The following is a 105,156-nucleotide window of genomic DNA, read 5'->3' on the forward strand; positions in this document are numbered from 1 at the left end:
ATTGGCCAAACAATCATTAAAACAACACTTAATTGACAAACAAATACCGTTAAGTAAAGCAGAGGTTAAAACTATCATTAAGGACTACATGCACAAAACCTAGCAAGAATACTGGGACTTAAGTGACACAGGGAGACATCTGTACAGTATTCAGAAACATGTAAGAGCTGGTAGGATACGGAGCGGGAGCCCAAGGGAAGAGATGGTCATTACCTGTCTGAAAATAGGACATACAGGATTAAACCAATCACTCCATAGAATAAGCGAACACCCAACTGGACTATGCACGCACTGTAATTAACCGGAAGGTGTCAAGCATGTTCTTATAGAGTGCAACAAGTATAACAAAGAAAGAAGGGAATTGCTATCAGGAGTAGATGATGGAAATATTACAATGGGGAATCTGCCAGGAAAGACATCTAAGAAAGTACACAATCTTCTAATTAAATACTTAAAGGGACTATTTGCAACTTTCAGAAATGCTTGTTAGCAGCGACACCTGTGGCCGTGAAATCAACGAAAGTCAGCGTCAGGCTCGCGCTTGCTCGCTCTAAATAGACATGAACGAGCATCGCTCACAACAGTGAGGCGACACACGGCAGCAAAAAACCACAATATCACTCTATATTTCAGCTGCTTGGCAGTAATGTTAGCTGACCAGACGAAGGTCTCTCCATGAATCAATGCTGGCTTTTCCTGCTCAGCCTCCGGTGTCACCTGAGCAGGAAAAGCGGGTCGGTGCCGGGGCTGAGCAGGAAGAGAAACGTTACCGTCTCCGACCGGGTGCCGCTGATAACGTTTCTCTCTGCGGAGCCCCGTCACTTCACAAGACACGGAAAACCTCTGTTGGTCTGGAGGAGCTGCAGCAGTTATTTCTGCAAAAATGTCCACTGTACATTCACTAGATATTCTCAGAGCTAAACTAACTCTTCTGCAGTGTGGAGTGAGCTGAGCGCGCGTTCACGTCTAGAGGTGGAGCGAGACAGCGAGAATGCGCGTGCGCTGTCTGAGTGAAGGCAAGCAGGCAGAGGAGGAGAGGCTCCGGCCACACGCAGGCTACGGAACTCACTCCCCCCACACATCCGGCAGTCTGACAATATCACATCATTCAAATCCCTCCTCAAAACCCACCTGTTTAAACTGGCCTACTCTCTATAGTACTCATCAGCACCCATCCTATGTGTCTGTACAATTATGTCTCTGTCATGTCCTGTTGTTTTTATTTGTTTTATCAGTCTATGTTTTAAACTGATCCTTGTAAGGTGTCCTTGGGTGTCCAGAAAGGTGCCACTAAATAAAATGTATTATTATTATTGTGTCCTGACCCGGTACATTTATACGCTTAAAAAGTTACAAACAGTCCCTTTAAGGGCAACAGGAATAATGGAGAGAATTTAATTATTATTATTATTTTTATTATTATTAATTGTGATGGAATTTTCCATCAATTCCTCTCTTATTGGTAGAAAGGTCAGAGTGTTTGTCAGAGTGTCCCTCTGTTGACATTCTTGGGTTGGAGTCCTGTCTAGAGGAGCCACCGTTATCTGTACAGCTGTGCCTGTAGTGGAGACCATAGAGCCAGTCGCTAGGGCAACCAGGGTCAGAGATGCCAGAGGAACGAAGTAAGTCATAACATGATAAGGGGTAAGACACTGAGCGCCAGGGAGGAAGGACAGAGTTGTGAGGCCTTCACGCAGAGAGCATCTCAATGTGGAGACCTGACAATTCTCCTTGATCAAGCTTCAATAAACCTTCTTTTGTAAGACATCATCAGCTCCGGACCTCTTCCTTCCAAAGATAACTTGTGTATCAATTATTCCATCACATTAATAATTATTAATTTTATTGTTTTATTTATTTATTTTATGTTATTTATTTATTTTTATTTTATTTTTTATTTCCCTACTGCTGCACGCTCCAGTCCAGTAGGTGGCGGTAATGCGCCTATAAGCTGGTTTGCCAACCGCCAATAAACACCAAAGAAGCAGCAGCAGCAGAAGAAGAAGGAAGGGCGAGGAAGAACCGTCGCTGTTGCGCACTAGCTGCTCCACAAAGCAACGAAACAGGACAGTCTGGGAACAGCTGGCTGCCTGCTTGCATACTTAATACAAACTACAGAGCACTATTGCTTCTTTTTATGTTTTTATAGTAGCGTGTAGGCATTAGTAAAGCCCCCTGTTAGTAGATTGACTTCTTGCTAGCTAGCGTTAGTCGAGTAACCAGCTAAACTAGTTTGCACGTTTATCGCCATTTTGCGCATTCAACAGACTTTCTCCAGCCGCAGCAAGGTACAGTCATCACACAGGCATGTCTGCACATGCAACGCTGCATGCTAGCCTTTTGCAAATGCTTAAAGCCTCCACTGACTATGTGTGACCCTTGTTGTGTTGCAGGTGGTGGATTTAGCAGCATGGCAGAGGCAGACCGACCAGGGAAGCTCTTCATCGGTGGACTGAACACCGAGACCACCGAGAAGGCCCTGGAGCAGTACTTCAGCAAATATGGCAGGATTGTGGAAGGTGAGAGCAAAACTACTGGTTGACATTTGTACCGTGGTTAACTCTAGATAACATTTTTTTTTTTAACAATGTCTTTATTGTTTTTTTTTTTGTTATACAAACATCAGCATTATTTTTACAATTTGTTCAATACAGGATTTACTTTAACAAACATAACATACCCAACACACCCACCCCTTTCTCTCTTAACTTTTCCCTTTCTCACAGGGCCAAAATCAATATACAGCTTCACAGTTTCAATCATACAATTAAACAGTTAAATGGCAACTCTAACAAAATGAAGATACACTTAAACAGAAAATAAATAATACATTAAATAAAAAGATCTTCAAAAACACTAGATAACAGTTAAATGGCACCTCTAACAAAACGAAGATACACTTAGAAACACACAGAAAATACACACAGAAAATAAATATATAGAAAATAAATAATACATTAAATAAAAAGATTTTCAGAAACACTAGATAACATTTTTTTTTTAATAATGTCTGTATTGGGTTTTTTGTTATACAAACATCAGCATTATTTTTACAATATGTTCAATACAGGATTTACTTTAACAAACATAACATACCCAACACACCCACCCCTTTCTCTCTTAACTTTTCCCTTTCTCACAGGGCCAAAATCAATATACAGCTTCACAGTTTCAATCATACAATTAAACAGTTAAATGGCACCTCTAAAAAAATGGATACACTTAAACAGAAAATAAATAATACATTAAATAAAAAGATCTTCAGAAACACTAGATAACATTTTTTTTTTAACAATGTCTTTATTGTTTTTTTTGTTATACAAACCTCAGCATTATTATGCAATATGTTCAATACAGGATTTACTTTAACAAACATAACATACCCCACACACGCACCCGTTCTCTCTTAACTTTTCCCTTTCTCACAGGGCCAAAATCAATATACAGCTTCACAGTATCAATCATACAATTAAACAGTTAAATGGCACCTCTAACAAATTAAAGATACACTTAAACAGAAAATATATATATAGAGAGAAAATAAATAATACATTAAATAAAAAGATTTTCAAAACACTAGATAACATTTTTTTTTTTTAACAATGTCTTTATTGTTTTTTTTGTTATACAACCCTCAGCATTATTTTTACTATTTGTTCAATACAGGATTTACTTTAACAAACATAACATACCCCACACACACACCCCTTTCTCTCTTAACTTTTCCCTTTCTCACAGGGCCAAAATCAATATACAGCTTCAGTTTCAATCATACAATTAAACAGTTAAATGTCATGTGGTGGCAGTTTCTGTTAAAACAAGACACAAACCAACGTAACAACTTGTCTTTCAGTGAATTTAATAAAAAGGCATACATTAATAACTAAAACATCTGCAGATGGACTCACGAGCACAGCCACCTGTTGTGGACTGTGGCAAGTGAGCCCCGAATACAAAGAGTAGTCAGTATTTATACATTTAAAGCATAACATGAAGATAAGTGCAAAGAAGAAAGGAAGAGAAGGATAGAAAGTGTATCAATGCTTCAGCACACAGCAGACAACAGAGCATCACAAGACATAACAAGTATTTCAGCAATCTGTTGTTTGCAGTTACAGAGAACTAAAATGTCAGGTCACTGTCTTATGATGACGAAGTTGAACATGTGAGGCCCTGAGATTATCTAAAGGTACAGTGTTAAACTGCAGATATGAAAATTGCCATTACATTCACCTCTAACAAATTGAAGATACACATAAACAGAAAATAAATATATAGAAAATACATAATAAATAAAATAAAAAGATTTTCAAAAACACTAGATAACATTTTTTTTTTTTTTTAACAATGTCTATTGTTTTTTTTGTTATACAAACCTAAGCATTATTATGCAATATGTTCAATACAGGATTTACTTTAACAAACATAAAATACCCAACACACCCACCCCTTTCTCTCTTAACTTTTCCCTTTCTCACAGGGCCAAAATCAATATACAGCTTCACAGTATCAATCATACAATTAAACAGTTAAATGGCACCTCTAACAAAATGAAGATACACTTAAACAGAAAATAAATAATAAATAAAATAAAAAGATTTTCAAAAACACTAGATAACATTTTTCTTTCAAAGGTCTTTTTATTAATTGACAATAATCAATAGAACAGTCACTATACAAGGAAAGTACATTTTTGTTTTTCTGAACAACACTCACCCGTGACACAACACATCAATCAATCATACCTGACAACAACATACACACAGACAGCCACAAAGGACCTAACTGATTCTCAATCATGGATACATACAATTAAAATTGTAGAGAATACAACACAGGGAGAGTATCCACAAATAAGTCATGAAATAATAAGAAGAAGAAGAGAAAAAAAATAAAAAACACTAGATAACATTTTGTTTCAGTTATTCTTGAAATTCTCCAGTTTTTGCCTTTTAATGTAACGTTATAGCAAAATGCGTAAAGGCATCAAATCTCTGCCTTTTCTCATTTTGGGGGAGGGGGTGAATGACCTTTAGGCTCATTTTTGGAATTAGTTGGTATGAATCTGTGAATGTATTGATACTCATATTTAATAATCAATCACAAGCTCAGTTTCCCCTTCACTGCAGTCCCAATTTTCTCTTCACTTAACATGAAGCCTATTCTGAGCTAGGGACTTTGTTTTACTACTAAGTTTATCCAATCTAAATTTATTTAAATAGCACATTTAAAAACAACAAAAGTTGACCAAAGTGTTGTACAATTATACATAAAGACAACACAATAAAACACTAAGACCAACTTAAAACCAACAGGACATTAAAATAATAAAAGCGTTAAGACCAATAGGAAAGTGAAAAATGATTAAAATGGTCAACTCTCATGCCGAGCCAAAAGCTAAGGAATAAAAGTGCGTTTTGAGGTTTGATTTAAAAACAGGCTGTGTGGGGGGACAGCCGAACCTGTGGAGGCAGAGCGTTCAAGAGCTTTGGAGCTGCAACTGCAAAGGCTTGGTCACCCCTGAGCTTCAATCTAGACCTTGGGACAGTCAGAAGCGACTGGTCAGTTGATCTGAGGGTCCTTGATAAAAGATGTGGTTTTAAAAGATCAGAGAGATAGGTCGGAGCTTGCCCATTTAATGATTTATATGTCAATAATAAAAACTTAAAATCAATCCTAAAACGCACAGGGAGCCAGTGAAGTTTACTCTTGTCTTGCAGCAGGAAATAAGAATCTTTCAACCGTGAAGGGAACACATTAGTTAGAACCGAAAACAATGAACTTTGGTTACAGTTAGCAAAATGGGGGTAGTGATAAGAGCCTGTTTTTGTCCAACTGAAACTTTTGCAAGATAGATTCTGGTTGATGTTTTTGTCATACAATAATGCAATCAGTTTAAACTATCAGTCACAAACTCTCCTCTAACTCCTCGTTTCAGTTCTTTTGATGAAAGACCGCGAAACAAACAAATCAAGAGGCTTCGCTTTTGTTACTTTTGAAAGCCCGTCTGATGCAAAGGATGCAGCACGTGAGATGAATGGAAAGGTAATTACAATCCTAAATCAGCCATAATCTTTAAGAAAATCTGCTTGAAGTTGTGATTTTTAATTGTAACTCCTCTACCCCAGTCTCTTGATGGCAAGCCTATCAAAGTGGAGCAAGCAACAAAGCCTCAGTTTGAGAGTGCTGGCAGACGAGGACCTCCATCCATGCACTCCCGCAGTCGTGGTCCACCCAGAGGCCCCCGTGGTTCCAGGGGCGGTCCTGGTATGAGGGGCCCGCCATCCAGAGGTAAATTGGTTTGTACAATAATAGAATTTATGTAATAATAAAATATTCTCATTGAATGTACTGTTTGTAATGCATCTTGGGAGCCTAGTGTGTTAATATTTGCATTTCTTGTCTGTGAAAAGACTACTATGATAATTCAGGGAATGTAGAACCCTTCTTTAAAGGGATGTCATCCAGAGGTCCCCCTCCAATGAAGAGAGGACCCCCAGTTCGTAACGGAGGTCCCCCACCAAAGAGGTCGGCCCCATCTGGTCCCATGAGCGGAAGTAAGTGTGAGTTCTCGCTGTGCAGACTTTCAACACATTTTGTAGCCTCCAATTTTCACTTGTCATCTAGCTCTCCTGCAAGTACCCAGATGGGCTGCGTGCATGTTGGGCTTATATAGTGCTTAATGAGAATGTTTGTCATTACTTTGTGTGTTTCAGCACCCATGTCAAGGGACAGGGATCCCTATGGTCCACCCCCTGCTCGCAGAGACTCCATGTCCAGGAGGGATGATTATCCATCACCAAGAGATGACAACTACAACTCCAAAGATAGGTGGGACATTTCAATATTTAGTTATACAGTGGTATGACACTATTATCCATGTTTTTGCAGGTTTTGTTGAGCGGAAACAAAAGTAGTTGAAGTGTTTGTTTCCGACATATCTATAGCGTTTTTGTTATATACTAACTGTCACATAAATTGTTATCTTAAAATGAAAATAGGCATTGTAGAGAGATATTTGATTCCAGAGTAAAATATGATGTGATCCAGATTCATATCTTATACTGCTTAGATCTCTTACTTTACTTTTTTTTTTAAACTCATGGGGAGCTGAGTCTGAGCTGTCCTGTATCTGAGAAGATAAAACTCCAATTTAGTGTAATAGAAAACTTAACTGTATAGATTTTAGGCAAAAAAGCATATATAATATATTTAACATATCATGGTTTTGCTATGTTTCACAGCTACTCCAGTCGGGATTATAATTCCAGAGATTCAAGGGACTATGGAGCTCCTCAAAGAGACTATTCATACAGAGAATTCACCAATTCCAGTTCCCGAGATGACTATGGCTCAATGTCAAGAGGATACAGGTATGAGTTCATACAAAAGGTTAAAGATTGAGATTGGATCCCACCTAGTCCTCAAATAACAATTGTTCCTGTAATGTAGTGACCGCGATAGCTATGGTGGAGGCCGGGAACCCAGAAGCTACATGGATCGTTCAAGTGGTGGCGGCGGCTCCTACAGAGATTCATATGATGGTTACGGTAAGATATGACTCCATGAGTGTAATGACGACAGATAACCACTGTGGCACAAAGAAGAGCTGCACAAATAACCAACCAAATCATACCATTGACTACCGCAATCTCCAGTCACAAGATGCTGCAGAGGAAACCGCATTTCAGTCAGCCTCTTTAAGCTCTTTTCTTTCCCTTTGCCGCACCCCCAGCTTGCAATCCAAGTTGCATATTGTCAAGCTAGTAGAAATGTATGACCATTGGCATCTCGAGTGAAAAACAAAATTCTATTCAAAAGCTGTGTCCACACATCAGTCCATGTTACCGCTGCATTCGGCCAAAGAATCTGTTTGTGGCAACATCATGCAGAAATAACGCAGAGTATTTAATGTACCCCAGAGAGTTTGCAACCACAAGGAACCCCAAAAAGTCCTTGGAAACATCCGTTGACCACTCAGTATGTGTTGCCTAGCAAAGCACTCCCTCAAGGAGTACCGTTCAAAAAAAACCATCAAGACAACTCTGAAAACCTCGTCCTTACCTGCAGTTCTAACACTTGGAGCTCTAAAAGGAAAAATGGCTTCTCAAATCAATGGCATGCTGAAATGGGTAACACTGCCCATTTATTCCCTGTGCTTGGATATATTACTGCCCGTATCAACTAAATATCCATGTTAAACTTAAGATCGATAACATGATGGGACATTTAAACATGTCGTCCATTGAATTTATTTGTCAGAGAATGAATTCTATTGGCAAAAAAATGAGCACTTCACCGTGCAAGAAAATGTATAAATTGAACCTTGCCAATTACCTGACCCATTGACCCTGCAGGTAACTCTCGCAGCGCCCCACCTTCACGGGGCCCCCCACCATCCTATGGTGGGAGCAGTGGAAGCAGTCGTTACGATGACTATGGCAGCAGTTCCCGGGATGGCTATGGCAGTCGTGACAGTTACCCCAGCAGTCGGAGTGACACATACCCACCTAGCCGTGGTGAGCGAATGGGCAGGCAGGAGAGGGGCCCGGCTCCCACTGTCGAGAGAGGCTACCCTCCTCGTGATTCGTACAGCAGCTCAAGCCGTGGAGGGCCACGCGGCGGCCGTGGTGGCAATCGACCTGATAGAGGGATGGCTCGCAGCAGATACTGAACTGGACTTGGAAATCACACTAAAGCAAACATTAGTCTCCGTGCACAGTTAACAAGTGTTTGGGAAGAAACCTGACAACAACACAAACTAGCCATGTCTAAATCTGTGGAAGCTTAGCGTTGACCTGTATCTTGACTTTTCCAGTTTTTTTATGTGTAAAAGTTGTTGTTTTTTTTAGTATTTCTCTTGCTCATGTAACAGTACAGTTACCAAGTGAGTGTTAGTTTTTTGTACATTCAGTGCTGTTGGAATCTGCAATGCCCTATCAGTCTGGCTTTCCTACTCTAATAAAGCTTTTAGTTGTACCTTGACCACTGCTCATCGATTTTCAAAACAAGACCAGAGACCGTAACATGAATGTTAAGTTGCAACATGATCTCCTTTACAACGTTCTGTGCAAAGCATAGGTGAGTCTCTGCTCATGACTTGAGTTCCTTCCTAACACAAATGTGCCATCCACTGGACGCTACTGTTTTCAAGGATTAGGCAAATGTTACTGTCAAAATGTTCCAATGTAGTTTCCTTGGAAATGGATCCATCACCCTAGAGCCATTTGATGGCATGCAACGACAAAACCAAAGGCAACAACAACCAAATGCAACTCGACTGGTAGTCAAGAGCTGGTAAGCAAAGCAAACCTCTTTGTTTCTCATCTGTAAATGCGTTTCTCTTTGTCCTGTATTGCAATCTCCGCTCAAAGGGTGATACTCAAGACAACTTTTGCCTCAGAGGACAAAAGGAAAAAAAAGGAGGTCAACTGAATGTGCCTTGTTCATTTTAGTCCGTTTTCACCAGCTAACATTGTCAAAAGTGCAGCAACATCCCAAGAAGTTTCGTCCCTTTTCAGCAATGAAAGTCTAAACGCCATTTTGCCAACTGAGCCTTCAAAGTGACCCTTTTTGCCAAACCAATCGTCGACCCTCAGTAAAATGATTGGCAACAGTGCATTTTTAAATCTTAAGTAAAGATGGCCCAAGTATTTGTAAGAACTACTTCTTGGTGAAAACTAAAAGCCATTTTTAAATTAAGAGCCATTTCTCATATCAAAGCCTTTTCCACAAGCATGCCAATCCAAACAATGGAGACTCCTGGAAGAACACCATCGTGCCAACGGCCAAACTGGAAACAATCCCTGAAGCAAATTCGCTGTCGGACCAAGGACTATAAAATCATTTTCAGATGTTTTTTAATGAATACATGATTAAGAGAAGGTCAACATGTTAATTTTATGTTTCTCGTTGCAGGATGAACACCCCTCCAAGGCAACTAACTGCCCTTGCAACTTAACCTGAATTGTGTCCTCAAGTTGTGTGACCAATGAAACCACAGTGCTCCAGTGCGGGTATGTTTACCAGGCTGCACTTACGATAAGCTCTTTGCAAAATAAATGTTTTTTTTGCATACAAAATGCTGCAAGTGAGTGAGTGGACTTTATAGAGAGGCGGTGTTCCACATGGGACCGTATTTCCGAAAAAATATGAACAGTAGTCAACAGCGAGAGACAAATATTTTTTTGATCCTGTTTGAATTGCACCATGAATCACACATATGTTTGTTAATTTAAAAGATAATTTTGTAAGTTAAGAAAGTCTCAGTTTGTGGTAGAATCATTTAGTTTTGTGTGAAACTGCTCAGTGAACTACATCTCTCGTCTCGCACGATGTACGTCCCCAACGCTAGCTTAGCTAACTTAGCTATGTTCCACGCACTAATCAAATAATATCTTACCTGATGTGTTTCATCCAGCAACCCCTGGTCTTTTTCTCAGCCAAGGAGTGAAAGAACAAGCAACACTCGTTGCTCGTGAGAGTACATTTAAGTATGAAACACAGGCATCGTAACTTCAGTGTGAGGGATGTCACGTACGTGACCTTTGGGGTGTGTAGTCTTCCTAATTACGTAGTTTCACAGTCTAATCTTCCAACAGTTTTACAACAAACTGCAACTTTATTGATTTGCAAAATTATCTTTTAAATTGAAAAACATCATGTGTGATTCATGGTGCAAATCAAACGGGACCAAAACAATATTTGTATATTGCCGTTGACTACCGTTAATATTTTTTTTTCCGAAATAAGGTCCCATGGTGGTTCACCAGAAGGGGCGGGAATTCGCCTCTCTATTGCTGAGAAAATAAACTGTTTATGTAATCAGTTGTTTGTCATGTTTACTTTCTTTCAGATGCTGGCACAGGCGTCTGTCGAGAGAGCTGGTTGGATCCTTTCTTCTAGTGGAAATGCGTGTTGGAAAGTGGGAAGAACACAGGCTGAAGATTTGTTCAAATTAAAGTGTTCCTTTTTCAATAAAGACTTTAAAAGGACCTTTTGTTCACTCAGTTTTGTCTTGTCATGAAAGAAGAATGCAATTAGCACAATGCTTCCCTGAATTTGTTAGGTGTTTGTTGTACCGGCTCATAACAAATTCTTTCATTTTTTTTTTTACCTCCATTATGATTCTGAAGCGTCTCTAATGGTGACAAACAAGCATAAAGCATGAGCAGCTTACACTTTACTTTAATTTTTTTTTATAGATTGAGGCAGTCCAATGTTTACTCCTGCAAATATCACAATTCAGTCTACATGTAGATATGTGCATATACATGGTATATGTGTTTAAGAGTAGATATGTCATATATGACCATCTAGCCTCATTCAATGCTAAACAGACACCCATTATCCACATCACACACACACATTCTTCAACCTGCTTTTATCAACTTGTGTTGTTTTTGTACTTTATTTGTCTTTCTCTATATAATATATTTTGGTCTTTTTTTATATATGTCCCTGCACATGTCTTCACTTGTTTTGTAATCACTTTATAACACAAAAAAAAAACAATTCAGTCTACATAAATGCCACAGCAATAGTCCCACAGCTTGTATTGCTGTCAGAGTACTTCATGCATGACCCAATTTGCATCATGATCATAATCTCACACTACAATAAATGTTATCAGACTGTTTACATACCAGTCCCACTGATCACATGAGCTCTTCCTACAGTAGATGGTTCATTTTGTTCTCTTGCGAAACATGCTGATGCATGTCAGATAATCACTTCCCTGGTGGCGCTTCCTGATCATTGCTGCATTTTAACTTTGTAACATAATATCAGAGAGAAAGTGCCAGCATGTGCTAACTTTGCAGAGGAAAGAGTGTATTGTTGAGGTGCCTATTTGCCAGTAGGGGTGATCATCAGTTTTTGCGTGTAGAAACAGCTCAGTCCTTCCCCCCCACCGCCTCCTTTTCTTAACTTCTAGCAGAAGTGCGGATGTGAGTTGCATACTGATACAGGAACAAGGCCGCCAGTTTTGTGTTTTTTCTCCTCTATAGCAATGCGTGCTTAGTGGAGCTATGAATCCAGAGGAGCAGACCGTAACGTGGTTAATATCACTAGGAGTGCTCAGCTCGCCTAAAAAGAACATAGCGGACCCGGAGGAGTTTCTGAAAACCTCGCTGAAGGATGGGGTCGTCCTGTGCAAGCTCACGGAGCGGCTCATACCTGGCTTCACACCCAAGGTAAGTTTACTTAACTTGAGTCAACAAAATGCACAAATGATCGACGGTGAAAGGAAAGGAAGAGAGGGAGGGGTTTGACGGAAAAAAATGCTACCGTGAAGAACTTCTCTCTCTGCTGCTGCAGGGCCTTTAATGTCTGTAGCTTCACAGTACTCGAGTTGTGAAGTTTATGACCCATAATGCATTGAATTACAGCTGCATTTGTTGAGTTTTTAAATGTGTAGAGTTCAATAATGTGGTTTCCTGTGAAGGGGAGGAAAATGTTCCGCATTCTTGACATGATAGTCGGTGTTGAACACCCACCAAAACAGGACAAATTCAGGGAGGAAGAGTGCGTTAAACATCGGACACAGACTGTAGTGGAGAGATGGAGCAAAGAGGAAACTTTTTGACGTGATAACCAACGTGAACTACATGCTTATAGCTTTAGTTGTTGAGATGACAAAGTTGATAATGACAAAATAACAGTTGCAAAGGACAGTTCGTCACTTCCTCCTAGAAAAAGGCTCTTCCCGGTGCGACCTCCCACTTTCAACTAGAATAAAACAAGGCCTATAGAAGGAGGCTTGGTCATGGGTCTTGGGTGGGCGGTATAACGCATGCGCAGTGTAACTCAATTGCGGCCAGATTTTACTGCGCATGTGTAATACCCCCGGAGGTGTGACGCTTTCATGACGCGTGATTTAGCCTCCTTTCCGTAGTCCTTGCTTTTGAAATAGAATAAAACCGGAAGTAGTAACTTCTCTCTTGTATTATTTTACCACCTTGTTTGCTCTTTTCTGTTTTGGCAGTCATAAATTGCTCTAAAAATAGAATAGTTTACTCACTTTAGTTTTAACTTAACATTTTAAATTAATTTTAAGTTTTAAATTTTTTATCATTGTTACACGACCGTTAATAAGACCTTTTATTTTGAAAAGTGACCGGATGTTGTGCTTAAAGAGCAACTACCTTATTGCTCTTTCTGTTGTGGTAGTCATACATTGCTCAGAAAAATAATACTTTACTCACTTAAAACTTTACTTAACAAGCAGCGAAAAAAATATTTAATTATTATTTAATTTAATTTAATATTACATTTTCGAACGTTGCTACGCGACCGTTAATAAGACCTTTTATTTTGAAAAGTTTTGAAAAGTGAGCGGATGTTGTGGTTAAATCTGGCTGCTTTGATGGTTTCTTGTTGTGGCGTTTAATGGTTATGTATGCAGGAAAGGAGACGCACTGTAGGAAGAATCCACAGTTATTTTAGTTAACTGTACGTTTTCGGATAAGTCTAGAACAATGTTACTTTTCAGTATGTAACGTCGGCGTTATATAAGTGCTTAAATGTGTCAGATGCCAGTCTGTCACAGGCTTTAAGAGGTGGTTTGTGTTTATATATTTATTTTGTGTGCTCAGTATTGCCAGGATCCGAGAACTGAAGCAGACTGCATCACCAACATCAAGGAGTTTTTAAGAGGATGCTCGTCCCTCAAAGTGGAGGTAAGTCTGATAAGTTAGTTTCTTTTCTGTGTCTCTTTACTGCAGTTTTACAGACTAGACTTCAACACACTCTTTGCATGTGTTGTGATCAGCTGCTGGCATGATTTGTTTTCCTCACACGTCCAATGCTCAGCCAGTCAGTCACTCCCACAGACCAGACAGGAAGGGAACTGTTCTGACTAGTTGCTTTCAAATGGCCACAAATTAGTTTGCAGCACTTCCTTTTTAAATTCCCCTCTCTCTCTCTCTCTCTCTATTAGACTGCAGTGACATTGCTTTTTGTTTTGTTGCTGCAGGTTTCAAACAATCCACAGGGTTTACAGTGCATTGCTAAAAAAACAATTTTTTTATTCAATTAAGCTTTATTTAACCAGGAGCAAAAACTCATTCACATTAAAAATCTATTTTCCAAGAGTGTCCTTGCAGAGATAGGCACAGTTACACAGTTGCAGACATAAAACAAGCAACACAGACAAATTACAGAGTCATAAGATATGGGGAAAAACATTAAACAGCTTACAAAACATCTACAGACAGATGCGCTTGCTTCCTCTTTTAGAAACACTTTAAAAACATTCAGTGAGACCAGCTCTCGAGCAGCATACTTGAATGCCCCTTTTTCTCAGCTCAGTGCGAACTTTGGGGACAGTTAGTAGGATCAAGTCCTGGGAGCGAAGACGGAAACTTCCCGTACTCTTTTTGAAGATCCGTATAGGTAAGAAAGAAGCAGACTAAGAATAGCCTTATAAATAAGAATACATCTGTGGTTCAGTCTACGGTTGGATAAAGGCAGACCATCCTACCCGGGCATACAAAGAGAAATGGTGTGTAAGGGCTTTAAAATTGTCCTAATATTGGAAAAAGGCAAATCATTCACAGATGTTGGGAGTTTTCCCTGTCTCTGTACCAGCCTGTTTGTGACTGCCACACTGGACAGTAATTTCTCGTCCAGCTTTATAAATAATCCTTTCTGGTCTTGAGTCACATCGGTTCGTTTCTTTAAACAGCTAATTGAGTCAGCGAGTTTGGCTCACTGCAAAGTCAAGTGGTTCAGTAGTTCTGCCCAGCTGGCTTGTTATGTCTGGGAGGTCCCCTTTGCTTTTATCCACCAACCCTGCCTTAGCCCATAATTAGACCTTTTGCGGCCAGCCAGTAGCTCATGGGCAGTAGTTTTTGGAGAGCCTCTGTCACAAATGTATCAAGTCTGTGGCGCTACAACGAGCCCTACCCATCCTTTGGTCAGTGATGTGATCATGGTTGGAGAACATTTTCTCTCTTTTTCCGCCATAGCATATAGTGCCTGTTTGTCCTGTGACTGCACAAAGAGAGCAGTCATACTGCTTTCACTTCTGCCCTGAGATGCAGAAAGAGGAAGCGCCCAATAACTGCTCAAGTCCACCGATGTTTTTGCCGTGTTATAAACTGCATTAGATGATTTATCTGTTCTGATTTTACACACTACTACAGTTATTCAGGGTAACATGTATTCATAACACTACTCATTGAATCTACCGTGGTCAAGATGTCCGTACTAGCAACAGTTTGTTGCTGATCAATACTGTGATGTAAGATGTACTCCAATTTGTCTGTGGTAATTGTTTTTTCCCAGTATTTTCTGTTTTTAAAACCAGTGATACGAAATCATTATGCATAGCGGTGTCTTCTAGCTGCTGCTGATGAATAGCAGTAAATCTTGGTAGTCATGTCGACCCTTAGGCTGCTCCCAGACCTAGAGATGTAATGGTCACACTTGCTTTATCTCTGGATTCGGTTGAACACAACTCATCACCAAGGCCGTACTACTCAAACTCTATATTTAAGATGTTTTATTTAAAATGGGAAACCTTATCTGCTGGAGGAAAGCAGATAGCTGTCTGAGACAGAATGAGCAAGCAGCGTGACTGTGTGTGTGTGTGTGTTTGTGTGTGTGTGTGTATAGCGAATCGCAAATGAGTCTGGCACTCTGTCTGTTTTTATTACAAACCACTAAGTAACTGAATATAGGTCATGTTCAACATGTCAGTTTGTATCTCTGTCTTGTTATGAGCTTATTCAAATCTTTGTGTGTGTTTAATTGTGTGTGTGTCTTTCTGTTGTTTGGGCTGCAGCCTCTCTGTGTCTGTGTACACTTAACAAGCCTTACGGCTCAGATCTGTGCTATCAGTCGAAAAACTTCTACTCTTCTTCCACATCTGTTGGATTCCAGCTTGTTTGAACAGATGGTTTTGTTTTTTTTTGGTCTGATGCCATCTTCTCTGTTCCTTTTCCATCCAGGGGTTTGAACCAGAGTGTTTATACACTGGTGAGAGTTTTGGAAAGGTGCTGACCACTTTGATGGCAGTCAACTTTGCCACACAAGGTAAGATTTATGCAGTCTGTCTCTTTCTGTACCTCAAGTCTCTCATATTGGGGACTGCTTGATAACAAATAGTAGTGAGTAGTAGTTGGGGCTGGGCGATTTGACCAAAATCTTCTATTACGATATAGGTCATTTCATATCTCGATAATGATAAATATCACAATACAGAACGTTATCTGGTCTATATGAAATAACCACATTGTAAAGCCTATTGCATTTAATACCTGACAAATGAAAAGTATTTTCTCATTTGAAGAACTTGAGTGCAAAATGAACATAACAGTTTTAAGTGAAATTATAGAGAAAAATGAAATAAATATAGGCCTAGCCTATATCGTGATATAAACAATATAGAAAAATATATATATATACTAGGGCTGTCCATCGATTAAAATATTTAATCACGATTAATCTCATGATTCTCCATAGTTGAGTGCAATTTATCGCAAATTAATTGCACATTTTTTATCTGTTATAAATGTACCTTAAAGGGAGATTTGTCAAGTATTTAATACTCTTATCAACATGTGAGAGGGCAAATATGCTTGCTTTATAAAAATGTATGTATATATTTATTATTGTAAATCAATTAACACCAAACAATGACAAATATTCTCCAGAAACCCTCATAGGTACTGCATTCAGCATAAACAATATATGCTCAAATCATAACATGGCAAACTGCAGCCCAACAGGCAACAACAGCTGTCAGTGTGTCAGTGTGCTGACTTCACTATGACTTGCCCCAAACTGCATGTGATTATCATAAAGTGGGCATGTCTGTAAAGGGGAGAATCGTGGGTACCCATAGAACCCATTTTCATTCACATATCTTGAGGTCAGAGGTCAAGGGACCCCTTTGAAAATGGCCATGCCAGTTTTTCCTTGACAACATTTAGCGTAAGTTTGTAGCGTTATTTAGCCTCCTTTGCGATAAGCTAGTTTGACATCGCAATGGATTCATTAGGTTTTGTAGTTTCATATGATACCACCATCTTCACTCTAGCTTTAAAACTGAGCCTGCTACAACCTAAAAATCACAAGTTGCGTTAATGCGTTAAAGAAATCATTGGCGTCAAAACAAATTTGCGTTAACATGTTATTATCGAGTTTAACTTTGACAGGCCTAATATAGACGTTTTTTGTTTTGATGATATATATCGTCATATTGCCCAGCACTAGTAGTAGTAATAGGTCTCACGTGCGTTACAATGAAAGTCTGTATATTACGCTAACACACAAAATGCTTCTTCAGTGTTCATCCCTCCCCTGTCACTTGATGCAAACATTTCAATAAACAAGCTTGGATAGTGAAAAACAGTGCATGTAGCTACATATTAGCAGTAGCAGGTGATGCCTTTTTCCCACATGTATGTGCTACGATGGTGGTCTTTGTCCATGCAGCCTTTTGTAAATCATGATAGTTTGTTACCCCTGAGCAGCTGGCATGGCAGTGTGTGCCTGTAGTCATGCTGGGTGCCATATTTACTCATGTGCGTCCATCGATACACCCTGAATAATCTCCTCATTTTGTTCGTTTTATGTGTTCTTTTTACATTTAGATTAAACTCAGAATGATGTGAAATGCATTATGTGGCGGAATATGAGTGCATCACACACACACACACACACACACACACACACACACACACACACACACCCTTCTCAAGAGCATTTCTTCAATAAGGACACAGCATAAAATGGTTCGCAGTGCAGCAGACCTCATAGCAGTTTGGGGCTAATTCCTTTGCTCCAGAGTCCTTGTTTGGGGGCACTGAACGGGTGAACCAGCAGCAGAATTATTTAGTCAGCGTTTTTGGATCAATCTGCCACCTCTGCATGCTTTATGATGAATGCATAATGTTCCAGGCTATTTGAAAACACGCGTTAAACAGTGTAGTGCCTAAATGAAAGTAAAGATGGAGCGTGATATTAGCTTTGGCTAATGATTATTTTAATTTCTGATTACAGTCTACTGTATAAATGTCAGGAAATTGTCCAAAAAATGACCTTAGTCAATTAGTCACCTAATTGTTTCAACACTATTATCACCCTTTGGTGATATGTTCCACTTACTATGACTTTGTTAATGCATGATCAATCTCTTTGAGTGCACCTAAATGAAGGAAAGGACGCGTGCCACAGTGTGGGATGAGGCCCAGAAGCCACCGTCAGCACTCCGGCGCTGCTTGATATGCAAATCTGTTATGGGCCGGCTATGCCCAGCAGCTGTTCTCCCATCTTCAAAAAGTGAACTTGATTTGAAGTGGATTAGTCACAAGTTAGTTGATATGATCAAACATAAGAGGCCTCTCTGTGTTTTTACTCGTGATCCTCTTCCAAGTCTGGCTTTGCTCCTGACGTTTTTTCTGTGCTCGGGATGGATGTTTGTTTAGGGTTAATGCTTTTGAATGTAGCCTGGGTACAAATATAACTCTGGTAACCACAGAGCGTAGCTAACAGAAGGGCTTGTTAGGCTTCTCTGTGTGTGTCGAGAGTAGCATGTGGGGATCCGTGAACCCCACCTGCAGTACATGTGGACTACCCTGCTGCCTTCAGTGTGCTTTTCATCATATATCAGTTAGGCCTCCCTGAAGTCCCAGCATATGGAAAGCAGTCGGGAACATCCAGCCTTTTTCCATTTTAACAAACATTCCACATGTTCTACATGATGAAACAAGATTTCACAAAGTGTTACCACAGTGCATTTTACTGCCTGTAAGCAAAAGTGCGCTAAATCATTTGTCAGTTTTATAATTGAACAACTTATCGGATCTGAATTAAAGGTTATGAGGCTAATGGTTCACTCTTATTGATGTTTAATTCTCCTGTGATTTGCACACGGATTAGACAGTGGACCTGGCTGGCATCCAGTTGGCATTTGATGGCGACTCCTCCTCAGTTAGTGTGTTTCTGCTTGTTAGCGTGTGAGAGGTTGCAGGGCTGCCATGTGTCACTTTTCAAGTGAGTACTGGCAACAAAATTGATGCCTCTGTCAGTGCACCTCAAGGACTGCACTCACGCTGCAGGACAGATGGCAGCTACTGACCCTAAATCACCGCTCCTCTGCTGCAGCGGCTCAGCGATGACACCGTAGACGGGCTGAGTGTCGAGAAACATAAATTAGAATTTTTTTTTTTTCACTGAACTGCACTTCAGATTCAGACAGGGTTGGAGGAAATATTGTTAAGGCGAGACACTATGGGCAAAAACATAATTTGTCATGCACTGATACATTTTTGGGGCTATTTTGCTTCCACAACACGTCTTCTTTCAGACTAGTGGAAATAAAAAACATCCAAAATTCACATTTAGGTGTTCAGTTTCTACACTATGTCTATTTTAGTGCTGACACGAATGCTTTGGAGCTTCGAAGCTTCTACCGTTGCCATGGTATTCAACCTCCAAATCACTATTTCAAAGCTTCGTTTTAATGATGTATGAATCCCAAAATAGCCCTTGAAATACGGATATCCCACAACATTATTCATATTCAACATGAATTATTATTAGTTATTCTCAGTCAGATATCGGTGTACAGCGGCACTGTCCCGGGCACTCAAACTGTGGAAATGGAGACAGACAGACAGAAGAATATATCAGCCTGCCCCGCCGTGCTGCTCCGCGAAGCTTCGAATACCCAAAAAATGGTATTCGGGACAGCACTAGTCTATTTGCATCTGCAGATTTCCCCTAAAGTCACCAAAATTCAGCATTAGATAATGCCTCATTTGCATATTTTAACAAAACATTTCAGAAAACTTGTAACACAAAAAAAAATTGTCTTAATACCAGTAATAAACTGGAGAGGTTTCATGTTGATATCAGTTAAATTCACCTGTAGTGTTCAGCTAAATGTATTGAATTTTACAATCCATATCTTTAACAGTTGATTTCTCAAAATGAGGTTTTTCCTCATACTCTGAGCCAGAAATCTCCACTTCAGTAGCACTTACATATACCAAACTTTCCAATTTCATCCCCATCTATATTCTGAAGGTTTTTACAGAGGGGTTTGTTCATCATTCATAGTCTGATTTAAAGAACATTATATCCCTAAAAACATGACGAAAATAGATTTTTTTAAATGGCTGTTGACAATATTTTCTGAATTATGGAGTGATAAAAAGAGATATTCAAAATCCCCTCTGTAAAAAACGTTCGCTCTAATATGTCAACAAAATTAAACAACAATTTTGAAACCCCGGCTTTATCCAATGTTCACATTTCTGTTCTAAAAATTTAAGCAAATTAGCACATATTTAATAAGATAATGCCTCTTTTGCATATTTAAACATAACATTTAAGAAAAATTGTAATAGAAAAATAATTGTCTTAATGTAAGTAATACATAGTATCATTCACCTGTCATGTCTCCCCTTAAATATGTGTAAACAAGTAGTCAGAATGAACGTATTTGCTGAACTAACACATAGACAGTATGAGCGATCACTGAGTCATTTATATTCTAATCTGAAGACTGCATAGTGCCTCTCTTCTTACAGCTGTTTTCATCTTATTTTGTAGCTGTGTGCCAGTTTTGGTTAAGTCAGATGATTCTATCAGGCATTGTAAATGTGCAGCCTGTGTGTGTGTATTTACTATCCTGGGGCTGTGCAAAGCAATGGACCATACTCGCATGCATTATCATCAAGTTGTCAGCCCCCAAAGTATGTGCACCTGCGTCAACTGTGATGATGATGATGATGATGATGGTGGTGTGTGTGTTGTTGGTGAAGTTGTTCACCTGATGAGAACAAGGCCAGCGAGTCATAGGTTCAAACATCAATGTAACCAAAGTAAAAGCGTGTTTCCTCTGTGTGTGTGTCCATAGACTGTGCTGCTGAGAGGTCATGTTCGCAGTCCGGTGCCCACTCTCCTAGTCAGTCGACATCTTCACACACACTCTCCTCCGCCAAATCCAAAGGCTCTCTGCGCAGACAATCCAAATCAGTGGTATGGTACCTTCTATACACATCTACACTTTCTGTCTTTCTGTTGTCTACTCACTTCTCATGCTTGAAACTGGGTCACCACATTCCACATTTCTTACATATTTTACATTGAATTTGTCAGATCTTTTACTGTTTGTTTACCTCAGATGTCTACACATTGCATTCCCCTGCACAATGAATAATAATATATCACAAAACATTTCAGACAAAGCAAAATGTGCAGGTCAAAGATTGGTTGAATAATTTTTTTTATAATGCACCGTATATTTTCACTGATAAGCCCCAGTGAGATTTTGTGTTTGTGTTTACCGTACCCTCTAACAGGAGATGTCTGAGAACGGTGGAGGCGGGCAGACTATGGTGAAGGCCCGCTTCAACTTCAAGCAGAACAACGAGGATGAGCTGTCGTTCAATAAAGGAGACTTGATCCACGTGATGCGGCAGGAGGAGGGAGGATGGTGGGAGGGCACGATCAACGGAAAGTCGGGCTGGTTCCCCAGCAACTATGTCCGGGAGATCAAAACTTGCGGTGAGTTGGGATCATCCATTCCTGAGTAGGATGGTGCTGTATGTTTCAAAAGGACTTTATTATACAAGCGTTTCATATAATGTACAACATATGAATTTAACTAAACTTGCATAGTAATTTGCATTAATGCCTTATTTTGGAAGTGTAATGATAGCGCTATAGTAGAGTATGATGATGGAGTGGCTGTTCTGTAGATAGATAGATAGCTAGATAGATAATAGCGAGCAACCTAGTTTAGCCTCCTGGTCAGAGAGGGATAGCATGACATGTTTGACATTATTTGTGTTTAACACTTTTTTAATATTAACACTAAATAAAATCATTTGCATGAGAGAACCTTATTAGTCTGAGAAAAAGATTTTTGTCACCATCTGAAACCGATATCCCTATGAAAAAATTGTTCAATGTTTTTTATGCATTATGTTTTTTGGGTTGTCCGTCCATCCATCCCATTCTCGTGAACGTGATAGCTCAGGAACACCTGGAGGGAATTTCTTCAAATTTTGCACAAACGTCCATTTGGACTCAAGGATGAACTGATTAGATTTTGGTGGTCAAAGATTACTCTGACCTCACAAAACTAGTTTTCGGCCATAAGTCAAGAATTCATATGCTAATTATGACAATGTCACACAAATGTCTAACAGGATAAAATGATAAAGTGATGACATTTTGGACAGACATGGTTGGACAAGACACTTGACTGGTTGGCGGAGCCATACAACCAATTGGGTGTTTAAAATCCCAAACTGAGATGGTTATTATTGTCTGGATATTCACTATAAATGATTATATATTTTTTTTTGTATCTTTTTGATGATTATTATGAATGAACTCTTACTTATTTACTCATCTCCTCTACAGAGAAGCCAGTGTCTCCTAAAGGAACTCAGCTGACCAAGAACTACTACAGTGTGGTGAGTCAAAATTGTGCCGTACTTGTGAAAATATTTAATCTTTGTGTCACTTTGCTCGTTTTGTAGATCTTAATAATACATAAAGCAGAAATTCATACATTGTGGAGCTATCTTGTTTTTAAAGTTTGACAAATACTGTATGTAACTTCTCCATTTTTAAACCACAGTCTATCAGCATGGCATCACTTTATTTTCTCACATTTGAAGTGAAACTAAAGATAACCAGAGTGCCGATGAAGTTTTGTGGACTAATAAAGACAAAAATCATCCAGATTTTTCTGATTATTATATTGAACAGTTTACTTTTGCTTTCCTGGAATCTGCCAACATGAAATATTCAGCTGATTATGTTGCTTTTGCAGGTGGTACAGGACATCTTAGAACACGAGCGGGAGTTTGTCAAAGAATTACAAACAGTGCTGAGTTGTTATCTACGACCCCTGCAAGCCAGCGACAAGTAAGAGCAACGCCAAGGAGATGTGACAGATCCATTAATGCATCATCTAAGGCAGAGAGCAATGTGGATCATCAGAGAAACCTCTTTGGTTAATTGGATGATCGAAAAACAATTTATTCTACATATGAAATTAACGTTTTCAGAAATAAGTCAATATTCTTGAATTTACTGAAATTGTAATTGATGATAATGCATACTTTATTTCACCGTGCATGTTGTAGGACAGTCGCTACTCTCTCCGCTTACTCTAAATATGTGTACATTCAGGCTGAGCAGTGCAGACAGCGCCACCCTGTGTGGAAACCTGGAGGAGATCCTCACCTTCCAGCAGGGACTGTGTGTGGCTTTGGAGGACTGCACCAAGTAAGTCATGCTGGACACGGACATCCATGAAAGCTTTTGGAGTTTGATCAGTTTTATTCAATTAACTCATCTTAGTAGAGACCACTGGTTGGACCCTGCTGTGCTTGTTTTGTAAGACATAATGTAAAGCCTTTAGAAGAACATTCTAGTTTTCATTTATGTTTTACAGAAGCTCATTTACAACACTGCACGCACACTATACTTTACTGCCAAGTGTTCCGCAAAGCATACCATACTTGATTATATTTTTGCAATCACTTCCTTCCTCCCAGACGTCTCTTCCTATTTATTTCTTCATGGTACTGATACCAACTTGCAGAGACTGATAATGTTTGCAATAGGTAATACATCATAGTGAACCTACAGCCTTATACATTCCTCTCAAAGTTGCGAATTTACACACATTGTGTTGGTGCATTCTGACATCCAAAGCTTCTGGAAACAAATGGCTGCATTAGACAAAGGTATGTTTTGGAAAATGGCTGGTAGGAATGTGAAGTATGTGCAAATCTTAAAATACTGTAAACTCTAGCAGTTTAGCTTGAGGCCTTGGAATGGTTAAGAAATCTTAAGACGATTTTGTCAGTTACAGTTAAAGACGGTTAAATCAGTTGAAGACCTGTATTGTGCCAGGTTTCAGACCTTTATATTCTACCTGTTAGTAAAAACATCTCTGACAGGATGAAATTTAAGACACCCTGAATAATGGCAGATTTGCAGTTATTGGGAAATTATTCAGTATATCATCACAGCAATATTTTCTCTTTCACTCTTTCTATATCTCTTTTCTCTCCCCAACCATTTTTGTTCTCACTTCTCTAATCTCGTCTGTCTCTCTGTCTTTGCAGAGTCCCGGAGGGCCAGCAGCGAGTGACGGGCTGCTATTTAAACCTGTTGTGTCAGATCAAGACTCTGTACCTGGCTTACTGTTCCAGCCATCCTTCAGCTGTTTGCATCCTCACTGACCACAGGTCAGTCAGCCCCTGCACACAAAACAGCACACCACAGTCATTCACTACCACAACAAAGAAAAGTCTGATTCTGAATTAGGGCTGTCACAATATCAGATTTTCAATACACGATTATCCAAAAGAATTAACACGATAACAATATTATTGTGATATCTATAGGAAATTTAAAAAAATAGAATAATAATGCTATCAGTCAAATTCAACTTTAACTTTGTTTATTGTGCATTTTGTCTCTTTTTTTGACAAATGAATTACACTCAAAAGGCGAGTGTAGAGAGGTGGAGAGAGTCTGTAATCATAACTGTATATATAGAATTATTTAAAAGGTGCTGGATTATTTACACAGTATTATCGAATATGTATTATTCAAATTATATCATGGAAAACGTCAATACCGGTATATTGTGACACCCCTATTCTGAATAATGAAGATATTTTGAGAATTGGGATGAATAATGCAAATATAATAACCCTGCTGTCACATGACCACTGTGTTATGTCATTTAGCCTCATTTTCAAGCTTTTAATTGACTTTAATGTGCCTCATGGTGGTAGATTCTCTCAACTGATGAAGGTTACACCTTTGTAGTAGTTGACAACATCCTTCAAACTATGATATAAACCAGCAGGGGTCACAAGATGCAACTCAACTGTAGGCTACTTACTGTGTACTTCTACTTCAGAGGAATACATTGTAGACATTTACCCGCTAGAGAAATGTTACTGGTTACAATTAAAATACGATGCCTTAGTATTCATTAAACTATTCGGCATCATATTAGAATTGAAAGTTATCCACCACATTAAGTACATTGTTCTGCTAATGCCCCTCTTTCACTCTTCACTTGAAGTAAACATTTGAATGCAGGACTTTTACTGTGCGGAATTAATAGTTTTACTATTAACAGTCAATAATTTTACTTCAGAAAAAGTTTTGAGTAGCCTTTTTCTTCTACCGCTGCCAATACCAGGGTGAAAAGTAAAGCAAGACGGCCTGGTGATGGCCTGGGGCCCCCAAATCACTAAATCCGCCCCTGACGAGATGAATTGAAGGGGTCATGAGATGATTTCCAGGGTATGAAATAAGAAAAAAGAATAGTCTAATACATAAATTTTGAGTTTTGGATAACACTTCATTTTACAGGTCCGCAAATTTCAGAGTAATTAGGTGATAATTAGCAAGTAACCTATCTGACATCTCTTTAGAATTACTGCCAAATTACCCCAATATTTACCTCAAAATGTATCGAAAATTACTTTATCATAAACATTACAACAATTTGTTTCATATATTTGATTTATTTTGAGTTGATATGGGTCATTGTTGCATTTTTTTTTGAACAACTACATGTTGTTTTCTGTGTATGAGCTGTAGTTCAGCTTTGAACCACATGGTGTCAGGCTTTCCATCTGTAAATGACCGGGAGGTGTCTGAGCTCTTCCACCAAGTCCCCATCTACTAAAAGTTTCCTTCAATGCAGTTACTATTAAAAAGCATCATTCTCATTGAGTAGGGCCTGCTGTTATGAATATGTATTGCATAGATCACAGTCGCTTTAAAGTAAAGTTTAAATGATCCCATCTTGAGTCATGCAGAAGTGGCTTGTCGGATTCTACACTTGTGAGCTGCAGGTTAAACTCAATGACACACAGGAAGCCGACTGTTGACAGGATACATATAGTTGTGGTTATGTTGAAATGCAAGCGAGGCGCTTTTTCACACTAAGCACATTTGCATTTTTCAGTTGCAGTGACATTGACATTTACTAAATGTTACCAGTTAGTGTTGCTACAGGATACCATATGACTGAAGTTTTGGATAATGGAAACTCATGAATGGTGTTACTTTCAAATCGTGTTGCAGTAAAGTGAGCATGTTGAATCATGAAAAGTGCAAAAAAATGATGACCTAATTTGTGGTTCCATTTTATTAACCCCATTACAGTTGTTTGTGGTACATTTTCACACGCACTCCATCTGTGATATACACATAGTGGTTCTTACAGCGATGACAAATAAATAACAAGTGGTTACATATGAAGCCCACTTCCCCGGCTTCATTAGAAAGTGAGCTATTTTTTTATTTCATGGGTTTGCAGTCACAAAATCTGAATTCAGAGAGCTTTTCATCATGCAGTGAATGTTCCTATTTTTCAGTTTTAAAGTACAAATGATGTTCATTTGTGTTGTGTTGTATGTAAATGTATCTTTGTTCTGGAGGCACATATAATGCTCATTCTGTGGAAACACACTGCCTCTTTGGGGACATCAAAATCTACATATCTATTTTCCACTTAAGCTACACAGATAGCATCATGTTTAATTTAACTAGATGGTGAAACCATTATTGTATGTAAAATATGCGAATCCTAGTACTACTGTGTGTGTACCATCTGGACTCACAGATGTATTTATTGACAATTATAAACTTTTTATTGAAATAAATCTTCAATTTAATGCGATGAAATAAACAATTTTTTTTTTTTTTTTTGCAGTAGCATTAATGTTTTTACAGTACCATCAAATTCTTATCATCAGAAATCTGCATCTTTGAAGTGTCCTTGAAACTCGACCTATACCGTCAGGCTGCTGCTCTGTACTCTGTAGTTTATCCCCATAAACATAATCTAACAACCTTAACTGTGCATAAAAACGTGTTTGTTTGTGTGTGTTTACCAGTGAGGAACTAGACAAGTTCATGGAGAGCCAGGGAGCCACTGTTCCAGGGATCCTGACCTTGACCACCAGCCTCAGTAAGCCCTTCATGAGGCTCGACAAATACCCCACGCTGCTGCAGGAGCTGGAGAGACATGTTGAGGTACAATAAACACATAATGTCTAAATATATACTGAAATAATATATAATTAAATTGATTTATTTAAAACATAAGTAATTGAAATACTATAAGAATGTTGTATTTTCTGTATATCTGTACTGTATATTTGTAACCACAGTTTAGACAGCTTTTAAATGAGCACTAATGTCTGACAATGTTAAGAACCCCTGAGTCTTTACCTCTTTCAATCTCTATTTAGTATGTGCACTTGTCTTGCTTTAACATTCAGAGGACTCGATTCAGGCTACTACTGTATGTTTGATCTGATGTGGTTTTTCTTTCCCCCACAGGAAGCCCACCCAGACTATGCTGACATCGTAAAGGCAACGGCAGTGTTTAGGAACCTAGTGGTAAGTCTGGGACGTCCAGGGGGCTCTGCATGCTTAAACTAACCTTAAACTATATCATCTTTGTTCATCCCCACCAGGGATTAGGATTAGGAGTTTAACAATCTGTAAGCGTCTCATGTCAATTCTCAATTATCGGGTTGTAAATCGGCTGGATTTCCTATTTTTGTCCATTTATTGATTTATCTTCCCAACAGATTTTAAGACACAGTTTTGTGTCAAAGGTTAAAACGTGGCTTAAAACTGGGGTAGGCAGGGTTTTTTTTTTTAGCGTCATTGGGCAAAAATGATTCATTTAAAATAATTACTATGGTGATTCACAAGGTCTGAGAGAAAACTAGACTTATGCCTCTCCTCTTGGCTCAGTTCTCAGGCTTTAGAAAATCTAGCCTGTGACGGGAGACTTTAGCCAATCAACGGTCATTTCAGAGAGAGAGAGCGTTCTTATTGGCTGCTCTACAAATACAGATGCACATGCACATCCCTTCAGAGGGTGAAAGCCTGATTCAATGCTGGGATATCTTGCTATTACAGCACTAACTTTTACAGGAAATACTGTCTACACTGCAAAGAAACCCAGAAAAAAGGAGACAGACTTATCAAAAAGAGAGTCTGACCATATCGGCGAAGCGTTTCAGAGATGGAGAGAACATGTTGCTAATAGTTTAGCCTTCTGCTAACTGTTTCTAGCTACGGTTAGCAGGAGAAACTATAAGCAACATTTTCTCTCCATCTCTGAAACACTTTGCTGATATTGTAGCTCGCTAGAGCCCCGAATCACAGTACCTGAAAACAGAGCCATGAGGAGCTGCAGAAGTCTAGTTTTCTCTCAGAACACTTGAATTACAATATGCTGAAAGGTTATTATGAAAATTTTTGCCCAATTATGCAAAAAAAAAAAATTCCCTCCTGCAGGTTTAAATAAATTTGCTTTTCAAATGTACGCCATTATGTTTTGTCTCTAATGTTAATTAACTGACTAAATCACTCAGGTTAAATCAGTCTCGTGTGGGTTATTTTTAACTAATTGTTTAGAGTTTTTATGATGTCACCTTTGTTATCAGATGCACTAAACACAAATCACAGTGTAACGTAACATACAGTAGCACTTCGTAACCAAGCACAGCTCTGGTGAGAGGGGAAAGAAATAGTGTGTGCTGCATGTTGAGTGATCATTTTGTTCCCTATAGTGGGTGTGAACTTAAATGTCATTTTAGAGGAGTTGGATTAGAAAAGAGTAACCGCATTTTACCTGAGTGAACATCGCTCTGAGAAACAGTTTCCTCGGTACAGCGCGCCAAGTTCCTAGTAAGAATACTTGAGGTGACTCACAGATGTCTCTTCAGAAGAGCTGCACAGGAAAGCGGGACAAGAAAACACATCACACAATACTGACTGTTGTAATTTGCAAGTCTCATTTTTCTTTGTGTGTTTTTGAATGTGTGGTTGGGTGGGCAGGCGCTAAAGAAATGCTAGTTACTCCTCTGCAAAAACCTAATTTTTGCTCAACGTGCTGTGGAAAATGGCAGATGTTGCATTGTCACTGAAGCGGGAGAGTCCCTGCATAGCACCTGAAAATGTCCTACTTTATGTTGCAGGTTACTCCATATACTTCTGACAACGAAGTCAAAAAAAGTAAATATCGACGTAAACAGTTACATTTTCCAAAGCTACATCCATAGTGGGGAGAAATTCCTACTGCTCATTACTCAGTGTTTCTAAAAGGCAAGAAACCACCTTGTTTTGTAAGAGTAGGTGTCACATATTTGACTAAAACTCATCAAATCCAGAAATCTATAAATAGATATGAATAACAAAAGTTATTTCCAAATCTATCCAAAGTTGCCCCATGTGAATTATGAAACGTTTTGTCATCTTCATTGACTCATGTGTTTATGTCTATATATATATATACATATGTGTGTGTCCGTGTGTGTGTGTGTGTGTGTGTGTGTGTGTGTGTTTAGACACAGTGCCAGGAACTGCGGAAGCGCAAGAACCTGGAGCTCCAGATCTTGTCCGAACCAGTACGGGGCTGGGAGGGAGACAGCATGAAGAGCCTGGGTCACGTGGCCTACATGTCCCAGGTCCACGTGAAAAATGGCTCCAATGAGGTGAGAGACGTATTTGTCCAGGACGACCAGGAGCTAGTTGCACCGAAGTTCAAACGCCTAGATAGTTCTAACTTTAGTGTTTAAAGGTACTGTTTGTAACTTCTTACACTTACACTCTTATAAATCATTGCGGGTTGGGTATCCCACAAATTCCACGGAAGCAGCAAAACCTGCAAACCAGCAAATCCTGCTACACCCCCCCGACCGCGGCCAGAAGACTCAGGGGAGACCGTAGCCCTGGTCTCCATGTAACATGTAACATGTAACATGTTGCCTGTGTGTATGTAAGACTAGTGTGGTTCCCTAAGTTCTTAGTTACTAAGAACTAAGAACTTAGGGAACGTTCAAACTTAGTGATGGATTTTATGAATAGCTGGTGCAACCCAACACAGAACTCACATCAATTGTTGTTTTTTTCCATCTAGTTGTTAGGATTTGGATGTCTTCGTTAAAGCTGTAGATTAGAGTCTCCTGGGTTACATTCAGTCAAAGCGGATAGATAAGAACCGTCACAGGATTCATTGCATTGCTAAGCACAAAATTTGCCTTAGCATGTACAGAGAAGACTAAGAAGGACTTTTATGTGCCTCTTTTCCCATCTCTAAAATACTTTAGAATAGTTTAAGAGTCATTCCCTCTAAGGCTGAATTCACACCAGATCAGGCATTGTGGCGATTCGCCACAGGGTTGTGCGGTGGTGTAGGAGAGTCATTTAATGGCCCATTGACTGCACAAAGATTAATGTCTTTTGTTCCCTCATGGCTGGGTTGTGCAGCTCTGGATCGGAGGTTACGTGATTTGCCACTGCAGCGTGACGTCGGGTTGTGTTTTATCCAAAAGTTGATTCTGTTTCTACTTTTCCGCCGCTGGATTTTTCTTTCCAGCACCACCTGTGACCGCAGCAGCCGCAGCCCAAACACACTACCCCCATTCAAAATGAATGGGAGGACTTGCGTTTTTACCTCATCGCCAGATCTGGTGTGAATGCAACCTAATATCAATATGATCATATCCATTTCTCAATGAAGCCCACTGCCTCATACTCCCATACAGTATAACATATACTAGCAGTTAGACATGCAGTTGTCACAATTGCACTGCTAAAAAAATATGCAGCATTTTTGTCATCAAATTTAGCCCGTAATCCAGACAGCTTTAATGATCTACATTTGTTCAAGAAATGTTGTATTCTTTCCTTACATGAGTCCAAATTGAGATGCATGGCTCAGACATCCGTCGGCTAATATTTTCACAGCCTGCATGCTTTATATCGGGTCTTTTATTTTTCATGCATTGTCCTAGATTGAGAATGCATGCGATGTTTTGACGCAGGTAAGCAGACAGAGGAAGTGGGAATGTCCCTTCGAGGTGAAGTGCTCTAGATTTGTTTGACTAATGCCAAGTCTTACTATTACGAGTTAAAGGCACTGATGCCCAGAAGCGTGTCATTATTTAAAACAAATGTGAATTTAAGTGTTATTCTAATATTCATGAAGGGTATGCGCAAAAATCCATCCTCCTTTTTTGGTAATTCAGTACCCCCCCACTCGTGTCAAAACAGAAACCTATGTAGGCCATATGCACACTGAGAAACCATCTCCTCTGTCTTGTGGGGTTTCTGTGTAGGGGTCGACTTTGAGCCGGTGGCTAAGATAGATCTTTAGATTCACCCTCTTTTAATCACTGCTAACCGCTTTCCAACCACCATGCTAGTCACCGCATTTGTTCTAGCTCATCTTATTTTCCATTTCTATAACAAGCAGTTTCTAGTTGCCCACTTGAACTTAAATATGCTAATATCAGCTATAATGATGGTTTCGCATTAGTAGGTGTGATGCATTTGGTTTCTGACGAGCAAGATAATAAACGGGTTCAGCTGTGGTCACCTTCCTTTCACTAACTGCATAAACTAATAGGCTGCATTGTTTTGTTTTTTTTGTCCCTTTCTTACAGGAAAAAGAGGAGCGTTATGTAATGCTTTTCCCTAATATGTTAGTCATGCTCTCCGCCAGTCCCCGAATGAGTGGCTTTATTTATCAGGTGAGGTACACTGTACACAGTATGTCCCCTACATCAGTCCTTCATGAGTATTTGTCCATTTGTATAAGTTTTCAAATGCAATGGGGACATAATTCCATTAAAGTGAGACACTACATAAAACAAAAATACGTTTTTCATTCAATGGTCAATTTTGAGATTTTGGGCTGAGATGTTTTCTTTCAGACTAGTGGAAAGAAAACATCCAAAATACACATTTAGGTGTTTATTTTACTACACTTTGTCTATTTGTGTCTGTAGATTTCTCCTAAATTCACCAAAAGTTAGCATTAGATAATGCCTCATTTACATCTTTTTCGAAAAACCTGCAATACAAAAAATAATTGTTTTAATTTAAGTAATCAACTGGGGAAGTTTCATAGTGATATCTATTAGTTGTGTAAATGTTTAGAATTTTATCAATCCATATCTTTAAAAGCCTTTTTCTCAAAATTAGGTTTAGCTCACTCTGAGCCAGAAATCTCCACTTCAGTAGCACTTACATACCCCACACTTTACAATTTCATTCCTATTTATATTCTGAAGGTTTATACAGAGGGGTCTGTTCATATATCATTCATAGCCTGATTTATAGGACATTTTATTCCTTAAAACATGGCAAAACTGGATTTTTTTTTATGGCTATTGACAGTATTTTCTGATTTATGTAATGATAAAAAGAGAGATCCAACATTCCCTGTGTAAAAACCTTTGACTCTAATATGTCAACAAAATGAAACAAGAATTCTGAACTAGGATTTATCCAATGTTCAGATTTCTGTTCTGGTTAGCACATATTTAATAAGAAAATGCCTCATTTGAATATTTAAACATACATTTTCAGAAAACTTGTAATACAAAAAAATAATTGCTTTAATGTAAGTAATCAACTGGGAAAGTTTCACAGTGATATCTATCAAATTTTGTACCCTATTCGGCTGTAGTGTCTCCCCTTAATTTCAGGTGATAACAAGATATAGCACATATGTCCAACCTATTATATGGTGTCTTATTTCCTCTCCCTTTGTTTGTCCCATTCAGGGAAAACTACCACTGACAGGCACCACAGTAACAAGACATGCAGAGGATGCAGACAACGCCCACTATGCCTTGGACATCACAGGTTTGCATCTGAAGCTCTGGAGAAAATTATCTTCTTTAGTTTAGCTGAGGATACCGCAGTAACACAGTACAATGAACTACAGCCCAAATAAAGAATCACAGATCAAGCATTAGCTCATTGAACAGTCGTGGGACTCTGTCTTAAAGTTCTTACAGTTGTCACTCCAATCCCAGGGCACGACAGTACTCTGAACATTTTAAATTTCAACTAGTTGTGGAGGCAGCCCTGTGAAATATTCATGCTGGTGTCTGTACACATTCAATAAAAGAATATCAGACGTGCCCTACTTTTTCAAAGAAAACCAGCTGCTACACACATGGATTTAGATAAAGCATTTGATTCAGAAAATTTAGATTTAGCATTTAATCATGTATTTGTTACTGTCACGTTGCATGAATTGCATTGTCGTGGCATGTGTTGACTTTTGTCAGCCATATGTGACTTTCACTGAAGGAAGTGTATGTGTTTATGTGCTGCAGGAGGTATGATCGATCGTTTTACAGTGTTCTGCAGTAGTGCCCAGGAGTTACAAGAATGGCTAGAGCACCTTCAGCCCTTTACCAAAGGAGGCAGCCCCACAGGAACCATCTTAAAGGTTAGCAAACACACATATACAGTAAAGTGTCATAACAATACCACAAGTGAACCTGCAACATGCTGAGGTGTGAAAAACATCTTTCATTGCATGTCTAATTCCCACACGCTCGCTTGTCTTCTTTCCTTTGATCGTCCCATGCAGACCGTAGAAGGCAAGCCGCTGAGCATGGTCGGCACCCCCACTCACCTGTCCCATCTGGGAAGCCTCAGTGCCGTCAGTCGCGGCCCCCTGGAACAGCCAAAGATCAGCAAGCCCTGGTCTCTCAGCTGCCTGCGCCCCGCGCCTCCCCTCAAGCCCTCTGCCGCACTGGGATACAAAGAGGTAGGAGGTCGTAGAGCTGCTCAAAGAGACTTTCACAAGCTTGATACGCATCTCTGAAAAGCGGTCGTGAAGTACAGTCAGACAGTATAGTCAGACACCGCAAGAACTCCCTCCTCCTCTATAAGCCCCCCTTTGTCCCCCCTTTTCTGACTTCATTCAGACCTCCACTATCCTGTTTTACACAAGACTTTCCACCAGACATGCAAATAACACTAGTGAAGTTGACATACACACCTTTAATCCAATAATTGTACTCATAGTGACACATCAACAGCTGTAAAAGATATTAATAGATGTATATTTGATTAGTAACGTTTCTGCTATTACTCAACATTTGTACTGATTAGTAGCAGGAACTGTGCTTTGAGTGTTTTTCATCAAGGCAACAACACCTTTATTAACTACTCCTTAGCGACGTTTGATATGTTTACAATAACTTAAACTACACATGGTCACAGGTAGAGCTGCAACGGTTAATTAATGAATCGATTAGTTGTCAACTATTAAAGCTGTAGTGGGTAGAAATGGAGCAAATATGATTTAAAAAAAGTTATTTTTATAAAACACTATATCCTGACAGTAGTGCATGAGGTAATCTGAAAAAAATCATGTGCCTCCGATGTCCTCCGGTGCTCCTAACAGCATCTGCAAGATTTCACAGACTGAAGGAAAACAACCAATCAGAGCTGAGCTGGAGTCCGCCGTCTCTGAGCAGCTGTCAATCACTCACAAACTCCGATCAAACATATAGCGCTGATCAAATATTAATTAATATTCTGTTACTGCAATGCATATTTCTCCCCTCAAATGTTTTCAGAAACAATTACAATATGATGAAAGGTTATTATGGAATTTTTGCCCAATGATGCCAAAAAGGTTTCTGACTACTGAAGCTTTAAGTTAATCGCCATCTAATTTCATAATCGATTAAATTAAGTTTTGAGTAATTTTTTTAAGAAAAAAAAACTAAAAATTCTCTGATTCCAGCTTCTTGAATGTGAATATTTTCTAGTTTTATTACTCCTCTATGACAGTAAACTGAATATCTTTGAGTTGTGGACAAAACAAGACATTTGAGGACGTCATCTTGGGCTTTGGGAAACACTGATTGTCATTTTTTTTTTTTTTTTTTACCACTTTCTGACCAAACAACTAATCAATTAATTGAGAAATATACAATAATGAAAATAATTGTTAGTTGCAGCCCTAGTCACAGGCTCTAATAACCTTGTACTGTGCTATTATGAAAACAGGAAAAGCCTGGTAGATTAGCACTTTGCACAGTGCGTGGGCCAGCTAAATAAAGTGCATGGTGACTGAAAAGCAGCAACAAATAGTATCAAAGCATTATTAATTATGCAGTGAGAAAGTAGACTAGATTTAAAACTTCTTTGAGACATGGTATGACTATGTTCTGAGGAAGTTAATTCCAGTAACGGCAGCATGAAGTCTGACTGGCATTCAACGGTTATAAGCTCCTTGTCGTTAAGTGTGATGGTGTTCTCACTCTGTGGTCCACGTGGGAGGTTAATGCTTTCACACAGTTATCATCAGTCAGCACTTTAAAACTTTCAGTTAGCATTCTATTGATGTGTTGAATAGATATATCTACAGTAAACATGCATCTAGGCACTTTCTTTTTTAAAAGCTCTAATCTAAAAATGAATGCTTCTCTGTGCTTTTTAACACCAAATACACACAAACTGATTCAGTGAAAATAGAACCAAGCAGGCTCGTAGCTGTCCGGCTCTTTTTCTCTGCCCTGCAGAGATTGCATGCGTAGTCCTCTGAATGCATAACCTTCTTTCTTTCCATATATCTCTTTTTTTACATGAAGTAATCACCCTATTCTGCATAGACAAAGAATAGGTGAATGGCAGAGGGGGGTGTAAAAATGTTCACCATTAACTCTCTATCACACCCTTCTCTCGTCGTATTTTTTCATGCACATTTCCCCTTTTTCTCTCTTTCTCCATCCTGCCTTCTGTAGAGGATGTCTTATATCATGAAGGTAAGGTTAGATCTCACTCTGTTCCTTTCTGTGTGTGTGTGTGTGTGGGAAAGGATGTGGGTTAGGGGGGTGGGATGGGGTTGCCTGTGTGTGTGTGTTTGCCCCAGTGTTGAGCTGGCATGCCTTTGCTCTGTTTGCTTCACTCCTCTCTCATTGTCATCTGTTGGTTTCCTGTTTTCTGTGGCCCTGCGTGTTTGCTCTTTTTTTTCTCATTCTCAGTAGGGCGTCGAGTTAAAAAAACGTTCTGAGTAGCAGCCTACTAATTTCTACTTGGGGGTGCTATTTTTGGTAAATCGAGACAGAGTCATGTCTACTATGCCTCATTTCTCATGCAGGCCTGAATGTGTTTGCACACGTGTTTCTGGAGAAACCTGGTCGGAGCTTAACTTTCACGGCAGCTGGATTCTCGCGATGTCACGAGATCACCCGAGAATCGCGGGATCACATATCACACAAAAATCCATCTTGTCAAGCTTCAAGTAATGCGTTTGTGTCCGGCAAGCCAGACCACGGACCAATCAGCGTCCTGTGGGATACCGGCAGCTACGGCCGTGGCTTAGGTGTGTGTGATGACATAGAGTGCTGCAGGAATGAAACCCGGGAATGAGTTATCCTTTTAGCAGTTCCCGGTTCCCTCGTCTGAAAGTCAATGGGTTTTTTGAGAGGAATTTTTAGTCAGATGCCTGAAATAAGGTCTGTGGTTAACACAAGCTGAAGAGATTTTAACGTTTTGTTCTACAACATAAAATACGTCAGTAAAGATATCATTTTGAAGCCTTTATGTTTCCTCAAAAAGGCGGTTGCTAACAAGTTCATTCGTAAAGAATATCTCGCCGAACAAAACGTGTAAGTATCATAAACGTTTGTTTACCACAGAGCTTATTTTCTGCAATAATCCAAAAGCCAATGGAAAAATCCCATTTGGCTTTTTGTCGAGGGAACCAGGGCGATGCTAATTTCCTGGTTGGCCTACAAAAATACGTCATCCCTGCAGCACTCTATTGAGTGGCGACTTTTCGTTCTAAACAACAACGGCAGCTCCTAAAGGGGTTAGCGTATAGCTGCAATACCATCAGTTATATCAGAACTGGAGAGTATTTCCTCTTTGAAAGAAGAGCAAAGAACGGCACTGAAGGCTTTTCTCGACGGAAATGATGTCTTTGCTCTTCTCCGACTGGCTTCGGTAAGAGTTTGATTGACAGATGTTTCATCCAATCACTTGCCAAGTATCTTTTGAAAAAACATCTGGCTGGTCATGTTAGGTGGAAGCTATGTTTTCCATGCGTAACGATGTGCAGTTGTATTAGACATCACAATGATCCACATTCATTATCCGCCAGGTGGCTTTAAACAAATGAACGCTAAAGCTCCTCTGTGTCTGCTGGATGTGTTGGCAGTTGTTTAACATGTTGGACAAAACAGCTTTATCAGGCGTTCATATGTCAGGGCCTTGTGTCTGTAAGCTTCTTGTGAAGTTCTCCTGCTCCGAAGTGGCCATAAAAATCAATCATTTCAATCATTTTAAAGTGATAAGTAAATATCACAGAACATGTGTGCACACTGTGCGTAATGCACTACTGATGTACTCCAAGCAGGTGGATGGAGCTAAATGCTGCCAATCTTGATGCAAAGATCGCAGCGTGCCACTGAATTGCACAAAACCCCATTTCACCCCTCCTCCCACTGTTGTACACGAGAGGAAAGAACCTCTCAGTACACGTCATGAAAAGGTGTTTTGTGCCGTGCACCTGCATTCGTGCCTAACCCCTTCAAAGGTTTTAAGAAACATGATGCCGTCAATTATTCCTCCTGATTCTTATGAGGGAGTTTTAGGAGTCTGTGGTAGAGTTTTAGGATGCCCCATGAGCTACTAAAACAGACAATTGTTTACTATTTATTTTCCTGTTGTGTGTTTGACTAAGCCTCTCCGTTCCAGGGAAGGACTTGTTGCAAATTCCTTCCTTTCAAGTATTATAAGAATATGACATAAGTTAGCAGCACCCATGTGCATAGGTGTGAGCATTTCACCATGACTAAACTGTTCTTTTTAGTGACTTAATTATTCATCACACCTCAGCTTGTGAGACATTGCGCCTGTCTTCAGACCCAAAAGAGAATCTCTCATTCATAAAACCACACGATTGTGGTGTGATAGAATGTAGTAAATAATGTGATAACATCTTGGCTTCCTGTCCCATAGCTTTGTAAACACTGTACAGGTAAAGCTTGAATATTTTAAGCATTTCTCTCCTTCCCCGGCAGTAGTCAGCGGTGGGTAAAATGTGTTTGATATGAGAAGTACTGTGTTTTGATTTTTTGGTTTTCTTTATGCTTGGTTGGGCAGGATTCATATTAGCACACACCTGGCTGGTTTGGTCACAGTCATCACCACACGCTTGCTGCCTTGTTTGTTGATGGAATCTTTGTTGATGTTGTTTGTTCATAAGGGATGTGCGTCCCTGTAAGCTTGCCCTCTGTTTGGTTTGGAGCCTTGGCTTTACAGGTGTGTGTCGCAGTGTGTGTAGAGAGAGATGTACTGAATTTGATGTCGCACTCCTCCAGGACTCCAGCAAGAGCCCACGGCCCATAAAGAAGTTCCTGCCAGGCAAGAAGAAAGAGCGAAAGCCCTCCGATGACGACATTCAAACGAGGAAAAGTACGAGATTTTCATCTCACTATAATATGAAATGTATGGGAGGCATGAGAGATTGCTTAACCCTCTGAGACCAATAATAGACCCGTTTCTTTTCTGGAACCTGCTCAGAAACCCCCTTTTTGTCAATCTACCTAAGACAGCCATCCATCCTCTGAATGCCCTAGGTCTCTTGTTTGCAGCTGTAAAGTTTCACGAGGCTGTGATTATCCTAGCGGTCACCACAGGTCAATTTATACAGTGAAGTCAAGTTTTAAGTCTCACTATATGAAATGGCTACTATGGGGACTAACATCATGACACATGAATACAATTCGGCTCATTAAATCCACAATCGTCTTAGCTTTACCGTCATACCCAATTCATGTAATTCCAAGACTGTTTAAGGACCCCGGTATGCAGAAATATTCACACAGTCAGTGTGTCAGTGTGCTGACTTGACAAGGACTTTCCCAAAGCTGCATATGATTATCATAAAGTGGGCATGTCTGTAAAGGGGAGACTCGTGGGTACCCATAGAACCCATTTTCATTCACATATCTGGAGGTCAGAGGTCAAGGGACACATGTGAAAATGGCCATACCAGCTTTTCCTTGCCAAATGTTTGCCTAACTTTGAAACTAACTTTTGTGATTTAGCCTCCTTGCAATTATTTTTATCCATTGTATCCACCGCCAAAGCAGGAATGTGTGTGACACCATCTGCTGAATGAGTGTGTATTTCTGATTGTGATCATCTCTGGATCTGACAGGCACGGTGGCGCTGGAGGAGGACGCTCAGATCCTGAGAGTGATTGAGGCGTACTGCACCGGAGCCAGCGTGCACCAGACCACCACGGGCGTGCGTTTATGTAAGGACAATGTTTTTCTTTAATGCCTTCTTCGATCGTACGTATTCATAAACTGATACAGCCATGAATCAAGCTTTCTCATTCATTTGTGTGTTTTGTTGCAGCGGTGCGGAAAGAGTGCGTCCCTCAGGTGCTTCTGCCCGAGGAAGAGAAAATCATTGTGGAGGAGATGAAGAGCAATGGGCAGACAGTAACTGAGGAAAAGTAAGCATATTATTACTCTGGATAAATAGTTTTTTTTGTATTTGTGCTAACAAACATGGCTTTGTCATTATTTACTCTGTAATTGGAATTGGAAATATGATATTGATCCTATTTAGGCTGTTGAGGCATGAATCTTCACACAGAATGGCCTTGCTCGGTTGAAAGCTGGTATAACCTTGATATCTAAATTGTGAGCAGATGTTTGAAAGGGAAAATATTGATGTTGTCTCACAATACTTACTTTTCTGTATTTCTTTCAGGAGCCTGGTCGATGCTGTGTATGCTTTAAAGGACGAGGTTCATGAACTGAAAAAGGTAAGTGTGAATTTAGCTTCACTAACATACTGAATGTGCTGAGTGTTGTATATCTTAACTTTTTATTATGACATTATTTTCTATCATGTTTTTCAACAGCATATACAAATGAATGTCGCAAAACAGTAAATTCATAATAAAGGGAATTTTTAACTATAAATAAAAGCACATTAAAGGCAGGGGCAGTGATCTTGAGAAACCAGCAAGTACATTAGATTTTAAAAAAATGTTGCCATCTCGTTTCCAATGAAAGTAGCTAGCAGCACTAGCTCCAAAAGTCGCTTAATCTAGAGAAAAAGTCTCCAAGACGGCAACACTGACAGCCCGTAGCTTCAGGCCTCCCTCCAAAGCCACTCCCCAAAATGATTACTATAAATGTAAACAACGAACATGGCTATTGTTAGAAAATAAGTCAACTATACATTAAAGTTCCACCAATAAAACACTTGTTATTGCATCATTTACTACTTTGCAACATAGATGCCGATACAGATTCAGTATTTCTGTCATACGCTTTAATCAGCCAATAATGTCTTTTAAATCATTTCTCAAAATCTTTTTTTTTTTAAATTGTTTTATTAGAGGTGTTAAATTCAACATTCAGAGCACTAATATAGCATCAAACAACTATTTGCTTTGTAAAGAAATAATAGAATAATGTCTACCTGAGCAGAGATAGAAGTCGCTCTCCCTCTGTGCGTGATGCTCTGCACTTCTGTCATTGCTGGTTGACACTGTTCGCGTTGTTAGCCCCTTGAGCAATAGAAATGCTCCCAATCCCGTGTTTTACACCTTCAATGCAAGCACATAATTTTATTTCCAACATGTCATATCATTTTTAATTAACTTTAATTTTTTTATGTTATTGCCGCCTATTTTTTAATATTATTTTTGGGTATTTTATTTCCAATTTACCTTGTATTGTTATTGTAATTATGAAATTGTGAATTGTTTTTTATCCCAGTTTCAACCATGTAATACACTTTGTCACTTTGTTTTGAATGGTGCGGTATAAATAAAGTTTATTATTAATAATATCATCTTAATGATGCATTGGTAAATACTGTCATTGCTCATCTGTTGTACAGGAGAATAAGTGGATGAAGCAGTTTCTGGAGGACGAGCAGAAGTCTCGCAAAGAGCTGGAGAGAGTGGTTCGAAAACTGGCCAAGCAGAAGAACGATTGTGCTTGGGACGACGGCGGCCACTGAACACATCCACACACCCATCCTCATGCTAATCTGGCTGTGTGTGTATGTGTGTACATTTATGTAAGCGTGCTTGTGGAGGGCTAGGTGTGTGTGTGTGTATCTGTCTATGTTGCGTCTCCATATTTCAATCACACATCGCAGAGTTGAACTCCCTCGCTGACGACGACGACGCTTGGAGTTTCTTTACTTCAAGTGCTGGAGCTTGAGTTGACATTTTTTTTGATGAAATCTAATCTTGTCTTCCTGATCCAGCCTCACTAGACGAGACCAGAAATATGCTTCTCAGCTAAATCAAGACTGGTTAAAGAGTGGGATGTTTCCGACATACTGCCTCTGCACTGTGAACACTCCCAAAGCACATGGGACAATTTAGGACAAAAAAAAAGTTCTCTGTTTGCTTCTTTTGCTTCAGTTGGAAATAGAGGAGTACGAAGCCATCACGTCCAATAGGTGTTCTCTTCTTGCATGCACTTCTGTTACAAAGGGGACTCATTTTCTTCTCTTCACATCATGACTTTTTCTGTCATTGTTATATTTTATTTGTCACAAGGACGCCCAGCGGGAAAATGGATTCATTGAGCTTCATGTGCGACTGGCATTTTTGTACAATTCTGGACATTCACATTACAAGTTTCCTCGCCGTTTTGTCGGCGTTTAAGCAATTCAAACAGGTTAGCTCATCATGCCGCATTCAGTTGTTTCCAAATGACTGTTTATTTAAAAAACTGCATGAATGTACAGTGTTTCTACAGTATGACTTCTGCATCAGAAATGTGATAATCACAATATTCAGATATATAGTCCAAAGCTATCAGGGATGCAGCTGCATTATAGAATAGAAAAGGCTTAACTGTGTATCATTTATATACAACAGTTTGCAAATAATGACAAAGATGTCACCCTTACTCTTCTTACTAAAATATATTCAAGTATGATTTTAACATATTAATTACATAGCCTTGCTTTATTTTGAATTTTTAAAAGAATATTCATTATTTATTGTTCACCCGAGCATTTAATTGTGGTGTTAGCCTTATAGATATAGTTTTGCTGCCTTTACTTGTGTCTGGAATTTTATTAAACTACACTGATGTGTAAAGGCAGAAAAAATATCCTCGTTTTGGTCAAGGGAAAATAGACGTTTTTTCATCACAAAAAGAGGAAAAAATGACGTTAATAATGAGTCTGACTTTAAGAATTCAAAGGTTTTTGTTTGCAGCCTCTGTGGCCTCCTAACAGGGTCCTGCAGAGCTGATTGAAACATGAAATTAACAGAGGTTTATCTGTGGGAATAGAGTAGAGCTCAACTGTTTAAGTGCCTCCAGAAAGGGGTCGATAAACTTAAAAGAGAGTTTACGACCAGACTGGGACTAAATGCATGATTTATTTTGAAAGTGTCACAGGTGGTGTGTTGTATTATTTCAATAAGAATGGCTCAAGCTTAATGGGTATATATAAATGTGGGTCTGAAAAACATGCAGGGCTTTGCGCTATTTAAGATGCAGCCTCTTCACAAAGACCCACCGCGGTACATTTCCTCATGAGGTTGAGCGTGTGCACTGTCAACACTGTTAGCTACTCATGCTGCGCTTCAGAGCAGCAGCGGATGTTATTTGAAAATGCAATAAGTGACTGCTTTACTGACCGACCTATGGGTTAGTCCCAGCATGGTAGGCCAGATTTGGAGAAATTGCAATAATAATGAATGAATTAACCCAATTTATTAACCAAAAAAAAAGGGCCAGACCGTGTGGTTAAGCCACCACACAGTTCGGCTATTCATTATTTTCCATTTGCCTTTATTTAATCAAGTCTCTTGGTGTTGACGAGTGTTTAAAGATCACTCTCCAGGTCCCAATTTTCATCAGAAATGATCCAAAATGTAATAATAATGTACAATCGCTGTTGGGAAGTGCTGTTTTTTGAGTGCACCTCCTTCCAGGGAGGTCAGAGCACTGTGTAGGGTACAAGACAGCACCGGCACATCTGCAGCAGAGTCTTGCTCAAGGGCACTTCAGCGTGTAAAAAAAGCTGATCTTTAACTGTTATCCCTCTGACTAGACTCTGCTTCCTGTACAGATGTGTGACATTGTTGCTGTTCCTGTACCCTAAATCATTTCTATTAGGTAACACACAATACATACTGTAGTTTTCAACTCCCAATAGCCTCAGCGAGCACTTACTGGTGGGAGGAGGCTGACCTCTGGTTTCATCTTGTTTATCTCCAGACCACTGTGTGTGTATTGTTTTTGAAAGGTTGTTCTATGCAATTATTGTTGTTGCAAGTATTGTAATGCTTTTTTGTTTTTCTAGACACTCTGTACTTTGTGTTGGTATGGTCATTCTTTTATTAAAAATTTAATATAAAAGGTGGAGTTTTTGACATTAATTTCACCATTGCGAGAAATGGAAAACTCCAAAGGTTTCAAACACACAGCACGAACTGCAGGTTTTCCTCGTTCATACTGGAAAATCCACCGAGACGGGCTCTCCCATGCAGCGTTCGGCACATGTGCGGTTCAGGAATTTGTGGGTTATTCAGATTTCGGAGGCAAGAAACAACCCTTTACAGGATGGAAGCGGTGACTAGAATAGATGACATCCTGTGAAAGTGCGACGCCTTTGTATCTGTACACACCTCCATAGAGATTCACACTTTCCATACTGTTCAGCAGTGACATGCGAGACGCTGTGCCAGGTTTTGTAATGTCTGAGGTGCTAACTCTAAACTTGCACTGCACTGCACTTTGTTTTTGGTGGGTTGGGTGGGGTAGAACTGTTTTACATTACTCACCAAGTACTTTCAAAACCTTATATTAGTCAGCAAGTTACTAGTAAATCATACCTGTAGGCAGGGTCTGAAATTAACCTTTTTCCTCACCTGCTACTATGGCGGCTCACTGAACATTTCTAACGGCCACTCATTTTTTTTTTCTGCAACTTCTGAAACCTAGGTAGAACGCTTTAAAATTGTAAACACTGAGTCAGTCAGTGGTACCAGACTGTAGAGTTTTGAAATATATCATGTAACCTTAATCCATGACTATTTCATTTAGGCTTTAGAATTGCTTTTAAAAAATAATATTTCTTAATATAAGGAAAACCTGTCTGCCATGGTGGCAGGTGACCTGAAATTTGTACCTGCCACAGCCAACATTTACCCTGTATGGCAGGTGGCAGGTGTTAATTTCATATCCTGCCTGTAGTGCATCCAGTGATTAAATCAAATCTAGGTCAAGGTCTAAAACTGTACATGTGTATTTTAACAGGACAATTACAGTTCATATTTTAGTCCATTTGCAGCTTTTGAATTATTTTTTTCCTGCCTTTTAGGAGCCATTGGTATAGTTTTAATTGTATGCAGTGTAAAAATCTAATTGTGTAATGTTATCATAATGAATGTTACCTCTTTAATCATTTCTGTCAAAGTTTAATTCTCATTGTGAGGTAGTGCCTATATTTTAAATCAATCTGCATTTAAGCTCCTGTATCACCACATGACAAAGAACATAAATGAAACCTGTGGGTTTACTGTGATGGTTACACAACTCAAACAAATTTAAAGAGTTTGATAAATGATTCATATACCATATGGAAATGAATGGGAACCAATGGTTGCGTGTAAAGAAGGAAAAAATAATCTCAAAAAGTGGAACGTCTGCAGCTTGCTTGGAAAAACTGTCAAACGTGTATATGATTTGGAGTTAATTGAGATGTGAACTTTCTTGTACCAGCGAAATCAACATGCAGTTTGATGCATATGTTTCTATACATACATCAAAATGACCGTCAGTACTGAGTGTAGTTACCACCTCTCGAGTGGTAACCTACATCTTTAGTGGTATTGTTTCTTGTGGCTTTGCTTCATGAGAAAATGCATCTTTGCTATGTGGTTTCTCGCGTCCTAGAAATTGAACACCACTGAGCTAAAATGCAGTAGGTTTTGCATTTTACAACGAATGCAGTAAAAGTCTGATTTCTGAGTAGCCCGTGGAGGAACGTTTTGGGGTATGTCAGAAGAGTATTAATCTTTGCTGTGTTAAAGAGGACCTATTATGTTTACTTGTATTTTGGGTTTCTACTAGAACATGTTTACATGCTTAAATGTTCTAAAAATGCTTTATTTTTCTAATACCGGCTGTGCTGCAGCACCTCTTTTCACCCTCTGTCTGAAACACTCTGTTTGAGCTCCTGCCTCCCCTGAAAAGCCCAGTCTGCTCTGATTGGTCAGCTGACCCACTCTGTTGTGATTGGTCAACTGAACTAAACTCTTCGGACTCCGCTCCAGCTCTGCTCTAACTACCTTTGTTTGAGGGCGTGCCAAACTAGCCCCTCAGTAGGTATTATGCAAATGTGTTACTTGGTGACATCACCACATTACAGAAGAAAAGGTGGGACTTCAATCAAGGCGTTTCAGGCAGTTCAGGAGCAGTGTTTCTGTGGGGGATAATAACTTTGACCTTGGGCTTTGTAACTTTGCAGACCTTTTAAATGCACAAAAAACTATATAACACACTAACGGAAAGGGGAAATGCACAAAAGCATAATAGGTCCCCTTTAATACTTGTGATAAATCTGGGTAACACCTTAAGAAGTGAGGAAAAGAGAAGAAACCTTTTAGATTAAATATCAAAGTTTCATTTCACAGCCATACAAACTCATTTACATCAATAAATACAGAACAACCATTCACAATACTGCCACAAAAATAACAACAGTTATATCTGATTTAATAAATTATGTTTTAGGAATGTGGTCTATGTCTCCACAAAAAAAGATCCATTAGTTTGATTATTGATCCAGTCTATTTAACAGCGTTCTCAGTAGATTTAAATCCAAGTAGTTCCCACTGTTCAGCTTATAGCTCCATGCATGTGCTCACACAGGAGTCCTACAGTTTGTACATCCCAAAGGTTGTGGCTCCTTCCTCGTAGTTCACCAGTGACAGGTTTGGTACCCAGACACTGAGCTGGTTTCCCTTCTCCAGTGTTATCACCTCTCCCTGTGTGGCCGTGCACAGGCGAGGGATCGATTCAGACCCGCTGCCGCTGTCCAGGTTGCAGTAGGCCTGCATCACAATCTTCTCCTCTCGATCTATCTCGTTCTTCCTCAGCTTCACCCTGCTGACCAGCGGGATCTTAGAGAGGCCCTTGGAGAAGGTCACCCTGGAATAGACGTAGTACTCGCCAGGCTGCAGGATGGTCAGCCAGCTTTTGTGGTAATAGTTGATGCTCCTACGGACGGAGTGGGGGATGTCCCACTGGAGATAACCCACTGCAGAGACAGAGGAAGAAGTTTAGGCAACATTATTGAGAATATTTTTACTCTTAAATAGATTAAATAAATACATTTTGGCTACTTATTGTTACATTTTAAAAATCCCATATATCATAATTTCTTACATGCAGATTCTTTATCTGATGGTTTTATGACTACCATGTGTGCCAAGGCTTTGTAGGAAGTTTCCTGCTTCTCTGATGAGAGAAAGGCAGCTGGAGAAGAGAACAAACATCCGGTCAGAGACATTGAGATTGCATTTTTGTATGCAACTGAATTTGTAAAATTACTTTCAGGAAGAAATTAATTCAATGAACCTACTTTTTCTTTCATCTGATGAATGCTGAAATGAAAGCTGAGGGAATGAAAAAAGTAGAAGATTAGGAACAGGCAGTACAAAATGTTGAATGTAGATTTTCTTATGATACTTATAATAAATGTATAATATCCATAATTAAATATCAGTCATATCTTTGTTCACAAACTTGCAACAAGACCCTGAGGTGTGAATTTTACACCTCATTTGTTTGTTCCAGAGCATTTCCTGTTCTTCAAACACCGTTTCATACCTTCTTACTGTTATATTCTACACTGAGAAAAATGTGTGAACCTTCAGGAGATTTATTAAAAAAAAAACATATATATTTCAATATTCTAATTTAAGTAAACCCAAGTGCAATGTGGTAATCATTTGTTTCACGTTTTACAATGAAACTGAATTAATTTGGCAATAAAATTGATTTTTTTTTATAGAATTAAAACTTATTTTTTTAGATTAACAGTAGTTGATAATAATAAAAATAAAAAGAATATATTATTATTATTATCATTTATATATTTAATACATTTTGTTCTCTATCATTTATATAGCAGGTGCAAAGTAAAATATTTTAACTTGTAGTGTCGTGGAAGATTACTGTATAATTACTGTAATAATACATGCAGCAGTTCCACCAACTATACAACTAAACTGTACTTAGTTAAAAGAAAAAAATAAGATGATTTATTTTTACCATTTTGTCATTGTGATACAGATAGATGAATCCTCCGACCGACAGAAACAATTGCAGCAACACCACACCGACCAAAAATCGGATGAGAGATTTGCTGTGGCCTCGCTGTGATGGAGCCGGGATGAGGACCGAGTGGGACCTGCTGTGGCGCGGAGGCACCGGCGGTGGAGCATGGCTGGTCTGGTAGGTGTTGATCATGGTGGTGGAGAGGAGAGGTGAGACCTAGAGAGGCACGGGTCCGTGACATCCCATGCACTTCTGAACCACTGCTCACTTAAGCAACTTGGTTTTTCTCTCGCTTTACTTCCTGGAAGCTCTGCAGACGCAGATCTGTGACCTCTGAGTTCAGGTGTGTGTGTGTGTGTGTGTGTGTGTGTGTGTGTGTGTGTGTGTGTGTGTGTGTGTGTGTGTTGTCAGACATACTTCTGTGCATTTTTTTCCTATACCTTTCTGTCAGATATGTTTCCCTAGTTGCCACACAATGCCATGAGGCTGTGTGTTACTCAGCATTTCTGTGTCAGCGTGGCAATACTTCTATTTTTGGCCATTGGAATTTGCAAGAAGTTTAGTATGTAATGTAGAATGACAAATAGTACCATATTAGTATTTAAAGTAGGCGAGAATAGAGTACACCCACAGGTCTATGTATGTCTTCAATGGTATTTTCGCACAGTTTTGATGCTGTGGGTATTTCTGAGTCCACAGCAGCAGTAAATAGATTTATAGAGAAGCAGGAAATAACACATTTAGAGCTCATTTTCCATCAATGTTAACACCTCAGTGACCACTAAACAAAAGCAAACTGTACGACCACATGGTGAGCAAAATCTTCACAATGTTGGTTTGATTATTGCAGTTATTTACTTCACAAGGAATTCGGCCTTTTAACAAGTAAGCAATGACCAGATTAGTATTAGCCTGCTGAATTCAATCCAGTTCAACTTGAAAAGGTTTATTCAGATGCATATGGAGGTCGTTGATCTTTGACGAGAACCGCAGTATACTTGAACTCTGCTTGGTTGTGGTGGGACATTTGTCTGGAATGAGACCAACAAATGTTTTTCATTGTTCCCACAGAGTCTGGTTAGGCTACTGTGAAACGTTTTTAATGTGGCGTATTCACACTGTGAATAAGAATAAGTTATTGTTAGTCAGCAGGTCAGTGCAGCTTTTCATTTTGAGAAGCCAAGACAACTGATCGTTTGACCCAGTGTTTTTATATATTACTGTTGGGTTAATTACCCAAAGTACAATATCGTATTGTTGTGAACTGTCTTTATTCATTCTATTTGTTACTGATTGTTAACATCCTTTGCAGTTTTGAATGTTGAGTGACATCATTTTACACGGTTGACAATAACACGATACACAGGATAATAACGCATATTAACACAATCAATCTTTCAGAGGTTGTAGTGGGCTTAGTTTTGAGTGACGATACTTGGATCGTATGAAACTTGACAAACTAAGGCGTCCATTGATACCAACCGTTATACTAGCTTGTCCTATAATAATAACGCTCCAAACTTACACAAAATTTTCGAGGAAATTCAAGGATGTCAAGGAAAAACTGTCATGGCCATTTTCAAAGGGGTCCCTTGACCTCTGACCTCAAGATATGTAAATGAAAATGGGTTCTATGGGTACCCACGAGTCTCCCCTTTACAGACATGCCCACTTTATGATAATCACATGCAGTTTTGGGGCAAGTCCCAGTCAAGTCAGCACACTGACACACTGACAGCTGTTGTTGCCTGTTGGGCTGCAGTTTGACATGCTTTGATTTGAGCATATTTTTTAAGCTTAATGCAGTACCTGTGAGGGTTTCTGGACAACATTTGTCATTGTTTTGTGTTGTTAATTGATTTACAATAATAAATATATACATTCATTTGCATAAAGCAGGTATATTTGCCCTCTCCCATGTTGATAAGAGTATTAAATACTTGACAAATCTCCCTTTAAGATACATTTTGAACAAATGTGTGATTAATTTACAATTAATCACGATTAACTATGGACAATCATGTGACACATTGCGATTAAGTATTATATATATATATTAAATTGGATAAATAACCCAAATGTAATTTAAAAAGACAACACTAACACTTGACCAAAACAACCCTTTGATATTGGTTAAAGTTAATCCAATATTGCATCGTTGCTATGGCGACCCAAACTGAGTAATATTTTTAATGTGTGGTCTTTATACGGCATTGTTTTGCGCTTTAAAACTCCTAAATATGTACAGTATACTGTAGTATGTTTACTGTGTACACTACAAAGTGTTATTGTAAAGAGTATACAATAGAATACATTCATGCATTTGCATAAAAGCTTAATTTCTCTGAACAGATACATTTTTCCTTAAAGAAAAAAAAGAAAATCGATGCTGCCAAAAAGACGGACTCACCTGGAGTCCAGCAAAGCAACGCAAATTATTATTATGTTTTTATTTATGCAGCATATCATACTGCTCATGTAAAGTTTCATGTGTAGACAGTTTTTTGCAACGGCTCATAGCTTCCCCTAGTGGTTACAAATATTTAAAAGTATTTATATGCACATACAGAATATAAATATACTTGATAGATAACAAATCCCAGAATTCCCTTAATCAGTTTATGGTCTTAACTTTTACCTGTGGTGTCAGACGATATGTGATCATTTTATTAGTGGTATAAAGTTATGGTCTTGTAGTTGTTGTATCAGTAGTTGTTGATATTGAATTCAATACTCATATCTGCCGTGGTTGCTGTTTATTGTGGAGACAACAAAAAAGGATGATACTTGAAAATCAAGTTTCTGGTCTAACTGATAAGTGGGGGGTGGATATAACTTTTTATATAACTGATGAAAGACATTCATTAATACTTATATGCATCTAGATGTCTCTCAGAGAACTGCTTCAACTTGGTCAAACCTGCAGCAAATGCATTCATGTGTTTCCAGAGCATTCATTCAACACATGTACATTGGCACTTGGAAGGTCAGCACGTGACCAAATCAAATATGCATTAAAGCACAGGCTCAACTACACGGCGCTGAGTTTACATTCAAATGTTAAAGAGTTGACATTCATGTGCACATGTGTCTTTTAGTTGCACTTTTGGACAATAATGATTCTGAAAAACAAACAAACATTTGTTTTAACTTCTCACAGTCTGTCAGATGAAAAAGATGAAAAGCTCTTATGGCGTGTAGTGGACAACGAGAGTGTGGCGGTCGTTGTGCCGGCTGCAGATCTGACGCTGTGAAGAGCTGAGGGAGGCTTGTCTGCGGACGGGGAAGAAACCGGAGAACCGCGTCCCCGGAGTCGGGTGCTCCTCTCCTTGAACAGACTTGGGTTCCTCACTGCACTTCACGAAGGCCACAAAGCATCTGTAAAACTGTGTAAAAGCACAACAGACTAGGGTCATTACTAGTAAGCATGAATCATTTGGTTTGAAAATGAAAGATTTTTAGACACAAAGGTTAACCATTGTTTCGACAGCACAGAAAAACAGATTTTCCAAATGTCATTAGACCTGCAAATCACCTAATCGAAGCTTAACTAAAAAAAAAACAGTAGGAACACACAACATCTGGCCATACAGCTGTAGGGAAAAGAGAGCTCTTGTGGCCATCTAGTGTGCTGCATACAGCACCTGAGAAGTGGTGGTGAAGAGACACTGAGTGATAATAACTGACACTGAGCTGCATCCTCAGTGTCACAGAGGCCTAGGTGCCTTCATCCATCTTACATGACACTCTTCAATGTGGTAACAAATGCATTAGAAAGACAGTGATTCTGGGTCATCATTCTTCATTCTGCCCTCACCTGGTTGTTGAAGAACATGTAGATGACCGGGTTGATGACGGTGCTGAACTTGGCCAGGACGGAGGGCACAACGCTGGCCGTGGGAGTCACCAGTTCCGACCTGCCGAAGGTGGCCATCAGCGCCATGATGCCGTAGGGCATCCAGCACAGCATGTAGCAGGACACCATGGACAACACCATCACCAAGATGTGCTGCTCTCTGCGCTGAGCTGCCAGCAGATTGATCTTACCCACCTGGAGGCATGAAAGAGGAGGAGATGTTAAACCTGTATTGACAATCATTTTTACCCAATGTTGATTTAAATACTATCGTTAAAGAAAAGGCATGTTGTGTCATGTAAGGCGTGTGGAGCCAGAAGGGCTATAGGGAAAGGTAGATAAGGTGTTTTTTCATGCCTCTTCTACAGGCATTTCTGTTTTCATCTTGTTGAACATTTCTTTATTTGGCGCCATCCAGTGGTAGTATTAAAAAAAAACAGGGTCACACAGCAATGCATGACGATAAACTCCTCCTGGATCATAGGAACACTGAGAAAGACAGCACCGAGATTCATCAATGAGGTCGTTTAATTTTTCTACAAACAAAACCCATCAGAACTATGTGAAAGAGGCTATAATCACACACAAAAAGCAACACACATTCAACTCATCATCACGCTTTGTCAGACCCCACAGCATCACTCTTTTCGGTCGCAGTAAACACGTGCTTAATGTTGTGAAGTACACAAAAACACTTGCTTAAGTTTAGGTAATAAAACCACTCAGTTAGTTTTAGGAAACAAATTTAATTACTACATTTGTACAGTGAAAATGACACTGAACGTTGTGAACAGGGGACATGAACGAATAGCTTTTTGACACACTGGACACGAATAGCGCCCGCCCGCCCCGTGTGTCTCTTTTTGTCACTACACTCTTGGCGCACTTTCCCTGAGCGTTAAATGTTGACGCGGATGGGTTGGGTGCGTCTCATAGCAATGCTAAAGGGTGCCTTGTGCGTTAGTATTTAACGCCAACTGCTGTGACGCAGCGCCGGTATTTGATGCCCTGGGGAATGAGAACGGGCTGGGCTCACTTGATGAGATGTGGTTAAAAGCTCTAAGAAAGCTGTTAAGTGAACCATGGGATTGGATTATTTTGTAACTCAACAAATTGTGGATTTAAAGGGGTACGCCAGCAATTTAGTGTTGCTCTTCCATAATGAGACACATTTTAAAATGAATGGTCAAAATCGAAACAACAGACGCCGAGATATCTTGTATGGTTCAAGCTCCCAAAATTGCAGATGGATGGAAGTTTGGAAAATTACCTCCGACGCCATAGAAGACAACTCATGAAAACTCATGACAACTGAACTGACCTTAAAGGACCAGTGTGTAACAATTAGGGCGATCTATTGGCAGGAATGGAATACAATATGAATAAGTATGTTTTCTTTAGTGTATAATCACCTGAAAATAAGAATGGTGTTTTCATTACTTTAGAATTAGCCGTTTATATTTACATAGGGAGCGGGTCCTCTCTTCACAGAGCCAGCCGCCATGTTTCTACAGTAGCCCAGTACAAATCAACCCAACACTGGCTCTATATTTTACGTCAGCCACCGTAGTTCTCCTACAAACTTGGAACCAACTGAAGTGTGATCCTACACACTGCACCTTTAATGTGTTAAATCAGTGGCGCACCCCTTTAATATCCATGAGGGCTCTATCTCAGACAGAACTAATTTAACTTTTTCCATTTTATGCTTTTTAATCAATTCCCCCACTTATTTCAGAGACAAACTATGGTGGACACTTGCAGCACAGCTTGTTAATGACTGCTGGATCTAATTAATCAGTAGAACAGATGCAACGTGTATGACTCAGAAATGGTCATCGTAACCATAGAAACATTCATAAAAAATCATACTACATGATTGAAGTTTGGCCGACAGCAGTGTGGCCATACGGCGTGTTTCAATACATCTGTCCTACTGGTTTCTCCTGATGTACTGAGGTGCTGTGGGCTAAAATTAGATCATATATTATAAGCCAAGCAGCGTATCGTCTGCGGTGATTGTCACCTCCTTAGTATTGATTTCATACCCCTGTAGTCACAGTCTTGTGTAATTACCACGGTGATGCTCATCGCAGTGCTTCATGAATAAACGAGTGTGTCGGGCTGGTGAAGGAAATTACTGTCAAATTACCGCACATCTCTCGCACACTCAATTACACTTCACCTTGTGTGGTTATCAGGTCACGACCTGTGCTGCTCCATTTACTCTATCCCCTGTCATGTTATACGTGTTCTGACAACGTTCCATTACCAGTGATTTCTGCATGGCTGCACTGTTGTTATGTTTGGAGAATTAGCCACATAATAAATCTGAGAACCATCACAGCTAGATCCCACTGGCAAGACTTAATACATAACTCTACCTCATCTGAACTCTAAAATATGGCAGATAATCTCAAAAAGAATAGTGCTCCAATAAATAAATGGAAATAAATGTTTTGTTCTTTTCAATTGAGCCTTTTGTTTTGGAATAAAATTGTATATTTTTGTTAGGAAATGTGTCCATTGTCAATACAACAAGACACAACAACCCGTTCTCATTCCCAGGGCGTTAAATACAAACGCTTTGTCACGGCTGTTGGCGTTCAGTACCGCAACACACGGCACCCTTTAGGACAGATATGACAGGTGTCGCGCCAACAATTGATCGTCCGCCATATAGTCTACAGCTGCTGTTATCTGGATCAATCATGACGTGCAAATACACATAACTGTATGTCCGTGATAATAACAAAGGTATGTCTTTATGAAACTTTAGCGTTTCTTGCAACCGAATAATCACAATTATAACAAACAGGGGTTTGCAGTTTTTATTATCTGGCATGTCATTTACGTGATATTGGCAATTATACTATTGTTTCCAATAATATGTGTTTGGAATGTGTAATATCCTTGTTAATGTTTGGTATTAGACTGTAATTTGAATGATTTACAGATGGGTTATAGAAATGATCTCTTGATGAGACCGACGCACGGGGTACCCCACTTGCGTTACTTTTGGACGAACCAGGGACGGTATGTCAATATGTGCTCGTTACATGCATAGTGTCCTTTCAAAATAAACTTCCGTTTTCACAGGAAATTAGGTTCAGGCAACACAACCACTGAGGTAGGGTTAGGAAACATTCGTGGTTGACGTTAATTTCACTGACTAGTGACTCACGGAACTGACGATAGTTACGACTCACGTGACTCACGGGACTGACGATAACGATGAGTCACGTGACTAACGTGACAAAATAAGTCAACGTTACTTTTAGTTTCACACGGGACACAAAGAGTGGTCTCCTGGTTGAAAGTCTTGTGTTTGTTTGACCCATCCACCACCTCTCCTACCCGCCCTGAGTGAACTCTCATGCTATTAATACTACGTCACTTGCTCTGACCGTCAAATAACTCCAGGAGTGGGTTTACATTGGAGTTAGTTGAAAGTCCGGTTCGTCACATACTGTTGCTAAAAGGTGCCTCCATGCGTCGGTTTCCAACGCCGAGGGGCACTTACCAAGCGGTGGTATTTGACGAGTTGGGAGTGAGAACGGGCTGGCTGGGCGGGCGAGACGGGAGGTGGATGGGTCCAACAAATATGAGGCTTTCATCCAGGAGATCGCTGTTCGTACCCCATGCATCATGTTACAATCAGCTGTTCGTTCGTGTTCGCTGTGTCATTTTCTCTGTACAACCGTAGTAGTTTTAAGCCCAACCATGTATTTTTTTCCTAAACCTAACTAAAGCAGTTTTGTTGCCTAATCCTAAAGTGACGCTCAGGGTAAATATAGTGGTTTGGATGACGAAAATAAAGTGACGCCAAGGGGCATGACAAAGGATGAGGGATGACAACGTGTTGGACACAATTATAGAACAGTAATTCACAAAAGTGTGTGTGCTTTATATAGACTAATAATAATCCACACTGATGCTGTTGATATAAATGTCATGTCTCCTCCTGATGTGTCACTTTAAGCCGCCTTTGAGGCTCCACAGACTGATTGCTCGGTTTCTAAGAAAAGCCTAAGGCGGGCGGCTGAGCCCACATTCACCGGTACAGTAATCAAGTCTGCAAGGCTCTCTGACTCCCTCGGGTGCATGGAGTTTAAAAAAAGAATGGAGGTGCTTATATAATAGCAGGTATCCAATAGTAACAGGTTACTTCCACAATCTAAAAATAACTTCTTGGTGATTCATTGATAGGAGTAGTAGCTGCAAAGTACACAGAGGGGCCCAAGACCAATTTGGAGCCCTTAATTGTCAATTATTTGTGTGAATAGCAGGTTTATGTAAGCGCCACCAAGGTGGCGATGAGTCACTGGAAGCTGAGGGGGGGCCAAGAACATATATGCATTCTGCTGAAAACATTGCCCTCATTCCTTCTCCTGCTGGATAAACTGATTGTAAGAGTCTGACACCCGTTGCTCCACAACTGAGCTACGATCGTTATGTTCTAAGAACACCTTGATAGTCCAAGAAAAGCCACAATGGAGCCTACTTTAACAGAGCTGTTAAGGCTCCATAGCAGATGGACATGGTGAAAGGCGGCAATTTGAGCACATTATCCTGGGAAAATGTCAACTCTGTGCATGTAATGTGTGTTTTGCACTGAACCTTTATATATATTGTATTGTATACTGTCTGGGAATTGTTCTTGAAGACAATGTAAGTGATGGTACAAAATAGAGTGACATTATTTCAGTGATGCTGCAAAAGAAGTGAAATGACTGATAGCTTAAAAAAGGGAAAACATGGATTCTAATGGGTGGATTTACTGTGAAAAAGTAGTCAAAGCATGACAGATATAATTGATAACACATTTCCTAACTGTAGGTAAGTTTGCATATGAATAACACATGTATCTAAATTAAGATCTAAGTCACTTTAACTCTGAGCCGCCATCTGATATTCAGCGACCTTCTCCTATGTGCTGTTTTATACAAGGTTGTTCCCATTCACGCACGAAGGAGAGATAATGTTTGTATATAATTAAATAACAAAACAGAAGCAATGGCCCTTTATCTAAAATTTGCATTATACAGTATGTTCTCTTTTATGTGATTTTGTATTATATGTGTTTTCATTACCCTGCTTTTATTTGTATTTGTATCCCCAATAAAGTGGTGAAGGGATGATGTATTTTTGTAGGCCAGCCAGGAAGTGAGCATCGCCCTGGTTACCTTAACTAAAAACCAATGGGATTTTTTCATTGGGTTTGGGATTATTGCAGAAAAATAAAATTTGAGGCAAACAAATGTTTATGATACTTACACGTTTTGTTCCGTAAAATAATCTCCACAAATGAGCACCACTTTTATGATTCTTGAAATGTAAATGCAATCGCCAGAAGTAGAAAGCTAATGCATGAGCCCGAGTATTCACAACAAGGCTGTAACGGCGAATGAGTCGGCGTGATGATGTTTAGTAGTCTCATTTAGACATTTATTAGCAACCGCCTTTTTTAAGAAACATAAAGCCTTCAAAATTCATGAATTTATTGAAGTTAAACGTTAAAATCTCCTCAGCTTGTGTTAACCACAGACCTTATTTCAGGCATCTAACTAAAAACCCATTCAAAAAACCCATTGACTTCCAGACGAGGGAACTGGAAGTGCAAAGCTGCTAACTCATTCCCGGGTTTTAGGACTCATTCCTATAGCACTCAGTGGAAAGAACAATTAACACATGTATTTTGTAGTAGTTATCAAAAATCTTGAAATTTTGTTTGTGATACGACATGCCTTTACCTTGTTAAGAGTGTCACAGATTAGTCTGAACTCACTCACCCTCCTGATTGACACCAGGATCCGGCCATAAGAGTAGACCATGAGCAGAAGGGGCAGCAGCAGACAAAAGATGAAGAGACACAACACATATGAGACGCTGGTGGGTGAGCGGAGGTGCCACTGGACGGAGCACGTGGTGCCGGGTCCCTCGGGCCCATAGTTGCTCCAACCCAGCAGAGGCGGCAAGGTCCAGAGGAGAGAGTAGAGCCAGGAGCCTCCGACAAAGAGCCAGGCCTTCCTGAAGTCTGACATGTCGACCTGGGAGGAACGCTGCACGGCAGTGTAGCGCTCATAGGAGAGGACAGACAGGGACACCAGGGACACGATCCCTTAAAGATCAAGAGAGGAGGAGGCAGAAAAATAGATCACAAGATATCAGAATGCAATTATTACAGGGATTCATCCTCTCCTGAGAGGACCCCTCTCATTTCCCCCAGCAACTCTAAACTCACTGCCTCCCAATGAGTCCATGTTGAGGGTCTGACACAACCTGCTGAAGAATCCTAATCCTAAACCTAATCCTCGTTTTACAGTGAATAAGGATTCTTTTTTTCAAAACCAATTCTCACAAATGGTTTCGACTGTTATCAGGCCTTTAAATAGGCGTAATTGGTCGTTATAAGCACCATAGATGTGGGTCAATAAGGGCCTACTACACCTACTACGTTGTATAAGTGAAAGTGAAACTTAGAAGCAACACATTCTAACACGTTTTAAAACTGAATGAAACGTTACGTTTTGAACACAAACAGAATGGCTTCTTTAGGTTTTGGCAACAAAAACAATTGGGTTTAGGGGAAAACATTGTGTTTTGGCTTAAAAAGAATATGTTTCAAAAGCGAAACTTACTTACTACGGTCCCGAGAGGTCGCTGTCGTGTTCTTTTATTCCTTTTATCGGTGATCTACCATGTGAATAGATGATAAAACCTACTAGTGGGTGTAGTAGGCCCCTATTGAAACCACATCTATGGTGCTTATAGCGACTGATAATGGCGACTTTTTAATGGCCTGATGACAGTCTAATCGGCTGAATGATTACTGGATGAGAACAGTTATGGATTTATTGAGCCCTTATTTTAATTGAAAGAACTAATTCAATTTAGAAATCATTATACTTTCAAATTAAAAAATGTGAAAGAAGATGCTGTTTGTCAAAAACTACATGTTTTAGTAATGTGATTCCTAATGTAAATATGCATATGGGCTTTTTCGTTACATGGAGAATGATTTATTTAATTCAATGGCAGGATCATGACACTAGATCCTCATGACAAACTGTATGTGAGACATGTACACACAGACATTACTGACTGATAGGACCATACTGAAGACGCTCTATGGTGGAATGTGGGTGGGAAACCGTTTCTTTTTTCTTTTATTGAGACAGAACACGTTCAAAGGCCGAGAGACCTTCAAGGAAACATCCTACACAATCACATGATGTTCTAGACAGCTGTCAAGTCTTCTCCTTTTCAGCAAGCGGGGCTCGGCTGACGGCGGTCAGTCCACCACTTTGGTCCAGACTGAAATATCTCAGCCACCATTTGACGGATTGTTTTGTACAGACATTCCCACACACTGAATCCTGATGAGTTTAGTAACTTTTCCTGTGACGCCAGTATGAGGTTTAAATCTGTGGTTTTGAGAGAAATGTCTTAACAACTACTGGATGGTTTGCCATGACATTAACACATTCTTGTTCTTCTCAGGATGTTTTAGAGTGGGGTCGGTGGGGACAGTAGTGACAGTTAGCCTTTTTATTAATTTAGAAAGCAACTATGCTATTCACCATGCTCATACTCTTCCACACCCTCTTCACTTTCAGCCTCAAAGTGGAGACCTTCTGACTATTCCTCATTTTATTCTGTTTTTTTTTTTATTATAAGTTTCAAAATATACAGCATGTAAGTTAATTTTGTTATTTTTCTTCTACCATCCTGTTTTTAGTTATGCCACATACAAAAAACATATTGTTGGAAAGCTTATTTTCTGACCTATCAGTTGATGCTAGTGTTTGCTGTCTGAAGTTTTGGTGGTAGCTATAGCACAGGAGCCCAAAGTGTGTCTGCTCTCACAGTATTGTTTATAGTTCTTACTTTGTTACAATCAACAAAAAGCAGACACAAACCAGACAAAGGCTTTTCCTAATTGAATAAGACCCACTGGGAAGTCACTGAGTGAATGTTTACTCAAGTTGCAGCCAGTCAGAAACCTTTTTTTTTTTTTTTTTTTACCAAATCCTGTATCTCAGTAATGTATGAAAATATAATAATTTTACAAATGTTTTCTTTTTCTCGAAGAAATGTGTGAACAAGTGACATTGTAAATATAAGGTGTTCAAATTTAGACTGCAATCTTTTTTAATTTAAATGTTTTTTTGTTGTTTATTTTTATCTCAGAACAAACGAACCCACTGTCCCAACCGTCCCAGGCAGATTTTATATATAAATATATATAAATAATAATAATAGAAAATGAAAAATAAAAGTATATACAGTGGAGGAAATAAGTATTTGATCCCTTGCTGATTTTGTAAGTTTGCCCACTGACAAAGAAAAGAACGGTTTATAATTTTAATGGTAGGTTTATTTTAACAGCGAGAGACAGAATATGAAAAAAAAAAATTCAGAAAATCACATCATATAAAAGTTATAAATTGATTTGCATTTGATTGTGTGAAATAAGTATTTTTTTTTTTTTACAGTTTTTTTCAAGATTTTTTTTTTTTTTTTGGCAATTTTTTTTTTTTTTTTTACAGTGTAGAATAAACAGACAAAAAAGTTCCCGCTCACCAAAGAGTGAATTGGCGAACCCGTACCACTTGCATCCGTACTCTCCAATGAGCCACCTGCCGTGCACACTGGCAGCGAAACTGAACGGTGTGCCGAAGACGCACACCAGGATGTCGCTCAGGCTGATGTTCAACAGGATGACATTGATGGGCGTCCACAGGGAGCGAAACTTTGCAAAGATCAGGAGAGCCAGGAAGTTGTTGATGATTCCCGCTACTAGGATAAAGCCCAGGCATACTGCCACCACCGTGTGTCCGGTCCGGCTCATCTGGGACGCCGGTGAGTCCCGCAGAGAGGAGTCGGTGCTGAGGATGGAGCTGGAGCTGGAGACAGAGATTGAGCTGTCTGTGGTGCTGAAGTTGCGTACGATGTGGACGACCATAGCAGAGAGAGGAGATGCAGAGGGCTGCAGAGAAAGTCCTGCACTACAGCCAGCAGCTCATATGAGGGTTATATGTCACAGTTATTAGAGTGTGAAGAGAGTTGCCCTCCATGTGCACTCTTTATACCTGCACCCTTTATAATGTATGTAAATACCAACCCACCCCCTTCTCTCTCACAGCACTAAGCCCACTGTTTGTCTTTCCTTACTCAGAGTCTCTCCACACTGTTAAGAATTTCCCAGTAAAATAACAGTAAAGAACTGGCAGCAGGGTTGCCTTTACGTTACTGTAAAATTAACATTATTATACTGTCGCTGAAATTTACAGCTTTGTACTGTTAATGAAAAATACAGTTTTCTTTTTTATTAATTTCACAGTTTTTTAAAGTTAATTTACTGTTTAAAGATACATTATATAGCTGTTTTTCACCTTTCTTTTACATTATCTTACTGATTTGTTTTAATGCACTATTTAGGTTGTATTTTGTACATACATTTTAATAAACATTATTTGTTGCCTAAATGAATAGACTTAGCAGGTTACAGACATAGGAATAGTCACACTAAATATAATTAAAGGCACTTGTTAGGAAAAAGGCTATAATAGACTTGTTGACACTTTTCCCATAATGTCTGTCTATAGCTGGCTACAAGCACAGAATGCAAACCATAACAACATGTGAGTGAAGAACAATAAAGCTAATTCACTGATTTTACAATCATGTACAATGTACAAGCCTCACATGTGCAGATCAGGTCCCAGCATTAAAAAAATACTGCATGAAACTGTTACTGATGATACTTTAGACAGTTGATCAGCAGTAAAGTGATGTTTCTAGCAATAACAGGTTAATACTGTTGAAATCCTGCTGTAAATTAACAGCAATTGTTTACAGTGTAGTTATTATAATGAGTTCTTTTGTGGAAACTGTGGAACAAACTTGATGAGATCAAAGATGCACCAACAGTGGCCACTTTTAAATCTAGACTCAAAACCAAACTGTTCTCAGAAGCTTTTCTTAATTGATCAAATGCTGCACGTTACTGTCTTTTGATTGTTTTTTATTATCCTTTTCATTTTTTTCTTTTAACTTATACTTTTATATTCTTTTATTTGTTTTTATCTTATGCACTTTGTGCTCTTTTATCTTGCTTTAATATACTGTATGTAAAGCACTTCGAATTGCCTTTGTGTATGAAATGTGCTATATAAATGAACTTGCCTTGCCGTGCCTTGCCTTCCCTTTTGATCACAATGGCCTGTGTAAATACAGTAAATCCCTCAAATTTATTGCTTTCCAGCAGCAGATGCAATGCCTTTCATGGCGTTGTTGCTGAGCTCAGTCTGAGACGCGCATCAATTCCACATAGTTACACTGACCTCCTTTGGCTTTTAGGATTTTTCCACTGCAGATATAGGCCAGATTAAGCGATTGTCCAAAATGAAGTTGTCATTTCCCAGAATAATTCAGGAGCGTTCCGCTCCAGAAATACAAACTTTGGTTGCATGACTTTGCTAAGCTGTGCGTTTTATATTCATTTCTGCTTTCTGTGCCAGACTGCTGCTGAACAAAGCAAGTCATCAACAAAGAAAGTTTCACACCTGTTCAGCATTTTATTTTATGCACAGCCTCTCTTAAAACTTCCACAATAACTTTACCATCCTAGTGTTTTTCTATGTTTTATCCTATTTAGATTGCATTAACCATTATCCAAATTGTCCTTACAGCCACTATACTTCCCATTCACTTCTGCTTTGTGTGAGCTGACATGAAACTCACTTGAGATAGGTGTTGAAAATCTAAGTCTAAGTTGCCAAAGTTCAGTTATCGTTGCATGTTAATGAAGTGAAGACATCTGCACTTCCAGCTGCATTGCCATGAAAGGCTACCGTCACTTATACAATAGCAAAAGCAGACAGTAATGGACTACTTTACTCGATAGTTTCAAATTATTTTAAACAAATGTTTATGCCAGTGAAATAAATGGAAACCAATGGATATCTGTAAGTACAGAAAAAAAAAAACATCGAGAATAATATATATATATAATGTATGTATAAAACACTATGGTATGCCTTGGAAAGTAGTTAGCAGAGATGTAAAGTATATTTAAGTTTTAGTAAATGGTGTTAAAAATGCAAAATCACCAGTATGGTCCTTTAATACCAAAGCAAAATTAAGTCACTTGTTTTGGGCATGTCCTTCTCTGTTGTTTCTGATTTATTATTTTTCATCAAAACTGTAAATAAATAAGACCCAGATGAAAGGAAACAGACACTGAAAAAACATTTAAAAAATCCTTATTACCTTTATTTGACACTGATACAGACACTAGACCTCTCAGTGATGCTGAGGAGAGAGACACTGCTGTGAAGACGAGATGCATTCATGTGAAATCTTATGATTCCAGTGATCAATGACTGGAGCGACTGACGTCAGTCTGCTCTTTGACGTTGCCGTCGCAGGGGAGATCTCTGTTAATCTCAATTGATGAAGCCACTGGTGTCAGCAGGAGAGACCATAAACACTTATTAATACCTTTTCTCGCTCTGCATTCTGCATAACTGGCTTGTTAAAAGCTCGATGGGCAGTCATCAACGCAGACCCAATCGCCTCATCCTCCTCGCCTCATAAATGGGATTCTAGTCAGTTAATTATAGTGTCTAAATGACCATAGTGTGTTAAATACCATCTTCAATAAGTTCCCAGTGCTGTCAAATGACAAATTAACATATGAATAAGTGACATTACTGAAACTCTGGGGTAGTTTGAACTATCATGTACATGCAGCCTGTTTTATATTAGATGGTTTCTGAATAATAGAAGCAAAGAAAAGACTATTAACATAAAGTGAATCATTTTTTAATTGCAAGTAACCTGACCTAACTTTAGCTTTTTAGTGAAGCTACCACACAAGCTTCAGTGTAACAGCACAACATTGTGCTCTAAACTTCTATACTGCCCAACAGCATATGTGTTCAAGGGCATATGTTCAGTATCTAAACTTTTTATAGTCGGAGGGATTTTAGGATCCAGGATATGTAGTTAATAAGGAGATGACAGATCAAGGCCTATGGAAAGGAGGCTGGGTCACAGAAAGGGCCAAGCTTGAAGTGTGGTATACCTCTTTGTCTTTCACCTCTTGTTTGAGGCACACACTGAGATTTAGGGGAAGCTGATTAAACACAGTCCTCCCCTCTCAAATATAAAGTGGTGGTAATTCAAAGTACCTTAGTGACTGGTAGTCCGAGCTGTTCCTGAGGACACACACCCTTATGGCTGCTGGGTTGTGTGAACTTAAATATCTGTTAAGTGCCAATGATTATCCGTTATGTTTTGTTTGTTCGTTAATGCTGCCTGCTTTTTCATATTTTTAATATTGAACTAATGCTGGTCCCCCTGTCCCTCTGTAGGGTTGCCTGGTGGCAGCCAGTGGGTACACTGGGGACGGTTTCATGTGGTGTGGCCCGTGGATTGGCAGCGGTTTTTGGCAGTTATTTAGTTGTGGTCACCTATAGGTTGGGTGAGTGGTGTATTTTGGTTGTAGGGATTATTCTTTTACCATCTGTCTTTGGTGCCACCCTGCACTGCGACCTCTGACTTGTCTTCTCTCCCTTCAGACTCTCCTTTTGTTCGACCAGCAGATAATAGTTTTATTAATTTTAATGACAAAAAACTGCTTGTTGAACTGGTTATTTTGACTGCTGTGTTTAATCAGATGTAGCTATATTCATTGTTATGTTTTATCGCCATACCACAGGCTACATTAGAAAAAGACCAATATGTACCAAATATGGTAACACTTCATTTTACAGGTCTGCGAATTTCATGGTAATTAGGTGATAATTAGCAAGTAACCTATTTGAAATTTCTTTGGAATTACTGTCAAATTACCCCAATATTTACCTCAAAATTGATCTAAAATTACTTTTTCATAAACATTGTTTAATAATTAAATGCTAAAATAGCAAATAATCGTTAAAATAGGGCCCTTAGGCTTGAGAAGTGGCTGTGCGCTGCTCTTCATCGGAGGTGGAAAACCAAAACTCATCATCTTCATTGCTATGCAGTTTCTTGTTACCTGTCTGCTACCTGCCTGCCGGACCCACTGCCATTTGGACTCTTGATCACTGAAAGCTTTTTGAAACTAAATCACTGTATTCATCCCGCTGATTCCTCGTCTGTCTGCATTTGGGTCCAGTCCCTGTTTCCCTGCGTTGCTGATTGTGACAATTAGCTAATTAGCACTAATCATAAAGTACAAGTACAGTACAGTTGCAGGTATTTTGCCATAAACCAAAGTACTGGACAAAATGATAACTTGAAAAGATGATGGTGCTGGATGAAAAGTTAAGGGATCGTTATTTCAATTCATCCTGCAGCAATTCCTCCAATAGTTGTCGAGACATTTCACTCAAAACCACAAATGTTAAAACCTCATGGTGCCACTAAAGGAAGGGTCAAGGGATCCTCAGTCAGTAGACGTCATCATCTGGGGGAACACGAATGTCTATATAAAATTTCATGTCAGTCTGCTTTATGGGATTCCATCCCTCCTGGGTGAGTCTGACGACCAAGATGTGTTACTGATGCTGTAATTCACACTGCAGGACGTAATCAGCAGGAGATGGTGCTTCTGGTCCTGAGAAGAGTGCTGTGATCGCACTCATCCCCACATCGGTTGAACCATCACTTCAGGTCAGCGATCACCTGGTCAGCCTTTCATCTGGCAAAACTGTAGTTGTTCATGATTATCCTGTAGCTGTTGAGATGATCAAAGGACCTTTGGAGTGGGCCAATTGGTGACTGGCTTTTTGGGTCCGTCTGGATGTTAATTGCAGAGACAATAAAACCCAGGAAGGAAAAAAATGGGTTCTCCAGTAAAGAGAAAAACTCTACAAAAGCAAACCAATTCAATTTATTTTTATATAGATTCAAATCACAACAGAAGATATCTCAAGACGCTTTATATATAGAGCAGGTCTTTAGACCGTACACCATAGTGTAGTCAGTCATATTCCTGAGGATGTTCTTAACCTGAGCCTGTGAGGCTAAGAGTCATAAACAGATACCTAAAGTGATCATTAGGAGTGTTAAGAGCAATTATCGTTGCATATTATTTGCTTATGTGCACCAGGTGGTAGATACGCTAATGAGTAGACGTTGTGCAGATCCAGTTTAGGAGAACATATCAATATGTAATCTATATATAGACTGTGTAGGCATCCAATGCATATACGCCTTTGTGCATCAGTTTTGCCAACAAATGTGTTATGTGTATGTTCCTCAATGACGACAGTTGCAATGTTTCCGTGCTCTGGGGTCACATTTTTAACGCAGACGTTGTTTAATGCCCTGGCCTGATTATGAGATGTTTGGCCCCCTGAGCGAAGATACATGAAAGTCCCTCTATTCCACCCACCTGGAATCTGGAACTAATATTAGCACAGAAACTTCAATAATCCGCCCTCTTCATGTGGAGATGGCTATTCCTCCAACTGTGACCATGAATGGTGTCTGCAGTGAAATGTGGATACTGTCATCATGTACCTCTGACTCACTATGAAAGAACAAATCAGACAACTTAACATGTGTTGCAGATGAATAATCTCAGTGTCACTTTAGGTGAAAATGGATATAAGGCAGCAGAAATAGTCCTAGTGCTAGTGTCCAAATGCGTTAGTATTTGATTGACTCCCTGTTTACAATCCTTCAATAAATTCTGACAGTGTGGGGAACTCACATGATGCATCTGAATTTCCCTTTTCAAGCACACATGTAAAAAAAAAAATATATATATAGAATTGTAATAATTTTGGTGATCCCTTTACGTTTCCTCTAGCACCTTCATTTGTCCAACACTTGGTTTATAACCTAATAACTTTCCCATCATTCTCAGCTGTAGGCTACTTTGTGTTTAGTGATAATTAGTATATTTTAGTATGCTAAGACGCTAAATTAAGATGGTGAACATGGTAAACATTATATGCTAACATGCTAAAGATCAGCATGTTAGCATTGACAGAGTAAGCATGTTAGGATGCTGATGTTAGCATTTAGCTCAAAGCTCCACTGTAAGTATAGGACCTTACATAGCCTCTAGCATGGCTGCTGTGTTTGAAATCGCATACTAACGTAATGCATAATGCATACTAACGTAACGTATTGCATACTTACGTAATGCATACTAATGTAACATACTGCATACTAATGTATTGAATACTCACATAATGCATACTTACGTAACATACTGCATACTAATGTAATGTTCTGAATACTAACGTAAAGCACACTAACATAATGCACACTAACGTCATGTATTGCACACTAGCGTAATGTACTGCATACTAACGTAATGCACACTAATGTAATGCATATTAACGTAACGCTATGCATACTAACGTACTGCATACTAGCATAATACATACTAATGTACTGCATACTAATGTACTGCATACTAACGTAATGCATACTAACATAATGCATACCAACATAACATACTGCATACTAATGTAATGTTCTGAATACTGACATAATGCACACTAACGTAACATACTGCATACTAACGTAATGCATACAAATGTAACGTACTGCATACTAACGCAATGCATGCTAATGTAATGTATACTAACGTAATGCATACTAACGTAATGTACTGCATACTAACGTAATGCATACTAACATAACGTACTACATACTAATGCACTGCATACTAACGTACTGCATACTAATGTAATGCATACTATCGTAATGTACTGGATAATACTGTACTGCAAACTAATGTACTACATACTGCATACTAACTTAATGTACTGAATACTAACATTCTGCATACTACCTACTCAATTAATGATTGATTATGCCACCAGCGGACTGTTCACACTGAAGGGTGTTTGAGTATGTCCAGAAAGTTCACGTCTTGCACTCAGATAGTCTTGCTAATCAGCAAATAGACTTGATAACATGAACATATACAGTATGTTAATGCAGTAGCTGACAGAAGATAAACTTGGACAACAGGTGTTGCCCTATAGCAACAAAATGGCAATGAAAAGGTCTATAAGTTACATCTGGGCATTTCTCGTGTACACAAAATCCATATATTATGCAGCTGGAATGCATTACATACTAAATTTTACATCATAGCCTACTTAGTATGAGTAGTATGTTAACATACGATTTCGAACACCCTTCTAGTTTTTTTTTTCCTCCAAAACACCACAATAAAAACATGTGATTATGTTAAATGACCAGTGTTATACTAGTCTAGACTTTTCAGTCTAGAAATTCATTCTTAACTTCCTCTTGTCTGAAGTTGAAATAAACTTCAACTACCTCGTCTACTTTCAATATTAACACCTTTCAAAAAGTGTCATCTTGGTGTAGAACTTTAATAAACTTCCTCACAAAGCTTCAAGTGTAATTCTTGTTGAAAGAGCAAAACTCAAGGTGTCAACATGCTCCAACAACAGACCTCTGAAGTTCTACTAAAAAACACATTTTAATTAGGCTACTTTTGCACCATCTCCTTCTTCCGTTAGTAAATGAAAGAAGACGCGGATGTGTGAAGAGGTAGAGGAACAAACCGGTGAATAGAGTTGAATTAATTATGGGTGGTAATGATGATGGACATTGTGTGTCCTCAACAAACAGCTTGTAGACTCTGAGTCACACCTCCTGTTGGTAAAATTGTACATTCGTTATCTGAGTGGCACTCTAATGTAGCTCTAATGGGTTTGCTCCATAAACTTCGCAAAGCAGCATATCTCCATTTAATTACTTTGTGGGGGAAATGTCAGTGTTCAATATTGAATAAATCTATAGGACAAATAGTCCTAGTTTTTTTTTTTTATTGTCCTTTTTTCGTAATTTTCCCCAAAGACCATCAAGACAAACGGAGCAGAGCCAGTTACAGTGTCTCAGTATACTGTATGTATTTCTTCATGTGATTATTCATTTCATAATGTTTCATTTATCTATTCAATATTGAACACCTTGGATTTCCAAATATACATTATATGCAGTGGTGGAAGACATATTCATATAATTTACTAAGTAATATACTATAAATATACTCCTGTAAAAGTAAAAGTCCTACATTTAGTTCAAGTATTAGCAACGAAATGTAAAAGTAGTCATTGTACAGAATATCCCATGTCAGGATTATACTATACTAATATATACTAATATATTTTGGATCATTATTGATACATTAATATGTAAGCCTACTTTAATGTTGTAGTTGGGCGAGGTGAAGCTAATTTTAACTACTTCATACTGTTGTGTAGATTAAAGGGGACCTATTATGCTTTTGTACTTTTTCCCTTTCCTTTAGTGTTTTATATAGTTTTTTTGTGCATGTAAAAGGTCTGCAAAGTTACAAAGCTTAAAGTGCACGCCAAAGGGAATTACTCTCCCCCATAGAAACACTGCACCTGAAACGCCTTGATTGAAGTCCCGCCTTTTCTTCCACAACGTCGTGATGGCACCAAGTAAAACATTTGCAACACATTTTGGGATATGAACCTGAAAATGAGCATTATAGGTACTGTTTAATCTAGACTATAATAATGAATCATATTTTATGAATTAATCATATGTTTTAGATAACTATTAATTTGAAAAGTAGTAGGGTGAACTGAAGCTGTCTTAAAAGTATTGAAGTAAAAAGTACAATATTTCCCTCTTGAATTTAGTGGAGTAGAAGTATAAAGTAGCATAAAATGGAAATTCTCAAGTAAAATACAAGTATGTCAAAATTGGTAAGTACTTGAGTAAATGTACTTAGTTACTTTCCGCCCCTGGTCATATGTCTACTATGCATTTGTATAACAAAAATCTTGTACAAGACGTCATCAAGTATCAAGTATCAAGTATCATCAGTATTGTTCAGGTTGTGAGGTTTGCTGTCTGATGCTCATTACTTTACAAAGTATGGTTTTTGATACATTTTTTGTACTTCAGGGGTATTTCACATTATGAATATGTTAAAGGTTCTCTATACGATATTCAGAGCATTAATATAGCAACAAACAACTATTTTCTATGTAAAGATATAGAAGAGTACCTGAGCAGAGAATGAAATCAGTCTCCCTCTGTGTGAGGTGTAATCAGAGCTTCTCTGTGCTTTGTTGACATAGCCGGACTGGCTGCGTCTGTTTTTAGTGCATGTTCGTGCATGTGAGCGTGCCCCACTGGCTAGCTCACGGTCGCCGCTCTGCACTGCTCTCATACGGCAGTTACAGCTGATAACGCCGTCCCGACCGACGATGTCGTCGCGGAACCGTAGCTACCACCCTCCGGTTCCCTTTCAGGTTAACACTGGTATCCCACTCTCATCCCATGTTGAGAGCCGTGCGGAGGCAATAGAAATGCTCTCAATCTCCAATGTAGCACCTTGAAGTAGCTGTTATCTGTGTTCAGCATTGAATGATGTTAGAGATTGTTTGTTTTTCCGCTCAGATATTTATTTAAGTTTGTATATGTTTCCATTTTTGTACAGCACATAATACAAGTTCAAGATTACAGAAAACAAGTCATTAATATCACTATCCTTCATTTTTGTTGTTTGGATATATAAACTTAAACTGATATAGGTGAACTGTAGACTGATATTAACATCAATATTTATACACTCAAATGTCCAAATGTCCACACTTTAGCTTACAGTAATACTGGTCCATTTACTGGTGTAGGCCCACTGACAGAAGTGCCTGATTAAGGCAACAGAAAATGCCCCTCATCCAACGGGTGCAACAACATATACAGTGCTATGAGATCTACAAGAGGAGTAACAGAGTTGAAGAACAGGTTTGTCGAGAGTGTTCCCTTTCAGAAAGGTCGCTTCGCTTGGTACATGCCGACATGCTGATGTCATTTCACTGAGAAGTAGAAAGAGGGGAATGGAAGCGCTGCAGTGTTTCTTCCTTGTTCGATGCCACTCAGTGAGGCCTGTTTGACAAGAAAACATGTGACAGCTGAACAGAAGCTGGGCGGCTTCATAGAGCCACAAGTATGTGGTGTAGTTGAAGCCGTTCCCTGTCTCTGCTGCTCCAGCCACGCTCTCTCTTCAATACCAGTACAAATCCTTCTTGTCCAGACGTCGTCCTGACAGAAAGGAGACACAATGTTAGTTATTTCTAAGCAGCTCTAATGGATGTACATGAACAAGCATGCTGAGTCAAATTTAGCTATATATATATATATATAGTATCCTTTTCACACAGTAGGATTTCTGAGAATAAGATGCACAAATTCCTGAGTGGTTACAGGAACAGGAACAGGTCATTAAAACAGGAACAGGTCATTAAAAAATACCTAACAAATAGTCCCAAAATAACTCTAAACTGAAACTAAATTATAGGATTAACTCTTATGTAATTATTGGCACATACTTTTTAGAAATTCTGGCACATATCTACTTACTATTTTACGTAAGAGGTAATTGTAACAAATGGGTTTGAATATTACCGTGAATGTGCTCTGAATATGATACAGGTTTTTTTTATTTTATTTTGGACTGTTGCTCTCTCTGAAGTGATTTTATAAACGACTAAAGCTGTCCAGTAAAAATCAGTTGGTCATTGTTGGGTAAGTGATACCTCTACTTTATCTGAGGGGACACAGAGTAAGGTGGGTTATGCCTTTGCCATTGTATGATTCGTTCAGAAATTTAGTTTCTCCATTGAAGTGGGGGACTCACAAGAAACAGATTGTCAAACGTGATGCAGCAGAGGCCGAGATATTTTAGATATTTAGTCCCTACGTAATATGTTTCAACATCCAAAATCTACAGACTACCATCTTTTCGTTAGACCCTCCATGCCTACGTCTTTTAAACTCCACAACCCAAGTTTGGGGCTCTTTGTTAATCATTTGAAGTCTCCAAGTCCAAGGCGAGATGACCCGGGTGACATCACCGGGGATTATTTTCTCAGAACGCTCCTTCAGAGCCACAACAGACACGACTACAAGTGTTTTAACAGGCTGTGTAGTGCTCCCCATGATTATTAACCCCCTTAAAACAGGACTAATTAATTGAGAAGGTAATCAGTATGCACATTCATAAATATGTAGAAGCTCCTCATTAGATTGTTTCCGTTAGTATCTTGTTTACTTCTAATTATCGACTGGTTTTTACTACTTCTTAAGATTTTGTTGACCTTATTCTCAAGTGTAATCTTCTATCTAAGAAGCAGTTATTTTCATTTTATTGGTTGGAAGACATTTTTAAAGATGTTATATTACATACCAGGTTCAAACACACCCACAGCAGGGTCCACGGAGTCTCTATATCCTTGAGGCGTCGTCCAGCTGGGATGCAGTTCTGGCTTGGAGCTGGAGGCCATGCTGGGTCCCATCTCACCCCGGTCACTGTGCAGCAGGTTGAGCAGGGAGTTGGCGTATTGCTGTCCAGTTAGACTCAACCCTTCTTGGGACAGAGAGTAGGCGATGGATGGCAACCCCGGATCCTCTCCTCCCCTGGTAGTGAACGTGTGCCATGAGCCAGGAGCGTCGTCTGCAGGACTGAAGTTCAGGAGACGTTCTGCTGCAGGAGGGAGCTGTGACTCTGAATAGCAGTCGACAGAACTCCCCTGACAGAGGCTGCTTTCCTCTGCAGGGGACAAAGAGAGAAGCCATATAGTGAGGATGGATGTGTCCTGCTTGTAGTCAGGTAGCTCATACACTGTCGATTTCATGTTCTTACCCATTTTAATAGTTTTACGGATTTTCTTTGTCTTTGCTGCCGGCGCCTTGGCCTTGCAGACTTTGCTGAGAGCGCGGCTGAAGTGAGCGTCCACCATGCTGTTGATGTCCCCCTGGAAGTAAGTCAGGATGACACACCGTGAATGCTCCTCCACCTTCACAGCTATGGGACTGTCTGTTCTGTCCTCCATGGGTCAGCTGTGACTGAGACAAAACAGGTTGTTTACTCCACAACATGCATGCTACTACAGATTTGATATTTCGCTGAATTTATTTACAGTCACACAAAAGACAACTTAATCCATCATGTAGCGGTCCACATTTTCAGTTCATCTGTCTTTGCAAATAGTGATAACCTGGTTTTTATGTATTGCTTCCCCGAAACACCTAAAATCATTTATTCTCTTGGATGCCAATTATCGGAAGCAATTTAAACTAAACTTGCCTTGAATGACTCACTGCTGCTCCTTGAAGCAGACTGATTATAGTTTCCCACAAACATTTCCCACAAACAAAAAAAGTAAACCTTTCCTTTTGGTACATGTTATGGCTCAGTAGGCACGGAAATCCCATGATAGTGCTCATCATGTTTACTCCAGCGCCAAATGATCAATTCTGAGAAACATGTCAATAACTGGAAGAATTCACTTTGTTATTTGCCATTTGTAATATCTTGTATGGGTTTACACTGCAGAAATGCAAACATTATGTCAGCCACTGTAACCGCAAACTATATGAAGGAGTGAAGTGTAAATAATTTGATTACATCCATCCTATAAAAACTTAATTGAACTGCTGTTGGTGATTAAAGAACTGAAGCATTGAGTCAATTATATTTTAAGTATCTCGCTTCTCTTACCTGACCTGATGATTGACCAAAGATGAACAGGTAGTGCGTCCGTGCATTGACTGGTTTATCAAAGCTGATGTGTTCACCTGCATGAGCAGCAGCCGGAATTGTTGAAAAAAAAGTCACCTGGCTTAAGTTTAAACATCAAAGTCATCGATTAGATTCGAAGAACCAACGCCGACGTTCATTTCCTCGACGAACAAAACATCTCGCTCACTAAGCCTCAAAAGTTACTTAATGTGTTGGACTGGGAGGGCGTGTGATGCTTCCTGAACGCAGAGAGCTATGAACAGAATGTCATCCGGCGAGTTCCTCCTGAACCGGTCTGACACCTTATTAAAACATTCCTCAGTCGCACTGTCTGAAAGTTACACACAGTTCGACAACAGCTCTGAAGTGAATTGCCATTCAGAGTATTTTAATTCAACATGGATGGTAAACGGTAAATGGACCTGCATTTATATAACTCCTTTCTGTTCTTCCAGACACTCAAAGTGCTTTACATGTCAACATTCACACACATACATTCATAGACTACAAGATAATCTAAATGCTCACTCACTCACCGATGGCACAGCAATTTGGGGTTCAGTATCTTGCCCAAGGAGAGGGTTTTGAGTTTGACATGTGGACTGTAGCTGGGAACCAAACCCCCGATCTTATGACTACAGGAGGACCTGCTCTACCAGCTGAGCTATGACATAAAGTTAAACCTCATTAACATGTTACCTAGTACAAAAAAACAAACATCTTATTCATTTTAAATCCATATGGACCTCCATATCTGAAGAAACCATGACCTTTGTGGGTTCTGTGGTTAACTTGTGGTTTTCCGTGTTCCCACTGCAGCGTTTAGAAACAAATTGGGTCTCATTTGTTTCTATGAGTACATCCTCTATACTTACTGCAATAATAAAATATAAGGTTGCATTGCACAGAAGAGTGGTAGGACTGTCTCTGGCTGACATTTTTGTGGTTGTATGCTTCTGCTAACCAGTGAAGTTGCAGTTTAAATGTCTTTCCAAAATCAGACATTCGTCTGACATTGTCATAATTGTCATATGAATTCCTGAGTTATGACCAAGAATGTGTTTCGTAAGGTCACAGTGACCTTTGACCACTAAAATTGAATCAGTTCATCCTCAGGTCCAAGTGGACGTTTGTGCCAAATTTGAAGAAATTCCCTCTAGGCGTTCCTGAATCACGAGAATGGGACGGACGTGACAAAAATGAAGAAACTAAAGTATAATGAGAAAATCAGCGTGGTTTTAGTGCTGTAGTTGTTTGCTAATTGTGTATGTTAGCAAATGATGATTTCAACTGCTGCAATATTTTATAGAGGATATCAATAGGAGAATATAATTATTTAATTTTAACACACTATGTAGTACTAACACAGTCTCACAGCAGTTCGTGAAATAGTCACAAAATTTTATCTATTTGATTCATGTACATAGACACAAATTTTCTCTTTTTTTTCCCGTGACGGCTTTCAACAACACATTTTTTGTATGTTTTCCTACGAATGTCCAGCAACACGTGTCCATTTTCGCTCCAGTCTTTTCAAAATAAAACTACTTAGTTAGGTTTAGGCAACAAAACTACTTGAACATTGGAAGCGGCCTAATTTAAGTACAGAAGTTACATGGCATATAAATCAACCTCGACTTGTGGTTTTCACACGAGACACAAACACCAGTCTCCTGAGCGAAAGTCATGTGTTTTTTGATCCACCCATCCACTACGGCCTCCTTCCCGGTTCACAATTACGTGGATTACATACAACGTGGATTGATTTCATGCTGACCATCACAAAAAAAAATTGAAATTTGTGTCTATATACACGAATCAATACACTGACTTTCATGACTGTTTCACAAACTGGTGCTTTTGATGGGTTGAAATCTTCACATAGAAAAAAGCAATCTTCAGACGCTCACCAAACATTCATATTTTATTATCATTGACATTAAGTATACTTTAAAAAAATGTCTTCAAAGGAAAATATCATGAGCAGTGAAACTTTTTAAGGTCCAAAGAAGAAGCAGACTGCAGACTGAGAGATGGTTTCATGTCTTGCAAATATATATATATAAACAGTTCTTGGTTACAGATACTGTCCTTTCCATTACATTCACATTACATTTAAATGGAAAACTCTTATAACTGCTTCCTGTGCAACATTTACTTCACTCATTACTATTAAAAGTTTTACAAACACAAAACATGTATGCTTGCATACAATGTGCACTTTACTGTACTTTGAACTGACTGTAACCTTTACTTTACTTTGAACTTACTGTTCTGACTGTAACCTTTACTGTACTTTGAACTTACTGTTCTGACTGTAACCTTATTATTATTATTATTATTATTATTATTATTATTATGGCTAATTAATGTGCAGGAGTGTCCATGTACCCATTGTATCTTGCTGAACGTGTGGTTTAGTTGATCTTTCCCTGCCCATTACAGACATGGAGCTGTTCTATTTTCTGCTATCAGTGTTTGTTTCTGCACAGTGGATCTTGAAGGCTATAGAGCTACTGTATACTGAAGGGCACATACAGAGGCCTGCTCATGCCCCCTGGTGGTGGTTTGGTGCTGATCCTGTTGAGGAGTCGGAGACCTTCCTGATGGTGGAAGTGTTGTCAGAAGCGACTGAGTCAGAGTTAACAAGATGGTTCTTTTTGCAGCGACCGCCCACTGTCACAGTGCGGCTCCAGTCTGAACACACAGTGAAAGACAGAGAGAGAGAGAAAACAATGCATAAATCATCCGTCTTGAAAATACTTCCCACTCAACCATCTGGCCACTGTGCTGCAATACGTTCCACGTCCATAAACAATATGTACCTGAGTAATCACTGAGTCTGAAACGACCGCAGCACAAGTGGATTCTCCACTGTTTCCTCACATTTTCTTTCATCAAACAGTGGAACAAAAAGACAAAAAACCCTGTAGGACAAAAGAGCAGACATTGTAGACAATTGTGAAATACTGCAACATAGACACAATAGTATTTTTGTTTTACTATTCCTTTTAGCACTTCATAGTTTCATTTTCATTTATTACCTTTAACTGCACTCTTAAAAGTGTTATTGTCTTTACATTTGTGTACCACAAATATGAAATCAGTTTAAAGGGGACCTATTATGCTTTTGTGCTTTTCCCCTTTCCTTTAGTGTGTTATATAGTTTTTTGTGAAAGTAAAGGGTCTGCAAAGTTACAAAGCCCAAAGTCCGCGCCAAAGCAAGTTACTCTCCCCCACAGAAACACTGCTCGTGAACTGCCTGAAACGCCTTGCTTGAAGTCCCGCCTTTTCTTCCGTAACGTGGTGATGTCACCAAGTAACACATCAGCATAATACCTGTCTAGCGCTTAGTTTGGCACACCCTCAAACAAAGCAGTTAGAGCGGAGCTGGAGCGGAGTCCATAGAGTTTGGTTCAGCTGACCTATCAGAGCAGACTGGGCTTTTCTGGAGGGGAAGGCGGCGCTCAAACAGAGCGTTTCAGGCCGAGGGTGAAAAGAGGTGCTGCAGCACAGCCATATTAGAAAAATAAAGCATTTTTTGAACATTAAAGCATGTAAACATGTTCTAGTAGAAACCCAAAATACAAGTAAGCACCTGAAAATGAGCATAATGGGTCCTCTTTAAAACCAAGGAGATAAACTGTAAAAATGCATGGTGGTGAATGTGAACAGTTTGAACACATGCTGAGTTAAAAATGACTCGCTCTTCTGTACCTACTTAACACCAACTGCAGCTCATATTTACCCTGAAAGGTGTTGGCGATGGTAAACAGGTACAGCAGGACCACTCTGCCCGGCCCAAATGAAAAAAAGCCCATTAACCACGTCAGGCCCAACAGGACGGTGAGACTGGCCACCGCCCTCAAGTCATAAAGAGCACTGCTGCTGTTTGTTGACCGTTTATTGGCCTTCATTTGTCTGATCTGGATCAGAACCACGATGAATACAAAGATGTTGCACAGAAGGATCAGAAGGATAAACGCCACCACCGTTACGTAGAAGAAGACGTCATTCTGAATCCAGCAGCTGGAGGAAGGGAGAGGGACGGTCATCATGTCATTTACACTGGGATTTATGATAAATGTCATCAACTACATGCTTTATTTGTTTAAGACACTGCCGAATGTCAATTGAGACATGAAGCTCCCATTACTCACCATGACTCACCCTGCTTCAACTACAGACCACTAGTGCTTGTACTTACAATTCAGCGGACTGAAACGCCAGAGTCGACTCTTCAGACACATTGCTGCCGTACGCATCTTTATCTATGGCCAGCACCAGGCTGACTATGACCAGAGGAACACCTGTGGGAACACACAAAAAAAATACTATTGAGATCAGAGTTAACTGAACATATTCACACACTGTGGCAAAGAAGAAAACAATTCCCAAATATATTTCTGGTTATGTTTTTCTCTTAAATTCCCAAACTGACAGTGTGAGGTGCTCATTTTCCTGCCATTAATAATGAAATGAGTGTTATTTTCTGTCTGTTGCAGTTTCTGTTTTTGAATTAATTCTCAAATTAAAAACAAACAAAAAATGTTTATTTAAAATAGCTGATTTCCCCTTTAAGGTTCTGCTACAACCCCTGGATCACGTCTAACTCATTGGTGATGCTTTATTTTATGGGCCTTTTTTCAATCTAATCTAATTATAGGTAAAATAGAGACTTTGTTCAATATGTACACACTTACACTTAAAGCTGCAGTCCGTAACTTTGAGCAAATCTGATAAAAAGTTATTTTTATAAAACGGTCACTATATCCTGACAGTAGTGCATGAGACAGATAATCTGAAAGAACTCATGGGCCTCTGTGTCCTCCGGTGTCCTCCGGTGCTCCTAATGGCATCTGTGAGATTTCACCGCGCCCGAGTAAAAACAATCAATCAGAGCAGCCGAGGAATTTGTGACATGTTAAAAACAGTCGAGCCAAAAACAAGCCCCGCCCACTGGCCTCATTTTACGGCTAAACAGTACACTACAAGATGTTTCTGAAAGCATTTGAGGTGAGAAATAGGAATTACAGTAACAGAAAATTGATTCATATTTGATCAGCGCTGCCTAGTTTGACCATTTGATTGGAGTTCGCGAGTTTCACCAGCAGTGCAACAGCTGCTTTAGAGACTGCTCGGCTCTGATTGGTTGTTTTTCTTCAGACGCTGTGCAGTCTTGCAAATGCCATTAGGAGCGCTACAGGAGGACACAGAGGCACATGATTTTTTTTCAGATTACTTGTCTCATGCACTACTGTCAGGATATAGTGACCATTTTATAAAAATAACTTTTTTAACGTATTTGCTCAAAGTTACCGACTGCAGCTTTAATGATATTCAAATGAATTGCTAGTTTAACCCGGAGAGGCTTGTAGTCACAGCACAGTAGATCAACTGAACGTGGAACAATTTGTCTATAAGCAAGAGATATGATAAATGAGCAATGCATAAATATTTAATTGTGTGCAAATGGAGCTTTTTTCTTTCAAGGACATTCCTATTTCCCTGTAATAAATTACATGATTCTTTCCAGGATACTTGATGGAAATCAAGATTCATAAAACCCCAGCTGCTTCATCCCAATTTATCAAAATCCACTCCTGAACCTGAATCAGCCAACTGGACTTTTTCAGCTACAGTGAGAAGCACTTCAAGTTCTGTCTTACCCCATCCTACAGCACAGAACTTGAGGATGTAGGAGGGAACGTAGATGTTGAAGACCTTGACCAGAGCGAGGTACATATGCACGGCCTCCAGGCCCATCCAGGTGAAAGAGGCCAGCAGGAAGTAGTGCATCGTTGCAGCGGTGGCAATGCACAGACTGTAGTTGGAGAAGGACGAGAGCCAGGAGCCCAGCAGGAAGAGCATGCTCAACCCCAGTAGGGCAGCTGAGAAGTTGATGAGTATTTTAGATGGGTAGTCTCGACGCAGCTTCCTGAAATGCGACACAGGGAACAACTCGGTCTGAAAGGCCTCTGGATTTCACACTGATAACAGGCAAAATTTGATTTTAAGCAGCATTGCTAATGCACGACCTCCGCTTTTCCAACACCAGTCTCCTCTAGCTGGTTATTGCAGAAAATGTGATGAGCATGATAGTGTCGCTCCGCGTGACTTACTCGAAAGCAAGGTAGGTGAGAAGAGTGATGCCCAGAAAGATGGAGGATATACCACAACCAAGATATGAGATCATTGTCAGAATCTGGCTGTCAGCTTCACTGATGGGCGTTCTGGATACATCCTGAAACACAACATACAAACAAAATCTATTGTTTGCTTGTATTTAAACCCCCCTAGTGGTAGTACCCAAACAGACACGATGGGAAGCAGAAGTTCAAGACTGTGCTGTTAAGACTCATCCCATCATAATTATTTGAAAGATAAATGGTATAATTATGAAGTGGTGTTGTGGTGTTAACATCAGCTTCTTGCATCATTAGCAACTGTCCAGATTGCACCCAGTATGTTGGTGCTTGTGGGTGTTGCTTGTTCCCTGGTTTGATTTATAAAAAGCAGACCAATGACTCACCAGGAGTACAGCGAAATGTGTGAGATGATCACAGAGACAGCTTGTCTGATACGCAGAAATACTCAGGGTGTCACAACCATTGCTGTTCCAACCACCCTGCCCACCTGCCAGACAAACATTTGATTAAAGCAGCTTATCACAAACATCTTCCTGCGTTGAGGATCTCTATTGATGTCACTGGTTCCTAAAACGTACTATGAGGCTCAATTACTGTAAATCATCTAAATCCAACTGTAAACATAAAGTATAATAAATAATGACAAACTCACCGTTTTTCTGGAAATCCCAAAACGCACATTGTACTTTGTCTTCTGACTGTAAGAACAGGGAGGTGATGATGGTTTTAGAGTGAAATACAGAACCGTTCTTCTTACTGATGAACTGTATTCATTTCTCACCTGTTTGGGTGTGTGGTGGCTGAGGGTCACCACCACTCGATCCCTTAGGTTGCTGACATCACTGTTATTGATGTTGGCAGATACTATATAGGAATTCAATTTCCAGCTGCTCTGTGTTGCATTGGAGTGTGGTTCCTGTTAAAAGTATTGTCACATTAAGAGACAGGACAAGGATAAGGTCATTGGTCAATAAAATATGCTAAAAATATCATTATTTCAGTGCCACATTTGTTTTATTGTTATTTCATAAAGGAAGAGTTTGACATTTCGCAGAGTCGTTTTCTTGCCGAGAGTTAAATGAGATATTTGATACCACTCTCATGTTTGTACGGTAAATATGAAGCTACAGGCGGTTAGCTTAGCTTAGCACAAAGACTGGAAACAGGGGGAAACAGCTAGCCTGTCTCAGTTCAAAATCCTCTAAATTAGCACATCATATCTTATTTGTTTAATCCTCACAAAAACCCAAGTGTAAAATAACTATTCTCTGCTGGTTACCTGGCAACCTCAAGGTGACGACAAAACTCCAGGAAGTCACTGCGCCCAGCCAAGAAATAGTCTGGCACATAACCCCCTGTAAACTCACAAATTGTCATTTTTACAGTTTGTTTTTTGTACGGATTAAACAGAAATAACGTGTTTTAATTACGAGCCGCTTGTAGGCGTTTTTTGTTGTCTATGTTTCCACCATAGACTATATAAAGATGGATGTCGCGTCTCCACTTCCTCCCACTGTACAGAAATTAAGCCAAAATATCTGCCATCTTGAGATTTGGACGTCATTTTTAGCCAGAGTCTGTGTAGTAGTGAGCGGGTAACCTCGATACCGCGGCTCCACCGTCCGAACCAATTACAAGCCCAGCACAGCTGCAGTTTGTCAGCGAGAGAAGCTCACAGCTGCCAATCATGACGTCTCACCCCCCCTTTTTACAGCATCATAATAACTCATTTAAATCTAACGTATCAGAAAAATTAACACTTGAACATACATCAGCGTGATAAGAACTACCTAAAATGACAGAAACCATCTCTGACATATTCAACGTGTATTTTGACGTTTTAGTTTGGCCCATGTCCCATAGGAGGCGGGCTTTATAACCTATACTGCCGCCAGCCACCAGGGGGCGATTGAGATGTTTTGGCTCACTTTTAAGGAGTTGTCATGTTGTCCATCTTATGCTGTTACAGACTACATACTGTACAGTCAATGGTTTCCTATCTCAATGATGAGCTAAGCTAACCATCTCCTGTCTGTAGCTTCATATTTATCCCACAGACGTGTGAGTGGTGTCGATCTTTTCATTTAACTCTCTGCAAGACAGCGAATAAACTTGTTTCCAAAATGTCACAAAAAGCACAATAAGAAAAATGAAAAAGAAAAGAACAAGATGACAGATAGTAACAAGCAAAGAAGATTTAATACCGGAAAAAGTTCATTTGTTCCATAGAACTGAAACTGGACTCGAGTTTTCTTTCTTTCTCCGGGAGGGAAATAGTTGTGGATTTCGTAGGGCAAAGAGATCGTTGCATTGGTGTCAGGGAACGGTTGACTCTCAAAGCTCTGGCTGACAAAAATCTGAGAAACAAAAAGGTCATGGGTCATTTCTCATCAACTGTCAATCTAAAAGCAACCGTCAATTTATTAACACTGTTTCCAGGACATTAATGCAACAGAAATAGGCCATTTTCACAGCAGCCATTTTCACATGTCACAGTAGGGTAAACACAGGTGTAATAGAGTGTCACAGCCATTCCTAACCTTGAGAATAAGACATCGTGTCCTTTAAATATTACCTGTCTAAATAAAGGTTAAATTAAAAAACAGAGCCAGCATGCACAATACCAGGGGCCTGTCCCACCTAAATGGAACAGGGCCATAATAATAATGTTATTAATTAACCTTGTGTTTACCCTGCAATGACTGTTCCGGCCTGAGAAAAGTAAACCTTTAGTTAATTCTTGCAACCACTGTGGCTGCGGCCTACGTGGTGCTGAATCTTTTTAAAACAGGTGACATTGCTTGACCTTTGAACCCTATAGGTGGCAATCTTTGTTTTCCCTGCATTCCTGGGTAGAAAGCGCATTGTGGAACTATTTTGTTGAAGCATTTACATCCGTCTTCTTTTGGAATCATTTTTTAGATGCATTGTCTCTAAGTACAGATTTTATAAGATGTCCATATTTGCGTTAATGTTTATATTTTGTGTGGATGGTTAGGTCAGGCCATGTTTTTATGTGTTATGCACTATTCATCCTTCACCATATAACCTGTCCTCTTAATGGCTTTCAGTTAGCTATATTGGTAGCCAGATATATCAGATTTATGAGGTATAAAATAGGCATGATGGGAATGTGTATGAATGAGGCTTATCCTATCATTGTTTCCTTTACTTTCTTTCTTGAGTTTTACCCCATTCTCATACTGTCAATACTAAACGGTGGTGCGTAATGAATCCATCATTCTTTGACTACAGTGTGTTGAAAGAGTCATTAAGGAAAGGGACTCTTTGATGAGGGCGGAACAATGACATATCAACATGGCTGCTGTGAAAAATGCCTGGCATTTCTTTGGCTTGTGGATATCTCACTTACTCATGAGTAAAACTTGCGGCACCCTTTACTACATATTATAGCGTCTCACCTCTGGATTCATGGTTGAAGAAATGGAGGACACACCAAAGGTGAGGCCACTGAAATCATTTCTATCTACGTTGATCATGGACAAGGCCAGAGAGGGTGCTGTTATACTGACAGTATATTCATCTTGGAAATCCATATTGTTCCCCATTTGATCTGTCAGATTAAGGACACTTTTCCCAAAGAAAAAATACAGATAGATTAACAAGAAAATAAGATTAGAGAAGACAATATTTAGAGGAAGAAGGAAGAAGTATGAGGACCTTTTACTGAAGTAAAAGTAGCAATACTACAGTGTAAAAATACTTTGTTGCAAGTAAAAGTCCTGCATTCAAAGTCTTACTTAAGTAAAAGTACAAAAATATTAGCATCAAAGTATACTTAAAGTACAAAGGTAAAAGTACTCATTATGCATTTTGATTTTAATTTTAATTATAAATAGTAATGCATGAGTCCATCACTTTAATGTTGCAGCTGGTAAAGGTGGAGCTCATTTTAAGTACGTTATGTACTGCTGGGTAACTTAACCCGTGATAATACACCATCATGTATTCGTTGATTTTTTATATTACTATTTTCTATTAATAATCTGAATATGCAAAGTAACTAGAAACTAAAGCTGTCAAATAAATGCAGTGGAGTAAATAGGACAATCTTTGCTGTCAAAATGTTGTGGAGTAAAAGCTTAAAGTAACATAAAATGAAATTCTTTAGTAAAGTACAAGTACTTCATAATTGTACTTACGTACAGTACTTGAGTTAATGTACTTAGTTACATTCTACAACTGCTCACATGCATGTGTTTTAAACAGACACACACTTACATGCTGGCCACTGGCGTGATGTCAGTTTTGGAAATCAGGATATCTGCAACAATATTGACGATGTCGGCACCAACAGCAGGTTTGATGCTGCTGATATCAACCACTTCTCTGAGCTTCTCCACCACCGTGTCCAGCTCGGAGGAAGATAGCTCTGCACTGCTACCTAACTGAGCATCCACAAGGTCCTGAATCATGTCCACCACCTCAGCCGCGTTACCTACAAAACAATACTGTCATTAATGTTTCTAGTTGTTGTTTTTGCCATGCTTTTCTGTTGTAGTTTTATTTGATTTTGATTTATGATTTACATTTTTAACGATTAATTGCACAATTGTCCATTTTTTATCTGTTCAAAATGTACCTTAAAGGGAGATTTGCCAAGTATTTAATACTCTTATCAACATGGGAGTGGGCAAATATGCTTGCTTTATGCAAGTATATGTATATATTTATTATTGGAAATCAATTAACAACACAAAACAATGACAAATATTATCCAGAAACCCTCACAGGTACTGCATTTAGCATAAATAATATGCTCAAATCATAACATGTCAAACTCCAGCCCAACAGGCAACAACAGCTGTCAGTGTGTCAGTGTGCTGACTTGACTATGACTTGCCCCAAACTGCATGTGATTATCACAAAGTGGGCATATCTGTAAAGGGGAGACTCGTGGGTACCCATAGAACCCATTTTCATTCATATATCTTGAGGTCAGAGGTCAAGGGACACCTTCATCGCCAAAATTTAGCGTAAGTTTGGAGCGTTATTTAGCCTCCTTTGCGAATAGCAAGTATGACATGGTTGGTATCAATGGTTTCTTTAGGTTTTCTAGTTTCATATGATACCAAAATCTTCACTCTAGCCTTTAAACTGAGCTCACTACGATCTAAAAATCGTAAGTTGCGTTAATGCATTAAAGAAATTAGAGACGTTAAAACGAATTTGCGTTAACGCGTTATTATTGCTCTAGATTTAACATAGTTCCAATACAGGGTATGAAACAGATGTGCTGCGCAGAGAGTTTATTTTTAATTTTCAACTCTTGTCCCTAGTTGGTCTTTTACATCTACATTGTAATTAAAATACACAGCTTTTTATATCATAAGACCACAATGCAATACAAATATGGAAATAGAATAAAATACACATCACACAGTACACCCATACCACCTGGTATTTTACAATACAACTTGCTAAAAATGGATACAGCTCTGGTTTGCTTTTAGTCAACACTTAACCTTTGTTATAAAGGACTCTATACCTGGAATTACTTTGATTTCAGTTGGTAATGTGTAGCTGACAACCCTTCATGGAGAAAGCTGATTGTCCAAATTTAGTGCTGTGATGTGTTACTCTATTGCTTTTGTCTTTGGATATATCAGGATTTAGATGGAAGGATAAAAAATAAACACGAAAGGGAAATGTTTTATTTTAGAGTATCTTTTAAAATAATATTATAAACATTGGATGGTGTGTGTCTGATGCTCTTACCGGTAGCGACAGTGATGTTGTCGAGGTCTGATATGGTTATAAACGGTTTGCAGTTCTTCATATCAGGATTAGCCCAGCTGGTCGCGTCAGTTTCAATGTCTAACTTACTAAAGAGAATCAGAGGAACAGAAACAACAGAGGAAGAAGACATTAATAATGATTTCTGGTCTGTTTATTGAACTTGACAAAGTATCAGAAAAAGGGTGATAAAAACCACCTGTCCACTGCTGATGATGTGTTTTAATCTTAATAAGCATCAACGGCTTCACTAAGAGACCATAAAACTGATTACTCATATTGTCCCTTGAGTGATATTTATATCAAATTTGGCAGCCAGAAGATTGAAGCCCTTCATTACACTAATAATTCACTTATAGGAAATTGATTTGAGCTGCAGGCTGGCACGGATCCATCAGTGTTACATGTATGTGGGTCAGAGCTTGTGTGCAGAGTGGGAGGACTGGTTGAGAACAGGACATTGTAATTGAGGGAATTTTTCTTGTCTCGCTCAGCTGTCTCTATGGAAACAGGTTGTTACGACAAAGACAAACAGGATCTGTACGAGTAAATAGAGCAATATACCAAAAAAAAAGAGATGAGTGTCGGCTCAGATGACTCAGGCTGGTGTGAATAAACCCCTGAACATTATTACACTTTGTCTCAATCGTAAATCACAATATGCGTCATTATAAAGACATTGATAATACGCTGCTTTATAATGTCAGTCAATAAATCATTTTGTACAGCACGATGGTTGCTTAAGTGTTTGGGCTGATTATTGGCTTATGTTAAGATCATATTCTTGCCCTGATAATTTCATCGTCTCCGGTCAAATATTAAATCCACTGGACGTTAAATGGAAGTTAATGTCTTACCAAAGCCTGAAGGCTCTCTCTGATTTGGGTTTTCTGCATCCCATTTCTTGGTTGACTTGTGGAAATGCTTCAGGCCAAATGTATAATCCATAGACTGTTGAAGTAGTTTCTTCTAAACAGTTTTCTGGCACTGAAAAATAAGATATACACGTTGTCAAGTCTTCTTCCATAACTGAACACATCTTTATATGTGTTGGGTAAATCCAACTTACCAATGTGCTTGATCGCCACCTCCGTAGGTTGAATAATAATGGAGTTATTTTCATACTTTGATGTCAAGGCAGCTTTAATAACAGTTTGAGTTTCTGCCGCACTGTTTACATTGTATTCTTGAACATGGAAGGTGCAGCAATATCTGCGGATGAAATATACAATTAGTTGCATATAAAACAGGAAGCTTTCTGCACCATAATTCTTCTCTTGTTTTAGTCACCTACTGTTTTTGTTGGCTGGGCGAAATCTAAAAGAAAGGAAACCAGAGAGATGTTGCGTTGAATACATCAGTTGTTACAGTGGTGTGAGATATTATTCCGAGGATTGAACTGTAAAGTGAATTTGTATCTGTTGATCTGACTTGTCTTGCTATTAAAAAGAAACACATTCTCACCATCAGTCCATTGTGCTGCTCCATGTTCCTATGAAATATCACAGATGAATAATAAGTCAACCAGAGATGCTAGTCATGCGACAATAAAGTGAATTCAATGGGACCCACCTGCCAGCGTTCTCCTTTATGAGAAGATTCAGCACAATCATGGTGTGATTCACCTCTAGCTGTTCTTTCACCTTTTGCCCAAAGAGAATAAATTCAGTTTACACATTTTTTTTTTTTATAGTAAAGGACGCTTTCATGTGCAGTTGTGTGAGTCTCATACCCATTTCTCAATAATCTCCTCTGGTTTTGTCGGGCTGCCAGTCATACTTAAGGTCAGATTAACTCTGAAGAACGTGTCTGGTCGAACTGCAGGAGTGAAAAGACAGCAGATAACACAGCGATGCATCTTTTTGCTAATACTATTTTAATACTATTATTTCAAAATATTACAAAAAAGCCAACAACAACATAAAAATGAAGCCTATTAAATAGGGCCTATTTCCTGATTCGCCCACAGCATCACCCTATAATAGCTAATAAATAGCTAGAGTTAACGTCAAGTACTTCGACCTTAAATTCATTAGGGAACGTTGGAAAGACTATTCAGGTGTTTGGGGAATAGTCTACAACATAATTATGAGAAAAACAGTTTTTCTTTTGAGTGTGATCTGCATAGCTTATAGTCTCAAAGACATAAAGCTATGCAGTTTCTGTGTGAGTGTACCAACACAATAATTGGTAATGGAATTAGCTGTGATGCAAGGGGCACCAGCTAAAGTCTTGCCTAGGGCGCTAAATTGGTTAGAGCCGGTGTTACACGGAAATCTGTGACCGCAGAGAGCCAGTAACACATAAACTCATCATTTCTGATGAAAATGTGAGTCCTCTGGGGTTCCTTTTACTTTTCTTTTACAGTTTTGTTTTGTGAATATATATTTAAATTAAAAATAATCAAATCCATTTCTGTTTTTTGATAATTTAGTTTTGTGTGTTTTCTGTCATGTATTGCACAGGTACAGTATGGTCACCATTTCTGAGGACAGACATCAGAAATGGTGACCTTGTGTTGCTGTCTGTCTGCGGTCACAGATTTCGGTGGTCACATATTTCAATGTAACACCGTCTCTGATTCGGACCATTCAAAGACAAAACCTGAATGAAATTGTCAAACATTTTACAGAAGAATAAAAAGTGGTGTTCCGTCTAGCAGCATTTGTCCTCTACAGGCTCCCTGACACAGTTTGGTCCTGCCCCCCCTCTTTAGTCTCTTCACCAATGACTGATGGCTATGAGTTAATAAACTGTTAATGACCCCAGTACCTTTGTACTTGTAATGATAGGAAATTCAGCTTTTGAATTGAACACTCAGGCGGCTGGTGGACGGCTGTGGCTCAGGAGGTTGTCCGCTAATCAGAGTCTGTGGTTCGATTCCCGGCTCCCGCAGTCTACATGTCGAAGTGTCCTTGGGCAAGATAATGAACCCCAAATTGCTCCTGTCAATGTGCGGGTGAATGTTTCTATGGCAGCCTCTGCCACCACTGTATGAATGTGTGTGTGAATGGGTGAATGCTGGCTTGTGCTGTAAAGCACTTTGAGTCGCTAAGACTATAAAAGCGCTATATAAATGCAGCCCATTTACCATTTAGGCAACAAAGACTATAAATTCTGCTCAAGTTAAATATTGACAGAGAGCTGATGGTGTTATTTTACTGATCATAATACCCGGTAATTGTGTGAAAACTGGAATCAATCAGGGCAGCGACTAAAATCATTCGAGATCCATCATAGCAAATCCAGACTAGCCTGTCTTAAAGGGACTTCTTTAGTCAGGAATTCACGTTTCCATAAATTAGATGCAACAAGTTTTTCTTCATCTCATGTGCAATTAGCACTCTTAATATAAACTGCCTCTTTGTTCCCTGCACAGCTTGGCACTTCATCTTCTCCATATTTGTAAATGTTTCTTGCTTTTATCACATTATTGTACTCTGTTCTGTGTACACAACCAGCATGTTTAATGTCTTTAAATGTCTCATTGTGTTTTTATGAATGTTGTTCATGTTTTTATGTTTAAATGCTGCCTTCCAGCAACATACATTTCCTCTTGTACAGTAGAACAGTGAAGATCTGAACTAAGAATCAAGAAGACAGACAAACATGATTCATCTGAGTTTAGTGAACTGACTGGCCGTCTCGTTGACTTCTAGAGGATCTCCTGTCGTTGACATGTTAGCGGGTCGAGCTACATGACTTTGAGTCGGACCTGTTTCTGTGAAATCAAATGACAAGACTAGATAATATCACAGCACAAAGAGATTGTCTTGAACTTGATTAAAATAAATTACATTACTTCATATTTCTGTTACTCATGAACATTGTTTTATCGTTTCTTGCATACTCACCTGATGAAGGTGCACCGGTGCTGACAGTTGGCAGTGGCTCTGACACTGGAGGGAGTAACTCTGACAGAGACCAAATAAATCATTCATTACAAAAATAGCATGATGTCTGACGGAAATCAAATTATGGAAATGTAAATTTCCTAAATAGTCGTACATATTCAGGTGTTTTTAGAAACACAGAAATGACGTGTCTGGCTCTAATGTATTTCTGCAAGTGTGCAATAACTTTTTTCATTAGTGTGGGCTATATATGCAGAATCCTTTTAATTCAGCCACTTAACAACCTCAGTGAAAGTGCATGGTAAATTGAATCAATTTAATGGATTTGTTAATGTTCATACATCAAGTGAATATTGCCAGTAAACCCCAAAGTCTTCTTGTGTCCATAAAATACAAGAACTGAACAAACATCATACAATCATATACGTACATACACTCCCAAGAGAAGCGGTCAACTTTCATGTGACATGAACATACATCCTTTTTGAAGACAATAATTATGGTCATAAAATGTGTGTTTGGTTAATGTTTGACTGATGCAGTAGTCCACTAAAACACAACAGTGAGTGCGTTTTACTCCTGTACAGACTATACGTACCCACAGGTAGTATGCTGATGCTGTTCGGGTCAGCTGTCAGGTTGAGGAAGTCGTAAGAGAAGGTGGAAGTCAGCAACGAGGCGATTCTCGCCTGAACCACTTCTACGTTAGCAGCAGGATCCACGTTCACATAGACTTCACAGTTGAAACTGGGGATATATCACAGTGGCATGCGTTAAATCTGCATTTGTTCCTTGTTTGGAGAATATCTGGCTTGTTTTGTTTATATACTGTAATTATTATAATCCTTTTCATGATTTGAATTAGTCTTACCACTTGTCACAGGTGGAGTTTGACAATGCTCTTGATCCCTGAAAACACAGATATTTTTTCACATCTTTATTAAAAGGTTTAAACACCATTGCACAATGTTAGACACTCCCTCTAGATATAAGACATACATTTCACTGGTATCAATTTATTTTTTAAATGCATTAACTTTAACTATCCTTATTGTCTAAAACAATTTTCTGTTCCTTATACGTCAAATTATTCACTAAAGTGCCCTGATCAGATCCTCTCTATTGTCCCCTTTGTAGATAAAGAAGTTGGTAAGAAAGCTTTAATGTTTTGGGCTCCTTCAGATTGGAATAAGTTACCTTTAAATATTTGTTCTCTGTCATCCTTTCACTTATTTAAAAATGTTTTTTTCACATCTTAAAACAGACCAATGCATTCAGGAATGCCATCACTGTTCCGCTCACTATTTAGAGATTGATCATTGTTCGTTTGATTGTGTTTAGTCTAAGGTTGTACTCTTCTTCTTCTTTTTCTTTTTCTTCTTCTTCTCCTTATTATTATTATTATTATTATTATTATTATTATTATTATTATTATTATTATTATTATTATTATTATTATTATTATATATGTATTATTGTTGTTTCTTTTGTCGCTGTCGTTGTGTTATATAACATTGTGTCTTGTACTGTTCTGTTTTCCATTTGTTTTATGAGTGTTTGTTTGGAGGTCATGCATCTCAAGGAGTTTATCCTGATATAATAAATTTCATTCAAAAGGTTGAACGATTTTACTTACTTAGTTACTTAACTGATTTATCTTAATATAATAATTCACAGCCACCTTGCCTCTGAACTGACCTCATGTACGTCATGTTCTCAATAAAAAAAAAAAAGCCTCTCATCTGTTTCCTATCAGCTGCTCTTTGAGGATATTGCTGTTTCATTTTCTGTGGAAAATCAAACTGCGGACTCTTAATAATAGCGCTGTACCTGAGGTGGTTGAGCAGCAGAATTATTAACCACATGGCAGGAGCGGCTGTATGGGAACACAGATAACAGAAATTACAGACAGGAATGCCGTCAAAGGTTTCAACCATGATTACAGAAGACACACACACACACACACACACACACAGCTATTCTGTCTTAATGAGAAACCAGCTGGCAGTGGTGGAAAGTAACTAAATACATTTATAAAGACTGTACTTGTACTTTACATGAATCCTTTTGTGCTACTTTATACTGTACTTCCACTACATTAATGTGACAGCTTTGGTTACTTTACAGATTACATACAAGAGAATATAACTGTATATAAAAATGGATTATTTACACAACATTATCATATGTGTCTTATTAACATGATATCAAAATTTCATTTTTAAATATCACGGTTATCGTCAATACCGGTATATCGCGACACCCCTTGCACAGTTGTAGATTAAATTGTCCAACAGTATATAAAACAGCTAAAATGTGTTCCATCAGTAATGATAATCCAATAATATATATACATATATATTATATATTATAGTATAACACTTGTTGCATTGAGTACTTTTACTTTAGATACTTTAAGTGCTTGTCACTAATAATACCTGATGGTGATATTTCCGATGCAGGACTCTTCAAATCTTTATATTGCAGTATTGCTACTTCTACTTCCTGTAAGATAAGGATCTGAGTACTTCCTCCACCACTAACAGCTGAATGGAGTGTTTTGCTAATAACAGTTGCGTTACCTTGGCGATGACACATGGATGTTATGGACGGAAATGTTGTGAGGGAAAATGTTTTCCATCTGATAAGAGATGACAAAAAGATGAACTATTTTTATCTGACTTTTTTGTTATTGTTTGACAAATTCCATTTACATATCCACACAATCTTCATACCCAGTTTCTTGTCACTTCCTCCAGTGACACTGAACATTTTCCAGGCTCCGTAGCGGGAACTATGAATGTCCACATTTTGATTTTGTAGAGTGACCATGCTAAAAAAATAAAAAAAGAGAAGAAAATGGCAGCTTTAAAGAGGACATATTTTCAGGTGCATATTTGTATTATGGGTTTCTACTAGAACATATTTACATGCTTAATGTTCAAAAACGCTTTATTCAAAGCCCAGTCTGCTCTGATTAGTCAGCTGGCCCACTCTGTTGTGATTGATCAACCGAACCAAACTTTTCTAACTAGCTTTGTTTGAGGGTGTGCCAAACTAGCTGCTAGGCAGGTATTATGCAAATGTGTTACTTGGTGACATCACCACGTTATGGAAGAAAAGGCGTGACTTCGAGCAAGGCGTTTCAGGTAGTTCAGGAGCAGTGTTTCTGGACTTTGGGCTTTGTAACTTTGCAGACCTTTTATATGCATAAAACATATATAACACAATAAAGGAAAGAAGAAAAAGCACAAAAGCATAATAATTCTCTTTCTCGACATCATGGAAAATGAGGGCATGCCCTCAATGATTCCTCTAGAAAAAAAATGTCCAAAGGAAAGTGTTAGACCTATCAACAGGTTTATGAACCTGTTACTGCTGAACTCAGGAATGTGTGCTTTACCTTTTCTTTGACCTTAAACTGTAGTTACTGAACAACAAAGTGTATTATCTGCCCACTCATTCCACTCATTCAACTCTCCCCTACCCTAGATTGCCTTGTTATGTGTGAGGAAACTCTGAGAGTAATTCATTTTTAAAAGTCTAGACAGCTCAAACTGCTGATGAAAAGGTCCTACTATATTTACCACAACGTAGGTCATTGTCAGGCTCAGGTGGACAGTGGAGGTTGTGTTTCCACTGCTGCAGGTCCCACCTCACCACGTCTCCATCTGCACAGCTCTGCTCCATCAGCTCTTCAGCGCTCCACTCTCTGGCCCACATCCTGAACAGACCAATCTCACCAAGCAGATTCGTCCCAGTCTGCGGCTGCAGCTCGCCTTCTGTGTTTACATAATGAGACACCCCCAGAGTGAGAGTGCCGTTTGGGGCCAGTTGCAGTGGTCGGGTCACGGAGCTCAGGGGGGCCTTAAGCTGACTGGTTCCATTAATGTAGATCCGCAGCCTGCGAGCTGGGCCGGACCAGGTGACACAGAAAGAGTACCATTCATGTAATTTCAAATCCCACTTCAGGCTGTGTTCTTCTCCAAAAAGCCACGCTGTCAGCTGTGTTTTTGTGCCCCTGAGTCCCAGCTCTGTGCGGATTCCCCCTGGTGCTTTGTAGTCAAAACCTGTCCATTGTGTTTCATAGGTACGACGTAAAAGCATGCATACACTCAGCTCCTCCAGGGCTGGTACCACAACATCTGGTTGTAGCTGCCACATACACGGACGACTCTTGAACGGCAGCTTCTTACCCCACAGGCTGGTACTGGCAGAGGTAGCTGATCAAGAAAAACAAGAAGATATTTCAGATCACACTAAAAAAAAAGAGCCCGACAGGCATAATGTATGCCTTCAAAGCAATCAATTATTCTCAGCTGTCCCACAAGAGGCAATACAAAAATATAAACATAATAAAAACACAATAAGACAATTGAATTTCAATTTATTTTCCACTCACTTACTTACTTACCATTATTATTATTATTATTTATTTTGACTGTTTGGCTATTTCTCCTGGCTTTAATTGAATTGAATTGATTTGAATTGAATTATTTTATTTTATTTTATTTTATTTTATTTTATTTTATTTTATTTTATTTTATTTTATTTTATTTTATTTTTATTTAATTTTCAATTCAAATATTACTTTTGGATGTATGATTATGTCAAAGCATTTTCTTTGCAGTATTCATTGGTATTTTATGATGAAACAATTTTGTATCTTGGAGAACAAAGTGGTTTAAGTGAGTCATTAAAAAAAAAAATAATAAAAAAAGACAATTGAAGACATTAAAAGTGCTGGTACTATACACACCTTTTTGTATTTACACTTATTGCTCTAAGTTATATTTTGTAATACTTTAAACATTGGTCTGATAAACATTGGTCTGAAATCTTACTTGAACCCAGAAGCTGCAGACACAGACAGATTAGAGTTAGAGAAGACAGGCTTCTGACGGAGTTCATGACAGCAAACAAAAACGCTTTCGATGTCAGTCAAGTGGTCATCTGCTGAAAGAAAAGATTTCATTTACATTTACCTTGAAATAACACAATAATTATTGACTTATCTTTATGTGGCTTAATTCAGAACTTAGACTTACCACGGTCATCTCCTTCAAATCTGAAGTTTAAGCTATTTTGTGAGAAATCAATGTCAGTTCAGAAGCTGTCTGAGCCATGAGTCTGAGTCTGCTGGCAAGCGTCACCTCATTTCTCTATAAGAGGACCTCCACGCCCTCTCCCTGCAGCTCCCCGAGTTACTCATTAATAACCGGCAATAAACCTAACTAACAAGCACGATAACGTTACAATCACGACTTCATGAAACCTTTGCAAATGTGAGTCTCTAAATTCTCCTATTGACACAATCAAGTAATTTGTGTTCAGTGTGAATGCACCTGGGTTTAGTGTCAGAGGGCCCAGAGAAAGTTTGAATGGTAATAATTATCTTAACAAGGCTTAAAGTTTACAAGAAACACTTCTGCAGGATGTTGAGAAGTGCTTGACACACACCCTTGTTTTTGTAGATTTTGATGATACGCTGTGACGTTATCAAAATGGCTTGTCTCAATACATAACAAGCTTTACATTTAGGGTTGTTATAAGCTTTCCTTTTTAATTCCATCTACAGGGATGCTTCTGAGAACTGATTCTAATTGACATTAATGGTCACAGCAGCTAAAAGCTTTAAACAAAACAATAACACCAGCAATGACACCTGGAAATCAAGGTTCTCAGAACCCAGTTATATATATATTGGGGCTGTCAATCGATTAAAATATTGAATTGTTATTAATCGCATGATTGTCCATAGTTAATCATGATTATTCCTAAATTAATCGCACATTTTTACGTGTTCATAATGCACCTTAAAGGGATATATGTCAAGTATTTAATACTCTTATCAACATGGGAGTGGGCAAATATGCTGCTTTATGCAAATATATGTATATATTTATTATTGGAAATCAATTAACAACAAAAAACAATGACAAATATTGTCCAGAAACCCTCACAGGTACTGCATTTAGCATAAAAAAATATGAATCATAACATGGCAAACTGCAGCCCAACAGGCAACAACAGCTGTCAGTGTGTCAGTGTGCTGACTTGACTATGACTTGCTCCAAACTGCATGTGATCATCATAAAGTGGGCATGTCTGTTAAGGGGAGGCTCGTGGGTACCCATAGAACCCATTTTCATTCGATTATCTTGAGGTCAAAGGTCAAAGGAACTCTTTGAAAATGGCCATGCCAGTTTTTCCTCGCCAAAGTTTAAGGAAGTAAGTTTGGAGCATTATTTAGCCTCCTTTGCGACGAGCTAGTATGACATGACAGTTGGTACCAATGTGTTCCTTAGGTTTTCTAGTTTCATATCACCAGTACCTTCACTCTAGTTTTAAAACTGAGCAACAACCTCTGAAAGATCGATTGCGTTAATGCATTAAAGAAATTAGTGTTAACTCGTTATTATCGTGTTAACTTTGACAGCCCTAATATACTGTATATATAATAAAACACCACCAAAGAAGACATGTTTCTGCTTTTACTGCGACACTTTAAGTACGTTTTGCAGGTAATGTTTCTTTACTTTTACTTAAGTACAAGAAAATAGAAAATTTTACTAGTTTATTTATATAGTGTGGTGTTACTAGTTTTACTTTAATAGTGTGGTATTAGTACTTTAACTTAATTGATGTTAATGGTCACAACAGCTAAAAGCTAAAGATGACAATATTTAATATATAGAAATAAAACACCGTCTGCATAGCTTGCAATTGTTTTACAAATGCTGGATATGAAAATATTTTTTTTTTGGTTCAATATGTTCATGGTTATGACTGAGACAACAGGTTTATGTGTTCTTTACGTCAGGTCTGCAAACAGTCAAAGTAATATTCTTGTTCTACTCTTGTGCTTTACAATTATCCTCAAGTGATAGCTGCTCAAACAAATCTAATTGGCTTTTCTGTGTGACATGTGATGATCATGTCTGCCTGGTTCTCAGCTGTACAGACCTGAAAGTAAAGCTAGTCCATAGTTCAGCCTTCCTTTAAGCCTAAGCAATTCAAACAACCAATGTATGTCAATATCTCCTCCTTTTGTACACCCATAATATCCTGTCTGTGTGGTTAGTATAGGGACATGTCAGTTTTATGTCTCCATACTGCCACAAAGTGGTCAAACAGTGTATTGCAAATTAAGGATTTTGTCAAGTTGGGAACTATTTTATGATTCACAGCACTGGTGGACTCAACGCAGCAAAAGTGCCCTCTTGGATGTCTTTCTAGTGGAGAAAACATGATAAAGTTCCCTCTAGGATGTCCTTCTAGTGGAGAAAACATGATAAAGTTCCCTCTAGGATGTCCTTCTAGTGGAGAAAACATGATAGAGTGCCCTCTTGGTTGTCTTTCTAGTGGAGAAAACATGATAAAGTTCCCTCTAGGATGTCCTTCTAGTGGAGAAAACATGATAAAGTTCCCTCTAGGATGTCCTTCTAGTGGAGAAAACATGATAGAGTGCCCTCTTGGTTGTCTTTCTAGTGGAGAAAACATGATAAAGTGCCCTCTAGGATGTCTTTCTAGTGGAGTAAACATGATAAAGTTCCCTCTAGGATGTCCTTCTAGTGGAGAAAACATGATAGAGTGCCCTCTTGGTTGTCTTTCTAGTGGAGAAAACATGATAAAGTGCCCTCTAGGATGTCTTTCTAGTGGAGAAAACATGATAAAATGCCCTCTAGGATGTCCTTCTAGTGGAGAAAACATGATAAAATGCCCTCTAGGGTGCCGTTCCAATGGAGAAAAGGAGCTGCAGTGCACTATAGGCTGCCCATCATGCTAGAAAGGCTTCTGTGTGCTGGTGCCCCCTTTATTATTTTGGTCCCTGCCCCTCAGACAACCTGAGTCCGCCACTGATTCACAGCATCTCACCTTCAGCATGCCCCTCGTCAGCGGAGTCTAAGAGAACAAAAACAATACCGGTTGCAGTATTAAAGATTTTATTCCAGTCTGCAAACGCACACACACAAAGTCTCTTTGTTGGAAACACGTTTTTTATTAACAAGGGTCTCATTCATGCATTTTATTTGGCTCCCCTCCTCCTCTCTGCTCACTGTCTGAGAGGCCGGAGCCAGAACGAGCGGGTTCCCCAGAGGTAATATGAGAAGACCAGGTGTGACGTGAGGCGCCCAGGTGGGGGACCTGAAAGTCTCTTAGTCATTGGTTGGTAGTCTGGTGGGGAACCTCTCCTACGTCATTAGTGATGTAGCATGAGGGGCATTCCCAAAGAGTTTTCCCACCGCTTCACCTCTGCTGAATGTGGAGCAGCTTGTAGGGAGGCGAACCAAACTGGAAGCTGCAAATTTGTATTTAGTCTATGAGAGATACACTGCTTATTGAACTATATGGATCAGTAACATAAGTAAGTTTTTATTGCTTTTCTTTGGTAGCCTCTGAGAATGTGTAGGAGATTTTTTTGGTAGCAGCTGTCTTTATATGTTTGATTTTAAAATTGTGTTCACATGCGAATACTTATTTTTATTATAAATAATATATCATATGATTATTTTTTTAGGGTTGTTTCAGGAAGAAAGAGGGGTAACATACTCCTTAGAGAAGTACAGTTTGCCAATGGAGGCTTGTCTCTCTGCTGCTCTGCTCATGGTAGGTTTGACCTTCTAACAATTTCCTTTAACAAATTTCTAAACTTTGACCCTCTAATTCTGTATCATTTCCATTTTATCATTATTTTCAGTTGTGGAAAGTAACTAAGAACATTTTCTCAGGCACGGTACTTAAGCACAATATTGATATATAGTACTTTACTTGTATTTACAGTTTATGTTACATGATACGATGCATTGGTCAGTGTACAAAATCTGCTTATTGAGTAATTTCTTTAGAGTCCTTAAAGGTCTTATTGATAACATTTTTATGTAGACGAATAATTTTAAAAAGTAATACACCAGAGCTTTTAGAAAGGTGCCAAATAAAAGTATGGATTTTCCCTAAAAAAATGTATTGTGAATTAATTATTTAAAAAATGTTGACGGGTCCAAAATGAATGTTTTATTTATCTCTGTGGAAGATACCTGATGTTTTGTTCCCACTTCTAACAAGGCTTGTGAGCCAATAGTAAAATGACGCTGGTATCTCTGGGTCGTCAGCGATCAAGTTGCCAGATAGTGTAGAAAAAACTATAGCTGAGGTTGTAATTCATCACTTCACATGTCCGTCTGTCAAAGTCTCACTCCACTCGACCATAAAATATGCAGGTTGTGCAACAAACTGGCAACCACTTGTTATGAAGTGAATGCAATGGAAGGGGGAAGGAGAGAGTGACATTTAGCTGCTGAATGTTATCAATGTTATCAACAACACCTTTAAAGTCATATTTTCTTAAAAACATAAAAGTCAATCTGCCAGTGCTGTAAGAATAATCTGTTTTCAATGCATGTGAACTTGTTTCAAGTATTTTCTGTGTCATTTTTCATAATTACAGTTCAGCAACCTGCCTTATTCTGTCTTCTTTCAAGCTACAGATACTTTTTTTTTTTTTAAGTTGATTTAAATCAACTTTCACAAAACAGTAACACCCGTACTGCAATGACATCTGGGAAATTAAGGTTCTCAAAACCAAGTTATATATTATAATAAAAACACCACCAAAGGAGCCATTTATTTCTGCATTACAAGTACTTTTACTTTGGCACAAGTACATTTTGCTGGTAATATATAATATATATAGGCTAGTATTTGGTATATATTTTGGTTTGGACAGAAGTCCTTGCTTGAGTTGGACAGCACTGAGTTTCTCCCTGTACTTATTTTCTAAGTGACATAAAAAAGTGGCTTAAAAAATTGTCTACTCAGTGGCGAGCCCAGTGCATTCTTGGTTTTCTTTCGAGCAAAAATTAATACCACAGCCTTTTCTCTCTTTTCTCTGGTCATGTATAGCACCAATTTCAAACATATTTGTGCTTTTCTACTGCATAGACAGAAAAAAAACATCTTTCCAGCGGTGAAATACTTCTTTAAGTAAGACTTTGAATGCAGGACTTTTACTATAACAGCGTGGTACTTTTGCTTTAATATGTTGTGTGGTATTACTTAAGTAAAGGCTCTGAATATTTCTTCCACCGCTGATTATTCTAAATGTGTTTCCTCAGGTTTGGTGCGTGCTGGTGCGATCTGAGCCCAGCTGTGATCAGACAGAGTTCTTACACATTGATGGCACCTGTGTTTCATGCACTGTATGTGGGCCAGGAGAACAGCTCTCAGAGGTAACACACATCACACATTACAATGGCAGCATGATTTTAACTTCTCCTCTTTTATTAGTCTTGCTATTTGGCTTCAAGTCTATATTGTACATTATCCTCAGGACTGTGGTTTTGGAGATGGTGGTGCAGGTGTCTGTACTCTGTGTGAAGACGGGAAGTTCAGTGCAGATACAGGTGTTGCTCCCTGCATGCGATGCACCCGGTGCAATCTGCTGAACCGCCTGAAGAAGACAGCGTGCTCACCCACCAGTGATGCCCAGTGTGGTCAGTGCCTCCCAGGGTGAGTTACACCTACAGAACCAGCCCAAAGTCACCTGATAAAGTGCAAGCATGTGTTAAGTGTATGAATGTGTTTGTGTGTACAGGTATTATGAACTCAGGAGTATGACTGGGGAAGTGGAGCTGTCCTGTGTGCCTTGTTACAATCATGACACAGTCCATAAAGAGTGTTTGCTTTTGACAGCTCACCGCTCTAAAGGAGGTAAGAACCGGACATACACCATATAGACTGATGACAACGTTAATAAGCTTGTATAAATAGCTTTATTGACCGGTGATTTTCCAGAGACGTTGTCAAGGAAAAGTGATAAGTGTTGTTCTTTGACAGAGAGCGCCGTCACTGCAGCGCCCAGGGGAAATTTCAAAGAACCTAAAGAGAAGAGTGAGTAAGCCTGCGGATTTTCAAGAACAACTTTTTTTGTTTTCGACTCTTTTGACTGATTTTCTGTTTAATCAAGGAGTAAAAGAAGAAGCATTTTCATTGGTCCTGATTGGTTCAGCAACAGCGTCCTCCATTTTCCTCGTTGCTCTGCTACTTTGGGCCGTCCTCCTGACTGCCGAGAGATTCAGTGAGTTAGACTCATGATGTTCTGCTATTTCTCCCCATCTGTCTTCTGTTTGCTTGACTACATTTGGATCTTGTTGCAATATTCAGAGCAGGTTCCTGAGTACTGCCCTGGGCCTGAAGGACTAGATGACCTTCAGTACACACCTTGCCCCACAGAGAGAGCAGCCGAACAATCAGAGGCCTCTTCACAGACACTTGGTCCGGCTGAAGATCCCCCAAGGTGCTTTGCAAATACTGTTTGATTACTCATTCAACTGACCTCTATCAGTCTCTATGTAATTATGTACATTAATTTCATCTCTACCCAGAGGCCTGAACTCACTGAGCCATGAGAATGAGGTGCATCCCACTTCTATCGTGATTAACGTCACCACCAACATTAAGCCCTCCAGTCAGAAAGAGGAGAGCAGCACATGGGAGGAGAAGCAAAGAAGCTGCTATTCCATGGAGGAGGTAAAGTGGTTTCATATTGCCAAGGTCAGCAAAAGATGAGCATACTGCTTTCAAATAAAACTATAAATAAAATGTGCCGTTGTTGATAAAAAAAACCTCACTGTAAGACAATTTTAATTTAGTTTAGTCAAATTGGTTTGAGTCAATGGGGTCAGTTTGTCTGTAACAAACCAACAACAGCTGTGCTCACCCAAATCACAAACAATTAATAATTTGTTAGAATAAATTATCTAAACATGGAGACAGTTTGGGTTTTACTTGTTGGGGTTTTGATATTTTCACTACTTACATTTCTGCCATCAACCCAGAAGCGGGATGAATGGATCATTTGTGGTGAACAAAACATTGAAAAATTACATTTGAAAAAACTCAACATGCAGCAACATCGATCAATCAATCAAACGTTATTTGTATTGAACCTTTCATAAAGGTTAGTGCAGTTCAAAGTGCTTCGCAGATGACTGATAGCCCAAAATTAGACAGAACAAATGTGGACCGTGAAAAACAACAATAAAGACAAAACAATTCAGCAATTTAACAATTTGATAATTTGAGATCAGTGCACACAAGACTATAAAATGATAAAAATAGAATAAAATAGAATTAAAAGCTATAATAACAGTAATAGTAGTACAGTAGTGAGAAGTTAAAAGTAGATTAGTAGATGAATACAATTTTACAACTTAGATACAATAAAATAAGTGATTAATAAAGTAATAATAAAATAGAATAATATTCAAAAACTTAAATACAATAAAATAAGTGATTAATAAAATAATAATAAAATAGAATAATATTTTACAACTTAAATACTATAAAATAAGTGATTCATAAAATAATAATAAAATAGAATAATATTTTAAATCTTAAATAAAATAAAATAAGTGATCAATAAAATAACAATAAAATAGAATAGTATTTTACAACTTAAATACTATAAAATAAGTGATTCATAAAATAATAATAACATAGAATAATATTTTACAACGTTAATACAATAAAATAAGTGATTAATAAAATAATAATAAAATAGAATATTATTTTACAACTTAAATACTATAAAATAAGTTATTAATAAAATAATAATGAAATAAGATATTATTTTAAAACTTAAATATAATAAAATAAGTGAATAAAATGATAGCCATTCTTAATCAAAGGCATGGCTGAATAGGTAGGTTTTAAGTTTGTCTCAGATAATCCAACTAGACTTTTCTATAACTTGAAAATACTTGTGTTTTATTGATAAATTATATAATTTATTGTCATTGTTTTATTTTTCTTATTAATTCAGTTTCAAGACTCATGCCAATTATATATTCATTTATTTTACTCCTGTAAAAATGACCTCTTTTCCATGTCGATATCAGATGGAGCAAAGACTTCAGACGATATGGGAAGTGACTCAAGGTATGTTTGTTTTTCTTAAGTCAAAGTAAGTAAGTGGTCCCTCATTTTCAAAGATATGTGGCCATAATAAATGTTTTGTCCTGTGGCCTCCTAGCAGGGTAATCAATCATTATGTCTCATCTCTGAAGTTTGGTGATTCTGTTTTGACTCTCTCCAGGTCAGAGTATTGAGATGCTGGACTATGACTCGGTCCAGGACTTGTCTCTGCTGCTTGACTCTGCTGACAACAGGGACGTGTTGAGGAGACTGGGACGGTCTTTGGGTGTCCCACCTCAGGTCAACGCTCATCTCCAAGGCTTCCAGGACCTCTTTCAGTACCTGCGCACTTCCACCTACACACTGCTGCCCCAACTGGCCCAGGCCGCTGCACTCTTGCCTAATCCTCAAGTTGTTGCTAGGATACACAGAGCCGTGACCACTAAGGATGTGTTACCATGACTTCAACTGTTATATAGTATTTCTAACCCACTTTGCATGATGACACGCTTATTGTTGGGACACAAAGACGTTCTTCTTACTGGAATTAATTACATTTTTTGTGGAAATACTGTGACTAAAGAACTTAATTGTCAATTGTTGTACTTTATGTGTATGGATATTTGCTTTATGATGTTCCGTCTGAATAAATCCCTTATATTTCTAATAATATGTTACATGATTTATGAGGTTGAACAGTGAGAAGAAGTCACTAATTGTGCTTTCGGTGTTACACAATATCCAGGTCATTGCAACTGAATCCTACATGCGGTGTTACTTCCTGTTTACCATGTAAAATAGATGAGAGGCCCTCTGGCTAAAGCATGTGAGACGGACCAGGACAGAGGATACAGTGTTCATGGCAAGAGAAAGAACATAGAGCCCTGAGAAAATGTGTTATTCTCTCTCAGTTTACCATCTGATCGTTTTCCTCCTTGATCTCTAGCTCTGCAGATTCTTCAGCACACTCAATCTGGTAAGGTTTAATTTTTTTCCCATCACTATTTTCCTCAAAAGAAAATGTTCAGTAAAGTGTACTGTCTTGTCTGAGACTTGTTTTCTTTCTAATCTGAAAACTCTCTGAATCTCAGAAGCCTAGTGAAAAAAAAAGTTATATCATGAATGTACTTTATTTGATTAACTGAAGTGAACCTTTTTGTTTCATGAAAATATCATGCCTGTTTTATTAATTGGGTCTGAAACTTAATTGCTGGTCTTCTCTTGTGGATAAACTTTCAATTTATTAGGATTCAACAGGGGGCGCCCTTGGGTGTCATAGCAGATGTGGTTAGTATTTGACTAGCAGCCCCTTAGATCGTCTATTAAACAGATAAACCACTACTAGTCGCAAATAATAGCACACTTTGCAGTTTGCACAACGTTTAGTTCCTGATCAGAATCAGCTTTATTGGCTATAATCAAGGACAACAAAGCTGAACAAAGAAAGGTAAAAAATAAACATAGAACTATTATGTACATACAAGTAGGCGAAAAAGATTGATGCAAATATAAATATATGTACATATAAATAAAAGTAACAATGACCATGTTTATGTAAAAGTCAAGTGTAAATTGTAAACAAATACAAGTAGTGCAAAGATATAAATATTGAATGGATCTACATGAAGTGTTATGTACAGTATATGCATGTATTCAGTATATGCAACGTGCAGTATTGTGTTTTACAGGGTTATTGACACTATATGACTGATATTAACTGTTAACCAGAGCGATGGCCTGTTGAAAGAAACTGTTCTTGTGTGATTAAAAGCAAACAGAAAGGATCTGTAAAATGCCTCAGCCTCTCCTATGCAATGCAAATTTCTTGGAAGTGGATGTGGAAGAGTTCACATGTCGAACACCATGTTTTAAGTTTTTACTGTAAGCACTTGAAGCTCTTAAAATGTTTTTTTTTTTATTGGCAGCGTTGCATTTGTTCTCCACAAACAAAAAACAATTACAAATATTGGGTTAAAATTATTTTGTCTTAACAGTAATAAGTGATAAGCTGATTCAACATTTAAATACTGTTTGTTCTGTGTTTAAATTATATGGAATTGCTTTAGAAAACAATTTTAAAATGTTTTTAATGTAAGACATCTGCAGCTGACCACAGGGCCGGCTTAAGGCATAGGCCATATAGGCAGTCGCCAAGGGCGCCACCTTCTGGGGGGGAGCTGGTCGCCTCTTAAAAAAATATATATATATTTTTTAATGCTGATGGACGCCCTTCCTCATTTACTACATTGAGGTAACAAATGAACAAATAAATAAAGAAATACACTTTTCACCCCTGTAACTTTCTTTCTCACACTTTTTAATCTGCCCATCCACACTTTGTTTACTGAGTTTAGGTACATCATCTCCCATTCTGCCTGGCTTTATTTTGCGCTTCTTTTATTTATAGAGTGTATCACAATATCTGTCAATTTAACCACTTTTGCAGTAAAATATTTGTATACAAGAATCCATTTCATATATAGGAGACCTTAGAGAATATGAAAAACATTGTTGTGCTTTGTTCTACCTTCGGTAGGGGTATCTCGAAAACTAAAGCACTTTTGGGGGTTTTCCCTCTAGCCTATTAAGGTTAGGGTTAGGATTCAACCCCCAGAACTAGGGGTGTAAGAAAATATCGATACATGAGTATTGTGATATTATGAGTATGCGATACTGTATCGATTCTCCAAAACACTGTATAGATTTTTAATTAATAAATAATAATTAATTAATCAACAATTAATAAATCCCATCGTTGGGCCCGGCCGCTATTCAGTCTTTCAGAGGTTGTAGCGGGCTCAGTTTTAAAGCTAGATAGGTATAGTACCTAGCTAGGTACTGGCATCATATGAAACTAGAAAACCTAATGAATCCATTGGTACCAACCATTTCATACTAGCTTGTTGCGAAGAATGCTAAATAACACTACAAAGTTACTCTCAATTTTGGCAAGGAAAAACTGTCACAGCCACTTTCAAAGGGGTCCCTTGACCTCTAACCTCAAGATATGTGAGTGAAAATGGATTCGATGGGTACCCACGAGTCTCCCCTTTACAGACATGCCAACTTTATGATAATCACTTGCAGTAGGGGTATCTCAAGATTTTGGGTGTCTTCCCACTAGCCTATTAACCCTCCTGTTACCTTCAAATTTAATAACATCTTTTATCCTTGGGGTCAATTTGACCCCAGCAATTTAAACCTCCAGAAAATGATTATAATTAAAATTGTTACCCAAGTTTATGTGTCAGGTACTTTATGTTTGTTTGTTGACTACCTAAATAACCCTTTAAATTAAATCAATATCTTCACCGGAACCATATTTTGCCGCCCCCAAAGCGTGGGGAAATATCAAAGTTCTCGATTGATGTTTCCCCTCCCCCATGTCGTGTGAACTATCAGTGGTTCTCACACTACTACAGTTATGGTTATGTTAGGTTAGGGCCCTAAAGCTTTTTGAAGATTATAAAGTTGCATGTTATAGTGACCTCAATATCATCCAAAACAAATGTGTTGTAAAATGTTGATATTTCTTATATGTTTTATACAGCTAAAACAGCCTGGGGTCAAATTGACCCCAAAGAACACCGATGCGTACAGCATGTGTAGAGGACATTGAAAACATATCATCATTTTAATTTTATGTTTACCCAGTTGTCCCCATTAAATTAGGAAAAGTCATTAAATATGAAGCAAAAAAAATGATGTCAATCATTTATTTAGAGACGTTAAACATTGAATGGGGTCAAATTGACCCCAAAGATAATAGGAGGGTTAAGAATACACACTGTTCACAATCACGTAAGTTTCCTAGGGGGGGGTGTTTTTAAAATCCATACCCAAACTGTCTCCGGTCACCACACCATGCTCTAGTCAGAGTCAAAGCGCAGAAGCTCACTTGGGTCACAATCAATCCGGAAAT

General features: G+C 38.8%; 6 protein-coding genes and 1 long non-coding RNA gene across 18 annotated transcripts; 3 read left to right on the top strand and 4 right to left on the bottom strand.

Moving 5' to 3' along the window:
* The first annotated feature begins 1,986 nt into the window (after positions 1-1,986).
* Positions 1,987-8,985, top strand: rbmx (RNA binding motif protein X-linked). Of its 4 annotated transcripts, none has more exons than XM_037779261.1 (9): positions 1,987-2,288; positions 2,394-2,519; positions 5,939-6,045; positions 6,129-6,291; positions 6,441-6,563; positions 6,717-6,831; positions 7,245-7,373; positions 7,453-7,550; positions 8,358-8,985. In XM_037779261.1, exons 2-9 carry the CDS (start codon positions 2,411-2,413, stop codon positions 8,672-8,674), a joined length of 1,161 nt encoding a protein of 386 aa, XP_037635189.1. In that variant the 5' UTR covers positions 1,987-2,288; positions 2,394-2,410; the 3' UTR covers positions 8,675-8,985. The 4 variants fall into 4 exon arrangements, with proteins under 4 accessions (XP_037635189.1, XP_037635190.1, XP_037635187.1 ...); XM_037779262.1 differs by having other exon boundaries at positions 1,988-2,288; positions 6,441-6,557; XM_037779259.1 differs by having other exon boundaries at positions 1,989-2,288; positions 6,414-6,563.
* A 2,904-nt stretch (positions 8,986-11,889) lies between these two features.
* Positions 11,890-55,305, top strand: arhgef6 (Rac/Cdc42 guanine nucleotide exchange factor (GEF) 6). Of its 6 annotated transcripts, XR_005208025.1 has the most exons (24): positions 12,030-12,194; positions 13,596-13,679; positions 15,954-16,038; positions 20,873-20,994; positions 21,318-21,522; positions 22,387-22,439; positions 22,802-22,896; positions 23,164-23,259; positions 24,108-24,230; positions 26,910-27,048; positions 27,358-27,417; positions 29,382-29,528; positions 31,482-31,568; positions 32,607-32,688; positions 33,168-33,283; positions 33,428-33,607; positions 35,598-35,618; positions 38,181-38,274; positions 39,023-39,121; positions 39,226-39,325; positions 39,586-39,640; positions 40,729-40,893; positions 47,491-47,512; positions 55,293-55,305. XR_005208025.1 is itself a non-coding variant. In XM_037779255.1 (23 exons), exons 1-22 carry the CDS (start codon positions 12,030-12,032, stop codon positions 40,849-40,851), a joined length of 2,331 nt encoding a protein of 776 aa, XP_037635183.1. In that variant the 3' UTR covers positions 40,852-40,893; positions 40,936-43,220. The 6 variants fall into 6 exon arrangements, 4 of the variants coding, with proteins under 4 accessions (XP_037635182.1, XP_037635183.1, XP_037635184.1 ...); XR_005208024.1 differs by lacking the exon at positions 55,293-55,305 and having other exon boundaries at positions 40,729-40,947; positions 47,491-47,518; XM_037779255.1 differs by lacking the exons at positions 47,491-47,512; positions 55,293-55,305 and adding an exon at positions 40,936-43,220.
* cd40lg (CD40 ligand) lies at positions 45,467-47,437 on the bottom strand. Its single transcript, XM_037779263.1, has 4 exons — positions 47,142-47,437; positions 46,450-46,483; positions 46,254-46,343; positions 45,467-46,125 (listed from the first exon to the last, which is right to left on the bottom strand). The coding sequence occupies exons 1-4, from the start codon at positions 47,337-47,339 to the stop codon at positions 45,743-45,745; spliced, it is 705 nt and encodes a 234-aa protein (XP_037635191.1). The 5' UTR covers positions 47,340-47,437; the 3' UTR covers positions 45,467-45,742.
* On the bottom strand, positions 50,240-60,244 carry tmtops3a (teleost multiple tissue opsin 3a). Its single transcript, XM_037779264.1, has 4 exons — positions 59,590-60,244; positions 56,796-57,124; positions 50,965-51,198; positions 50,240-50,533 (listed from the first exon to the last, which is right to left on the bottom strand). The coding sequence occupies exons 1-4, from the start codon at positions 59,969-59,971 to the stop codon at positions 50,336-50,338; spliced, it is 1,143 nt and encodes a 380-aa protein (XP_037635192.1). The 5' UTR covers positions 59,972-60,244; the 3' UTR covers positions 50,240-50,335.
* A 9,177-nt stretch (positions 60,245-69,421) lies between these two features.
* Positions 69,422-72,779, bottom strand: vgll1 (vestigial like family member 1). Of its 2 annotated transcripts, none has more exons than XM_037779335.1 (4): positions 72,539-72,777; positions 71,681-71,883; positions 71,225-71,587; positions 69,422-70,080 (listed from the first exon to the last, which is right to left on the bottom strand). In XM_037779335.1, the coding sequence occupies exons 2-4, from the start codon at positions 71,868-71,870 to the stop codon at positions 70,043-70,045; spliced, it is 591 nt and encodes a 196-aa protein (XP_037635263.1). In that variant the 5' UTR covers positions 71,871-71,883; positions 72,539-72,777; the 3' UTR covers positions 69,422-70,042. The 2 variants fall into 2 exon arrangements, with proteins under 2 accessions (XP_037635263.1, XP_037635262.1); XM_037779334.1 differs by having other exon boundaries at positions 69,944-70,080; positions 71,681-71,877; positions 72,539-72,779.
* A 1,850-nt stretch (positions 72,780-74,629) lies between these two features.
* On the bottom strand, positions 74,630-93,452 carry adgrg4a (adhesion G protein-coupled receptor G4a). Of its 3 annotated transcripts, none has more exons than XR_005208048.1 (30): positions 93,368-93,452; positions 93,164-93,272; positions 91,907-92,542; positions 91,055-91,152; positions 90,902-90,960; positions 90,150-90,195; positions 89,191-89,228; positions 88,918-89,066; positions 88,320-88,379; positions 88,103-88,186; positions 86,198-86,283; positions 86,038-86,108; positions 85,930-85,957; positions 85,760-85,782; positions 85,535-85,677; positions 85,323-85,452; positions 84,448-84,554; positions 82,951-83,167; positions 82,131-82,299; positions 80,913-81,065; positions 79,490-79,624; positions 79,361-79,406; positions 79,092-79,195; positions 78,682-78,803; positions 78,229-78,497; positions 76,767-76,869; positions 76,308-76,588; positions 75,385-75,486; positions 74,882-75,256; positions 74,630-74,844 (listed from the first exon to the last, which is right to left on the bottom strand). XR_005208048.1 is itself a non-coding variant. In XM_037779446.1 (29 exons), the coding sequence occupies exons 2-29, from the start codon at positions 93,228-93,230 to the stop codon at positions 75,108-75,110; spliced, it is 3,675 nt and encodes a 1,224-aa protein (XP_037635374.1). In that variant the 5' UTR covers positions 93,231-93,272; positions 93,368-93,452; the 3' UTR covers positions 74,840-75,107. The 3 variants fall into 3 exon arrangements, 1 of the variants encoding a protein (XP_037635374.1); XR_005208049.1 differs by having other exon boundaries at positions 93,164-93,275; positions 93,368-93,443; XM_037779446.1 differs by having other exon boundaries at positions 74,840-75,256.
* On the top strand, positions 75,789-76,019 carry LOC119493933. Its single transcript, XR_005208050.1, has 2 exons — positions 75,789-75,937; positions 75,980-76,019. It is a non-coding gene; the product is annotated as an uncharacterized LOC119493933 (long non-coding RNA).
* Positions 93,453-105,156: the final 11,704 nt, after the last annotated feature.

This window comes from Sebastes umbrosus, chromosome 9 (genome assembly GCF_015220745.1).
Source record: "Sebastes umbrosus isolate fSebUmb1 chromosome 9, fSebUmb1.pri, whole genome shotgun sequence".
Taxonomy (NCBI): Eukaryota; Metazoa; Chordata; class Actinopteri; order Perciformes; family Sebastidae; genus Sebastes; species Sebastes umbrosus.

What these genes read in the sequence shown, in the direction of transcription:
- rbmx (XM_037779259.1), top strand. Translation starts at nt 2,411, where the DNA reads ATGGCAGAGGCAGACCGACCAGGGAAGCTCTTCATCGGTGGACTGAAC. An exon ending in AACTACAACTCCAAAGATAG is followed by an intron (nt 6,832 to 7,244) that starts GTGGGACATTTC and finishes TATGTTTCACAG; the next exon opens with CTACTCCAGTCGGGATTATA. An exon ending in TCAATGTCAAGAGGATACAG is followed by an intron (nt 7,374 to 7,452) that starts GTATGAGTTCAT and finishes CCTGTAATGTAG; the next exon opens with TGACCGCGATAGCTATGGTG.
- arhgef6 (XM_037779254.1), top strand. Translation starts at nt 12,030, where the DNA reads ATGAATCCAGAGGAGCAGACCGTAACGTGGTTAATATCACTAGGAGTG. An exon ending in CCCCTGCAAGCCAGCGACAA is followed by an intron (nt 22,897 to 23,163) that starts GTAAGAGCAACG and finishes GTGTACATTCAG; the next exon opens with GCTGAGCAGTGCAGACAGCG. An exon ending in TGAGTGGCTTTATTTATCAG is followed by an intron (nt 31,569 to 32,606) that starts GTGAGGTACACT and finishes TGTCCCATTCAG; the next exon opens with GGAAAACTACCACTGACAGG.
- cd40lg (XM_037779263.1), bottom strand. Translation starts at nt 47,339, where the DNA reads ATGATCAACACCTACCAGACCAGCCATGCTCCACCGCCGGTGCCTCCG. An exon ending in TGTATCACAATGACAAAATG is followed by an intron (nt 46,484 to 47,141) that starts GTAAAAATAAAT and finishes TCATTCCCTCAG; the next exon opens with CTTTCATTTCAGCATTCATC. An exon ending in ATCAGATAAAGAATCTGCAT is followed by an intron (nt 46,126 to 46,253) that starts GTAAGAAATTAT and finishes CTGTCTCTGCAG; the next exon opens with TGGGTTATCTCCAGTGGGAC.
- tmtops3a (XM_037779264.1), bottom strand. Translation starts at nt 59,971, where the DNA reads ATGGTCGTCCACATCGTACGCAACTTCAGCACCACAGACAGCTCAATC. An exon ending in TCCTGGTGTCAATCAGGAGG is followed by an intron (nt 51,199 to 56,795) that starts GTGAGTGAGTTC and finishes TCATGCCTCCAG; the next exon opens with GTGGGTAAGATCAATCTGCT. An exon ending in ACATGTTCTTCAACAACCAG is followed by an intron (nt 50,534 to 50,964) that starts GTGAGGGCAGAA and finishes GCTTTTACACAG; the next exon opens with TTTTACAGATGCTTTGTGGC.
- vgll1 (XM_037779335.1), bottom strand. Translation starts at nt 71,870, where the DNA reads ATGGAGGACAGAACAGACAGTCCCATAGCTGTGAAGGTGGAGGAGCAT. An exon ending in CCGTAAAACTATTAAAATGG is followed by an intron (nt 71,588 to 71,680) that starts GTAAGAACATGA and finishes TGTCCCCTGCAG; the next exon opens with AGGAAAGCAGCCTCTGTCAG. An exon ending in TGTGGGTGTGTTTGAACCTG is followed by an intron (nt 70,081 to 71,224) that starts GTATGTAATATA and finishes CCTTTCTGTCAG; the next exon opens with GACGACGTCTGGACAAGAAG.
- adgrg4a (XM_037779446.1), bottom strand. Translation starts at nt 93,230, where the DNA reads ATGAACTCCGTCAGAAGCCTGTCTTCTCTAACTCTAATCTGTCTGTGT. An exon ending in ATCCATGTGTCATCGCCAAG is followed by an intron (nt 90,196 to 90,901) that starts GTAACGCAACTG and finishes GTTCCCATACAG; the next exon opens with CCGCTCCTGCCATGTGGTTA. An exon ending in CTTCAACCATGAATCCAGAG is followed by an intron (nt 81,066 to 82,130) that starts GTGAGACGCTAT and finishes TTTGTTTCTCAG; the next exon opens with ATTTTTGTCAGCCAGAGCTT.